Source organism: Bufo bufo, chromosome 5 (assembly GCF_905171765.1).
Source record: "Bufo bufo chromosome 5, aBufBuf1.1, whole genome shotgun sequence".
NCBI classification, from domain to species: domain Eukaryota; kingdom Metazoa; phylum Chordata; class Amphibia; order Anura; family Bufonidae; genus Bufo; species Bufo bufo.
Genome location: NC_053393.1, coordinates 486,603,915 through 486,748,093, shown reverse-complemented (window position 1 = coordinate 486,748,093; position 144,179 = coordinate 486,603,915). Strand labels below are relative to the sequence as shown.

The following is a 144,179-nucleotide window of genomic DNA, read 5'->3' as shown; positions in this document are numbered from 1 at the left end:
TGATGGAAAGCTGAATGGAGCAAAGTACAGAGCTATTCCTAATAAAAACCTGGTCTAGTGTAATCAGGAATTCAAACTGGGCTAAAGGTTTACCTTCCAACAAGGCAATGACCCTAAGCACACAGCCAAGACAACACAGCAGTGGCTTAGGGAGAACTCTGTGAATGTCCTTGAGTGGCCCAGCCAGAGCCCTGACTTGAACCCTATCGAACATTTCTGGAGACACCTGAAAATAGCTGTTCACCAACACTCCCCATCCAACCTGACAGAGCTTGAGAGGATCTGCAGAGAAGAATGGCAGAAAGTCACCAATTCGAGGTGGCATTTTACCCAAGAAGACTGGAGGCTGTAATCACTGGCCAAAGTGTTTCAACCCAGTCCTGATTAAAGGGTCTGAATACTTATGTCAATAAATTTGCAAGGATTTCTAACATTCTGTTTTCACTTTCACATTATGGGGTATTGAGAGCAGATTGATGGGGGAAAAATTGTAAATGTAACGTAAATTACAACACCATGCCCATCATTCCTTTGTGTCTTTCAGGGTCCGTTTGGTAGAAAGAGGATCTCCACACAGTTTGCCTCTCATGGAATCAGGAAAAGTAAGTGCACTAAACGCTTTCTCCTTAAAACTTCATTTCTGCGAATTTATTACTACACTTGTCATCCTTACTGAAGAAGATATCTGTTTGCAGTCTTTACTAACTTCCCTCCTGTAGATTTCGCTGACTGTATAATGATAATTACACGTATAATTGTCTGCTCTTCTCTTCACAGATCCTTCCAGGTGTTCGAATCATAATTGCAAATCCAGAAACAAAGGGACCACTGGGAGACTCTCATCTTGGTGAGGTGAGTCATGTCTGTTCTTCGATGAGTAATACTCGTACCCTGGTCATAAGGTGAAACTGAAGATTTCTGTGAGCTAACAGATATGTTCAGCAGAACGCCGAAAAGTCTCCCACGTCTGGTTTATTGTCTTAAGCCCATGTCCAGGTGTCCCGTAAAATACAACGGAAAAGTCTGCAGTGGCTTTTGCCAGAAAAAAAGGCTGCGGGCTTCACCCTCTTCATTGCAACGTTTTAAATCCGCTGGAGAGATCCGAAGCATAAATGCGGATTTCAAATCTCCACTGCAGTTCAATCTATGCTGCCGGTTTGTACACAGCGTGAGGATTAGATTTGTTACAATCTCATTCTCTCTGCTGGTAGTGCACAGAAATACGCAACTGCAAATCCACAGGTAATCAGTCGTGTGGACATTGCCTTAACTATTACATGGATGGGATGAGACACAAAAAGGGCTTCCTGTTCTAGAAACAGCGCCACTTTTGTCCATGGGTTGAGTATGGCATTGCAGCTCAGCCCAACTCAAACTGCAGAGGATAAAATGGTGCACATCTTTAATTGGTTGGCCCATGAAAAACATTCAACACCTATCCACAGGAAAGGGAATACATGTGTTATCACTGGGACCCTCACTGATCATGAGAACAGGCTCCTATGTTCCCCAAGTGAAATTTGTGGTGGACATGCGTGCACACTACCGCTCCATGCAATTTCTATCATGTTGCCAAGGATAACACTCTTCTATGGCATCAATCCTATAGACCAGGAATGCTCAGCCTGAGGCCCATCAGCTGTTTCAAAACTACAACTCCCAGCATGCCCTAATAGCTGTAGGCTGTCCAGGCATGCTGGGAATTGTAGTTTTGTAACACCTGGAGGGCCACAGGTTCGGCATCCCTGCTATAGCCTTTAAAATGAACTGAAGTGCGCCTGCATGATTACTGCTTTATTCAAACAAGGCACATCATCAGCGATCATATCATTTAACCTGTCCTGTGGAGAGGTAATAGATGTTTTTCTACACCAGCTAACCCCTTTAAATATCTTTCTATACTAGGTACAGTAAAGGGTTTTTCCAAAATTCACGTGAATATTGGAAAAGCACGTAGAAAACGTGTAAACTGGAGAGGCTGCAGTGTCGGAGACATTAGGTTCTTGGGTTTGTTGATGGCTCTATATACACACTTTTTTGACTCTCTACCATGGATGCGCATTTTTTATTTTTAATCATTTAAATTATTCTCTTTCTCTGGCATCTAATATTGAATATATCTGCAAATCAAAAATCAAAGGGCTTCGTACCAGAGACTTACAACTTGTTATTTATGAAAGAGATTACATTCCTCTTCTGTATCGTGACAGAACATTAATCAATGAGACTTAGCTCTTCCCATGGTTTAAGATGTCGGCTTTCTTGCTTAGGACATGAACGTATCAATTTTGCTTTTGAAAATGCCAATGTGAAATTACTCACGATTAACTCGTGTCTGAAGTATTTTCACTATTAGGATAATGACTTTCCCAGCAATACATTCTTTCTTTTCGTATTAAGCTTTGTACGATCATTGTAATTAATTTGCAGAACGTGATAATGGGTTTTGGAAATTTGCGCAGAATAATTAAGTCTCCCTCACTTTTCAGTAGTTATGATTGAATCATAGTTTACATTGATCGTATATATCCTTGAGTCAGACTGGAAAATCTATACATAATTCACAATTACACAGTGTTCATATACAGTGTAGAATAGTATGCACTATAATGGGGACTGAGCTGCAGTACCCCAGCACAGCCACTACACTGTGTACGGAGCAGTCTGCTTCCTGCTATTATTTCCAGCGCCGGCGACTCCTGCTAGAAGCTGATGAGTGGAGGTGCCAGGTGTTGGGCCCCAACCAATCTGACAATGATGACTTGTTCTAAGGATAGGCTGTCGGTATCTAAGTCCCAGAAACACCATTTAAAGACTACCTGCCCCTAGCTACAGGGGAAGATTTTGTCAAGGTCTGCCTATAGCCTAATGTGTATGGGGACCTCCAGACTGTTCCCCAACGTACTAACGTATTGTGCGTATACTAATGTCAGGGGAGATGGCATTCAGGTAAGGAGTGTGGCCAGTTTAGATCAGGATTCAGCTCACAAGTGAGCATTTATTTAGGTTCTTAAAAGGAAACCATGACCAAGTCATGTTTTCCTTTAGATTAATAATTGATGCCTATAAAGGTAACCTATACACTTTAGTCTAAAGTTGATCAAAACGGATAATTTCAAACAAAACGATTTTTTGTCAGGTGAAGGATAGGCCATCACTGGCTAATCGGCGGAGGTCCTGCACCCCTTTACCCCGCCAATTAGCTGTTTGGTGTAGCTCCATTGCCAGAGGTCAGCTACAGAGCCCAGTTGTGGTGGACAATTCGTGTCACTGCAACGCGTCTCCACTGAAGTCAGTGGGAGCAGCGCTGCAGTTGCAAGCGCTGTACACTTCAGTGCGCCGAACTTCAATGTTCCAGCACCGACTTTCAGGGAGTAGCTACACTGAACAGCTGATTGGCCAGGGTCACACCCTTGTCAATCAGCTAGTGATGGCCTGTCCTGCGGATAGGCTATCACTTAAAGGGGTTTTCCAGGCTTTTAATATTGATGACCTATCCACAGGATAGGTCGTCGGGGGTCTGACACCCAGCACCCCCACTGATCAGCTGTATAAAGGGAATGCGCATGCAGTCTCCCGTCTCTAGTCTCTCTTTCTGCTTTCCATAGACAAAGCAGCCGCGAGCAGAAAGAGAGAAGGGAGACTGCACACTGCACGCACCTACCCTTCGTACAGCTGAACGGCGGGGATGCCGTACCCTGCCGATCTGATATTTATGACCTATCCTGAGGATAGGTCATCAATATTAAAAGGCTGGACAACCCCTTTAACAGCAAACTATTGTTTTTTTTATTGTTTTAGCCACCCAATGACGGACCATCATCCTCTAAAAAGGAGCCTGTGACTGTGTTTGGAATTTTCATCCAATAGTCAAAAGCAAGATCTTTTAGTTTAAGGAAAGATCATTTGTGGACAAAAGATGTTTCTTGAAAAGAACATTCCCAGGAAGGGTGTTCATACGTCGCCCGGTTTCATTGAACATGTATGGCCAGTTTGAACAATGGTCAATATGGAGTAAAATGTCTGCGAAATGGTTGTTGCGAGATGATTCTTCGACTTGTGTTCAACCATCAGCCTACTTCTATCTAATGTGTATGGCCACTCTTCTGTTTTAGTGTAACAAGGACTTTGTAAAAGGAAGAGCCTACTTCAGAGGCATTGTGAAAGTGGATATAAGCTGACATCCTAGTTTACTTTGTACAGCAAAATGGCTAAGAGATAAAAAGAACAGTCCCCATGCCCTGGTTACCATATGTAGTGACCATTGGTAATCAGTGTTGGTAGAGCATCACGCTGATCAGAATTGGTCTGCCCTGGAGTCATGTTCTCCTTACATTATGATGCCATGTGAGCTGTTGAGTCTTTTTTATAGGTCAAATAACCTTGGCAAAGTAAAGAGCTCACATTCAGACAAATGAAAAACGTATTCTCTGATTTTTGTTTGTAGATTTGGGTTCACAGCGCTCACAATGCCAGCGGATACTTCACAATTTATGGAGATGAGTCCTTGCAGTCTGATCACTTTAGTTCGAGGCTTAGCTTTGGAGACACGCAAACTGTCTGGGCAAGAACGGGTTACCTGGGATTCTTAAGAAGAACGGAGTTAACGGATGCAAATGGTGGTAAGATAGTAAATGAAACATCACATTCCTTGTTAGGCTTTGTTCACATCACCGTTCAGCCTTTCCGTTCTCGGAAAGGACGGATTCGGCACATAACTGAGCCGAACGGAGCCCACAGGCCCCATAGACTATACTGGGGTCCATTAGGCTTCCGCTTAGAAGAAGATTTTTGAAGCGGAGACAAAGTCCTGCATGCACAACTTTTGTCTCCGCTCCAAAATCTTCTTCTGAGCGGAAACCTAACGGACCCCAGTATAGTCTATGGGGCCTGTGGGCTCAGTTATGTGCCGAATCCGTCCTTTCCGTTTTCCTGCCCTTAAACGGAGCAGGAGAACGGAAAGGCTGAACGATGCCTTAAAAGTTTTGTATCTTTTAGCTAGTATTTAAATGTATGACTAGTAGAGATGCAGGATGGTTTATAACTCACATCTGTTACTGAATTTGTTGCCTTGTTAGCCGGTTGTCCATGCTCTAGCTATTGATGACTTCTCCTTAGGTCATCAATATCAGATTGGTGAGCGTCTCTTTTCTCAGCGGTCGCTGGTGTTGGAAATATCACAGTGGATGGAGCCAGAAGCAGACAGCTCCATCACCTGTAGAGTAACCGTGCCGAGTAACAGCAATATTCAGGTGACTTGGAGCTGAGCTTACAGCCACCCGCCCTGGCTGCTACACAGTGTACGGAGCTTTCTGCTTCTGACTCAATTCACCTTGTCATTTCTGGTGCCGGCAGCTGTTGAGAACAGTTTCTCAGTGGGGGTGCCAGGCGTCAGACCCCCATCGATCTGATACTGATATTGATGACCTATCCTAAGGATAGGTCATCAGTATCTAGAGCCTGGACAACCCCTTTAAGTTGTTCCATTGCTATGGGTAGCAGTGGCTCAGCTCCATCCAAAGGCAACATCTGCATGGACTTTGAATGTGTCCCCTGTGTTTGTGTGGGTTACATCCTGCACTCCAAAAATAAATGGTAGCTTAAGTAAGGGCTCCACAGTGGTAGAATTATTACAACTTGCTACACAATGTATTGCTCAGTCTTTTTCCTAATTACAGAGTATTAATATCTTTTACAACCCTGCCAAGATATGTGGGCTGGGAGGTGACGATTAATTCTGCCTTCTACATTTCTCATTAACTTTTCAAAATCTTATGAGACCGGTATCCGTTTCTAGGCGAGCAACATGATAGTTTAGAGGGCTGGAGAATCTATGAGCGATAAAGAAGCCTAGATTAGTGTTCATTTTTGCTTAATGATTGACAAAGCTTTTCCCAGAGAAATGGTATGCTTTTAATCCATTTAGAACGACATGATGCTCTTTATGTGGTTGGGGCGCTGGATGAAGCAATGGAGCTACGAGGGATGAGATATCACCCGATTGATATAGAAACATCGGTGATTAGAGCCCACAAGAGTGTTACAGAATGGTAATTGCTTTGCTTTCCTTTTCATTTGAACTCTGTGAATACCGTATAACAATATAATCAAATAATAGTAGGAATTATAATCAATAGAAAGAATCATAAGAATTCATCCGCATCCAACAGGATACGTGTACTGCATACTGTATCGTCATATGACCGTCATACCAAGACAACTCAGGCAGGTTATCACAAGTGGATAATGTTGCGAGAATGTTACTTCAGCTGGAAGCTAGCTGCTCAAACACATTCGAATAATCGTAAAGGTGGTCATACACACTAGATGAACGTCAGCCAACCCTGCTGACTTCGGCAGAACCAGCCAACCATGTGTATAGTGGCAATCTGCCAATGGCAGATGGGCAAAAGAGGGATCAGGCATGTTGAATTCTAGCATGCCCAGTCCTTTGTTCTCTAGGGAGATACCCCTGGAAGCTGAAAAGATTGATATATAGTTTTATGGGAAAGGATTCACTAAAACTTGATATTCATTCATTTACATTGCTGCTCATTCTGGGCTTTGAAGTCAAGGAGGAGGTCCTATCAGTGAATGACAGCCTTCTATCTATGAGGAGGAGGTCCTATCAGTGAATGACAGCCTTCCCTCTATAAGTAGGAGGTCCTATCAGTGAGTGACAGCCTTCCCTCTATGAGGAGACAGTCCTATCAGTGACTGACAGCCTTCCCTCTATGAGGAGGAGGTCCTATCAGTGAGTGACAGCCTTCCCTCTATGAGGAGACAGTCCTATCAGTGACTGACAGCCTTCCCTCTATGAGGAGGAGGTCCTATCAGTGAGTGACAGCCTTCCCTCTATGAGGAGGAGGTCCTATCAGTGACTGACAGCCTTCCCTCTATGAGGAGGAGGTCCTATCAGTGACTGACAGCCTTCCCTCTATGAGGAGGAGGTCCTATCAGTAAGTGACAGCCTTCCCTCTATGAGGAGGAGGTCCTATCAGTGAGTGACAGCCTTCCCTCTATGGAGAGGAGGTCATATCAGTGACTGACAGCCTTCCCTCTATGAGGAGGCGGTCCTATCAGTGAGTGACAGCCTTCCCTCTATAAGTAGGAGGTCCTATCAGTGATTGACAGCCTTCCCTCTATGAGGAGGAGGTCCTATCAGTGATTGACAACCTTCCCTCTATGAGGAGGCGGTCCTATCAGTGAGTGACAGCCTTCCCTCTATAAGTAGGAGGTCCTATCAGTGATTGACAGCCTTCCCTCTATGAGGAGGAGGTCCTATCAGTGATTGACAGCCTTCTCTCTATGAGGAGGAGGTCCTATCAGTGATTGACAGCTATTTCTGTATACACAGTCATAGACTGAAAGCTGGCAATCACTTATGGGACTGTCTCCTTGACTTCAAAGCCCAGAATGAGAAGAAATTGAAATAAATGAAATACAGGTTTTAATGAATCTTTTCCTATAAGACTATACATCCATCTGCTCAGCTCCTCTCGCTCTATGACATGCTGCCTGCAGATTAATTTATAGATTGTTGCACTAGGTGGCAGCATACAGCTCAGCCCAACACACATTAGTGATGGCATAGAGCCTGATAATAAATGGTCAAAATGTCTTTTAGTTGGCAGTCATCTCATTTTGGACAGCTTTAGTCATTTTGTCTTCTGATGGACTTCTTTGGATATTTAAGGTACCTAGTGTTGTAAATTTATTTTGTAGCAGAGTCTACTTTAAAGGGGTATTCTGGTTCCATGATATTGATAACCTATCCTCAAAATAGGTAATCAATATCAGATCGGTGGGGGTCTGACTCCCAATAGTGTGCAGATAAACACGGGCTCCTAGGCCCCCAGCTCATCTGTGGGGGTGCCCACAGTCATCAATTTAGTGAAACTAGAAAACACCTTTAACCACCTCCGGACCGCCTAACGCAGGATCGCGTTCCGGAGGTGGCAGCCCTGCGCAGAGTCACGCATATATGCGTCATCTCGCGATGGGCGAGATTTCCTGTGAACGCGCGCACACAGGCGCGCGCGCTCACAGGAACGGAAGGTAAGAGAGTTGATCTCCAGCCTGCCAGCGGCGATCGTTCGCTGGCAGGCTGGAGATGTGTTTTTTTTAACCCCTAACAGGTATATTAGACGCTGTTTTGATAACAGCGTCTAATATACCTGCTACCTGGTCCTCTGGTGGTCCCCTTTGTTTGGATCGACCACCAGAGGACACAGGTAGCTCAGTAAAGTCCCACCAAGCACCACTACACTACACTACACCCCCCCCCCGTCACTTATTAACCCCTTATTAGCCCCTGATCACCCCTGATCACCCCATATAGACTCCCTGATCACCCCCCTGTCATTGATCACCCCCCTGTCATTGATTACCCCCCTGTAAAGCTCCATTCAGATGTCCGCATGATTTTTACGGATCCACTGATAGATGGATCGGATCCGCAAAACGCATCCGGACGTCTGAATGAAGCCTTACAGGGGCGTGATCAATGACTGTGGTTATCACCCCATATAGACTCCCTGATCACCCCCCCTGTCATTGATTACACCCCTGTCATTGATCAACCCCCTGTAAAGCTCCATTCAGATGTCCGCATGATTTTTACGGATGCACTGATAGATGGATCCGATCCGCAAAACGCATCCGGACGTCTGAATGAAGCCTTACAGGGGCGTGATCAATGACTGTGGTGATCACCCCATATAGACTCCCTGATCACCCCCCTGTAAAGCTCCATTCAGATGTCCGCATGATTTTTACGGATGCACTGATAGATGGATCCGATCCGCAAAACGCATCCGGACGTCTGAATGAAGCCTTACAGGGGCGTGATCAATGACTGTGGTGATCACCCCATATAGACTCCCTGATCACCCCCCTGTCATTGATCACCCCCCTGTAAAGCTCCATTCAGATGTCCGCATGATTTTTACGGATGCACTGATAGATGGATCCGATCCGCAAAACGCATCCGGACGTCTGAATGAAGCCTTACAGGGGCATGATCAATGACTGTGGTGATCACCCCATATAGACTCCCTGATCACCCCCCTGTCATTGATCACCCCCCTGTAAAGCTCCATTCAGATGTCCGCATGATTTTTACGGATCCACTGATAGATGGATCGGATCCGCAAAACGCATCCGGACGTCTGAATGAAGCCTTACAGGGGAGTGATCAATGACTGTGGTGATCACCCCATATAGACTCCCTGATCACCCCCCTGTCATTGATTACCCCCCTGTAAAGCTCCATTCAGATGTCCGCATGATTTTTACGGATGCACTGATAGATGGATCGGATCCGCAAAACGCATCCGGACGTCTGAATGAAGCCTTACAGGGGCGTGATCAATGACTGTGGTGATCACCCCATATAGACTCCCTGATCACCCCCCTGTCATTGATCAACCCCCCTGTCATTGATCACCCCCCCTGTCATTGATCACCCCCCCTGTCATTGATCACCCCCCTGTCATTGATCACCCCTCTGTAAGGCTCCATTCAGATATTTTTTTGGCCCAAGTTAGCAGAATTTTTTTTTTTTTTCTTACAAAGTCTCATATTCCACTAACTTGTGTCAAAAAATAAAATCTCACATGAACTCACCATACCCCTCACGGAATCCAAATGCGTAAAATTTTTTAGACATTTATATTCCAGACTTCTTCTCACGCTTTAGGGCCCCTAGAATGCCAGGGCAGTATAAATACCCCACATGTGACCCCATTTCGGAAAGAAGACACCCCCAGGTATTCCGTGAGGGGCATATTGAGTCCATGAAAGATTGAAATTTTTGTCCCAAGTTAGCGGAACGGGAGACTTTGTGAGAAAAAAATTAAAAATATCAATTTCCGCTAACTTGTGCCAAAAAAAAAAATTTTCTATGAACTCGCCATGCCCCTCATTGAATACCTTGGGGTGTCTTCTTTCCAAAATGGGGTCACATGTGGGGTATTTATACTGCTCTGGCATTCTAGGGGCCCCAAAGCGTGAGAAGAAGTCTGGTATCCAAATGTCTAAAAATGCCCTCCTAAAAGGAATTTGGGCACCTTTGCGCATCTAGGCTGCAAAAAAGTGTCACACATCTGGTATCGCCGTACTCAGGAGAAGTTGGGGAATGTGTTTTGGGGTGTCATTTTACATATACCCATGCTGGGTGAGAGAAATATCTTGGTCAAATGCCAACTTTGTATAAAAAAATGGGAAAAGTTGTCTTTTGCCAAGATATTTCTCTCACCCAGCATGGGTATATGTAAAATGACACCCCAAAACACATTCCCCAACTTCTCCTGAATACGGCGATACCACATGTGTGACACTTTTTTGCAGCCTAGGTGGGCAAAGGGGCCCATATTCCAAAGAGCACCTTTAGGATTTCACAGGTCATTTACCTACTTACCACACATTAGGGCCCCTGGAAAATGCCAGGGCAGTATAACTACCCCACAAGTGACCCCATTTTGGAAAGAAGACACCCCAAGGTATTCCGTGAGGGGCATGGCGAGTTCCTAGAATTTTTTATTTTTTGTCACAAGTTAGTGGAAAATGATGATTTTTTTTTTTTTTTTTTTTCATACAAAGTCTCATATTCCACTAACTTGTGACAAAAAATAAAAAGTTCCATGAACTCACTATGCCCATCAGCGAATACCTTGGGGTCTCTTCTTTCCAAAATGGGGTCACTTGTGGGGTAGTTATACTGCCCTGGCATTCTAGGGGCCCAAATGTGTGGTAAGGAGTTTGAAATCAAATTCTGTAAAAAATGACCTGTGAAATCCGAAAGGTGCTCTTTTGAATATGGGCCCCTTTGCCCACCTAGGCTGCAAAAAAGTGTCACACATCTGGTATCTCCGTAATCGGGAGAAGTTGGGGAATGTGTTTTGGGGTGTCATTTTACATATACCCATGCTGGGTGAGAGAAATATCTTGGCAAAAGACAACTTTTCCCATTTTTTTATACAAAGTTGGCATTTGACCAAGATATTTATCTCACCCAGCATGGGTATATGTAAAAAGACACCCCAAAACACATTCCTCAACTTCTCCTGAATACAGAGATACCAGATGTGTGACACTTTTTTGCAGCCTAGGTGGGCAAAGGGGCCCACATTCCAAAGAGCACCTTTCGGATTTCACAGGTCATTTACCTACTTACCACACATTTGGGCCCCTAGAATGCCAGGGCAGTATAACTACCCCACAAGTGACCCCATTTTGGAAAGAAGAGACCCCAAGGTATTCGCTGATGGGCATAGTGAGTTCATGGAAGTTTTTATTTTTTGTCACAAGTTTGTGGAATATGAGACTTTGTAAGAAAAAAAAAAATAAAAAAAAAAATCATCATTTTCCACTAACTTGTGACAAAAAATAAAAAATTCTAGGAACTCGCCATGCCCCTCACGGAATACCTTGGGGTGTCTTCTTTCCAAAATGGGGTCACTTGTGGGGTAGTTATACTGCCCTGGTATTCTAGGGGCCCAAATGTGTGGTAAGGAGTTTGAAATCAAATTCAGGAAAAAATGAGGAGTGAAATCCGAAAGGTGCTCTTTGGAATATGGGCCCCTTTGCCCACCTAGGCTGGAAAAAAGTGTCACACATCTGGTATCCCCGTACTCAGGAGAAGTTGAGGAATGTGTTTTGGGGTGTCTTTTTACATATACCCATGCTGGGTGAGATAAATATCTTGGTCAAATGACAACTTTGTATAAAAAAATGGGAAAAGTTGTCTTTTGCCAAGATATTTCTCTCACCCAGCATGGGTATATATAAAATGACACCCCAAAACACATTCCCCACCTTCTCCTGAGTACGGAGATACCAGATGTGTGACACTTTTTTGCAGCCTAGGTGGGCAAAGGGGCCCATATTCCAAAGAGCACCTTTCGGATTTCACTGGTCATTTTTTACAGAATTTGATTTCAAACTCCTTACCACACATTTGGGCCCCTAGAATGCCAGGGCAGTATAACTTCCCCACAAGTGACCCCATTTTGGAAAGAAGAGACCCCAAGGTATTCGCTGATGGGCATAGTGAGTTCATAGAACTTTTTATTTTTTGTCACAAGTTAGTGGAATATGAGACTTTGTAAGAAAAAAAAAAAAAAAAAAAAAAAATCATAATTTTCCGCTAACTTGTGACAAAAAATAAAAAGTTCTATGAACTCACTATGCCCATCAGTGAATACCTTAGTGTGTGTACTTTCAGAAATGGGGTCATTTGTGGGGTGTTTGTACTGTCTGGGCATTATAGAACCTCAGGAAACATGACAGGTGCTCAGAAAATCAGAGCTGCTTCAAAAAGCGGAAATTCACATTTTTGTACCATAGTTTGTAAACGCTATAACTTTTACCCAAACCATTTTTTTTTTACCCAAACATTTTTTTTTTATCAAAGACATGTAGAACTATAAATTTAGAGCAAAATTTCTATATGGATGTCGTTTTTTTTGCAAAATTTTACAACTGAAAGTGAAAAATGTCATTTTTTTGCAAAAAAAATCGTTAAATTTCGATTAATAACAAAAAAAGTAAAAATGTCAGCAGCAATGAAATACCACCAAATGAAAGCTCTATTAGTGAGAAGAAAAGGAGGTAAAATTCATTTGGGTGGTAAGTTGCATGACCGAGCAATAAATGGTGAAAGTAGTGTAGGTCAGAAGTGTAAAAAGTGGCCTGGTCTTTCAGGGTGTTTAAGCACTGGGGGCTGAGGTGGTTAATGACTCCGTATAAGACATATTTCAGCATCACTATGAACAGAATATTGATGGACATTTTTTCATTTTCTGGTGCATTTTAGTTTTCCATTGGTGCTAAATCCAACTCTTCTTCTCTTTCCTTCTCCCACCAGTGCTGTCTTTACCTGGACAAATTTGTTGGTCGTCGTTGTAGAACTTGATGGCTCTGAACAAGAAGCCTTGGATCTGGTACCACTAGTCACCAACGTGATATTGGAGGAACATTATCTTATTGTAGGCGTGGTCGTAGTGGTGGACATTGGTGTCATTCCTATCAACTCCCGTGGAGAGAAACAGCGTATGCACCTACGAGATGGGTTTTTGGCAGATCAGCTGGACCCCATATATGTGGCCTACAACATGTAGTCTTGTAATTATAAAGGCTTCCATGGACTTCACAATAGATGTATACATTTTTTGTGTCCACAAAAACAAAACAAAAAAATCCACAAAAAAATGCCAAACTTGCAAATAGGGGGTTTAATTTTTGTTCTGAATGGAGCAGTTTTTGTCATTTTAACTTTCCAATTTCTCAAAATTGGGCAGACAGAATGTGAAATGTGCTTTTGTTTTTACCACTACATTTTTTAAGGTACTTTGCTGCCTCAGTTTAACAGGCTGAGAACTATACAGGTCTCCATTGTACGAAGACCCTTGTGTGACCCTCAGCTTTTATTATTATTATTATTTTAAATGGCAGTTTTTAAAGCGAGAAAAAAGTTTTTTTTGTCTTTTTTTTGTTGCTAGACTGACCCCATTGTTTTCATTATGTAGCTGTGTACTTTATGAAGGATTATCTTTAAATGGAATGAAATAGGCTAAAAAAAATGTTTACGGTGACAGGATTGTTACAGGGTTCCCATCTGTGTGTCGGAGACAATTGGATCTAGTCCTTTTATTTCCGAAATGAAAAAGGGTACGAAAACACACAAAAAAAAATCCAATTTCAGAATGACACACAAGGATCGAAATCACAGTTTTAGCTTTTTGGGTACTGGATTGAAGCCAAAGTTTGTAAGCTGCTAATCTGCCCAGTGATTTAATCCCTTGATATCAGAGTTTTATTATTATTATTTCTCCGTCAGATACGGCAAGAAAAGATTACTGGTTGCGAACCATCGAGGGCAGTGGGCCTTCTGCAACCAAAACCAGACTACTGTAGAAAGTCTTTATTTAATAGTTTTTGCCTCCTTGGGGGTGAAGAATGACCGATTGAGGTTATGTATTGTAACCTAGCAATCTAATTTCTCTAACCCCATGACAGTCTACATAGTAATTCCTAAGTAAGCACACAAATAAAAATAAAAAAAATGGCTGTTCATCTCAGATTGAGAGTAATGTAACTAGCGATTGTTTAAAAAAAATAGTATGCATTAGGTGGACTTTGGCAAGTATCTTTGTACTGAACTAAAAAGATAAAATAAGTTAACTCTCCATATGTAATTATGTATAAAATGTTTAATTTATTTTGATCTCTTTAGAAGTATAAAACAAAAACGGCATTCAAGAAAGTCAAGTTCTTGTAATGTTAGCTAATATAAAAAAAAAACGTTGTATTATCTTGAGTGGATAGTATCACATCAAATATATATATATGAAATTATAAATTCACTAATGGGTTATGCGGGAAGGGATATATTTTAATGTTTACGATGCAGTACGTGTCACTTGCATGGTGTCTCCCACTGTATATAACTGGGTGTTCTTCACAATCTTTGTTCGAAAAAAAACTGCAATCGTGGATTGCCTCTGTTCCCGTATACAAGACGACTCTAGATACCAGCAAGTGGATTTTAAAGACCATCCTTTAGATGGTGTACAAAACTTATGTCTGAAATGCACTATCATTTTTTTTCCTTTCTCCTAGAGAAGCAACCGTAGATACAATTGTACAATGTGTGTGCTGATCGGAGGATGCATTTGATAATATGTAAAAAGAAAAAAAAAGAAAAAAAAAATCATGTTGAGGAAAGAAGTGGTGTTCAGAAATTCAGAGTTGTGTCGTCATCATCCTTGTTCAGAAATGTGCTGCCTCACATCTTCCATGGGCATTCAGTGTCGTCTGCATTGTAACGATATGTAGAAAAAACAACAGATTTTTAATTTACGCAGATTTTCAAGACCAAATTTTGAAGCCCCATGAATTTTAAATTAAAAGCCACCTAACGATGAAAAGGCATTAATCATGGTTATTTGTATGTGTCGAAGAGGCTCCATCCATTCGTTTACATGTCCAATGTTCTGCGAATACCAAGTGCACCATTGCTGCCTCGTCCTAAATTCTGTGTAAGGTTATTTTGTTCTGACCTCAGAAATGACAAAAAGTGACTTTTTTTTGTAATTGTGTCCAATGTAGAAAATACAGAAAGTCTTTTATCTTCTCACAGGGTAACAAATAAAAAGAACTTTGGATCCAGTCATTTATCTTTAAGAGAATCTGTAACGGCAGACAGGCCTCGCTCACCATGGAAGTCTGCCAGCCGATAGTAGGGAGCCTGCAGCTTCTGACCGCAGAAACTAAAGTTTCAGTAAAGTTTCAAGTGTATTGTCTCCAGCGATTTCTAATCTATAGGAAAGCACTGGCACATTGGTTGTAAACTGCAGCTTCTGTGTCATAAGCAGGCAGATTTCCACGCACTGTCAGGTCAGAGTCAAGGGTTTATTAGTAAAAGTTACAGAAGAGTATATAAGGCAGATACATGAAAGCTGGAAAACCCTCTGCAACCATTGCTTAAGTATATAGAAAATGAAGAATGACATAACTTTGCAAATAGCCCTGGTTAAAAAATCTCCTATAGTTTTGTGCCAACAGCTTCTATGAAGACCTATTTGTTTCCATGGTAACAGACTACAAACCTGTTTCGTCTTGTAGTCATACTCCCTTCCATTCATCTCGTTTTCTTGCTAGCTCACTGAAAATAGGGAGCTGGATGACTGCAGGATCATACTACACAGGGTTTGTATAGACACAAAACTGCTGATTTTTAATGGCGATTATTAGCAAAGTTGCTTTGTTTTTTAGATGCATTGGAGCAATTATAATAATTGGTTTTTAAAGGTCTAGATAGCTGTTAGAAAGAAAACTCAGTTTGGCTCTAAACACTTTGTTGTGGAATTCTGTGATGATACTCGTATTTGCAGATAAGCTTTCAGTACTGAGCTGGTAGTTGCAGTAATTCCTGCGGCCGTCCTCCCCTGCTGACTACAGACACAGATTTTTGTATGGAGGTCCTCAGAGCTGCTTTAGTTGTCTGCAGGATCCCGTAATACCCTGCTGGCAGTCTATAGTTCACGGAGCATGGGCAGCCCCTGTCATTTTTAAATCAAGAGTATATCTCGAAAGAAAGTATAATAAAAAGCAGTTTCCTAATATTTAGTGAAAGTGCGGCTTCTGCATGCACCGTATGCTTCCAGTAAGGACAATGTTCCCATAGTGAAAAATCTGTTCCTGAATCTACAGAGTGTTTTGGAGATGATAAGCATCTCTCTAGCAATTAAATTGATAGAAATTAAAGGCACCCCCAGTTTTGTACACGCTTCGGGCATCTCTTTCACAAACTAAATGTCCTATTTTTAACACTTTGTTGCTTTTAAAACCAACATTTCTTAATGTCTCCTTCCATCTGGATATTGAAGCGCCAACATAGAGAACGCCAAATCCCCCTGCATAGATGTAGAATTAAAGGTCCCTTCTGTTGTCCTTTCTAACGGCAGCATGGTATTGTGACACTATGAGTTCAGCGTCATTAACATTAAGTCGTTTTTAAGAACTCACAGGTTAACATGTGCCGAGTACCATGTATTCATAATATACCCCCCAGCTTTCTCTGTATTACTATGCATTTGGAGAAACCTGTAAATCAGAGGCTGTAGGGTGGGGTAAAGCACAGATCCCATGAATACATCGGACTCCTTCCTTCACACCAGACTCCTCGTTGGCCACACTGTCTGAACTTTAACTTGTAAGTACGGAAAAACTACTTCAGTAGTATTGCAATTTGTGTCGACAGGTTCTCTTTAGGTCATAAAAATCTGCCTGCTGCAACCACTAGAGGGAGCTTACGGCATAATGTTTTCTTATGGACTTTAACTGCTTAAATATGTTTGCTGTATATTCATGGTATTTACATGCGAGAGCTGCATTCTCTTCATTGTTTACCTCCTCGCCGTCAACATCAAGGCGGAAAGTAGGTGTCATTGCAGCTCCTCTGTTCCCATTCTCTTCAATGGGAAGGAGCAGACTGAGTGTAACTGCTCCTTCCCATTGAAGTCAGTCGGGCAGCTGAATGTTGGGTGCCTGGCTGACAGACTCCTGACCATCAAAGAGAGCAGGCAGAAACGGTTTCTACTGCTTCTGTCTCCCCCTCATTCCGTTGCAAAATAATAAAGTTCTCCAATGGTAAACAAAGTAAAGAAAATTGGAAAAAAGTCCCACCTAAAACTGGCCTCCAACTGCCCCCCCCCCCCCCCCCAAAATTTTCCCCAAACGTATTACCACGCCAATTAAACTGTATATTTAACACTACCTCCTTTCCAGATGTGCTTCTCTTTCCTTGCTGCTTGGTTTCTATCTTGAAAAAATCCACTTTATTCCTTATGCAAATGAGCTAGTAAGGTGCCCAGAGGGGCGTTATTTTTTGTTCAAAGGCGCTCAGAAACACCCCCATTGAGTGCCCAGGCCCGCCCTCCAGCAGAGCCCAAGCACGCCTCTCCTCGGCGCATACTCTACGCTCCCAGCAGCGCCGTTGTCCCCCCCACTATATCACTTACAGCAGAGAACCCCGACCACCCCTGCCTTCAGTGTCACTGACAAATCTCGCCGCGATCTTCCAGTAGAGGATGAAGCCGTCACTGGGCTCGGCGCATGCCAGTGAAACATTTGAGGCTGATTCCCTAAGTTAAACCGGAAAAGTGGAGGCACAGGCAGTGTTCGGAACTGAGGGCATGAGCCTCAAATGTTTCACTGGGCGTGCGCCGAGCCCAGTGACTGTTTCATCCTCTGCTGGAAGATCGCAGCGAGATTTGTCAGCGACACTGAAGGCAAGGGTGGTCGGGGATCTCTGCTGTTAGTGATATAGTGGGGGGGGGGGGGGAGGCGCTGCTGGGGGTGTAGAGTATAAGCCCAGGAGAGGCGTGCTTGGACTCTGCTGGAGGGCGGGCCTGGGCACTCAATGGGTGTGTTCCTGAGTGCCTTTGAACAAAAAGATTTAAGATAGAAACCAAGCAGAAAGGAAAGAGAAGCACATCTGGAAAGGAGGTAGTAAGTGCTACAAGACAATAGTTTTAGTTTAATGGTGATGATTCTGGTGACAGATTCCCTTTAATGCATAAACAGTATGCAGTAAACTCGCAAGCTCCCTCTAGTGTTAGCTGCAGGCAGTCTGAAAAGGTGTGTGGTTCTAGCGAATGTAGTTTTCTGTAGGATTATCACACTCCATTATGTAGAGCAGATTTTTAGAATACTGGACAACTTTCCTAGTGGATCAAGAACAAGCTGGGGGTGGGAGCATTTAGCATTTTTTCTGCTTTCTCTCTTGCAGATCATCAGCTTGACTTAAAGGGGCTTTCTGAGATTCTTATACTGATGACCTATCCTCTGGATAGGTCATCAGTATCTGATTGGTGGGGTTCCAACTCATAGGAACCCCGACGATCAGCTATTTGAGAAGTCACCGGCTCTCCTGTGAGCTCTGCGACCTTCTCGCAGCTTTCCCTAGGCCAGTGACGACACGTTTATCGGTCACATGGCCTAAGAGCAGTTCAGCCCCATAGAAGTAAATGGGGCTGAGCACAATACCAAGCACAGCGGCTGATTGGCAGGGGTCCCGGGTGTTGTACCCCCACCGATCAGATACTGATGACCTATCCAGAGAGCAGTATAAAAATCTTGGCAAACCCTTTTAAGCAAAAATTTATGAAAGATACACTATTTTACATTGTATTGTAAGTTGTCTTCAGGATGGTGGCTTTCAAGATGGTGAAAGGTATATCTGATGGTCTTGATACATATTGTTATTAATGATTTAAAGGGTTGTCCAGTAAGAAAAAAAGTTTTGTTCCCCCACAAACACCACCGCTTCATTCAAGTGAACTGGGATGAAAGGCCATGCCAGGCACAAGCTGTGAACAAGTAGTAGTGTTGTTTCTGTTGTTGCAACTCAGGCCTATTGACTTGAATGGGTCTGAGCTGCGCTTAGGTCCTGTTACTGATGACCATAATATCACTGGCCTAGGAAGAGGTCGACTGCAACGCTTACCAGAGCACTGTGGACTCTTCAAACAGCTGATCGGCTAGGGTTCCAAGAGTCGGACCACCACTGATCAGATATTGATGACATATCCTGAGGGTAGGTCACCAACATAGAACTCCTGGAAATCCTCTTTAAGGTAGCCATATACTTTTAATAGCTGTTCCTCCTGACATTTCTCCCTTGCATTCACACTTGGTTTGGCTGAGCATGCATGTGTTCTCACTGGGGAGAGCGGAAGAGGTTCTGCTGACAGCTACCTCTGGGGCTTGCTCATCTCCTTTGAGAACAAATTATGAAATGCAACATGCCCGATTGTATTCCTCCCCAATATCTGCCAAAGGAATGTCAGGTGAATATGTGAAAATGTACACATAAGATGGTTCCAATGAATCTGTACAGCCACCTATATATGTTTAGTGGTTGCTTCGCCTTTGTTGTAAGGCTACTTTCACACTGGCGTTGGGTGCGGATCCATCTTGTATCGGATCCGCACCGATAATGCAAACACTTGTATCCGTTCATAACAGATCCGTTTGCATTATTCATTCAAAAAAAGTCTAAGTCAAAACGGATCCGTCTTGACTTACATTGAAAGTCAATGGGGGACGGATCCGTTTTCAAGTGCACCATATTGTGTCAATGAAAAACTGATCCGTCCCCATTGACTTACATTGTAAGTCAGGACAGATCCATTTGGCTCCGCATAGTCAGGCGGACACCAAAACGCTGCAAGCTGCATTTTAGTGACCGCCTAAAAAACGCAACGGAGACCAAACGCAGCCAAATTGATTGGGGCTTACCTGATCCGTTTTGGGCCGTTTGTGAGAGCCCTGAAGCGGACCCAGAAACCCAGTGTGAAAGTAGCCTTAAGTGTGCAAGTGTGGAGAGGATATAATTGTCACATTTCTGAAGGACGCATTACATTGGCAGGAATGCAGTCTAGTGCAGTTCAGTAGTTTAATGAATAACGTATTTTTCTAATATATTTTAGTAACATATTTAGCCTTTAACCAAAGAAATTGGCACCCACAGTCTGATTTCTACTGCGCTTTAAATGCAATATATTCGCACATTGCTGATTTTTCAGTGGTGTAAACATTACGGATTCCTTGTACTGTAGCAATGGGGCAGCAGCGAACAGTGTACGGACAGGAGCACACATAGCTGCTCATGCTTGTGCGCCCTTCAGTTTGGCTAAATGCTATGCCAGGATTAGCTGAGCGGGCACAGGCAGGATTTGTGCTCCTGCCCGTACACCGTTCACTGTGCACAAGGAATCTGTACACTGCTGAGAAGTCAGTGATGTGCGAATATAGTAGAAATCAGGACTTTGGGTGACAATTTCTTTAGTAAAAAGACTAAGGGGCCGGTCTGCGCCAAAGTTATGTACAGGTTCCGGCCACTACATATCTTCGGCGGATACATCAAATAAGATAAGATTGGCCTGCCGTCACGTCCCTGCCACAGCCACTTTTTTTTTTTTTTTTTAGATCTGGTGTGAGTGGGGAAAAGTAGCAGGTTGCGGCGCAAAGGACCTTTGTGCTGCAATCTGCGTCAGAAATATGCCTAATATAGGCATACTTCTGTTTAATAAATGGCCCCCTAAATCTGCTAATAAAGTATATTAGAAAATGGGACATTAAAAAAATAAAAAAGTTGAATAAAAGTTTACTTACTCTTTAATTCTATCAAGCATCACAGCCAAACACATTCATACAGGACAGGCAATTGTAGAAGAGTGTGGACATGTAAAAGTATTTTTCCCAATAAGATATTGTTTCTAGTTGCACTTCTGACTTATATTTTATATGGTAAAATGCTATAAAGGGAAGATGTGTATTAAAACGTATATCAGTTGACATACTTTTGTACTTTTTCAATTTAAAAACCTACTGTATGCACTAGATTTCCTAAGGTGATCAGGAGAGCATAAAAAGGGGTTTCTTGACATCCCTATATCCACCCAGACATAACCACTACCTCTACTCATAAAGCCCCCCATGTTGGATCTGGTTCAAGAATCTGTATAGTTTACTTTATAGCTAGCTTTCTTTTTTTCTTTTTTTTTCTTTTTTTTTTCTGCTAGGTCTCTATGTGATGAGGAAAAAGTATTTCTTTTTTTTTTTTTTTACACTTAACAAAAATTTAAATTGATAATCAATTTGAATCTCCATAGTTACCTGGTAAAAAATAAGGGATGATTGCAGCATACACACATGACAACAGATATACCTAAAGTTTAAACATGGACTGCATTTTATATTTGTCAAAAGTCAACAGTGCCTCAATTTTTAAAAGAGGTCAAGAAGATTACTGCAGTCACTTAGGGGGTCATTGGATTTAATAAGGGATCCCATAAATTATTTAGTCTATGTATTTTATTTCCCAGATGTTTTTTTTATTTATTTGTAATTAGCTTTTCTATAAAAATAAATGTCTGTACGGAGCTTAGATTCGAGTTGCAGGCTTTTTCCTTATGGCAACTCGACAGCTGGATAACTTTCATCACATGTCGTCATTGGCTCCAGCGTACGTCCAAGCAATTTGATTTATAGGATTATAATGCTCTGTTTGGTGTAGATGAGGAACGTCCTTATTGGCATTTTACAGATCTTGAAATTAAACTTCAAAACTGCCCCCATTAGAAAGGGCTATTTTAATCATAAGCATAATTTATTAACAAATCTGAGTTCACACATGGCATTTTCTTGCAGAAATGTGTGCAATTATCCCAAAACTCTGAATGAAGCTTGCAGAAACCCATTTACTTGTTGCAGACACAACCTCATTCACCTGCATGGAAGAGCTTTTTAGATGCAGAAATTTCTACAACAAATGCACAATAGTGATGATATAACAAAAAATTGCTATTGATCCTTAAAATTACACTGAGCTTTCACAAATCGTTTGATATCATATGTCATAGTGACATATCAAACGTTTTGATCGGTGGAAAGCTCATTGCTGAGAACCCCAAAATCACTAGAACGAGGAGAGAGAAGCAATCACATAGCACACTCCTTTCTGCAGGAGACGGAATCAAGTCTTGCCCATAGATTTTCTATTGAGCGCATCTCCTGTAACGATTAGAGAGCGCACTATGTGGGCGCTTCTCTTTCTTCTTTCTAGTGATCGGTGGGGTCTAAGAACTCAGACTCAAAGCTATGACATATGTTATAGTGGCATTTCAAAAGTTTTGATTGGTGGAAGTCTCATTGCTGAGACCTCCCACGATCACTAGAATGAGGAGAGAAAAGTTCTCACATAGCACACTCCTCGCTGCAGGAGACGGAATCAATAGACTATCTATTGAGCGTGTCTCCTGCAGCAATTAGAGAGTGTGTGTGGTATGTGGGTGCTTTTCTCTCCTCGTTCTAGTGATTGTGGGGGTCTACGACCTCGGAGTCCCACCGATCAAAGCTATGGCATACCAAAAGTTTTGTGAAAGCTTAGTGACCCATTACAGCTCATTAATTGTCTTTTCACATTGTATTTTTCAGTGCCCATCAGGGGTATAAGTTGGGACAGTTTACTGAATTGTACCTCCAATGCATGGCACTGTCGAGGCATACTGTGGCATCTGCTGCCCCTAGGTTCCCATTGTGAAAAAAAACATGTGGCATACATTTTTTTTTTATTAGATGCCCGTCTGATGCAATATTCAGTACAGCAGAAAATGTGTACCCTGGTATAAACCAGCCAGATAGAGTCCAGGAAGACACCCTATTGGAATTCATTGGGTAAACGGTGTCCTATGGACAGTGTATACTGCAAGCAGTGTGAATGCGCCCTGACTTGCACAGATATGAGGCAGCCGTTGTGTCTTGACACTTGCAGTAGAATGTGTGTGATTAACCTGTTGTCATTCCATAATCAGGAGAATTTCATCCTAGGGTTCAATTGTGTCACTTTGGTACATCGAAGCCAATCATTACAGTCACCGGTTTTCTTTGGCTTGTCAATTATGAATAGATGATTGTGGTGTTTGTGACAGTAAAATGATTCTAGTGATTAAAACTATTGAACACACTATAATAAGGAAGCAGTACTGACCCGATGAACTCTTTACGGTCGTGTGGACTCAAAATGCCAGCATCTGACCTCAGGTATTAGACTGCAACGAGCATCAATTATTCACTTTGGAGGGACATCAGCGAGCCAACAACCTAGTAAAGACAGAAACATGTAGCACTATCTGCCTGCAAATAGGAAATGTAGAATAATAGTTCTCCAGATCTTTGTGCATTGTGCCCATCACACATGACATGTGACTGCCCTCCTTAGCTCTGGCAAGGATAAGAAACAGCAATAAAGGAAGATTCTGTATTAGAATGCGTACTGTAGATAATACCATTCATGGGATCTCGTAACGTCTGTCTTGTGACCCTTGTGCTTTTTTCAGATGTGGGTAGACCGAGAGGAGAGTGCAGATAAATCCATCCACACAACACACAGTCCAACAGATTCCTCATGGTGCTTGTTTTATGATCTATTTAATTCTGCTTGACATTTACCCCAGGGAACGACCGTCCCTGTCTATCAGTTGAATGTTAGCAGAAGCGTTACTTCATGGAGTGTTGACTGGTTTGAGAAACGCCATTCACTCAGCCAATCACAGCTGAACCGATACAAACAAAATAAATTAAAAAAATTGTGCAAAAGACAGCAACCTTCTTGTATGTTAAACCACCAGTACGCTTTGTACATCTGTGATAACGCCTGTTTTATATTCAAATGAACAAATAAAAGCTTTTATTTTTGTTGCTCTGAATATCTGCCCCGCGTGTCATTCATTTCACATCCCAGGTCTTAGAAATGTTGTCATTATTAGAATATGATATTGCTCATGTGACATTTTGGAAGTATTAATGGTTGTGGGTCAGGGTGTCAGTTTCCTTTATGTTTGTTCGGCTGATCCTGGGAGAGACTGGGTTAGCGGCACAGTATTATAGGATATAGAATCTCTAATAATCCATACATGGCTATATCCAGATTTTCCAGGAGAGCTGAACAAAGCTGACAGGGGAATTGTGCTTAGCGAAGGACCCTATTGATCAGGCAGGAAATGATAATCGATGGTAAACACAGGCCAATACAAAGTCAATGGGGAAGGTCAGACTGCTACCACAATGTTTTTTTTACCATTCAGTTATACTGATTATCTTACACAGGGAGATGTGCTGCTGTGTAGTCCGCTGTAGGAAAGAGCAGCAGGGGAAGCTGTGTCCGATTCCTGAATCCAGGTGTCGGTGAGGGCCAGCAGGTTAAGAGCGGTAGTAAGAAAGAAGTTATGAATGTAGGGGAGCTTATTACACACAGACTGTGGATTCTAGAGTGCACAATTAAGAGGCGGACAACGAATGTTTTTTTTATTTTTTTTATTTTTTTTCAGATATTTTTTATTAAACATTTTTTAATATACAGAACCATTAAACATGACATTTACCCCTCCCCCCTTCCTTCCCATTCCATTGTGTCCGTAGTTTACGCATAGCAGTCCATATGCAATACAGCCCACATTTGTCTTATAATTTGTGGCATAGTCCATAATTTCTCCGCTCCATCAGGATTTGGGTATTCTTAGATATCTAGATTTTTCACCCTCACCCTCACTACTTCTCAGCGCACCCAACACACCAGCATCCCATACCCCAAGGGAGCACTAAGTTCAGCTCAACCACAGTCACAGAATCATCCCACACACGGGAGCATCCGCTACCCACCCGCACCCCAATTATAGTATAACTATTTAACTTACTTGCCCGTATGACCAAAGATGTATTTCTAAATATCTTTTGTGACCCAGCATCCCCAGATGTCATAATTTTTTTTTGCATATTCCCCCTTTTTTAATAAACATTTTTCCATTAGGATCAGGTGTCGTACACGCACTCTGAATTCCTGGATAGTAGATGGCTCAGAGTCTATGCAATAGAAGGCAATGATTTTACAGGCTTGATACACAAGACGCTAGATGGCCAGCGTTACAGGAATTAACCGTACACATCCCAATATGCACACTTATACACAGGGGAGGGTTGGCAGCCTTAGTCCTGGGGGGCAAATCCAGTCAAGTGGCCCATTGCACCACCGAATCAGCTCACCATCTATGCACACCTTTTCCTTGTTTTATAATGGATATTAATGTTATAAAGCAAATGTACTACAAATGTACTACTAACCCCTCCATCCACCCCTGCCTCTCCCTCCTCCATCCCTCCCCTTCTCCACAAGGAAGCACAACTGAAGCAAAATCGGACACGGACCACTGAAGCCAAATCACTGACAGTGAAAAAACACTGTCGTGTGCATGAGGACTTAGGTGCACAAGGAGGGTTTTCCTCCACCTTTAAGACCTATAGTGGCGGGGATAGGATCATACTTCGAACGACTTTCGGAGTGGGTCGATTCCCTGCTGCCCCTCATACCTGGCTATCTTAAAGATACTTGTAGTGTCCTCCAGAATTTTCATCAGTTCAGATGGCAAAAAGAATATATGTGGGTTACTGCTGATATCACTTCATTGTATACTAATATTCCACACCATTTGGCTATTTTAGATTTAAAATGTTTTTTGGATATGTACAGCAATTACACCCTGGAACTCCGTGATTTTCTTTGCATTTGTATTGATTTTTTACTTAAACATAATTTTTTTTATGTTTAATGGTTTATATTATTTACAATTATCCGGTGTTTCTATGGGTGCTAAATTCTCACCTTCTGTGGCCAACGTGTTTATGGCGTGGTGGGAGAGTTGCTTTTTGTTTTCGGACAGTAACCCATATTCTACATCGATAAAATAGTATGGGGGTTTCATTGATGACATGTTGTGGGTATGGCAGGGTGATGCAGAAGATTTGCTTTCCTTTGTGGAGTATTTAAATAATTGTGTTCCCTCCATTAAACTTTCTATGGTTAGTGATCCTTCCTCGATTGTATTTTTGGATCTCTCTTTGCGGGGAGATCCAAATGGCCATTTAGTTCACACCTGTACTTACCGTAAAACCACTGCGGGGGACACTTTACTCCATGCATCATCCTGTCATCCCTCTCATGTAGCCAGAAACATCCCCAGAGGGGGAATGCTGAGGGCTCGACGAAACTGTTCCACCCTTGATCTTTTTTTCTAGGGAGGCCTCTGATATTTCGGTGAGGTTGCAGACCAGGGGATATTCAATGGAGAGTATCCGTCTAGCTAGAGAATTTGCTAGACAAGAAGATAGGGACTCTCTTGTGTTTACTCAAACCAAAAGCAATATGCAAATTAATAGAAGAAAATATAAGAAAAGAAAGCGGAATCGATGTTATGTACAGGGTTTGAGTGAACCAGTGACCTTTGTCACGAATTACAGTAAAGAATATCACCTTATCTGCAATATTATAAGAAAACACTTAACCAGTCATAGGTTATGATGAGGGTTAGGGAGATGTTGCCAAAGCAGGTATCAAATGTGTAGCGAAAAAAGCACCTACTATTGGACAAAAAGTGAGTCCGAGTTTATTTTTTGAGAATACCTCTTGTCAACCAGTATGGCTAAGTACAAAGGGAAATTTTAAATGTGGAAGTAAGAAATGTATTTGCTGTTCACACATGTCGGTCAGTAAAAATATTGTCTAATGGTAGTACACATCAGTTACGACAATATATTAACTGTAATACTGAATATGTTGTGTATGTCATCACCTGTCGAGATTGTGCGCTGCAATATGTGGGATGCACTACGAATCAGTTAAAGGTCAGAGTACGGAAGCATCTAAGTGACATCCCGCATTGTGCAGCGCGTAATGTATCAGCGGCCACATTATACTTTGCGTCTGTTCACAAGGGCGATACCTCTGTGTTTTTTGTACAGGGCATTGAAAGGGTTACCACACCGATCAGAGGGGGAGATCACAGACAGAATTTTTTTAGCAGGGAAACTTATTGGATGTTCAATCTTGGAACGTGTATACTGAATGGATTGAATAAGAAACATGATCTAACCTTGCAATATAAATAATATCTCCTATTTGCATTGGGCCTCTGTTCCACTTGGCTGAATGGGCGTGTCATGTCATGAATTCTCCTCCCTCCTGCCAAACCCTATTCCATGTCAGGTGTGGATCCTCGATGGGGATGATTGTTCAATCAAGTGGGCGTGTCATGTCAGTGTATAAAACCTAGATTTTTAAGTCTGTTTGTTTGTCTTGATGAAGGGCTAAGATGCAATAGCCCGAAACGTGTCACAACAATTTGTCCTGTTTGATGTCTGGATTTTAAGGAAGTCGATTAAAGGCATTTTCTACACTGCGTGCAGAATTATTAGGCAAATGAGTATTTTGACCACATCATCCTCTTTATGCATGTTGTCTTACTCCAAGCTGTATAGGCTCGAAAGCCTACTACCATTTAAGCATATTAGGTGATGTGCATCTCTGTAATGAGAAGGGGTGTGGTCTAATGACATCAACACCCTATATTAGGTGTGCATAATTATTAGGCAACTTCCTTTCCTTTGGCAAAATGGGTCAAAAGAAGGACTTGACAGGCTCAGAAAAGTCAAAAATAGTGAGATATCTTGCAGAGGGATGCAGCACTCTTAAAATTGCAAAGCTTCTGAAGCGTGATCATCGAACAATCAAGCGTTTCATTCAAAATAGTCAACAGGGTCGCAAGAAGCGTGTGGAAAAACCAAGGCGCAAAATAACTGCCCATGAACTGAGAAAAGTCAAGCGTGCAGCTGCCAAGATGCCACTTGCCACCAGTTTGGCCATATTTCAGAGCTGCAACATCACTGGAGTGCCCAAAAGCACAAGGTGTGCAATACTCAGAGACATGGCCAAGGTAAGAAAGGCTGAAAGACGACCACCACTGAACAAGACACACAAGCTGAAACGTCAAGACTGGACCAAGAAATATTTCAAGACTGATTTTTCTAAGGTTTTATGGACTGATGAAATGAGAGTGAGTCTTGATGGGCCAGAAGGATGGGCCCGTGGCTGGATTGGTAAAGGGCAGAGAGCTCCAGTCCGACTCAGACGCCAGCAAGGTGGAGGTGGAGTACTGGTTTGGGCTGGTATCATCAAAGATGAGCTTGTGGGGCCTTTTCGGGTTGAGGATGGAGTCAAGCTCAACTCCCAGTCCTACTGCCAGTTTCTGGAAGACACCTTCTTCAAGCAGTGGTACAGGAAGAAGTCTGCATCCTTTAAGAAAAACATGATTTTCATGCAGGACAATGCTCCATCACACGCGTCCAAGTACTCCACAACGTGGCTGGCAAGAAAGGGTATAAAAGAAGAAAATCTAATGACATGGCCTCCTTGTTCACCTGATCTGAACCCCATTGAGAACCTGTGGTCCATCATCAAATGTGAGATTTACAAGGAGGGAAAACAGTACACCTCTCTGAACAGTGTCTGGGAGGCTGTGGTTGCTGCTGCACGCAATGTTGATGGTGAACAGATCAAAACACTGACAGAATCCATGGATGGCAGGCTTTTGAGTGTCCTTGCAAAGAAAGGTGGCTATATTGGTCACTGATTTGTTTTTGTTTTGTTTTTGAATGTCAGAAATGTATATTTGTGAATGTTGAGATGTTATATTGGTTTCACTGGTAAAAATAAATAATTGAAATGGGTATATATTTGTTTTTTGTAAAGTTGCCTAATAATTATGCACAGTAATAGTCACCTGCACACACAGATATCCCCCTAAAATAGCTAAAACTAAAAACAAACTAAAAACTACTTCCAAAAATATTCAGCTTTGATATTAATGAGTTTTTTGGGTTCATTGAGAACATGGTTGTTCAATAATAAAATTAATCCTCAAAAATACAACTTGCCTAATAATTCTGCACTCCCTGTATGTGAAGCTGGATTAATTACTGAGCGTATGGTCTCCATCCGGGATCGTTTTTGCCTGATAAAGCGATTCAGATAGCGCAGGTTGATAATCATACGCCAATCACCCGATGGCTTTGGGACAAGAAAAATCGGGGAATAGACCCCTCGACCCGTTCGCGAGGCGGGACCTTCTCTAGAGCTCTCTTTTGGACGTACTGAAGAACGGAGTCCTCCAAGACTAGCTGCTTGTCGTGGGAAAGGGGTTTTGTCAGGATAAACTTCTCCTGAGGAGGGGAAATAAACTCGATCTTATTAATAGAAAAATGAGGGGCACTCCTTATAAGGGAACAGGAAACGGTAGTGAAGATAAAATATTTGTCCAAGTTAAAATTTAATGTAAATAGCACACATCACATCCAATTGTCATATATAAAAACATTAAATCAATAACAATAAAAATAAAAAACAACAAAGGTAGGGTCCTGAAGAAACCTGTTGAAAATAAAAGTTCAGGGGTTCATGGGACACTGCCCACAATGAGAATCAGTCCCAGCAAGTCTACATGCACCTGGATACGATTCCAAGAGCGTGTGGTTAGATTGTATCAAATGAAGGTATAATTGCCACACAATGTCCAGCTTCAAACCTCCAATGCAGGAGGATAGATAATTGTATCAAGTCCTGGAAATAATCGCTTTTCAGATGTAATAGCGAAATAATAGCAGCAGATGCTTCTTACCATATGCCTTCAATAAGCTCGCTGTGGTGAATCGAAGTAGCAGCCGAACACAGCTAACGCGGCGTCCCACGTGGTATGGAGTCAGAGCGTGACGTCTCACGTGACTCATCAGCTGGAGCTGTGGTAGCATATCTTCTTAAGCTTACAAACCCCACCTCAATGCGAGACTGGCTCTGCAGATCACCCCGACCGACGTAGTCACTGCTCGGTCACTTGTGGTACTTGGGGGAAACAAGGCTCACTGTCCCGACTTGCCCAAACGCGTTTCAGGGTATACACCCCTTCCTCAGTGGTGGAGACAGTGAGCTCTGGACAGCTTTTTATATCCTCCCAGGAAGCCAGCCACAGGTGAGACTACACTAATTGGGACCTCAGGAAAACCCGATGTGGGAATCAATTATAGTCCATGTAAAACATCAGATCCTACAGCATTCACAACATTAATAAAATAAACGTATTGAAATACAATTACAAGACAATATGGGTGATATAACCGCATGAGGAGACGCATATATCAGCCCCTGCGTCTTAAATACACCTTCATGCGTCCAATCACATACACAAACATCTGTTTAGGGATCCAATAATTGTATGGAATAATACCCCACATTTAATAACCATAGAATATTTAATTACACATAAAATGTCTTAAAAGTTAATAAAACATAAAAATGACAATACCGATGCAATCATAATACCAATTAGAATAAAAACGCATGAAAAACGCACATGCGGTCAGGTGCGTTTTCGATGTGTTTTTGATGCGTTTTTTCCAAAAACAGTAAAATCTACCTTTTATAAGGTTAAAAAAGCATACTAGATAGTAAATTACATCAAATAAAACTCTGAAGAAAATATATATTCAAAGGGAGGCAGGAATATCCATCAAATTCTTATAGAGACCTATATGTGTCGGAAAGGGGAGGGGAGCAGGGCAGGGAGGAAGGAACAGAGTGCTGGAAAACAGCCAAACTCTGAATCAACATCACCACCCGGCTCACCACCCATTCCTCAGAGGAATCCAAACAGTTCCCATTCGGCATTCACGCCCCTGGGGATCAGGGATTCAAATTCAAAAATACGGCGGGATTCCTGCCTGGACATAGCAGCTACATGGTTACCACCTCTCCATGGTTTCTTGACTCTCTCTAATGCAAAGAATTGTAGGGACAAAGGGTCGCAGTTGTGTATGTCTTTAAAATGTTTAGAGAGGGAGTGTAATAAATACCCCTTTTTAATATTGGCCAGATGTTCTGCCACTCTCTTCTTTAGTGTCCTCTTTGTCCTTCCTATATATTGTTTACGACAACTACACTGTAGCAGGTAAATGACATCCGTCGAATCACAGGTTAGACATTCATCAATGTCAAACCTGAAGGAATTCTGAGTAGAGGTGACGCTTGTAGTTTTCCTCGCAAAGTTCGTCACCTTACAGTTCCCACACCGCCCACATCTATGGAAGCCACCAGTTATAAGCCAATTATGGCCTTCACTTGGACCTATCTTACTCTTTTTCAGTGTGGGTGCTACCTTTGCTGCCAATGTAGTGGCTCTCGTATATGTAATTCTTGGATCTCTAGTAAGAGATGAGCCTATAGTCTTATCATCCAGGAGAAGATGCCAATGTTTCCTGATGATTTTTTCCACCTGTTGATACTGTGAATGATAAGGTAGAATCATCCTCAATATCTCATCTGTTGTAGATGTACATTTCGGGACAAAGAAATCCTGCCTGTTCATAATCCTGACTTTGTCTAAAGCCTTCTTAACTGTCTGGTCTGGGTATTCTCGATCCAGAAACTGTTCACCAAGGGTAGTAGCTTCTACTTCAAATTGCCTCTGGTCCGTACAATTGCGCTTCAGTCGCCTAAATTGGCTGACTGGTATATTTAACAACCACTTGGGTAGGTGGCAGCTGGAAAAGCGAATAAAGCTATTCCTAGCTACTTCCTTGACAAAGGTACTACACTTGATCAACGTTCCCTCAATCGCTACTTTAATATCTAGAAATTCAATTTCTTTGTGACTAATCTTTGGGGTAAAGATCAAATTTCTTTCGTTCGTATTGATTTCTACAAGAAAATCATCAAGGGTCTCCTTAGTACCTTCCCAAATGAACAGAATGTCATCAATGTACCGACGCCATAGCACCAGACTCCCCCCCAACCTATGCCTAATGGTCTCATATTCCCACTGGGCCAGGAAGAGATTGGCATAGCTGGGGGCGAATCTGGTGCCCATGGCGGTACCCGTCAACTGGTGATAGAAATCCCGCTCAAAAGCAAAATAGTTGTGTGACAGGATATATTCCACTCCTTCCAAAATGAACATCAACTGTTCGTTTTTCAAAGTATTATCCCTTTGGAACTGTCTCATTAGCGCATCAATCCCCATTCTGTGTTCAATTACGGTATAAAGGGAGCTGACATTAAGTGTGCCCAGCAGCCGATCTTGTATCCAGACGTCTCTACATCCAAAACCCAGGGATCCGGAATTTCTTGAAGCTAAAAATTTATGAACAAACTTAAACGTGCTCCGACTGGAGGAGGATTGGGGGATAGCGCCAAGTGCAACGGAACTGGAGGGGGTAGGGTGACTTGTAAAAGGCTGATGAGGTCATGGGTCAGCCTTGCGGTTCTTTCCATGACCGCGACCTCTACCATGTCTGCGGCTCTCAGAGCGTTTCTGGGACCTGGACGAACTCTGATATCTCCCTCCTCTAGCTTTTTCTCGACAGGCCTGTTGTGGAAGGGACTTCCCCTTTTTGTCAGCCAAGCTCTCCATCAAGCGATCGAGCTCAGACCCAAACAATCTTCCGGGTTCATAGGGGAGACCACACAAGTTGAACTTTGAGGTGTTATCTGACACCCACGGTCTGAGACAAAGGGGGCGTCTACTGGCCAAAGAAAGAGCCATTGTCTTGGCTGCTAGCTTAAGATGTTGGGGTGCAGCATCGCAAAGGAAATCGATTCCAAGGAGGAGAGTCTTGAATTGGTTCAGGACATCATTTCTGGCCATACCAGATTCTAAATCGGATTGGATCCAAAGGACATTGGCGCGGATATAATTCGCTACCTCACTCGATGCGATAGCAACTGATGCTGAGGCAGCTGTGAAGGCATAATTGAACCTAAGGGTGCATTCCGCTCGTCTGTCCAGGGGGTCCTGGAGATTACTGCCATCATTGGATGGCACGAGGGTCCTCTTAGAAAGTTTAGATATCGCCATATCGACTTTCGGAGGTGGTATCCATAGTTTAGACAATTTTCCCTGCAAGGGAAACATTAATTTGAATCTCTTGGTGAGAACCAGACTCTTTTCGGGGTATTTCCACTCCGTTGTCATTAGTTTCCTTAGAGACTCGTCCACTTTAAAGGCCCTTGGCCCCCTGGAAGTGGACTCTGGAGCTTCCCCTTGCTCAACATCCTGGTCCCTTGACCTGATGAAGCGTAGAAAATCCGAACCCTCATAGAAACATAGAATGTGTTGGCAGATAAGAACCATTTGGCCCATCTAGTCTGCCCAATATACTGAATACTATAAATAGCCCCCGGCTCTATCTTATATAAAGGATGGCCTTATGCCTATCCCATGCATGCTTAAACTCCTTCACTGTATTTGCAGCTACCACTTCTGCAGGAAGGCTATTCCATGCATCCACTACTCTCTCAGTAAAGTAATACTTCCTGATATTACTTTTAAACCTTTGCCCCTCTAATTTAAAACTATGTCCTCTTGTAGCAGTTTTTCTTCTTTTAAATATTCTCTCCTCTTTTACCTTGTTGATTCCCTTTATGTATTTAAAAGTTTCTATCATATCCCCTCTGTCTCGTCTTTCTTCCAAGCTATACATGTTAAGGTCCTTTAATCTTTCCTGGTAAGTTTTATCCTGCAATCCATGTACCAGTTTAGTAGCTCTTCTCTGAACTCTCTCCAAAGTATCAATATCCTTCTGGAGATATGGTCTCCAGTACTGGGCACAATACTCCAAATGAGGTCTCACTAGTGCTCTGTAGAGGGGCATGAGCACCTCCCTCTTTCTACTGGTAATGCCTCTCCCTATACACCCAAGCATTCTGCTAGCATTTCCTGCTGCTCTATGACATTGTCTGCCTACCTTTAAATCTTCTGAAATAATGACCCCTAAATCCCTTTCCTCAGATACTGAGGTTAGGACTGTATCACTGATTTTATATTCTGCTCTTGGGTTTTTACACCCCAGGTGCATTATCTTGCACTTATCAACATTAAATTTTAGTTGCCAGATTTTTTTACCATTCCTCTAGTTTTCCTAAATCCTTTTCCATTTGGTGTATCCCTCCAGGAACATCAACCCTGTTACAAATCTTTGTGTCATCAGCAAAAAGCCACACCTTACCATCGAGGCCTTCTGCAATTTCGCTGATAAAGATATTAAACAATATGAGTCCCAGAACAGATCCCTGAGGTACCCCACTGGTAACAAGACCATGGTCTGAATATACTTCATTGACTACAACCCTCTGTTGTCTGTCCCTCAGCCACTGCCTAATCCATTCAACAATATGGGAGTCCAAGCCCAAAGACTGCAATTTATTGATAAGCCTATGTGGGACAGTATCAAAAGCCTTACTAAAGTCTAGATAAGCGATATCTACTGCACCTCTGCCATCTATTATTTTAGTCACCCAATCAAAAAAATCAATAAGATTAGTTTGACATGATCTCCCTGAAGTAAACCCATGTTGTTTTTCATATTTCAATCCATGGGATTTTAGATGTTCCACAATCCTCTCCTTAAGTATGGTTTCCATTAATTTCTCACTATTGATGTCAGGCTTACTAGCCTATAGTTGCCCGATTCCTCCCTACTACCTTTCTTGTGAATGGGCACAACATTTGCTAATTTCCAATCTTCTGGGACGACTCCTGTTGCCAGTGATTGGTTAAATAAATCTGTTAATGGTTTTGCTAGTTCACCGCTGAGCTCTTTTAATAGCTTTGGGTGTATCCCATCAGGCCCCTGTGACTTATTTGTATCAATTTTAGACAGCTGACTTAGAACCTCTTCCTCTGTAAAGACACATGCATCAAAAGATTCATTAGTCTTCTTTCCTAACTGAGGTCCTTTTCCTTCATTTTCCTTTGTAAAAACTGAACAGAAGTATTCATTGAGGCAGTCAGCTAGTTCTTTATCTTCTTCCATATACCTTCCTTCTTTTGTTTTTAATTTTGTAATTCCTTGTTTTAGTTTCCTTTTTTCATTTATGTATCTGAAGAATGCCTTATCGCCTTTTTTCCCTGACTGAGCTAATTTCTCTTCTGCCTGTGCTTTGGAAGCTCTTATAACTTGTTTGGCCTCTCTCTGCCTAATCTTATAAATTTGCCTGTCATCCTAGTTTTTTTTAATTTTTATAATTCCTAAATGCTATCTTTTTGTTTTTAATGATTTTTGCCACTTCTGCTGAGTACCACAGTGGTCTCTTACTTTTTTTTGCTTTTACTGACAAGCCTAATGCAATTTTCTGTTGCTTTCAATAGTGCCACTTTTAAGTAGTCCCATTTCTCCTGGACTCCAATGAAACTGTTCCAATCTGATAGGGACTCGTATACCACTAATCTAATTTTAGAAAAGTCAGTTTTTCGAAAATCTAAAACTTTTGTTTTTGTGTGGGGTGACTCAGTCACTGTACTTATAGTAAACCACACTGACTGGTGATCACTAGATCCCAAGCTTTCCCCTACAGTAATATCAGATACCAAATTCCCATTTGTGAATACTAAATCTAAAATGGCCTCCTTCCGGGTTGGCTCCTCAACTACTTGCTGTAGAGATAATCCCAGTAGGGAATTTAGAATATCTGTACTCCTGGCAGAATCGTTAATTTCTAACGATAATTTGTTTTCCCTTAGTCCTAACAGTGGCACAGATGGGGTATTCTGCCCCTGTGGACTGGTTAGGACAGGTGGAAGTTTTAATGAAATTAACAAACACATACACACACCCTCCCTCCCCCAATAAAGAGGGCCCTTGTGTAGTTACAAGTAGAGAAAAAGAAGAAAATAACAACTTTAAAGTATAACTAAGGGGGGGGGGGGGGGATATTTGTGGGCCACTGTTAGGACTAAGGGAAAACAAATTATCGTTAGAAATTAACGATTCCCTTACGTCCTAACCAGTGGCACAGATGGGTATTTAGCAAGAAGAAACCCCCATGGGAGGGTCCTCATGCCTGGCGGAAGATAATACTGTCCGGCCAAATGAGGAATACCTATGAATTCTAGAATTCACTCTATAGTGTGAGATAAAGGTGGAGTGAGAACTCCAAGAAGCCGACTTACAGATCACATCCAATGGAATCGAGCTGCTCTCTGCAAACTAAGTGGCCACTGCCCGAGTGGAGTGGGCCCTTACAAACTCAGGAGGCTCCGAGCTCTGAGACATATAGGACTCCTGAATTGCCTCTTTAATCCATCGATTGATGGAGGGCTTAGAGGCTTTCCTCCCCTTGTGGGTACAGGAAAAAGGATAAGGAGGTTTTCATCTCTCCTAAATACCTTGGAGGGTTCCAGGTAAATCCTAAGACATCTCGAAATGTCGAGGGTATGAAGCCCTCTTTCCTCAGAGGAGGGGGGGTGGAGCCAAAGTCGGCAGGGAAATCACCTGGTTAATGTTGTCAAAAGAAGGCACCTTTGGAATAAAGGTAGGCAGAAACCTAAGTAGTACCCGGTCTTGAAGGAACCTAGTATAAGGTTCAAACGCGGAAAAAGCTTGGAGTTCCCCAACTCGCTTTGCAGAGGTAATGGCCAACAAAAGGGTGATCTTCCAGGTAAGGAACTTGAATTCCACCTCCTCTAGGGGCTCAAAGGGGGAGATGATAACCCTCTGAGCACGACCGATAAATCCCAAACAGGGACAGGTCTAATCACTGTAGGCTTTAATCTTGAAGCTCCCTACAGGAACCTCTTAATAAGGGGCTCTTGAGAAATAGACCTGTTGAGACAGGCTGAAATTTCTAAAACCTGCACTTTGAGGGTAGAAGGGGACAGCCCCTTGTCCAGAACGTCTTGCAAAAACTGAAGAATTGCCGGAATGGAAGCTTCAGTGGATGACTGCTGACGCATAGAACATATGATGAAAAAATCTTCCAAATCCTTGACTAGGACTTATTAGTAGCTTCCGATCTGGAGTGCTCTAAGGTTCTCAAGACAGACCCCGAAAGCCCTTCTATCCTTGGAAGGGACTGATCAACCTCCAGGCCGTCAGGTTGAACATTTGAAGAGATCTGAGTGTCCCCCGACACCAGTACTCTCTCTGGGGGAAGCCTCCAAAATTGCCCCCGACTCATCTGGAAGAGTTGGGTAAACCAAGCTCTCTTTGGCCAGTATGGAATGATGGCGATGACTGACGCTTGATCCTGCCTGATTTTCATCAAGACCCTCGGTATCAAGGAAATTGGAGGGAAGATGTAGGCCAGCCTGAACCTCCACGGGATTGACAGTGCATCTATTGCCACCGGGTTGTCCTCCCTGTAAAGGGAGCAATACCTCTCCACCTTGGTGTTGAACCTCGTTGCCATGAGGTTCGATCTCTGGCATGCCCCCCTGAGCGTTATCTCCTTGAAGACCTCTGGATGAAGTGACCATTCTCCAGTTGGAAGACCTCGGCTCAGGCGATCCGCGATCACATTGTGAACTCCGCGAATGTGAACGGCTGACAAGTGGGTGAGGTTCCGTTCTGCCCAATCCAATATCACCCCTATCTCTCGCAGGAGACTTTGTGACCTCGTGCCTCCCTGCTTGTTGATATACAGCACAGCGGTCATGCTGTCTGACTGTGCCTTCACTGCTTTCCCTCGAATGAAGGAAGCAAAATGGAAACAAGCTAGTCTGATCGCTCTGATCTCCTGGAGATTCGATGCCAATGATTTCTCCTGTGGTGTCCAAGTGCAGCACGCCAGACCTGCAGGGTATTGCGAAGTGAGGTCACGGTTATGGGCAATCGAGGGTTACTCACTATTTGAAGGGGAACCCTGGGCAGGCATGCGGCAGTGAAGAAGAGGTAGACACAAGTTCCTCTGGTGCACACTCTGTATGTAGAGACCTGGCCTGATGTTGTGTGAGGTGCCCTGGATGTTGCAGGTGTTTAGAGTGCCTGAAGCAAGGTCCCTTTTAAGATTCGTGACGCCAGTGCCTGTAACGGTGGCACACCGATTTGTAGGAGTAGTAAATGAGTACACAGTTGGTAAAATAAAATGTTGCTTTACTTGGTGGAAAAACAGTTCAACTTTGTACAGTCAGTTACAGTTGATAATGATGATAATGCAGACCCTTGAACAATACTTCACAAGCAGGTTGACTTTCAATAGTGGCAGGTATTAATCATGCAAGATACTTGGAGGGTATACAACTAATACTTTGCAGTGCAACGCTGCTCTATCCCCTTCAGCTATTCTAGCTGGCTGGGTCCCAAGGCCCGGATGCCTAATTGCTGGCTTAAATCCTTGGTATAAATAATCTTCCTCCAGTATTGGCACTTGCTTTACTTTATAGATCCTCTGCCCATCAGGGTACTTATCTGACTTGTAATATCCTTGCTTGGTAGGGAAGCTGCAGGTTTCTCCCAGGAGGTCCTGTCCTACTACTGGGGTAGCTTCTGAGCTAACTGAGGCTCACTTGATCTACAGGCAGGATAGGGTTCTTCACTAGCCTCCTGGTCATAGCTAGCAGCCAGGGCTATCAAGCTGCATGTCAGGAGGAGGCCCTCAGCATATCTCTGGCTGGTGCCTTCTCACTTCTGTCTCCACAGACTCCTGACTATGAACTCCCTCCTCCCTGTCTGGGCCTGGACATTTATACTAGGGGCTCCCTATCTCCCTCTAGTGTCTAGGATGCCTAACTACACCCTAATAGGCCTGCTATACATAATACAGGGGAAACATTGCATGTAAAAACACATAGAAAATACATTAAAGTGCACAGTTAAATATAAGATCACTGTCCCTTGTGAGTAGAAGTTACACGCAAACCAATTGACCCTTGTGTAGTGCCCACGCCTACCTAGTGGGACACTACACAAGTTCCTTGGACTGTCTTGTCCAGAAAATGATCTCCCCAGCCTACTAGGGATGCATCTGAAGTAAGTATGATCCAAGAGGGCTGGATCAAGGACTTGCCGTCCTCGAGGTGAGACCACCATATTAGAGAGGATCGGGCATGGTAAGACAGGGAGTGCACGGAATTGAGTCCCACCGGACTGTGATTCCACTTGGCTAGTACCTCCGACTGAAGCGGACGCAGATGCCATAATGCCCAAGGTACCGCCTCTGCGGTTGATGACATTAGTCCCAACATCTTCATCAATGTTTGAATTGTTACCTCTCGTGGTACTGAGAGAGAACGGGCTGTTAGTTGAACGGATCGTCTTCTCTCGGGAGTGAGATGAATAGTCATCTTTACTGAATCCACCACAAACCCCAGGAACCTTACCGAGGTGGCTGGCAGAAGTTGGGACTTGTCCCAGTTAATTATCCATCCTAGCTGATGAAGGAAGGAGACAGCCTGTTGAATGTGTTGGGACAGGATCGCTTGGGAAGGGGCTCTGAGGAGCCAATCATCCAGGTAAGGAACTATGCTCAGACCCTGAAGCCTTAGAGCGGCCACCACTGACACCACCACCTTGGTAAAAGTGTGTGGGGCTAAAGAAATCCCAAACGGGAGGGCCACAAACGGGAAATGTTTTAAGACCCCCCCGATCTGTACCGTGATCCTTAATAATCTTCTGGACCCAGGGTGGATGGGAATATGGAGATAAGCATCCTTGAGGTCCAAAGTTGCCAAGAAATCTCCCGACACGAGAAGATTCGTCACTGACTGGATAGTTTCCATATGGAATTTCTTTCGTTTGATAAAACGATTGAAGTACCTCAGATCTATAATCATCCTCCATCCTCCGGTATTCTTGGGTACCAGAAATACTGGGGAATAGATACCCGCTCCCCTTTCTTGGGGGGGGGGGGGGACCTCCTCTAGAGCCTCCTTCTGAAGATATTCTAGAACATAGCTCTCTAGAACTCTTTGCTTGCTGCAGGGAAGTAACCTTGTCTGGACGAACTTGTCCGCGGGCGGACTGCTCAAGTCCACAAGGTAACCTTGCGAAATGATGCGAAGGACCCATTGGTCCTGGACATGATCCTGCCAAAACCCTAGAAAATGTTGTAGGCGCCCGCCTACGGGAATGTGGGGAGCAGGGAGCATTGGACATCCAGTCAGACCGGCTAAATACCAAGAGCCTCGAGGAGGCCCGCAATCAGAGCGTCAAGGATTTCTTGGGGGGTCTAGATCCCCTAGAGGATTTTCCTCCTCTACGGGAACCCCAATCTCTCTGGGTTCTAGGTTGAGGTTCCGGCCTGGAACCATACCTCTTGCCCCGATCACGAAAGGACTGCTGGGGAAGGGACTTGCCCTTCTTGTCCGACAGCCCCTCCATTATCTGGTCTAGCTCTGCTCCAAAAAGCTTGCCGGGTTCATAAGCCATAGCGCACAGGTTATGCTTAGAGGTAGTATCAGCCTTCCAAGGCTTCAACCAGAGCGGACCCTGCCCGCGGTTGAAAGCGCAATGGACTTGGACGCCAACTTCAATTGTTGTGGAGCATCGTCACACAGGAAGTCGATGGCTAAACCGGCCGTCTTACAGGAGGCCAAGATGTCATCCCTGGAGACCCCCTGGTCCAGGTCAGACTGTATCTGGGCGAACCTTGATCTAAGAAAATTCGCCACTTCTGATGACGCAATAGCGACTGAGGCGGAGGCAGCCGCCGAAGAATAAACCCGCCTAAGGGCGCAATCCGCCTTCCGATCCATCGGATCTTGGAGGCTTGATCCGTCGTCCGATGGGATTAAAGTCCTCCTTGACAGTTTGGAAAAGGCATGCTTCAATTCCTCTATGGAAGCGTTCATCTGACTGATGTTGGTTTCCATGTAGCCCTTCACCCAGTCGACGACGTCATGGACCGTCAATGCCTGCTGGGGGAGTGCTTTGGCCCTACAGGGTGGGTATCTGGAAAAAGCGTAGTTGTCTTCCAGCACAACCTGGCAATCATAGCACTGCAGGTGACGCCTCTTGCCAGAATTCTTCCTGCTGGGCTCACAGTCACCGTCCCCGGTAGAAGCCATGGCTGCAATATAAGAGAAGGGAATAAACCGTAAAATTCACAGGAAAAAAAAACCAAAACAATTAACGTTAAGCTTCAGGATCTTTACCCAGAAGATAGGATCAATAGGAGAAAATTGTAGGGCAACTTGTCCCTAAAGCTAAAAAATGAAAAAATGCCCCGCATAAATCAACTGTAGAAACAGTTTAGCACGGCCAGCTAACGGCAGGGCGGAGGAGGGAAGTGACGTCACATGACATCACTTCCCCAAGATGGCGGCGCCCAGCAGAACATGCGGGACGCCGCTACAGCCGCATGGGGCAGGGCCAGACGCCGGAGCACAGCAAAATGGTAAGTGCCCGACCTCCGGACCCAACACAGACAGGGTTCGAATCAAACGATCCGACCCGGCCACAGGGGCAGAATACCCCATCTGTGCCACTAGTTAGGACGTAAGGAAACTAGCTATTTTGGTTTTCCAGTTTACATCAGGAAGATTGAAGTCTCCCATAATGATAACTTTCCCCTTCAATGTCATTTTAGCTATTTCCTCAACTAGTAGATCATCTAATTCTTTGACTTGGCTAGGTGGTCTATATATCACAACTACACGAGTTACCTTATGATTATCAAGCTGCAAGGTAACCCAAACTGACTCTAAATTGTTCTTGCTAACTTGTATCAAATTAGATTTTATGCTATCTTTCACATACAGGGCCACCCCTCCCCCTTCTTGCCTTCTCTGTCTTTCCTGTATAGAGAGAACCCTGGTATTGTTATATCCCAGTCATTACTCCCATTAAACCACGTCTCAGTAACAGCCAATAAATCTATATTCTCTGATGCCATTATAGCCTCAAGTTCATTGATCTTACTCCCTAAACTGCGAGCATTTGTAGACAAGAATCCGAGCTTGTCATTTCTTAACCTTTGTGCTACTGGCATCTTCTGGCACTTGGAACTGTTCACCGAGGACATTCGTTCCCTTGAGAGAAAGATGCAAACCATCTTTCTTGTACAGTTCTTTTCCATTCCAACAAGAGCTAACACAAAGCCAAACCCTTGGTTCAGACACCATTCACCAAGCCATACATTGAATTCCTTAATGCGCATCTTCCTGTCATGCTGAAGGTTATGCACAGGCAAAACTGCAGAGAATGAAACAGTTGATGCAACCTCCCGTATATCCTTTCCAAGTGTGTGAAAAGCTTCTTTCACCTTTGAAACCTCATTGCAAGCCAGATCATTTGTCCCAAGATGGACAATAACATCCACCTCCCTTTCCTGCTTTGCTTGCCTAACAATATTAAGGATCCATCGTCTATCCCTGCTAGCGGTAGCACCAGGGAGACATCTCACAACACCATTCTCCTCAAACTTCACACCTCTTATGATGGAATCGCCCACCAACAGCTGCTTAGCACTTGAAAAATTCAGAAATTCAGAGACAGGACCAGGAGAGCCCTGTCTAGAGACTGCATTCTTAATCTCCGTAATAGAAGTGTCCATAAAATCCTTCATCCAGGAAAACATATCACAGACTGTAGGCTCCGTATTGGGAGGCATGGGCCGACACCCAGGGCAATGGTGGAATTCATATGAATCTGGCACTGGAGTGCCACAATGAGAACATGCAAGATGCCTTTGTTTTTGCGTAGATTTCCCATGTCCAGAACCTGGAGAAGTCATATTGAGACAAAGTATAGTACACTAGCAGGATCTCTCAAACTGACCACCTGACCTGGGAAGTGCAGCTCTGAATGTGACTGGAGTAGAATCCTTACTCCTGCCACACTGAGCTAGGAAGACTGGCTTTAAATAGCCAGAGGGCGGAGAAATAACCTCCTACCCGGAAGTGAGGTCAGAAGGAAAAGATCCTTCTCAGCTCCGGCGGCACTGTAGGAAAACTATACATAAAAATATAATATAAATATATATCTGGCCCCTGCCTCCTGTCCTCAGACACACATAGAGGACAGGAGGTAAAGAAAATACAATACTAGCGGCCGCAAGTGCCGTGCGCCCGCCCGGAAGTCGCCTGAAGCTAAAACTTCGGAGCGGCCGGCGGAAGAAAGAATGGAATGATGTCATGGCACCCCCACGATCACAGAGGCCTGGTCTCAGGAGGAGATGCCCAAGGGCATCTCAGCAGGTAACCTAGAAAAACGAAAAGCAGTAAATTTAAGAAAGATATAAACAGACTCCAGCTTGGGAGTCTAGCCTGTCCTAGGTTCCCAGGACAGAAAAAAAAGCACCTCCTGCCAGGGTGGGGAATCCTATATAGGGGTGGGTTTAATTAGTTAATTAATGATACTTGGCAGTAATTTTCTTTTTCAACAAAAATTCCGCCTGTCCTGACTGGCTTCACAGGGAAGGAATCCCCACTTGTGTTGCTGGTTAGGACGACAGGGAAAAGAAGGATCTGGCATGTTTGAATTTTATGATGGGATCCTTTTTCCCCCCCACAGGAGATACGTCACAGCCATCAACCTCTCCCCAGTGGGAAAAAAAGAGACACTGATGGGGAGTGCAAGTTTTTTAGCGTTGGAAGGTTTAGCTGTCAGATGAGTGCATATGGCAGTTCTCTTGTGCTGTGAGAAACACAACTACATGATATGCCCTAAGTGATATCATAATGTTCCGCTCTTGTAATCGTGAAGTTATCACAATTAGGCCTCTTGCACACAAATGGTTTTTTTTTCCGTTTACATTCCGTTTTTTGCGTTCCGTATACGGAACCATTAATTTCAATGGATCCGCAAAAAAAAACTGAAGGTATTCCGTAGGCCTTCCGTTTCCGTTCAAAGATAGAACATGTCCTATTATTGTCCACAAGGATAGTACTGTTCTATCAGGGGCCAGCTGTTCTGTTCCGCAAAAAAAACGTAATGCACACTGACATCATCTTTACTTTTTGCGGACCGCAAAATACTGAAAAAGCCATACGGTCGTGTGCAAGAAGCCTTAGGTTACTACAGGATATACAATACAGAAGTCAGGCCTCTTACTACTTACCACAGATTGTTGATAGTAGGGTTTCTGAGATTAATATTTTTGGCCCACAGATACATATCACTGGTCCAATTTATGTCTACAAACCTGACAATGTTAGGCCAAGTTCACACTTCAGTTATTTGGTCAGTTATTTCCATCAGATATTGTGAGCCAAAACCAGTAGTGAAGCTGCAAAAAGATAAGGTTTAATTTATTTAAAGATCTTCACCTGTTCTGTGTTCTTAATCCACACTTGGCTTTGGCTCACAATAACAGATTGAAATAACTGACCAAATAACAAGTGTGAACTCACTTTACATTATTATTTTACAAAATCCTGATAAGATGGACAAAGGCAAATAATAATGGAGAACATAATATATAGACACACTATACTAGGGTTGGGCGATATACCGCGGTATTAAAAAATGACGATATGGCAATATCGCTGTTTCCTAATTACCGATGTATTTTGTGACGTCATCGAAGCGGTCATGTGCGCTGACCGCTTCTAATTCTGCGTCCGCCCGCCCCTTGCATACCGCTGAGTACAAACACATTACCGTACTTCCCCTCCCGCCACTCGCTCCTTCTTGCTCCGCCTCCCTTATTCAAGTCTCCAGACTCCACCCACCATCTGACATCACCGTCCGTCACCTACCCGTGCCGGTTCTATTGTATGTGGCAAACTCTGTGTGAGTAGGGTGTCTCTGGAGAGACTTTTCCTGCGGCTCCCTTGCTCGTGTGCTCTGATGACGAAATTACAAATGGATTACTTCCCGCAGCGGGCCGCCCCCGGCTCTCCCTCCTCCTTGCTCCCATATTCAAATCTCCGCCCACCAACATCTGATGTCCGAATCAGAGCACACAAGCGAGGCAGCCGCGGGAAAAGTCTCTCCAGATTCCCTCCGCAGAAGAGTTCGCCACTTCGCCCGACTCCTGGCCTGCGAGGAGTGTCCAGGCAGAGAAAAATAGTGTCAGCACATTGATCTATAATAGCAAGCATTAGGGAATAATTAGTCACATGGGTCCCCCAAACATAAGCAACAAGAAGACATTATTGTATGTATGGTGGCCTGTGGCCATAAGACTTTATTATAACATCTCCTTGTGGCCCCCTATACAGTATAATATCTCCTTGTGGCCCTCATACAGTATAACATCTCCTTGTGGCCCCCATACAGTGTAACGTCTCCTTTGGCCCCCCCATACAGTATAATGTCTCCTTGTGGCTGCCCCCATACAGTACAACGTCTCATTGGGGCCCCCATACAGTATAACGTCTCCTTGTGGCCCCCATACAGTATAATATCTCCTTGTGGCCTTCATACTGTATAATGCCTCCTTGTGGCCCCCCCATACAGTTTAACGTCTCCTTGTGGCTGCCCCCATACAGTGTAACGTCTCCTTGTGGCCCCCCATACAGTATAATATCTCCTTGTGGCCTTCATACAGTATAATGTCTCCTTGTGGCTGCCCCCATACAGTATAACGTCTCCTTGGGGCCCCCATACAGTATAACGTCTCCTTGTGGCTGACCCTATACAGTATAACGTCTCCTTGTGGCTGCCCCCATACAGTATAACGTCTCCTTGTGGCTGCCCCCATACAGTATAATGTCTCCTTGTGGCTGCCCCCATACAGTATCACGTCTCCTTGTGGCTGCCCCCATACAGTATCACGTCTCCTTGTGGCTGCCCCCATACAGTATAATGTCTCCTTGTGGCCCCCATACAGTATAACATCTTTTTGAGGCTGCCCCCATATAGTATCACATCTCCTTGTGGCTGCCCCCATACAGTATCACGTCTCCTTGTGGCTGCCCCCATACAGTATCACGTCTCCTTGTGGCTGCCCCCATACAGTATAACGTCTCCTTGTGGCCCCCATACAGTATAACATCTCCTTGTGGCTCCCCCCATACAGTATAATGTCTCCTTGTGGCCCCCATACAGTATAACGTCTCCTTGAGGCCCACATACAGTATAACGTCTCCTTGAGGCCCCTATACAGTATAACGTCTCCTTGTGGGTGACACTGACCCCATACAGTATAAGGTCTTCTTGTGGCTGCCCCCATACAGTATAACGTCTCCTTGTGGCTGCCCCATAAAGTATAACGTCTCCTTGTGGCTGCCCCCATACAGTATAAGGTCTCCTTATGGCTGCCCCCATACAGTATAATGTCTCCTTGTGGCTGCCCCCATACAGTATAACGTCTCCTTGTGGCTGCCCCCATACAGTATAACGTCTCCTTGTGTTTTTTTCTTTTAAAGGGGTATTTATTGCGATAAATTTCTTAATATCGTTATCGTCTGAATATTTTTGAGATCGCCCAACCCTACATTATACATATCCTAATAATGACACTATTTCTAAAGCAATGATCTTTTCCTTTAAGGAATATGCTGGACATACACTCACCTAAAGAATTATTAGGAACACGATACTAATATGGTGTTGGACCCCCTATTGCCTTCAGAACTGCCTTAATTCTACGCGGCATTGATTCAACAAGGTGCTGATAGCATTCTTTAGAAATGTTGGCCCATATTGATAGGATAACATCTTGCAGTTGATGGAGATTTGAGGGATGCACATCCAGGGCACGAAGCTCCCATTCCACCACATCCCAAAGATGCTCTATTGGGTTGAGATCTGGTGACTGTGGGGCCATTTTAGTACAGTGAACTCATTGTCATGTTCAAGAAACCAATTTTAAATGATTCCAGCTTTGTGACATGGTGCATTATCCTGCTGGAAGTAGCCATCAGATGATGGATACATGTTCTCATTCTGTTTACGCCAAATTCGGACTCTACCATTTGAATGTCTCAACAGAAATCGAGACTCATCAGACCAGGCAACATTTTTCCAGTCTTCAACAGTCCAATTTTGGTGAGCTTGTGCAAATTGTAGCCTCTTTTTCCTATTTGTAGTGGAGATGAGTGGTACCCGGTGGGGTCTTCTGCTGTTGTAGCCCATCCGCCTCAAGGTTGTGCGTGTTGTGGCTTCACATGCTTTGCTGCATACCTCGGTTGTAACGAGTGGTTATTTCAGTCAACGTTGCTCTTCTATCAGCTTGAATCAGTCGGCCCATTCTCCTCTGACCTCTAGCATCCACAAGGCATTTCTGCCCACAGGACTGCCACATACTGGATGTTTTTCCCTTTTCACACCATTCTTTGTAAACCCTAGAAATGGTTGTGCGTGAAAATCCCAGTAACTGAGCAGATTGTGAAATACTCAGACGGGCCCGTCTGTCACCAACAACCATGCCACGCTCAAAATTGCTTAAAGGGAACCTGTCATGTGGATATTTGATTATAATCTAACTAATTATATACAATCATTAACTACTAAAAAGTACCTTAGATAACCTACAAAGAGACACTGAGAACTATTAAGCTAAAAAGGTATATTTTTATTAAACATATGGTTAAAAACATATACGAAGAAATGACAAACAAGTGCAAAATAGTGCAGTACAATCCTGGGAGAGTTAATCCAGTGTAACAGAGTAATGAGGTAAGTGACCAGAAAATATATATATAAATGCCTGTATATAAAAAGAACTCCTATACAAGAACTACACTTGAAAAAAGTCCACAATGCAAATTGATGCATTCAGTGTGAAAGTGCAAGTGCGTATATTCAGTTGTAAATAGAGGACACAAGGTATAAATCCTCAAGTGTGGCTCTTTCCAAATGTACAATTGTATCTATACCGCTAGAACTAACAAGCAGTAAAGTGCACTTTACTGCTTGTTAGTTCTAGCGGTATAGATACAATTGTACATTTGGAAAGAGCCACACTTGAGGATTTATACCTTGTGTCCTCTATTTACAACTGAATATACGCACTTGCACTTTCACACTGAATGCACCAATTTGCATTGTGGACTTTTTTCAAGTGTAGTTCTTGTATAGGAGTTCTTTTTATATACAGGCATTTATATATATATTTTCTGGTCACTTACCTCATTACTCTGTTACACTGGATTAACTCTCCCAGGATTGTACTGCACTATTTTGCACTTGTTTGTCATTTCTTCGTATATGTTTTTAACCATATGTTTAATAAAAATATACCTTTTTAGCTTAATAGTTCTCAGTGTCTCTTTGTAGGTTATCTAGATATTTACTGAGTTAAGCTCTAGTTAGGGGCTTCATTGCTTTTCCATGCTACTCTTTACGTAACCTATTTCTGTACTAAAAAGTACCTTAGATGTATTCACTTACTGGTGTGACAGATGGTTACCTCATAACATACACACAAAGATGCCCCATGCTAATGAGCTGATTGGAGTCCAGCGTGATGTCAGTGAGTCCAGCGTATATTTAATTCAGAGCTATAGCCACTCCCCCGCCCACCTGCTGCTGGTTCATATGGAAACAAACTGTCATTCAGCAGCCGGTAGGCGGGGAGAGTCAGGAGCTCATGAATATTCAGGACTCATCATTATCAGCTGGAGCATTTCAATACAAGATGTTGGCAGATTGACTGGGTCAATTAAAGAAAGTGACCCAGCATTGTGCTAAGAGAATCAATCACTTATTTATGTTGCCCTTAGTTAGGACACCATAAAACTGGTGACAGGTTCCCTTTAAATCACCTTTCTTTCCTATTCTGACATTCAGTTTGGAGTTCAGGAGATTGTCTTGACCAGGACCACCCCCCTAAATGCATTGAAGCAACTGCCATGTGATTGGTTGACTAGATAATTGCATTAATGAGAAATAGAACAGGTGTTCCTAATAATTCTTTAGGTGAGTGTATATCTTAAAAGTATTCCATAAAGTGACATCCATCAAATAGGGGCAATAGTTTAAAATGATATATACAGTGCTTTGGAAAAGTAATCACCCCCCCCCCCCCCCCCCTTGACATTTTTTTTGTATTTTGGTGCCTCACAACCTGGAATTAACATGGATTGTTTGAGGATTTGCATCATGTAATTTACAGAACATGCCCACAACTTTGAAGATGTTTTTTATTGTGAAGCAAACAACAAATAGAACAAAATAACGGTCAATGTGCATAACTATTCACTCCCCACCTTTTGCGGCAATCACAGCTCAAAGTCACTTTGGATAAGTCTCTATGAGCAGTTGCCACATCCTACCACTGGGATTTTTGCCCATTCCTCCTTGCAAAACTGCTCCAGCTCCTTCAGGTTGGATGGTTTGCACTTGTGAAAAGCAATCTTTGAGACTGACCACAGATTTTCTATTGGATGGAGATCTGGGCTTTGACTAGGTTATTCCAACACATTTACATGCTTCCCCTTAAACCATTCATGTGTTGCTTAGCAGTGTGTTTGGGGTCATTGTCCTGCTGGAAGGTGAACCTCCATCCTAGCCTCAAATCACACAGAGTGATACAGGTTTTGCTCAAGAATATCCCTGTATTTAGCACCATCCATCTTTGCCTCAACTCTGACCAGTTTCCCAGTCCCGGCTGCTGAAAAACATCCCCACAGCATGATGCTGCCACCACCATGTTTCACTGTGGGGATGGTGTTCTTTGGGTGATGTGATGTGTTGGGTTTGCTCTATGGAGCGTACGGCTTATTGTCGTCCTATGTACAGATACTCCAGTCTCTGCTGTGGAACTCTGCAGCTCCTCCAGGGTTACCTTTGGTCTCTGTGCTGCATCTCTGATTAATGCCCTCCTTGCCCAGTCCGTGAGTTTTGGTGGGTGGCCGTCTCTTGGCAGGTTTGCTGTTGTGCCATGTTCTTTCCATTTGGTTATGATAGATTTGATGGTGCTCCTGGAGATCATCAAAGATTTGGATTTTTCTTTTTTTATAACCTAACCCCGACTTGTACTTCTCAACAACATTGTCCCTTACTTGTTTGGAGAGTTCCTTGGTCTTTATGGCAGTGTTTGGTTAGTGATGGCCCTTGCTTAGGTGTTGCAGCCTCTGGGGCCTTTCAAAAAAGGTGTGTATTCGTAATGACAGATCATGTGACACTTAGCATGCACACAGGTGGACATCAGTTCACTAATTATGTGACTTCTGAAGGTAATTTGTCGCACCAGAGCTTTTAATGGGCTTCCTAACAAAGGGGGTGAATATATACGCACATGCCAATATTCTGTTTTCTATTTCTAAACAATAGTTTTATTTATATATTTTTCTCATTTCACTTCACCAACTTAGACTATTGTGTTCTGATCCATCACATAAAATTCAGATTAACAAAACATTGACTTTAAGGCCTCTTTCACACTACCGTATGGCTATTTCAGTGTTTTGCGGTCCGTTTTTCACAGATCCGTTCAGTTTTTTTTTGTTTCCGTTCTTCCATATGGCATATACAGTAATTACATAGAAAAATAACATTTTCAATAGATGGTTCCGCAAAAACGGAACGGAAGACATACGGATGCATTTCCGTATGTGTTCCGTTTTTTTTGCGGACCCATTGACTTGAATGGAGCCATGGAAAGTGATTTGCGGGCAATAATAGGACATGTTCTATCTTTCAATGGAACGGAAAAACGGAATGCATACGGAGTACATTCCGTCTTTTTTGCGGAACCATTAAAATGAATGGTTCCGTATATGGACCGTATACAGAATGCAAAAAACGGGCCGCAAAAAAAATATAAAAACGGTAGTGTGAAAGAGGCCTAAGGCTGTAATGTAACAAAATACGAAAAAAGTCAAGGGGGGGGGGGGATACTTTTGCAAGGCACTGTATATACACATTTAACATAATTTTTGTTTTGTTTACTATGCTGTTCCATACGGTTCACTCATAACAGCCCGATGGAGGCCTAAAGCACGCTTTTTTGCCTTCAATTAAGCTAATGTAACCCTATGAACACGTTTAATGTGTACATCACGAGCAATATCTATACCATCCCAAACGGTCTCATCTAGCAGGAGCGGAGGATGTAGGCTCAAAAACGGTCTTTGAGTTCGGTCTTGTAAAGTGACGTTCATTCGGTTCCCTCACCTACTACCAAAATTACCTCGACTTCACAGGAACCTCTGAAGAACACAACCTGTGATCAACACTGGATAGAAGTACTTTCAAGGACGCCATGATGTAATTTTAAATACATTTATTAACAAATGTTAACACATATTGCTAGTAAGAGCAGCTTACAAAATGGCAGAATGTGTGAAAGAACTAGACCAGCCACAATGGATAATTACAATGTGCATAGTGGCCAAGCTTAACATCTTAGTACAGCTTAAGAAACAGAAGTGAATTCAGTTTTGTAGTAACTGTCTCAAAACATTTTGCTTTTTTTTTGTCATTTTTCTTTTCACTTTAACTTACAACATATACAAAACCAGGCCACAATCTTAATTGATAATTTTTTTTTTTGTTTTCACACAGATTTGACTCTGCAATGTGCAACCATGTCAAAAGACACAGGAAAAGAAGCCCAGATAACACAAGTCTTTAATCTCATGCAGATAACCGTAATATTGTATGTTTCTTGGAATGATATTACATCAAAGTATTTTTTTTATTTATTTCACGATACACTTTCATTCATAGGTCTGGATCGATATTGCAGATATCGTATCTGCTCTGTCAGGATTGTACCATAGCCCATTACAGCAGTGGAGTGGTATCATTTATGTGGCTGGAACGAGGAAGGTGCTGATGTCATGTCTGATTGTAACGTATAAAGCTGAATATGACACGGCTGGAGCATACCAATAGGTGACGTGCATCCCACAGCAACTTGGCTGTTACCCATGTGTCAGTATTCACTACGGCTCCCAGGTTGACATTTTCCAATGCCATTTTCTAACCACTTGCAATAAATATCAAAGATCTAAATATATGTACAAGTCTTCCTCGGTATCCTTCTCTCCAAATAGCTAGCGTCTTAGATTTCTCTACATTCCTGCTCAGAATCCTCACATGAAAACAGAACAAAAAAAAACAAGAAACAAACATGAACTTCCTTTCACACCTAAAAACATAAGAAGTATTAATTAATTAATTAAAATACAATGATAAAAGTGGCTAATGACGTGGATTGGAAGGCAACCGCTCTCCCAACATGGTGAAAGATTTCTCGGTGAAAACACTAGTTAACTATCGATCCATTCCTGTGGTTCATGTTCTTAAGATGTTGCAAAAACTGACATTTGACAAGAAAACTGGCATGCATTAATCGTCAGTGCGTGTGTGGAGGAAGCGACGCGTCGCAAAGCTCTTCCTGAAAGTAATTGCTGTGTATTTGACTGCAGACATTAGGGACGCCAACAGCAAGGAAATTCCTACTAGTTTCTGGTAGGCTGGGAATGAACTAAAAATGCCCTTAAATATCAATGGTACCTTTTTCATTAGTTCAGCATCTCGTTGCCAAATCAAACCTTTTTGTAGGCTTAGGCAAGTTTCAGACGAGCGCGTTCGCTGCGGGAAACACGCTCCATGTGGGAGCTGTATTTCCCATTATGGATGCTGCTCATCCAAAGTGGATTCGCAGAATCATAATGATTTATGATGTGAATTCCTTCCAGGTCGTTAGTCTGCTAAACCTGAGTCACATAATGGTGTGAATACAGTTCAGCAGACTCATGGTCTGGAAGGAATTCACATTATAATTGTCTTTCGTGTGTCGGAGAGTCTGTATTTTCTGCAAGAAGCTGAAAACTATAACTCCCAGAAGTCAACAGTCCTGTCGCTACACTCTGTCCCACTCTGCATCGCTTACTGCTGCCATTAGATTAACAAGCCCCCTGGGTACTACATCTCCGATGACGCCCCATACACTGGGGGAATTGATTAGAAGATGCCAACCACGGGACCAATGTACTTGGTAGATACTGTGTGACCTGTGCCTGAAAGCAGGAACAGCGACACTGTTGGAATTTACTGACTGTATTTTGTAGGTTTGCAACAGTCGTAGTGTCATAAGTGTCAGAAAACCCCTTTAAAGTACAGGTTCAACTTTGCCGACATATTTAAATAATACATTTGTTTTATTGTTTCCATGGTTACAGACTACAAACAAGCCCTGTGTTGTCTGATCCTGCATTGCAGTTATACTTCTTACTAAACATTCATATATAAACACATAGGTTAGCAAGAAGTAGCAGACAGCCGGGGTAATATGACTGGAGGCTCACACATCGCAGTTTGCGCGTAGTCTGTTACTATGGAGACACAAAGGTCTTCATAATATCTGTAAGAATTTTGATATAGGCTTTTTGCGAGGTGCCTACCAACTGATTTTTGGTTTTGGCCTCAAAATTAAAGGGGTATTCCCATCACATACAATGGGGTAAAATCGCTAGGATATGTCCCCCATTGATAGGTGCGGGTCCCACCCCTGGGACCCGCACCTACAAGGAGAATGGATTTGGGAGAGCTGTGGCTGGAGGACCCCGCTGCTCCCATACAAGTGAACGGGAGTGCACCGCACACGCGCAGCCCCTGCTCCCATTCATTTCTAAGGGGCATAAATAGCTGAGCCAGCGCTCGGCTATGTTCGGCAGCCCCACAGAAATGAATGGAGGGCGGCTGCACATGAGCAGTGCGCCCTCTGTTCTCGTTGTAGGTGTGGGTCCCAGAGGTGGGACCTGCACCTATCAGACAATGGGGGCATATCCTAGCAATATGCCCCCAATGTATGTGATGGGAAAACCCCTTTACTACATCCGAATTATGGTCTAGGCTTCTTAGCCCAATTTACGAAGTAATAAGTTGCAAAATCAGTGGTCACCTTAACATTACACATATACCATTTATGTGTTGATTGTATTAGCTTAAATTGCAGTGGTGCCCTGATCTTGTGCATACTTAGTGTGACACGGTAACCTGCGACACTAGAAATCTGATACTTAAAATTCTGTAAATGATTAGAAGCTTAAACCACACTTCCTACGAAGCCCATATATATTTGGGGTATCAGTCCTAGATTCCCAGAGCACGACGACCCTGAGAAACGCCCCTGGTGACAAATGTGCATGCCTAGCAGTAGTGTGAACGGGTGAATTCATTCTAAAAAGGTACAATAACGGCACACATGAGAGCTTAATAAACCCTGTAAAAAGTCATCCAAGGTCGATTCTTGGTTTGAACGGTCTCTTAAGTGTGCCTCCATAGGTCTATGAACTGTGCAAATTGTAATGTAACGCCTATGATCTAAGATTAGATTACCTGTATTTAAAACTATGCAATCAAAGTTAATATATTTCATTTCTTTATAAAAGTTATATATTGAAAATAAGTAATGAACAAACATGGGATATATATTAAAATAAAATATGCAAGAAAAAAAAAACATTTCTTGCTTAAGTGAACCCTGTTCCCAAAAATCTTAAAACCCCCTGGTACAGAATGAATTAAAAATGCCTTTCAAAGTAGAAGGAACACAATGACGCGAGCTTGGCAGGTTTCAGATGTGAGGCTTTGCCTAAAAGGTAGCACACTCCCCCTCTGGTTTCTTTACATTCACAGACCCATCACATAAGACTGGCACCACACATTTGGCTCACTGTGTATTGATCTTTGCTAACAGCTAAAATTGTGGTCCAGGGTTACTCCATGAGACCAAAACATGGTGCCTCTTTTGCCTCTGCTTTAATAGGAGAGGATTAAGACCTGCTGCTTGGCTGGCGTAGATTTGCTAAAAAATATCTTAAAATGGTCAAAACATTTAAACAAATAAAAAACACAAACGCCTTGAACCTGAAATGCAAAAATTGACTAGCAAAAACGACTGTGTATCAGCAATAATTCCATTATGAATGTAAAACGCGCTTCCAACTTCTCGTGTGTTAGTACAGGAAGGAACGAGGTCTAACCTTGGTGGTTTTCAGAAGAGATGTCATGCACGTATTGGAATAAAATACAGTGCGGGATCCTCTGGCAGCAGACAGGTTAGAGACTGAATACAAGCACAGGGAAGATTGTGCAAAATATTTCTTTGTGGAGAAACGTTTTTGGCGCTTCAGTACTGGAGTTGTGCAATCGGCAGATCTTCCAGTACTGAGCAAACTAGGAGCTGCTTCGGAGATGGTATGCAGATAGAAAGCGGGTACGGCATCCTGGAAATTAAAACAAAACACAGAGTTTGAGGAGAGAGATCAAGGAAACAACGCGAGAGGGAGGGGACGATTCATCTTTTCCTGCGACAGGTTCTCTTGTGTTCAGCGTGCCAGTGTTCCTGCTGACATTTGATGGAGCAGTACGAAGTGTTCCAGCAGCAGTGGTACATTGCCTCCTCTTCACAGTTGTAGCACTGTGGAGGTAAAAAAAAAAAAAAAATCCTAAATGTCTGAATAATGCACGGACATCGCAAAAGACACAGAGCCTGACCTAAAAAGTACAGTCATTGCTGCAAACAATTTTGGTTTATTCTCTCACACAAAATCTAAAGAAATTTTGCAATCAAAAAGTTCCTGACATTTTGTTTCTACAGCATGCATGCAGATCTATGCACCGCCGTGGTAACAGACAGCAAACTGTGAAACGTGATCCTTCAGTCATACTCCATTCTGTCTGGCCTCTACTCCTGGATAAGGCTGTGTTCACATCTCGGGTGACCTGATCCAGCAGAGAACACCCCATCCAGAGTTCAATGGATCTGGCAATGCCGGATACTGCTGTTCACCGCCGGACCCCATACGCTATAATGGGATCTGGCCGCTTTCCAGCGTGACAGAAAACTAGTGCATTATAACCTATGGGGTCCAGTGGTGAACGTTAGTATCCGTCAATGCCAGATCTGGTGAACTCCGGCAGGCTGTTCTCTGCTAGAACAGCCTGCCGGATCAGGTTACTGAAGATGTGAATGTAGCCTAGCCTAGCAAATATACGTTAGCACAAAATAGGGGACAGATGGAAGAAAGTCTAAGGCCTCTTTCACACGGGCGTTGCGGGAAAAGGTGCGGGTGCGTTGCGGGAACATGCACGATTTTTCCGCGCGAGTGCAAAACATTGTAATGCGTTTTGCACTCGCGGGAGAAAAATCGCACATGTTTGGTACCCAGACCCCAACTTCTTCACAGAAGTTCGGGCTTGGGATCGGTGTTCTGTAGATTGTATTATTTTCCCTTATAACATGGTTATAAGGGAAAATAATAGCATTCCTAATACAGAATGCATAGTAAAATAGCGCTGGAGGAGTTAAAAAAAAAAAAATTAAAATAATTAAACTCACCTTAATCCACTTGCTCGCGCAGCCCGTCATCTCTTCTGTCTTCTTTTTTGCTGTGTGCAGGAAAAGGACCTGTGGTGACGTCACTCCGGTCATCACATGGTCCATCACATGATCCATCACCATGGTAAAAGATCATGTGACGGACCATGTGATGACCGGAGTGACATCACCACAGGTCCTTTTCCTGCACACAGCAAAAAAGAAGACAGAAGAGATGCCGGGCTGCGCGAGCAAGTGGATTAAGGTGAGTTAAATTATTTATTTATTTTTAACCCCTCCAGCGCTATTTTCCTATGCATTCTGTATTAGGAATGATATTATTTTCCCTTATAACCATGTTATAAGGGAAAATAATAATGATCGGGTCCCCATCCCGATCGTCACCTAGCAACCGTGCGTGAAAATTGCACCGCATCCGCACTTGCTTGCGGATGCTTGCGTTTTTCACGCAACCCCATTCATTCCTATGGGGCCTGCGTTACGTGAAAAATGCACAAAGAAAAGCATGCTGCGATTTTCACGCAACGCACAAGTGATGCGGGAAAATCACCGCTCGTGTGCACAGCCCCATAGAAATGAATGGGTCAGGATCCAGTGCGGATGCAATGCGTTCATCGCATCCGCGCGGAATACTCGCCCGTGTGAAAGGGGCCTAAGGCTGCAAGAATGTAGGATTACACTACACAAAATTGCTTAGCTGTCTGTTACCATATAGTCACATAGGGGGGTCATTTATCAAACTGAAATACGCCTAAATTAGGCGTATTTCAGGCACAGATTGGAGCGCAATGGTTAGTTGCTCAGCAATCTGAGACTTTTCCCCGCTCACGCCAGGTCTAAAAAAGTGGGCGGGCCGGCAGCCCGTCCCATTTACCATTTTCTACGCCTGTTTCAGGTGTAGAAAAAGGTCTAAATGGAAGACAGCTAGGAAGCTGTGTTACATTTAGAAGTGACGGAGGATCCGCCGAAGTTATGAAGAGGCCTGTGCCTATACATAACTTTGGTGATCCACCGCCAGCTTTAGGGCTTTATTAATACTGACGTAAAAACCGCTGGTCTTAATAAATTACCCCCATAGTCTGCATAGGGGCTGTAGACACAATACGATTTAAAAGTAGGATCTACTGCAAATGTGTTTCATTTTTCGTATCAGATTTTACGGAACAGAAATACCTGATGTACAACGGATACACTCTGTTAATCCTAAAGCAGAGCCAGCCACACTTGCGCAAATGTCAGATTTTTTTCTTTGTGGTTCTGCGCTACTTTTCAAAATGGTAGACAGTGCGGGGTGGAACATTGGTGGTGTGGGGCCTAGGCAGCCCAATACATTTATTGTAATTTATGCCAGATAACTGGCATAAATTATACCTGAAATCTACGTCAGCTCTCAGCTGTAGTAGATTTCAGCTCTGCCAGATGGATGGCCCAAAATATACCAAAATTATTAAAAGGCATGCTCCTCTAACTGTGGTGAATCTGATGATAATGGACAACAGTATCAAATGCCAGTCTTAATAAATGTCTACAAAATGTTTATAGTACAAAAAACTACAGGTTCTAACGAGTGGAAAGTTACAAGAGTACATATGAAAAAATAATTCCTATCACAGGAATTTCTTTCTCGGATACCTTTCCTGACGAGTGTAGAAATCAGAAAAGAATACTAATTGAATTGGCAAAAAGTCACACATACAGTCCCTAAGACAGACCCCAAAGCTCTGGCACCCTTTGAGCTGCACCCTGAACTTTTGTGTAAATGGAGCACCTGCACACCGCACAGACTGGCCTCCTCTGAATGGAGAACGGGCCTCTTACCCACTGCTTCTTCTTGGTCTGGGATATCAGCTGCTTATGTTGTGCTGCCAACTTCTTAATCTCTTCAACAAACTCTTCCTTGCACTTTTCTTTCACCTGTTTGCTCTTTCTATCCATCTCCCCCTGTATATTGGCCACGGCTTTGTTAACGGCTTGCCTCTTCTCCTCCTCCATCTCAGCTCGCAGCTGCAAAGACAAGTAAAGACTCTCATAGGACAAAGCAGCGTCTTTGTATCAGTCAATGAACTACACGGACTGACTTCATCTTGTTCAAAGCAAAGTGACATGAAGACGAAAACGTCACATTAGTATTCAGGTCTCCATTCACCAAGTTGATCTGCTGAGCAAACACTTAAGAGGCCATTACAATAGGACATTAGGATAAAAAAAATGCACCATTACATAAAGGACATTGATGTATTACAAAGTTTCTAGAACAGTACTAGGACTACATATTTAATATATTTAATTAAAAAATACATAAATCAGAAACCAAATAACGTAGGTTAAACTTCCTGATACTAAATCAATAGTATTTCATGAAATAATAGCTGCCAGCTGGGGAAAAAGGTAATAAATTAAAGAGGTATCGCACTCCCCCCCCCCCCCCCCCCCCCCGGAATAAGGCCTCAAGCACACAGCCGTCGCCTGGCCGCACCGTGCATTGGGGACCTCAATATGCATGGGCACAATCAAGTGAATGGGAATACATCCGTGATACGGTGTGCACACGGCTGGTGCCCGTATATTGCGGACCCACTGCTTGCGGGCTGCAATACAGGCACGGCCAGGCAAGCAGTGTGTGCATGAGGCCTAAAGCCCTGTTTTAATGCTGCAGACCCCTTCATAGTCTTTCCCTGTGCTGCAGCACAGCCTCATTCAAATAAGTGACCTCCAGGATAATCACAGATAATAAACTTATAATGGCATATCGATAGGGGATGTCATATGTCTCGCTAGAAGTCTGAAGACTAGTAAGCTCTAGGCATGGCATGACTCGCCCAAAGAAAGCTGGTCAAAGCAAGGTGTAGTGATCATCTAGCAGCTTCCCCCTATTTGTTCCAATAAAGCCAGCACTTATTAATGAAAGAGTGTTCAATCCTGTGTACCCGCTGGGAGATCGCGTTGTCAGTGGCTAAAGGGGGGCAGTAGTCACATCTTGTCTATGGCCAACTTTACTGCTGACTGCTCTCATGGCACCTGATGCATCAGAAAACAAGACGAGATAATCAGATATGGGTAATGTATAGTTATTTTTCATCCAACCCTGAATGTTTGGTTCAGGCTTGCAATTACCTTAAAGGGGTGGTCCCACAAAAAATATTCTACATTTTTCAAACCAGCATCTGTCGCTGAATACTTTTGTAATTGCATGTAATTAAAAATTTAGCATAGCCAGTGAGTTATTAAATAAAATGTATCTTTTTTTTTCTTATTTCTGTGTCCTGCTCACTGAGATGGCCGCACATGCTCAGTTTCATCCTTCAACTGCCTCCTGAGCTGTGATAGGCAGAGCATGGACACTCCCCCTGAGCTATGATAGGCAGAGCATGGACACGCCCCCTGAGCTGCAGCAGAAAAGACACTCCCCTTGAGCTGTCAGGCAGCTCGATATAAATCTAGCAGAGCAATGAATGGGGAGATCTCTGGATCCATGTGAGGTACAGGGCTGGTTCTAGCTTTGTTAGAAAGAGACTGTCATGTGCTATATGGTGTCTGGTTTTCATTTTTTACATTAGTCATGGGATAAACCCTTTAAAGGAGCCCATACACATAAGAGCAAAGTCAGCCAAAGCGACCAATTTTGGCAGGACCGCCTGACTATCTTATGCATATGGAGATAAATAGACTCTGCCTCCATGGTAGATGTCAGCAGGATCGCCCATTATGTGTGTAGCGATGTGCTGACTGTCCCCTGAAGGCAGATGTTGGGGAAACCAGGACTGGCATGCTGGATTTTATGGGAAGTGAACTGTAGAGGGGTGTTACCATGGACCACACACAATTCAGTCACAGTCGTGTCCGTGGTTGAATACGTATAACTTGTGCTCGATCCCTTCTTTCCTGCCTACCTCTGTACAGACAGCCGCAGAAGACATACTGCTCAAAACATACTTTATGTATGAAACTCCTTCATCCTAATCACTGCACTGAGGATACAGCCACTTTCCATAAGAGATTAGTTCATTCTAACCTTGTCAATGGCTTCCCGCACGGCTCTTTCCGTTTCCCTCTTGTTGTCTGTGCTCATTCTTTCTTTAAAGTCATTGAAGATCTTACTGTACTTGTCATGACACATGTTCTGACACACGCCGGAGTCACTACTGGTCTGCGTGCTGCGGTGCGACATTCTTGGAGATGAGGCACTTTGCTTCTTTGTCTGTGTACAGACAGACACCTTTTCAACTGGTGGCGGCAGAGAAGGGATTTCTTGGCTTGAGCTCACAGCTTCCGTCTCGGGTTCTGGCTCTGGATCCTACGGAGGGAACAGGTTGGTTTAGGTCTTGGTGAAGCACATATCTGCTGTAGGCATGGTTCACAGTACAATTATTATTATTGATTGGAGTTTGATGGACACAGATTTGAAGAAAAAAATTCACAGAGATCTACATAAAATGTATGCTGAAAGGAATCATTCAGAATCGATAAGGTTTAAGTTTGGTGACAGTGCTCCCCAGTCCGTCAGTGAAAAATACCATGGCTCAATTAAAGGGAATGGCCACTTTAAAGGGAACCTGTCACTGGTTTTTAACCATAATAATCATCGGCACCTAAAGATTCTACCCTCCTCCCGAACTCACGTCCCAAATCCCGCGCATGTGCAGAACCAGTCACCTCGCTCCTCATCTTACACTGGTCATATAATGTATACTGCGCAGCTGCGAGACTTGGAAGAGAAGGGGTGGAGACGAGCAATCGTAGAGGGTGTGTCTTATCAGTTTGTGGGCGTGGCTGCACTACGAGAGTCAGAGAACGCATGGAGGAGACAGGACTCATCTAAGGTGCATTTACATATATGGCGGGAACATTTAGTTTAGTTTTTTCATTCAGAATTGATTTTAATATCATTATTAATGTATTAAAAAGTATTTATAGAAAAGTGAGTGGATAAATAGGCTTAGAAAGTGATGACAGGTTTCCTTTAATATAACCGCTGCAAATGCACTCTAAAGAGCAAAACAAGCACCTTACTGATATATATTACAGTTCCATCCCCGACGTCCCCCAGTGAGCAGTGTCGCCACAGTCCGGGTCCCACTGCACTCGGCTGGTGAAAGGGCAAATGACCAGACCAGTTTATCAGGGTCTCCCCTGAAGAACACTACACATGGCACTGTGCATGTGATAGTCTCCCATGCCAATGGATGGATGCTGGTGGCTGGTCTGGTCACAAATGTTTTGGTCACATAAAAAGCATCAATATGCTATAAAATGCTAAAGAACTTCTAAGGCCCCTTTCATACGAGCGTGTTTTCCGCAAGGGTGAAATGCGTGAAGTGAACGCATAGCACTCGCACTCAATTCAGACCCATTAATTTCAATGGGTCTGTGCACATGAGCGTTGGGTCTTAGGCTGGGCTGCTGCTTTTTTACGGCAGCCCAGTCTAAGCGCTGAATGGATCACCCATGCAGCAGACAGACGGGCTTGGCTATCCCATTAGAGCCACACTCCTGCTATAATGGCCCAGAGCTCTCTGAAGCAGCCTTCTGGTGAATGTCAGTATAGCACTGAGAGTAAAGGATATGCCCCCATTGTCTTCTAGCCAATGGTGGGACCCGCACCTATATCGAGAACCGAGCCCCGCAAGTGAAGGAGGGCGCACTGTGCATGTGCAGCCACCCTTCATTTATTTTCTATGGGACCGGCGAAAATAGCCGAGCGCTGGCTTGGCTATTTCTGTCTGCCCCATAAAAATGAATGGGAGCGGGGGCTGCGCATGCGCGGTACGCTACGCTCCCATTCACTTCTATGGGAGCCGGCTTGGTGGTGGCCGGACTGGCGTCTTCTAGCCACCCCCTTCCTGGGCTCCGTTCTCGATATAGGTGCGGGTCCCGCACCTATAAGACAATGGAGGCATATCCTAGAGATACGCCCCCGCTGTCCATGATGAGACAACCCCTTTAAATCATGGCCAGTAGGTGACAGACTCCCTTTAAAGGGGTTTTCTGAGATTTTGATACTGTTGACCCATTCACTTCAATGAGGCTGAGCGCGATACCAAGCAATGTACAGAGCTGTGCTTGGTAAGCTGCAAGAAGGCTGCGGCGCTCACAGGAGCGCCACTGCCTTCTCAAACAGCTGATCGTCGGAGGTCCCAGGTGTTGGACCAGCACCGATCAGATACGGATGATAGGAATCCTGAGGATAGTTCATAAGTATAAAAATCTGGGAAAACCCCTTTAATTGAGGTCATGTACATCTGCGTATCTATTCATCATATTGTGTGTTTATCTTTTTGGTGTCTTTTTTTTTGTCTATCTGGCTGTAAATCCTGAGCCCTTATGTGGACGTATGACGTGATAAAGGTTTCATTAACACTTATTCCTTTAGCGGCTTATGGCTGATTATATATTGGCTTTTATGTTGGAAGCCGATAAAAGCAAGCGTTAAAAGAAAAAATATCCTACCTACAGGAATAATACCGTAGTATTATTAGCAAGGAGAACTTACTTCCTTCTTGGGTTCCACATTCTGGTTGCGACGCCCCTTCTTGGCTCTTGGTTCCTGAGTTGCCTTCTGCTTGAAAGATTAAGGATACCAGGTCAGTGTAATCCTGCTAACATTAGGCAGATTTCAAACATGCTTTTCATCCCGCAGAAATACACAGCGACAAGATAATCTTTAAATTGTACAGCGCTTGTTTGCGTTGTTTATAGCTCGCCTGGGTCTCAATTAGAAGAGCTGCAGGACACAATTCACAGACTTGTCTTGTTGCCCAGACAATATATCTCTTTATGTCTGCAGGAAACTAGGACAAATTGTGAAGGGGTCGTGTGAGGACTCCAGGTGTACTGCAGGTGATCGGTCGCTTCTGGAGTTACATTACTAAATAACATAATCATGGCAGCAGCTGAAAGGAGCTAAAAAGAAAAACTGTGTTTTTTCTATACTTTTATATGACAGTGGTGTACAGGTCTGTTGGAAATTACATCATATTTGATGGGTAAAACAGCACAGCATACTGCGCTATTCCTGCTGCCGGGATGACAGACACCAGGAAAGAAATCAATGGACTCATTATAGGTCATTGGGTTCCAGGGCTCCATTGATGGAACAAAAAAAATGGGAATTTCAATGGGTGTGTGAACAGAGCCTTTATTAGTAAATATTAATGTTAATTAACCATTTTCATTTTTTTTTCCTTTTACTTTTTTTCCTTCCCATCTTCCTCGAGTCATACCTTTTTAAATTTTCTGTTCATATAGCCCCCCCCGGTCGTGTGCATGAGGCCTAACAGTGTGGGTCAGTACCATCACAATGTTTTCTTATGCTTTATTACTTTTCAAACAATAAAGAACGTTGAATGAAAATGTGCCTTGTGTCGCCGTATTCTAACACCCAGGGCCGTTTCTGCCATGGGGCCAGTTTTCAGTATTTTTGAGGGGGCGGCATCCACACAGCAGTTAAACACTGCTAGTGGATGCCGCCATTGTTCCATTTAAGCTACCCCCCCCCATGAGCGCTGGGAGCTACGGTCCTGTCACTCACCTCTCAGCTCCCCGAGCTCCTCCCCTCCTTCAGGCCTGTGGCGCAGAGAATGGTGAAGCAGGGAGACTTCTTCCATTCAGCCTGCAGGCACAGATCGCGCTGCCGACCTGTGTGGGAGGAGCCTGCAGCCCGGAAATCTGCCTAAGCTCCTCCAACACAGGGCTGCAGAGCGAAGAGAAGGACTGTGAGCTTCAGGAACGGGACAAGGTGAGTAGGTACTGTGTTTTTTTTTGTGTTTTTTTTTCCTTTTTTTTAACACAGAGGACATTCCTACTAAGTGGGCACAGAGGAGAGGGTATTCCTACTACAAAGGGGGCACAGAGGGCATTCATTACTACTACAAAGGGACACAGAGGGCATTACTACTATAAAGGGGGCACAGAGGGCATTACTACTATAAAGAGGGCACAGAGGGCATTACTACTATAAAAGTGCACAGAGGGCATTGCTACTATAAAAGGGGCACAGAGGACATTACTACTATAAAGAGGGCACAGAGGGCATTACTACTATAAATGGGGCACAAAGGGCATTACTACTACAAAGGGGCACAGTAAGCATTACTACCATAAGGTGGGCACACAGGGCATTGCTACTATAAAGAGGGCACAAAGGGCTTTACTACTGTGAAGGGGGCATAGTGGGCATTACTACTAGAAAAGCGCACAGAGGGCACTGCTACTATAAAGGAGGCACAGAGGGCATTACTACTATAAAGGAGGCACAGAGGGCATTACTACTATAAAGGAGGCACAGAGGGCTTTACTACTGTGAAGGGGGCACAGTGGGCATTGCTACTGTAAAGGGGGCAGAGGGCATTACTACTATAAAGGGGGCACAGAGGGCAATACTACTATAAAGGGGGCACAGTCTAAGGATAAGTGGGAAGATATATTGGAAGGAGTCCCCAAGGTGTCCTTGAGTGAACAGGGCAAATTGTCCCAACTATTTATCATACATAGAGTGTACAAAACACCGGTGTTCCTGAAAAAGATAGGAGTGAGAAGTGATGACAAGTGTCCAAAGTGTATGGAAGATGGTGCGGACTTGTTGCATATGCTGTGGTCTTGTCCGGTAGTTGGTAATTATTGGGAGGAGGTTAGGAATATGATTAATAGCAAACTGACATTGGGAATTCAAAAAGATCCTAAGGTGTGTATTCTGGGGTATGTGTCTGAGATTGGAGGGACTGAACTGGTTAAGGTAGCTGTGGGGAGATTGCTATATGTGGCCAGGAAACTGATTGCTATGAGGTGGATCCAGGGAAGTCCGCCTACACTGAGCGAGTTTGAATGGAAGGTGCATGACATGCTGATATTTGAAAAAGGGGTGTATGTGAAGAGAGGGTGCCCTCAGAAGTTTGATAAAATGTGGAGTGAATGGCTATCTCATACCCATGTGGTTATATAGGCTCGTGATGATCAGGACCAGTTGTTAGGGTTGGGGGGGTTAGGGCAGGGCGAGGGGGGGAGGGATGTTGGGAAGGTTAAGATATTGGTAATTCTATGTCTAAAATACTTGTTTTAGCAAGTGTACACGTAATGTACAGATACGTGATAAAACTGTGTGCTGGTATCTCTATGATTACTGTTGTTCACTGATTCCACACGGTGGATAATGCAAAGAAAGGAAAATACAACGTATTGTTCTATGTTTTACTATGTATTTATTGTGGGCACAGAGGAGAGGGTATTCCTACTACAAAGGGGGCACAGAGGGCATTCATTACTACTACAAAGGGGCACAGAGGGCATTACTACTATAAAGGGGGCACAGAGGGCATTACTACTATAAAGGAGGCACAGAGGGCTTTACTACTGTGAAGGGGGCACAGTGGGCATTGCTACTGTAAAGGGGGCAGAGGGCATTGCTACTTTAAAGGGGGCAGAGAAGACATTGCTACTATAAAGGGGGCAAAGAGGGCATTACTACTATAAAAGCGCACAGAGGGCATTACAACTATAAAGGGGGCACAGATGGCTTTACTACTGTGAAGGGGCACAGTGGGCATTACAAATATGAAGGGGGTACATAAGGCATTATTACTATGAAGGGGGCACAATGGGCATTATTACTATGAAGAGGGCACAATGGGCATTACTACTGTGAAGGGGAATTACTAATGTGAAGGGGGCACAAAGAGGGCATAGCTATTATGGGGGCACAGAGTGGGCATTAGTACTGTGAAGGAGGCACAATGTGCATTACTACTGTGAAGGGACACAAAGAGGGTATTACCACTGTAAAGGGGGCACATATGTGTCTGTCTCTCCCTGTGTGTCACCATCACCATGCCCACAGTGTTCCTATGTCTTGACGCAGCTGCATCAGGACGTTCTGTGTGGGGCAAGAAGAAGGAAGAGGAGGCAGCAGCACCAGCATGGAGTCCTGTGGGAGAGGCACAATTAAGACACAGGTAACACTAGCACATGATCTACACTAGTGTTATCTGTGGTTTTACATAGGACTGCGGGTAACACTAGCATATGATCAGCACTAGTGTTATGTGTGGTTTTACATAGGACTGCAGGTAACACTAGCATATGATCAGCACTAGTGTTATCTGTGATTTTACATAGGACTGCAGGTAACACTACCACATTACCAGCACTAGTGTTATCTGTGATTTCACAAAGGACTGCAGGTAACACTACTACATTTTCTGTACTCAGATAGCCATCATTGTGTTATCTGTAGGTGGGTCCCGCCTCTGGGGCCCGCACATACAACGAGAACGGAGCATAGAGAGCTTTGGCTGGAGAACCCCGGATTTTCCGGGGTCTGTCCACCACCAAGAACTGCTCCCATAGAAGTGAATAGGAGCGCATGCGCGGCCTCTGCTCCCGTTCATTTCTATGGGGCAGACGGAAATAGCCGAGCCAGCGCTCAGCTATTTTCGATGGCCCCATAGAAATGAATGGAGGGCGGCTGCGCATGTGCAGTGCGCCCTCCGTTCATTTCCCTGCTCCATTCTCATTGTTGGTGTGGGTCCTAGAGGTGGGACCCGCACCTATCAGACAATGGGAGTATATCCTAGCGATACGTACGTCTGGAGTGTGAGGAAACCGGAGGAAATCCACACAAACACTGGGAGAACATACAAACTCCATGCAGTTTCGAACCTAGGACCCCGGCGCTGCAAGGTGCTCGCAGTTTCGAACCTAGGACCCCAGCGCTGCAAGGTGCTCTGACTGACACAAACATGATTTGCAATATGCTTTGCCCTCCTGTAATAATTTTATCTGTGCCAATACCAATTCATAAACTACAAAATCCCCCTAAAACACATTCTATGTGCCGTCAAGTACAAAAAGGAGATTTTTGTGAAACTCACCTGTAAAATCTTTTTCTCGTCTTTTCCATTGGGGGACACAGACCATGGGTATAGCTTAGAGATATTAGTAGGAGGGACACTATGCAAATGAAAGAGCTCCTCCTCCTCGGGCTATACCCCCCCGACTCCACCAGGAGGAACTCAGGCGTTGCACAAGCAGTAGGAGAAGGAGCAAGAAAAAATTATGGAAACCATCGGACCAAGCCATAAGGTCCAACCATAAACAGAAACTGAACTGAAGACCCCTCCTGCAACAGGCAGAATGGGTGGGAGCTGTGTCCCCCAATGGAAAAGACGAGAAAAAGATTTTACAGGTGAGTTTCACAAAAATCTCCTTTTCTCGTACTTTTTTCCATTGGGGGACACAGACCATGGGACATCCTAAAGCAGTCCATGGGGTGGGAAAAAATCTCAGCACCGCCAGGAGGAACGTCCAATGGTCAAACAGGAACCACAGCCTGCAAAACCCTGCGGCCAAAGACCGCATCAGCCGAAGCCAGTGATGCAACTGATAAACTTTGTAAAGGTATGTAAGGACGACCAGGTGGCCGCCTTACACAGCTGAGACGCAGAGGCACGATTGCGTCTTGCCCAGGAAGCCCCCCACCGCCCTAGTGGAGTGAGCGGTAATCCTAGCCGGGGGAACTCTACCACAAGCGCGATAAGCCGCGGAAATAGCCGAGCAGATCCAGAGCGTCATGAACGGCGGACGGAAGCAGTAGCAGAGATACACCTTCAGGGCCCGTACGACATCCAGGGAATGCAGTTCCTTGGGGTTAGCTGGAGAAGGGCAAAAGGAAGGCAGGACAAGATCCTCATTAAGGTGGAAGGGAGAGACCACCTTGGGCAAAAAGGAGGGGACCGGACGGAGCACAACCTTATCCTTGTGGAAAACCAGAAAAGGCTCCTGACAGGAAAAAGCGGCCAGCTCCGACACCAGTCTGATTTAAAAGCTTGTGATGGGATTTGAACTCACAGCTTCTGCATAATAGCTCAGAACTTTAATCACTACGCTATGTAGCTGTATTAGAAGTTATGGCCACAAGGAAGACCACTTTCCAGGTGAGAACAGTCAGAGAGACCTCCCTCAAAGGCTCGAAGGGGGCCGACTGCAGAGCGCGCAGGACCAAATTGAGATCCCAAGGAGACAAAGGGGGAACATACGGGGAAACCGAATGTGCCACCCCCTGAAGAAAGGTCTTCACAGGACCCATAAGAGCAAGGGACCTCTGAAAAAAAGACGGCCAGCGCCGAAACCTGACCTTACAGGGAACTAAGCGACAGTCCCTGCTCAAGCCCAGACTGAAGAAAAGACAGTACCATCGGGATGGAAAAGCGAAGGGGAGGGAACCCCGAACTCTCACAAAAGGACAGGAAGGCCTTCCAGGTACGATAGTAAATCCGGGAGGAAGAAGACTTCCTCGCTCTGATCGTGGTCCTAATCACTGAATCCGAGAACCCCCTCTTCTTCAGGATGGCGGTTTCAACAGCCACGCCGTTAAACGAAGAGACCGTAAATTCTGGTGGAAGAGCGGGCCCTGAGACAGTAGGTCCTGTCTGTCGGGTAGAGGCCATGGGGCGTCCGCCAGCATCCGAGCCACGTCCGAAAACCACGCGCGGCGAGGCCACCCTGGGGCAATGAGAACGGTCGGCATCCCTTCCGCCTCGATCTTGCGTAGAACCTTTGGTAGGAGAGGAAAAAATAGGGGAGGCTGAAGTCCTGCCACGGAGACACCTGCACGTCCATCCGTACGCCTTCGAATCTCGGGCGCGAGCCAGGAACACTGGAAGCTTGTTGTTGAACCTGGACGCCACCAAGTCCACATCCGGACGGCCCCATCTGTGGCAGATTTCTTCGAACACTTCTGGATGCAGAGACCACTCGCCTGGATCCACCTTGTTGCGGCTTAGAAAGTCCGCTGTCTAGTTGTCCACTCCTGGAATGTAAACTGCTGACAACACTGGAACGTGCGTCTCCGCCCACGTCAGAATTCTCGTCACCTCCTGCATCACCATCCGGCTGCGGGTCCCACCCTGATGGTTGATGTAGGCCATGGCCGTGGCATTGTCCGATTGAATCCTCACTGGGAGGCCCGCAAGGAGAGAGGTCCAATGGGAGAGAGAGAGAGAGAGAGAGAGAGAGAGAGAGCGGAAAATCACCCTCAGTTCCAGAATGTTGATTGGAAGGCGAGACTCTGCCGCCGACCAAATCCCTTGAACCGTGCGAGACTGGAGAACGCCGCCCCAACCCAGGAGGCCGGCATCGGTGGTGACGACCGTCCAGGAGAAAGGGAGAAAGGATCTCCCCGACCTCAGGTTCAATGGGGATAGCCACCAACGGAGAGCTGCCCGAACCCGCTGAGACAAGCGGATGCGATCGTCTAGACCCCGAGAGGTTTTTGTCCCAGAGGGAAAGGATCTCCTGTTGTAACAAGCGAGTGTGAAACTGGGCATATGGAACGGCTTCGAAAGAGGCCACCATAAGACCTGCATGCATTCCCGTATGGAGAGGAACTGGGATCGCAGTAGATTCGACACTGCCCCCTGGATCTGGGAGGACTTGGAGGGTGGCAGGAACACTCTGGCGGACAAGGTGTCCAAAAACCATTCCCAGGAAGGGGAGCTTCTGGGATGGGAGCAGAGAGGACTTTGGAAAATTGATTATCCAGCTGAACTGTTCCAGAGTCTGAACAGTGATCCGGACGCTGTCCTCGGCCTGCGGAAGCGAGGGGGCTTTTATCAGGATATCGTCCAGATAGGGCAGCAAAGGAATGCCCCTGGTACGAAGAAGCGCCATGATCGGTGCCAGGATCTTGGTAAAGACCCGAGGGGCAGTTGCCAACCCGAAAGGAAGGGCGACAAACTGATAGTGACGAGCCCTAATGGCGAAGCGCAGGAATCGTTGGTGAGATTCTGCGATCGGAACATGCAGATAAGCGTCATGGATGTCCACGGACACGAGGAACTCCCCTAGAAGAAAAGAAACAATAACGGAGCGGAGGGAGAAAAAAACGTTCCGGTGGTCTGGAAGCGAACTCTATCTTGTAACCAGACGTTACAATCTCTAGAGCCCATGCGTCCTGAACATGAGTCCAAACCTGCTGATAAGAAAGCAGGCGGCCCCCCACCACGAGGGGTGGGGGCGCCACTTCATGCAGAAGATTGCTTGGGAGCGGCAGGGCGGGTCGACTGTGTCCTCGGGCGCCAGGTAGGCTGGGGTTTGAAAGAGGGCTGCTTGCGGGAGTCCTGTGACCCCCCTGCAGAGGAAGCAGGCGACGACTTGTTCGCAGAGAAGCGGTGAAAGGACTGGTACCGAGAACCGGAAGTCCTCGCCCGAAAGGGTGCTTAGCCCTAGCCTGGGGAAGGCGAGTGCTTTTGCCCCCAGTAGCGGCAGAGATGAACTCATCCCGTTGAGCCCCAAAAAGTCTGGAACCCTCAAAGGGGAGGTACGCAAGGGAACGCTTGGAGGAAGCGTCAGCATCCCATACCTTCAACCAGACCTCCCTGCGTTGAATGACCGAGAGGGCCGAAACGCGGGCAAAAAGGGGACCAATGTCCATGGAAGCCTCACAGAGGAATTTGGAGGCCTGAGACATCTGGAGAACCAAATCCAGCGTGTCTACCGACGCACCTTGGTCCGCCAGGTCCTGGTGATGGCGCTGCAGCCACATTGAGAGAGCTCTGGCCACCCATGCCGAGGCAAAGGCAGGTCGCAGGGACGTGCCCGCCAGTGAGAATATGGATTTTGCCAGAGAATCTAGGCGCCTGTCCACAGCATCCTGCAGAGAGGAGCCGTCCAGGACAGGGAGGGCCGTGTTTTTGGCCAACCTGGCTACCGGGGGGTCCACTCTAGGGGGAGAAGACCACTTCTCCACGCTGTCCGCTGGGAAAGGATAGAGAGTATCCATGCGTTTTGTGGCGGAAAACTTCTGATTAGGACGGGTCCATGCCCTGGCTATGACAGCGGAAAATTCCTCATGGACCGGAAAGACAGCAGCCTCCGGTTTTTTGGGAGGAAAAAGGGCGAACTCCCTCCTAGTGGAAGGAGGAGAATCCCCTTGGAGATTAAAGGTGTCACGGACAGCCGCTACTAGATCAGCCACCATGGTGGAGAGCTTTGGCGGAAGGTCCCGCTCCGTGACCTCGTCCGAGCCGGACAATTCCCCTTCAGACCTGCGCTCCCTAAGGTGGGGGGGGGGGGGGGGGAGGAGGAGTCTGAGCAAGCTTCTAGCTGAGGGGGAGAAGGGGAGTCATCCGAGGAGGGATGCTGTCGCTCACGCTGCCTCTTAGTAGTAAGGCATCCTCTGCAGGAACCACTGTGAGGGGACGGAGTGGTTGGCGCCGCAGGATTGGAAACGGACATACGTTCTATGAAAGACATGGCTGCCTTGGCGAACAGGGCCAAATCAGCGGCCGCGCTGGACATGGCAGATGGCCAAGCGGGGGCCGCAGGCTCCGCAGTGACCGGGGGGGGGGGGGGGGGGGCTGGACTGGGCAAGAGAAGGGGGAGAAAGGTGATTCTGTTCAGAGGCAGGGCAGGAGGCACAGGCACCAGTGACCGAAAGTGGGAGCAGACACTCCAACAGGACCCCATTGGGGTCTGAGAAGAGGTCTTACCGGACTTAGTCTTAGGCATGATGGTCTCTTCACAAAAGTGACTGGAATCAGTACAGAGAGAAAAATTCCTACCGCTCAGGCAAGAGCATCAGCCGTTCAGTGTGAGAGCTTCTCAGCAGCAGCAGGAAGGAGCCGGAGTTCTGATTAGGCTCCGCCCCCGGCCGCGATTAGGCTCCGCCCCCCGATCGCATCATAGGAGCGGGAAAAGAGCTCACTGTGTAAAGAAGGGAAATAAAATGGCCCCCGGCGCCGCTCAGCGTGGAAAAAACTAAAAGTAGGGGCGTCCCCAGCAAGGGGGATGGCAAGCCCAGAGAAGCGGAGACCGGAGGGGGAAGTGCTCAGAGACATGATATGCCGCCAGAGAAGGAGCAGGGACATCCAGAGACGCCTGCCCAGTTAAGTGCCTCCATGACCCTTGCGCTCCAGACAGAACAACAATGCCACCTAGATCCCCATTCACCCAGGAGGCCCATAGGTCTCAGAGCAGAGAGGTAGGGAGGGGGACACACACAGAGGTGCAGCTTCATACTTATCTGCTCCTGCAGATCTTCTCCCTCGACTCCAGGACCAGCAGGGATGCACCTCTTCAGACATCTGACTCCTTCTCAGGAGTGCAGTGCTCTGGAGGAGGGTGGCAGCAGGTGACCCAGGAGCTGGTGGGATGCCGGAGCTGACAGGTCGAGCCCGGATCCACTTGCCTTCTTGGGGGGATAATGGAGGCAACCTGGCAACGTCCAACAAACGGCGGCGGGCACTCCATGGGGGACCAGGAAGGCGCAATGCCGACCTGCGTCCCCAGCTGGAAAAATAACAAAAGGGAGACGAATGAAAGTGTCAACCTCCTTCACCAGACACTAAGCAAAGACTGAGTTCCTCCTGGTGGAGTCGGGGGGTATAGCCCGAGGAGGAGGAGCTCTTTCATTTGCATAGTGTCCCTCCTACTAATATCTCTAAGCTATACCCATGGTCTGTGTGCCCCAATGGAAAAAAGTACGAGAAATCTCATTTGATCCCAATATATTTCTATATTTGCACTTTGTAACTAAGTCAATGTAATGTCTCTCCAGAGCTGTTATTCAGGCCAGTGTAGATGATGACAAAGAAAAAAAAAAGAAGCCATTCGGGTATTAAAGAAGACCTTTTACTAGAATAGAAAATCTAAACTAAGTATACAGACATGGAGAGCAGCGCCCAGGGATCCCCCTGCACTTACTGTTATCCCTGGGCGCCGCTCCGCTCTCCCGGTATAGCCTCCGGTATCTTCATATGTTCGGCTCCACCCGGGGGAACCTGACGGCGTCTCTTTCTCCTATGCTGTAGCGCTGGCCAATCGCAGCGCTCAGCTCATAGCCTGAGAGGTTTTTTTTTCTCTCAGGCTATGAGCTGAGCGCTGCGATTGGCCAGCGCTACAGCCTGGGAGAAAGAGACGCCGTCAGGTTCCCCTGGGTGGAGCCGAACATATGAAGATACCAGAGGCTATATCGGGAGAATGGAGCGGCGCCCGGGGATAACAGTAAGTGCAGGGGGATCCCTGGGCGCTGCTCTCCATGTCTGTATACTTAGTTTAGATTTTCTTTCTAGTGAAAGGTCTTCTTTAAAGCCCCTTCTGAAGTTAGAAACAGTTCCTGGATCAAACTAAGCGGCATATTTGGTGTGTGGGGGGGGGGGGTAGTCTTGTGAAGAGCTCAACAATGCTGACTGGCCAACAGCAGTTGACAGACAGCGATCCTCACAATGCTCATCTTCAGTTAGCTACAAGCACAGTGTACAAAACAGTCAATGCACCACATTAGTTCTAAGACCTTGAACCCCAACCAATGGTCCTAACCTTTGCCACATAAAACATTTACACTGACGTGTCTGTGGTCCCACTGAGCCGACACTGCTGCCCAGCTTTCCTGGGCGTGGCCTCTGTGAGGTTAGGACCATTGGAGTTGTCGTCTCCTAGGCCAGATAACCTCTTTAAACTACTGTACCATAAATGTACTTTTTGCAGCCCACTTGCCTGTTCATTACTAGTAGAGGAGATACTTGATTCTGCTTCTTCCTCCCCCTTATCTTCTCCTTTGGATTTCCAGAATCGCCCTTCACGAACGAAGCGTTGGTGCAGCTGCAACTCATCACAGGCTTTTTTCCAGCCCATGCTTCGCTTTACATGGAGCTGATGCACATTTACAGTAATTTCCTGAATATTCTCAGAAGGGATCCAGGCCCTGTGTTATGATAGCAGTTTTACAAAGTATCACTGAGTTAGTATACTTTAAAGAGAGTCAGTGTACTTTCACACAATTTCATTTCATGGTGTAACTAGCAAATTTCTAAAATCACTTCATTTAAAAAAAATATGCCCGCATCCACCTGAAAAAAAGCAGTAAAGTCACTAGGGGTCTCACAAGGTAAGTGTTTTTTTTTTATTTGCTCTGTTTTATTGGCTGATAAATGGCATGGGGTGATGATCTGAGGCCTTATTGGGGTCTTATTAACATTGGGGGTCTGATTGTTGGCCTAATCTGAAGTCTAATGACAAATATGTATTTCTTATTGTCCCCCTCTGTCTTATAGGGCGAAAAATACAGTAGTTGTGAAAAATAATGGTGGCTTAGAAGTGGCGAAAGAAAGAGAAATGTTTTGTCTAATTTCTTAAATTCACTTGGTTTACACAGAGCTTGCGGAAGGTCCACTGCCTAAGTAACTATTTTTGTATTGTTATACCACACCCACCCACGGCACCCAAAGCCAAAAAATGTATTGCAAAATTGTGCAGCTATTGGCTTTGCCCCATGTGGCCAGCAACACTGTGGGGTCGTAGCCCAATTCCAATACAAATTGGCCCCTCCCTAATTAAACTGGTACCTTTGGTGATGATGGCCAAAGAAACGCACATCGACTTGATTGTCTTCTTTCTGCATGATTTTAGCAGGCCAGAAGCCAAAGCCCTTCATCTTGGCCCACACCAATTCGTGATTAGGGATCTGTAAAACGAAAAAATAAATAGGAAAAAAAAATGCAGTTTATAATCAGATCTGCTCTCAGCAATAATGCCATTAGCTTTTTATAAAGACAATGCATAAAAAAAAAAAGAAAAACAAAGTTACACAATAACATTTTTAGCTCATATTGCAGAGAAACTCCTTGAAAGGGTTTTCCACTCTTTAGATACTGATGACCTATCCTCTGGTGGGGCTCTGACCGTTGGCTCTCCCTCCGATCAGCTGCCTGAGCTGTAGTGGGCGTGCTCAGTTCAGCTCTCATTCAAATGAAAGGGGCTGATCACTATATGTTGGCCTGGCCACTGCGCAGTGGAGGGGCTTTCTGCTGCCTCCATCCGCTGTTTCACTTCTGGCGTGGGCAGCTGCTGAAAACAGCCGATTGTCGGGGGGTGCTGGGTCTCAAACCTCCACCAAATTGATGACCAGAGGATAGGTAATCAATATTATTGATATGTAGAGTGTAAAACTACCGGACTACCAGTTTAAAGGGAATCTGTCAGCAGTTTTCTGCTGCTAGGTTCCAACAGCTCCAGCGCATGCCAATGAGTCCTGATATTCATGAGCTCCTGGCTCTCCCCACCCACCTGCCTCTGATTGACAGTTTCTTTTTCCATATGAATCAGCAGCAAGTGGGCAGGGAGAGCCAGGAGCTCATGAATATGGGGAATCGTTCGGCATGCGCTGGAGCTGTTTGTCACAAATCTTTTTGCAAAATGGCTGGGTCAATTAAAGAAAGTGTCCCAGCATTTTGCTAAGGTTAAAGAGGACCTGTCGCCACTCCTGACCTGCCTGTTTTAATAGCTCCATGCATTCCCCATGTAATAACAATTCTGGAGCATCTATTCTTATGGCTCTACGTTGTACCATTCCTGTATTATTTCTACTAGAAGTTATGAATTAATTGCTAGCAGTCTGCAGTAAGGGTACAGAGGGGAGGTAACTAATTGGGGGGGGGGGGGGGGGGGGGGTGTACCTGCACAATCTGACAATGGCAGCCCTGATTGGATAGAGTCAGTCTGTGCAGTCTGCTGAAATTATATTTGCACCCCGGATTATTTTTATAGAACTGCATGGGTGAGTGCCGCCTTCTTGACCTTCTATTATAGTCAGACTGTGGAGGGACACCCCCCCCCCCCCTCTGGTTACCACCCCTCTGTACCCTTACTGCAGACTGCTAGCAATATATTCATAACTTCTAGTAGTAATAATAAAGGAATGGTACATCATAGAGTCATAAGAATAGATGCTCCAGATTTATTATTACAAGGGGAATGCATGACTCTATTAAAACAGGCAGGTCAGGAGTGGGGAAAGGTCCTCTTTAAAGCAGTTTTCATATGTGGTTGATCTGTTGATCTGCACAGGACGATGAAAGTAAGTGGAGTTTTACAATGAACACACAGTTTTAAAAAGAAAAGAAAAACTGTGGAATTTCCAGAAATTTTCCAGCCCTTCTGAATATACCCCTTCGAGTGTGTGTACCATATACCATATATTTTGAGACAACAAAAATAAAATAAACATTTCCTTCAGTCAAACAGAAAGTCACTTTGCATACGTACACATGGATAGCAGAACCAATTGTCAGGCCGAGCATTCGACAAATAGAAGCAATTTTTGCACAAGTGCAGCTCATCCAACTGAAAGAAGAGAATAAAGTCACATACACAAAAATACATGAAGGGGTTTTCTCACTTTAGTAAGTGGCATTTATCATGTAGAGAAAGTTAATACAAGGCACTTACTAATTGTGATTGTTCATATTGTCTCCTTTGCTGGCTGGATTCATTTTTCCATCACATTATACACTGCTCGTTTCCATGGTTACAGACCACCCTGCGATCCATCAGTGGTGGTCGTGCTTGCACAATATAGGAAAACACACTAGCCTACGTGCGCTCCCTTGGTCCCGGACACCAGAGAAGGCTGACGCTTTTTCCTATAGTGTGTAAGCACGACCACCACTGATGGATTGCAGGGTGGTCTGTACCCATGGAAACGAGCAGTGTATAATGTGATGGAAAAATGAATCCAGCCAGCAAAGGAAGCAATATGGACAATCACAATACATTAGTAAGTGCCTTGTATTAACTCTCTACATGATAAAAGTAACTTACTGAAGTGAGACAACCCCTTTAAGGACACAGTGGTGTAGAGTTTTGGAGACCAGCGGATAGGAAATATGCTGGAGCTTCACAAAGTAAACAATCAGATTATTTCAGGCCTCTTTGTACCGTGACTGACTGCTGTGGGTGACTTCTCCACATTCCACCAGCTGAGAATCGGGCCAGTTATCAGGTTGTTATTCCAATGACTATCACTGCAATGGTTGCTTCTTAAGAAATATATGTCAATAGGTCTGGAGAGGGAACTTCTTACTTCCAGGCAACTTACTGCAGCATATAATCACACAGGAAGCCAAAGAGGTGGTGGAATATGACTGTCACGGACCTTCCCGCGACAGGTGGCAGAAGATCGGTGAGACTGGCAACAAGTGGTTTGATCTGACATGTTTTCTGTGTTGTTTCTGGTCACCTATCCCCAGGTGCGGCTATAAGGGTCATTTAACCTTCTCTACTTATTGTTGTTTCTCCCACTACGCTATGCGGTTATAGCTTCAGTTTGAGTTGTGGATAGCTGGTGTGTGGATCTCACCTGAGTTTCTGGTGCTGCCATAGCCACTTGAAGTTTAAGAGGACCTTTCGCCACTCCTGACATGTCTGTTTTAAAAGCTACATGCATTCCCCATGTAATAACAATTCTGGAGCATCTATTCTTATGTCTGTATGTTGTACCATTCCTTTATTATTTCTACTAGAAGTTATGAATGAATTGCTAGCAGTCTGCAGTAAGGGTACAGAGGGGAGGTAACAAGTTGGAGGTGTGTCCCTGCACAGTCTCATTCTGTCCAATCAGTGCTGCCATTTTCAGACTGTGCAGGTACACGCCCCCAACTTGTTACCTCCCCTCTGTACCTTTACTGCAGACTACTAGCAATTCATTCATAACTTCTAGTAGAAATAACAGAGGAATGGCACAACATACAGACATAAGAATAGATGCTCCAGAATTGTTAGTACGTGGCGAATGCATGAAGCTAATAAAACAGACATGTCAGGAGTGGTGAAAGGTCCTCTAAGTGTTTTCTTTACCTTCTGTATTTTGTTTGGGTTATTTTGTGTGTTGCATTTCCCTGTCATTTGTATTAAGGCCTGAGGGAGACTCCTGTTCGTCCTTCCTTTTGGAGGAACAGGTTGTCTCATTTCTGTCATTAGTACCAGGGTCCTATAGGGTGAGTTAGGACATTAGGTATTCCTGTGTATGAACTCACCTACCTCTGGGGGTCTGTTCATACTGGAAGTCAGTCAGGACTTTGATTAGGGTTTTACTAGGAGGTGTCCTTCTCCTTTCCCTAGTTTCCAGGTCTTATTCCCTCACCCCCGAACGTGACAATGACTAGGGATGAGCGAACTTCAGTTTTTGAAGTTAGAGTATATGGTGAATTGCGTTATGGATTCCATTACCACAGACCATAATGCAATTCAATGACGGAATGCCTTTAGAGACATTACATCATAATAGAAGTCTATGGCCAGCATAATGGATCCATCCGGTTTTCATTATGCAGGAGTTCCCTCCTCTCCGTTATGCTGGCCATAGACTTCTATTATGACGGAATGTCTCTAAAGGCATTCCATTATGCATTCCGTCATTAAATTGCGTTATGGTCTGTGGTAATGGAATCCATAACGCAATTCACCATATACCCGAACTTCAAAACTTAAAGGTTCGCTCATCCCTACATATGACATGATATATACTCCCATAATCAGTGTACAAATAAAAATGGTATTCTAACATCTCCTTGGACTGTATCCTGAATAACCAAGTCACGGCTCAGCTTACCTCATGACAAGTGTCTTTGTACAGAACCTTTGCCACATCGGCCTGCTCACTGTCATCTGTAATAAAGACAACACAGACACGTTAACCGATGCCTTATCCCCAAATCATGTCTGCAGCCTTATATAGTGTAGCTAGAGAACTGCGTCCAACGAGTACGGGGCTTTTTCACCATGAAGATGAAAAATCATACTGCAAAGTGGAAAGCAGAGTATTTGCACACAAATTCATGGGGCCACGACTCACAGAGACAAGGGTGACTGTAATGCTTTGCTTCTAGCCTAGCATGGCCTGCAGCCATGGTGGTTCGCTCCAGTGGCACTGGCAGAATGTGAGGCTATCGGGCACATCACAGTTTGGGGTCATCTTGCCTACAGCATTAACAATGCAGTAGCTGTTAACCCTAGCTAATGTATGAATATCTCCAATGTACCCAAAAGCGTCTCGTCTAAAATGAAAGGAAACTTTACTGGCAAGTCCTGCCTTCCTACTCCTGATCAAGTCTAATTCCTATGTACATCTGCTTGACGCCCACTGAGCGATCTCATTTCAGGATAAAGACAATGGGGCGAATTTATTGTGAGGGGAATATTTGAAGTCAGTTTTGCGCGAGTCTGCGTTGGTGTACTTTATGTCACATTTATCAAATGTCCCAAGTTGCTTGATAAATTTGTCTTATCCTTAAACCTAAAACTTTTTTAATTTTTCACCCCTTAATATAACACGTTACTTCACTTGCACGTTCGCCTCATTCATTTGAATGTATGATGATCAACTTGCTTGCTGCATTTTTGCACCTTGAATTATAGGCTCTTTAGGAATTATGTTTATGTCCTCACTTTTTGATATTCATATTGGATATTATCTATTTATTTATGAATAATTTTTTAACTATTGATGGATTTTCTCTTTTTATGAATTATCTTGCACATCACATATGAAATATAAGTTATTTATTAATATATAATGTATTAGCAATATTCCTCTCTTATTCATCATGTATGTTATAATCCAATTAGGGTATTTGGCAGAGGCGTTTTTATGTTATAATAATGTGCTTATGGACCTTTTCCGACAAACACTTGCAGCGGTTATGGAGAGAACTACTGGACACACTGTGTACCACCAGTAGAGGGAGCTCAATCCCTTCGGAGGTTCTCTTTCCCTCACCTGAGTGTGTGCACGCGATGCGCAGTCCTGCGTTCGGCACCTCCCATCTGTGCGTCTACACGTCGATTCCGCCGCATCACGTGAACTGTGATTGTGGACGTTGTGATGCGACGCCGGATTGGGGGGGATGGTCTGACGCGGGCACTCGCGCATCATGCTGCCGCCTACATTGTGACTTATCGGTGATGTATCCTATTGGTGGGGAAGGGGTTTAAAACATCAGGTTTCACAGTGATGGCGTTACCCCTAGACGAAGGCACGCCAAAACGCGTGTCGGGGTATCCCCCATCCTGGTTTGTGCACAGTTTCTTTGGGTGAGTTCCATGCAGCAGTTCCTAGTTTTTCCATGTAAGGGAATGTATGCGATTTCGCTACCTGGTACTACATTAATTCTATTTCTCATTTAACTGGTGCTGACTGCCACCATGGGTACTTGACACTTGTTATTGCTGCACTATATATGGGACATATCCGTACAAATTTTCTATATAAGACTTTGAAGTATACTACTCTACTTCGTCTGGGTACTGCCAGGATGGTGTGTTTCTCACTGCCACCTTTCCTTTTAATGTGACATTTGTCTAATATTTTGTGACTAATAAAATACCATACCTTTTACATGTACTTTTTGAGCTCTATTTAAGTCTTGTTCTCAGCTTAGGAGCTTGTGCTAGGATATTTTGTAGCGGCCCCCCCCAATTTAGCCACAATACTTATTGGTGTACTACTGGTGACGTTTTGGCATGTGGGCCGCTTTTGGTCTTTTTTCTGCATTTACTAAAACTTTTTGTCTAGAAAAGCTCCTCGAGTTTTCCTACTGAAGTTTGATTGAGACTTATTGTGTGAATAATAAAAAAATTAAAAAAAGTCTAGGTGATAAATGTGGAGTGAAACTCATCACCATAGCTAACCACATCCACTTTTCCACCCACACTTTAAAACTGGAGTGAGTGGTGTAAAATGCAGAAAGTTGCAACAATTTTGAGCAAGCGAGTGCAAAAAGCTGCAAAAGTCCTATTTTGCGACTTTTTGAAGCAGGATTCTGGAGTGCAGGCATTATAAATAAATCAGGGCTAATGTCAATGAACGTGTTCTTCAGTAAACTTGGAGAACTAGAACAACACTATTGACTTTGGCACAATAGTCTCCCATGCTGGGCTGTCTGTACCCCGTTCACCTACTGTTGGTCTCACAGGTCCCTCATTCTTCCTGCTTCTCCAACAATGATGAGGAGACATCCATAAGGATGACACATCAAGTGGCTGCAACGTTCTGCTCCACTCATATGGACATTACTATTACATGGACAAATCAGACCACATATTTTACATCTCAGGCTAGTTTCACACTAGCGGCCGGGGACTACGGCGGGTGAACAGCCTGTCGGATACGTCCTGCCGCTAGTTCACTTGTGCTCCCGGACTGCTGCTCCGACCCCAATGCCTATAATGGGGGCGGAGTTCCGGCACGGCAGCACACGCCGAGAGGCAGCCGGACTAAAAGTACTCTCGGCGTGCGCTGCCGCCCGAACTCCGCCCCCATTATAGTCAATGGGGACGGAGCGGCAGTCCGGGAGCACAAGTGAACTAGCGGCAGGACGGATCCGACAGGCTGTTCACCCGCCGTAGTCCCCTGCCGCTAGTGTGAAAGTACCCTTAGAAAACCTGCTTAGATTGGTTCTACTACTATATCTAGACAAAAATATTTATTTTATTACCATATCTATGTGTTAAAGGGATTGCCCCACCTTAACCAATTGGTGGCATATTGTTTCGGATATGCTATCTATGTCAGAAAGGTGCAGGTCCCACCTTAGAGAACAGAACTCCCAAAGTGAACAAGAGCGCATTGCGCATGCGCAGATGCCCTTCATTCATTTCTATTGGAGTGCTAAAAACAGCCAATCTCTGGCTCAGCTATTTCTGGCAGTTCCATAAAGGTGAAGGGCGCTCAGGCAGCGCTTGGGTGGTCCGCTCTTCCAAAAATAGGTGAATGCGTGGTTATTTTCAATAGATATAAATGGAGGGCGGCAGCGCATGAACAGTGTGCTTTTGTAGACTTTGATCACTCTGTTCTCTCCTCTGGACCCACACCATATCCTAGCAACATGCCTCCAATGTTTGATGTGGACAACACCTTTGAGCTTGGTTCTGTTACTGTCTGAGAACTAATCACACCCATTAGACCCTGCAAGCTGTAGGCTGACTAGCAAGATACAATGCAGTAGATACATATTGCAGCATATGACACTAATGATCAAAGCAAAAGCAAGCCCTCATATAGCTGCCGACGAAAGCTATGGCTGTTGGATGTGATCCTAAAAAAATGTTGCGCCTTAAGGGAGTCATAAGGATTGTGACACTGATCAAAGCAAAATCCGCCACAGTGCACATTCGGTCCACTATTGTTTTTGGGTGATATTGTACGTGGGCCAGTGGCGTTTGTGTGCCTCGGCTGATTTTTTTTTTTATATATTTTTAAACAGTCTTTATTGAGAAAGTTAACAGTACCACATCAGTATGCACATATGTTATCACGTACAGAATATACATGACAGATACAAGACCTTTATGGTCCGAGTTTCTTGAGAAAACAAAAACGAACAACAATAATTCAGTTACTGTCCTTACTATTCTGACCGGCCATTGCAACGCCATCTACTTTTTAATAACACTTGAAATATATAGTGATTCGATGCATACAGGGTTCCCGTTACACCTGTTGAGCTGTATCCCCACGAGCTGTTGCGATTGCCTGTCGCAATCTCGAGGTTGAATACATCGTTTGTGCTGCCCCACATTTTGTCACATTTTTGTGGCTTATTGCGGTGTTTATAAACTAATACCATGTAGGGTAGAATCTGATTTATTTGTAATTTCCCCATGGTCAGAGTCAGTGTATTAGGACTGTACCACCTCAGTGCTATACACTTACGTGCCATAAACAGAGATTCCCTTAGGAATATTGTCATATAGTGATCCCAATTATCATCACTCAATAGACCCAACAGGCAGACCTCAGGAGTGCACGGCACCTGGACCGGCAGTAGTGAGGAAAAAAGATCCGTCACCTCCCGCCAGAATGTGGCTGTCGGGTGGCAGCTCCAGAAGTCTGCTTCTAGTTCCCCACACCTCGGACATGCAGTTCTGCCCATCCTGTACATCCTAGTTGGTGTTAGATATGACTGATGAATAATATAGAGTTGAGTTATTTTGTTATTTATTGCGGGAGATGCTTGTAGATGTGACTCTAATAAATCCGTTATAGTTTCATTTGTAAGTGTGGGTATCCTTCTCTACTGTTTGTCAATTACTGGTAGAGGTTCTGCACTAAATGTGAGTAAACTGCCGATACTAATCCTTTGGGGCCCTGGGTTTTGACGACTCCTATAAGTGGGTACTTGGACACTCTGGTGCTGTTGTGTGGGAATTTGCTCTGAACTGCAGCCCTAAGTTGCAGATAGGAGAAAAAATGGGTACGTGGCAAGTCATATTTTTGAGTCAAGGCTTCAAATGTCATCACGATACCTTGCTCATATATGTCACCTGGAGTCCTGGCTCCCGCCGATTTCCATTTGTCCGCTCCCATTACTTCCTGCATAGTCGGTATAATCTGATTATCCCACAAAAGGTATGTCCGAGGCTACCTCAGTAAATTTGGCTAGTGCTTTGGCTTCTTTCCAGACCGTCTGGGCCAGTCTGTGTACTGGTAGCATTGGCTTTTGGAATTTAGCTGGTCCTTCTAATACTGCCCATAAGCTATTAGGGTACTTTCACACTTGCGTTTGGTGCGGATCCGTCATGTATCTGCACAGACGAATCCGTTCAGATAATACAACCGTCGGCATCTGTTCAGAACGGATCCGTTTGTATTATCTTTAACATAGCCAAGACGGATCCGTCTTGAACACTAAGTCAATGGAGGACGGATCTGTTTTCTATTGTGTCAGATTGTGTCATAGAAAACGGATCCGTCCCCATTGACTTACATGGTTTCAGAACGGATCCATTTGGCTCAGTTTCGTCAGACGGACACCAAAACGCTGCAAGCGTTTGGAACGGAGATGGAGATGGAACGGAGCCAAACTGACGCATTCTGAGCGGATCCTTTTCCATTCAGAATGCATTAGGGCAAAACTAATCCGTTTTGGACCGCTGAGAGCCCTGAACGGTTCTCACAAACGGAAAGCCAAAACGCCAATGTGAAAGTAGCCTTACATTTAAGGATGGACTTTAAGTCCTCTGATATGGGAAGGTCCTCTGTCGTAAACCAGGTGTGAATGAGCCCTAGTTGGCCAGATAAGTAATATATAAAATAGTCTGGTAAGGCCATACCTCCCTCTATTTTTGGGCGTTTTAGTGTATCTAAACTAAGTTTTGCACGGGATGCCTCGGCTTATTTTTAATCCCAATCCGGCCCCGATCCCCATATTTCTTCAGTTGGTCTGCTCATCGTATTGCGTGCTACTACAACTCGGTTGCATCACGGCTGCTCTGCATCGGACCTATAAATGACACTATCACATGCTGTACAGAGGTGTCGGTGGCCATATAACCCTGGTCTAAACTGCTTTCAATAATATTCTAAATGTGTCCTTTTTCAAGTACATATTCTGTCTGGATAGGATAAGAAATTAAAAAGTGTCACCTCCATAAAAAAGAATGGTGTTATGGAGAAGAAGCTGAGCGTCGGCTTTGAACTCTTCATAACTCTTATACTTTCCTTCATTTACTTTCTGAAAAACAAAAAAAGTTAAAGATTTGCAGGGGAAAAACTAAAGGCATTTGCTTGTACTGTATAAAACAATTAAATAAAAATAACTATTGAATCCGTCAGAGCAGTAGTTAAAGGGAAATGGAAGCAGAGGTGTGTATGATATTAGTGCCAGGTACCTAACACAACACTGGAAGATATGTAAAGGGTTCTGTATGGGCGTTATCAAAGGAACACTAAACAGTAAATGTGAAAAAAAAAAAAACCATCCCAGCAGTTCCTCCCTTCATACCCTTCTTTCCCTTAGTCCTACTGTGTCTCATATTACACTTAAAACTGAGAATTATATAAAGAAATCCTCTCGGTGTCCCAAGAGGTCAGACAAGCAGTAAGACAAGTGTCAGGAGCAGGAGATGCTCTGCTGTGTCCTGTCTGTAAGAGGACAAAAAGATTCCTAACCCCTGCCTCCTCCACTGATGGAGCAGATCAGCAGGAGATGAAACCCTTTGTTCTCTGCAGGATTTCTACAAGACTGTTTGCGTCAGGATCATGCAGAAAATGACAGAGAGCGCACCTACAGTGGATCTAAAAAGTCTCCACACCCCTGTTAAAATGTCAGGTTTCTGTGATGTAAAGAAATGAGACAAAGATAAATCATTTCAGAACTTTTTCCACCTTTAATGTGACCTATAAACTGTACCACTCAATTGAAAAACAAACTGAAACCTTTTAGGTAGAGGGAAGAAAAAATATAAAAATAAAATAATATGGTTGCATAAGTGTGCACACCCTTAAACTAAGACTTTGCTGAAGCACCTTTTGATTTTATTACAGCACTCAGTCTTTTTGGGTATGAGTCTATCAGCATGGCACATTTTAACTTGGCAAGATTTGCCCACTCTTCTTTGCAAAAACACTCCAAATCTGTCAGATTGCGAGGGCATCTCCTGTGCACAGCCCTCTTCAGATCACCCCACAGATTTTCAATCTGATTCAGGTCTGGGCTCTGGCTGGGCCATTCCAAAACTTTAATCTTCTTCTGGTGAAGCCATTCCTTTGTTGACTTGGATGTATGCTTTGGGTCGTTGTCATGCTGAAAGATGGAGTTCCTCTTCATGTTCAGCTTTCTAGCAGAAGCCTGAAGGTTTTGTGCCAACATTGACTGGTATTTGGAACCGTTCATAATTCCCTCTAGCTTAACTAAGGACCCAGTTCCAGCTGAAGAACAGCCCCTTGGCATGATGCTGTCCCCACCATGCTTCACTGTGGGTATGGTGATCTTTTGGTGATGTGCAGTGTTGTTTTTGCGCCAAACATATCTTTTGGAATTATGGCCAAAAAGTTCAACCTTGGTTTCATCAGACCAGAACAACTTTTCCCACATGCTTTTGGGAGACTTCAGATGTGTTTTTGCAAAATGTAGCCTGGCTTGGATGTTTTTCTTCGTAAGAAAAGGCTTTCGTCTTGCCACTCTACCCCATAGCCCAGACATATGAATAACACGGGAGATTGTTGTCACATGTACCACACAGCCAGTACTTGCCAGATATTCCTGCAGCTCCTTTAATGTTGCTGTAGGCCTCTTGGTCGCCTCCCAGACCAGTTTTCTTCTCGTCTTTTCATCAATTTTGGAGGGACGTCCAGTTCTTGGTAATGTCACTGTTGTGCCATATTTTCTCCACTTGATGATGACTGTCCTCACTGTGTTCCATGGAATATCTAATGTCTTGGAAGTTCTTTTGTACCCTTCTCCTGACTTATACCTTTTAACAATGAGATCCCTCTGATGCTTTGGAAGCTCTCTGTGGACCATGGCTTTTGCTGTGGGATGCGACTAAGAAAATTTCAGGAAAGACCAACTAGAGCAGCTGAACTTTATTTGGGGTTAATCAGAGGCACTTTAAATGATGGCAGGTGTATGCTGACTCCTATTTAACAGGACTTTGAATGTGATTGCTTAATTCTGAACACAGCTACATCCCCAATTATAAGAGGGTGTGCACACTTATGCAACCACATTATTTTAGTTTTTTTGTTTTCTTCGCTCCACCTAAATGATTTCAGTTTGTTTTTCAATTGAGTTGAACAGTTTATAGGTCACATTAAAAAGGTGGAAAACGTTCTGAAATAATTTATCTTTGTCTCGTTTTTTTTTTACAGCACAGAAACCTGACATTTTAACTGGGGTGTGTAGACTTTTTATATCCACTGTATATTTCTTATTTACAGCTAGCATTCATTTCTAGGTTTAGTGTTCCTTTAAGAAAAAGGGCTGCAATGTAAAGTGCAGAAAGATAAGCATAACTAGTAATATGTATGAAAGGGATACTGTGTCACTGGAATACTTGTATTAAACCATCTATTTCCAGAAAGAAGGGCAGTCAGTTCAGAGTAGTATTACAGGGCACCCATAGAGATGTGTACGGCTCCAGTGCATCAGTGTATGTCGACTTCATACAGTGGCTTATTTCTACCGGATTCCAACTAAAATCAATGGAAATAAAAGCACTACTTCTAAGGGTAGAAGTGACCCTAATCTGCTGCTGTGTATAACCATACAGATGAAATGTCCAGTAGTTCCTATAACAGTAAGTGGCCTCCATATGATTACTTTGAATTATATGCATTATATGGTTAACTGACCTCACAAATGTCTTGTCTGAGGAGGAAGATGAAATAAGAGTGTGTGTGAGAACTCATTAAGCTAAAGGGGTTGTCTGCTTTTTCCTATTGATGTCCTTTCCTCAGGATAGGTCATCAATATCAGATTGGCGGGGGTCCGACCCCAGCTGATCAGCTAATGACACCTGCTCACCACTGCAGTTGCAGAGAAGACAGTGCTGTTTTCTCTTCAAACAGCTGATCGGCGGGGGTGAGAGTAGTCGGACCCCCGCTGATCTGATATTGATGACCTATTCTGAGGATAAGTAATCTATAGGAAAAAAAAAAAATCGGACAACCCCTTTAAGGGTACATTCACATATGCAACAACAGTTCAGCTGGAACAGCCTGCTGGATTTTGCAAGATCTGGCTTTGCCGGATCCCCATCGACTACAACAAGATCCGGCAGTGATCCGACCACTTTCCGGCAAAAATGCCGGGTGTTGGATAGACAAATACTGCCGCATGCACCGGTTTTTGTCCGTCCAACTGCCAGAATTTATGCTGGAACAGGCTACGGGAAGAGCCTGCCAGATCTGAACTGCAACTGCCTTGTCCATAGTTACAAATATATGAGATAATATATATATATACCTCATTAATAGTGGAAACATCGATGGCTGTGTGCACCAACCGTCTGTACATGGGATGTTTACTGTCCTTCCCCTTCTTGTTGAGTTCAATAGCCTGAAAAAGTAAATTGTTTCAATTTTAAAGCTGATTTTTATATGTGCAAAGAGGTTTCGACAGCCTGGTTATTTTCATACTATCAATAAGAGTTTCAGTATATATAAGCTTACAGCTCAATGGCGGTGACATAAGAATAAGGCTTCATGGCGGTGACATAAGAATAAGGCTTCATGGCGGTGATATAAGAATAAGGCTTCATGGCGGTGACATAAGAATAAGGCTTCATGGCGGTGACATAAGAATAAGGCTTCATGGCGGTGACATAAGAATAAGGCTTCATGGCGGTGACATAAGAATAAGGCTTCATGGCGGTGACATAAGAATAAGGCTTCATGGCGGTGACATAAGAATAAGGCTTCATGGCGGTGATATAAGCCTAGAGCTCAATGGCAGTGATATAAGGATAGAGCTCAAAGGCGGTGACAAAAGCATAGGACCTTATGGCGGTGATATAAGCCTAGAACTCAATGGCGGTGATATAAGGATAGGACTTCATGGCGGTGATATAAGGATAGAGCTCAATGGTGGTGACATAAGGATAGAGCTCAATGGTGGTGACTTAAGGATAGGACCTCATGGTGGTGACATAAGGATAGGACCTCATGGCGGTGATATAATGATAGTGCTTCATGGCAGTGATATAAGGATAGAGCTAAATAGTGGTGACATAAGGATAAGGCTTCATGGCGGTGACATAAGGATAGAGCTCAATGGTGGTGACATAAGATTAGGACCTCATGGTGGTGATATATTGATAGTGCTTCATGGCAGTGACATACAGTTAAAGAGCCTTGGCCCAGAGCACCTTTTATGTTTTATAAACTACTTTTACGTATAATGGGTAACAGTAAGAAATTGCCGAGCATGACATAAAATGGACCAGCAGGCCTAGAATAACATACATAGCTGGTAAGACGTGTGAGGCCGGTAATTCACATCCACTGGGTACCATATAACAGAAATATAAACTGTAGCAAAGTACTAGACATTTCGATGTGCACCAGAACTGGAATTTCAACCAACATGAAGGAGTATAACATTATCAGAACACAGGGCAATGAAGAAAGGGTTTCTCCTGTGTTACACATTCATGCATAGCGGAGAACCCCATTAGGCTTCGGATTAGGGCCGGTCAGTCAGTGAGACGACGTGAACCAAGCGTCATAACAGTTCACAGACAGAGTGGAGTGGTAACTGGGCTCCTCGCGCTCGATACTGGTCTAGACCACAATTCCTAGTAATAACGCACTCAGTCCATGATGGCGGGCTAAACCAAAGTTCAAAGTTCATATCTTTCAATTAGCTGTTTCATTAATATTTTCTTTGTGTCAGTCATGAAAGTGATAAACCACATGGCTGTACTGTAATAACTTTGGTCACTGACCAGGGATACATATCACCATAGTCATCTGCACAGGATATCATGCACCAGCCATGCACGTTCCTCAGCCAGAGCGGAAGCTGCTGATATTCATCTGGCTCACAGAGGGGGTTTAGAGCAGGGGCCTCCCTCCATAATGCCCATATGCCCCATTTTAGGACATAAAGGCATTTAGGACATTAGTCCAAATGGAAAGCAGGGCTGTTGATAGAGAGACAACCCCTTTGGCGTTGGTACACCTTTTTTACCAAAGCACAGCAGAATGCTTTCCTACACAGACCACTGCGAGAAATCAAGTACTGTGTGGATTGGATTCAGTGGGCGACATATGTCCCTGTATACCTTGGACATAGAGTATGCAGAGCCGATGGGCAGGGGACATTTGTTCTCTATACTGAAGGATACCATATTGACTCCACACTGTCAGACTGATGGAAAATGTAATAAAAATGGTGGTAAACTGAGATTCTCCTATTAAAGGGACAGCCCTGTCCTATGACAAGACTTTTATAGCCTTGTCTTGGTCTACACCAGGCTTCCTCAAACTTCGGCCTTCCAGCTGTTGCAAAACTACAACTCCCAGCATGCCCGAACAGCCTACAGGTATCAGCCTACAGCAGGGCATTGTGTGAGTTGTAGTTTTACAACAGCTGGAGGGCCGCAGTTTGAGGATTCCTGGTCTACACCAACAATGAATCATCTTGCAAGGCCTAAAAGTCACTATTCAGCCCCTGATTGGTACCATCGCGTTTTCAGGTTTAACAAGCAGCTAGCAATAGGTATAATTAGTTACGAGGTAAAACAGCCAACCTCTGCACACTGCCCAGCATAGAATATTTATGGCCAGAGACAGTAGACATGAAAGTAAGTGTTTTGTGGACCATGTCGTGGGCATGAGGCCTCAGGAAATAAACCCCAGTGACTGCCGTACAGCGGTGTGTGCGGACAGCGAGGTATGAATATGAATGCGGCTCCTGCAACAAGTGAGTACCATGTGCTCGAGGCGACATGGGGGAATCAGCGTACTCTAGACGTAAAACCTACCCTCTCCTTCATACGGGACACAATGAACCGCAGGTATTTACCCATCTCCTGCTTGTTGGAGCTTTTCTTCTTCATAGTCTGCAGTACAAAAGAGAGGTAAAGTCGATAGAGTCTTATTCACTGTCATTTAGGCAACCTATATAAAAACATATACGGTATAATCATGTACAGACGACATGCACATGCTTAAAAAATAAAATAAAATCAATAAAATCTCGATGTACTTCGAGAGTATTTACTGATGATGCTATGTATACACGTGTTGTATGATGCTGTCAGATGCTTTTGTGTACAAACCGTATTGCTTCTCTACGCTGTCGTTTAATTTCATGCAATAAACTTTCTTGTTGATTTAGAAAGAACTAGCAGAAGGACCGGGCTTCGCAGGGGTATATTTCATCTATTTCATTTAATGTTTGTGTGTGTCATTAAAAGATATCGACAGTATCCCCCATAACAGTGTCACCACCAGCGCCGTGCTCCTTTAAAGCTGACCTACAGCAGTGAAGAAAAATGGCTGGGTTGTTATGGAAACCTTGTGTAAAACTGTGTGTATGTGGAGACTAAGGGCCTGCGAGAGCTTCTATTGTGACCAGGCTTCTATAGGCTAATGCAATTTTTGGGAATATCTCACGCAGGGATTTCCTTTTGAACAGCTCACTCTCAGACAGCAGCACTGTGCTGTCTGAGCGTGAGCTGCAAGGAGAAAGTCACCCACCCTCCCACCCCTGAAGCTGACAGAAGTTGATTTTTACCTTTATTTTTTTTTTTTTTATCCCCGTCGGCTGTAGAGTGGGAGGGGGCGTTGCCTGACCAAATTGGGGGCTTGGCTTAGCAGGTCCTGGGGGCGGGGTTTTTAAGTCCGTCTTTTGAGGGTGGCCTAAATGGCCACCCTACCTGGGCACTGAGCTGTCACCTCCACAGCACTCCGCTCCCTTAACAGTGTCATCCACAACGCCCTGCCCCTTTAAAGCTGACCTGCAGCAGTGAAGAAAAATGGCTGGGTTGTTATGGAAACCTCGTGTAAAACTGTGTGTATGTGGGGACTAAGAACCTGCGAGCTTCTATTGGCTGATAAGGGACATGTGACCGTGTGTATGGCAGTTGGGATATGAAGAGAAAGACCTGCAGGCTTCTATTGGCTAATGTAGGCCATGTGATGTGCCATATTTACATTTTTTGGGAATATCTCAGTAAGGAATGTGTATACCAAGTTTCGTTGAAATCAATGGTTGCATTTTTGAGTGATCGCGGAACATACATACATACATACGTCCTTCTTTTTATATATATATATATATATATATATATATATATATATATATATATATATATATATATAGATAATAATAGATTGCGATCATTTTGTTTATAGATAAAAATATTGGTTGTCATTTATTAATCTGAAATACACCTATATTAGGCTACTTTCACACTAGCGTTTTTGCTGGATCCGGCAGGGCTCAGCAAAAATGCTTCCATTACTGATAATACAACCGTCTGCATCCGGATCCGGTTGTATTATCTTTAACATAGCCAAGACGGATTCATCATGAACTCTATTGAAAGTCAATGGAGGACGGATCTGTTTTCTATTGTGTCAGAGAAAACGGATCCGTCCCCATTGACTTGCATTGTGGGTCATGACGGATCCGTCTTGCTCTCCCCATCCCAGGACGGAAAGCAAACAGCAGCATGCTGCGGTTTGCTCTCCGGTATGAGAACGGAACGGAATGCATTTTGGAGCGTTCAGTTCCGTTACGTTTTGTCCCCATTGACAATGAATGGGGACAAAACTGAAGCGTTTTTTTCCAGTATTGAAACCCTATGATGGATCTCAATACCGGAAAATATTAGCGCTAGTGTGAGAGTAACCTTAGGCGTATTTCAGGCGCAGAATGAGGTGCAATGGTTTAGTAGCGCCAGAATCTGCGACTTTTCCCCGCTCATGCCGGGTCTAAAAAAGGGGGCGTGGCGTAGGCAGGGAAGGGGATGGGTCGGCAGGCCCGTCTGGTTTAGGCATAGAAAATGGTCTAAATGTAAAACAGCTCGGAAGCTGGCTTACATTTAGAAGCAGCTGTGGATGTGCAGAAGTTATGGAGAGGCCGGCACTGCTTATAACTCCAGCGGATCCACCGCCAGGTATAGGGCCTTTATTAAGACTGAAGAATATCTCCCAGCAACCATCAGTGAAAAACGCATTGCCTCCAGGTGCCTTCTGTTTTTTACGCAAGCCCCATTCACTTCTATGGAGTCAGGACTGCTTGAAAAATGCACAATATAGAACATGCTGCGATTTTTCCTGAATGCAGAGATGATGCGTTCCCGTTGAAATGAAAGGGTAAGGATTCAGCCTGGATGCTAAGTGTTCACTAGACGCATCGCATTCGGACGGAAAACTCGCTCATGTGAAAGAGCCCTAACGGTATCTGCCCATGAAGAGGATATTTCCACTGTAGACGCAGTATGACATCCGTATTTCATGGTGGATTTGCAGAGGATCTCACCCATGACATTGATGAAAATGAAATCTGCAATTCAAATCCGCTAAATAAATGATTTTAAAACCTGCTCCACATGTCACACCTATGGGTGGACAATGTCCGCTTCTATGCTGGTATTGTAATATGCTGCCGACTTTCTGTCGGTAAATCCGCACGTAATGCGGCATATGTGCATGAGGCCTTACGCATTAGTTTTATGCACGCGGTTTACGTATTTTACTATAAAATCAGATGTGACCTTACCTTACACACCGGGCACTGCCAATGATTGTTGCTATCCCTGAGCCTTAAGTCATCAGGTAAACATTTAGGGTGGTAGACACGAAAACACTGGTCACATATCATCACCTCTCCGGGTAAATGACATTCAAAACAGTACCAGTCATGAGTTTCTGTCTCCCAATCCTAGGAGAAACACAGGGTTATTTGGCAAGGCAACTGGTGGAAGAGTTTGGGAAGGTAAGTAGCTAACCTAAAGTTTCAATTAGCCAGTAGAATTACAATCCTTATGAGAGGTGAACCTATCAGTCTGCCGGAGCTTGCAATGTGTTGCTCTTCAATTCGAGGGAAAGTCCCCATAAAATAAGAACTGAATAGTATACACTATATTCGACAACTTGTGCACTCACTCACAGTCACTACACTTGTGGCCCTTGTATAAAAGTTGCGGCAGTGGGACGCGTATGGACCTCAGTTATAATCTCAGACAACCTTATCTTCTAGATCAGGCATGCCCAACCAGCGGCCCTCCAGCTATTGCAAAAGTACAACTCCCAGCATGCCTAGACAGCCTACAGCTAGGCATGGTGGGAGTTGTAGTTTTACAAAAGCTGGAGGACCGCAGATAGCAGATGGGGTTATACATGATCCCCACTGTATGAATCTTAAAAGTGCACCTCCTAGAGAGATAATGAAACCATGCATCTGGGTTCTGCGCCATATTACATTTATTTTGTTTGAGGGGTGTTCCAGTTTCATGAAACTGAGAATAGGTCATCAGTGTCAGATTGGCGGAGGTCTGACTCTTGGAGCCTCCATCGATCAGCGGTTTGAAAGGGCTGCGGTGCTAGTAGAAGTGAAAGGCAGAGGAAGCTGTAATTAGGCTGCACCTCCACTACGATACACAGGTGAAGACTGAAGAGAACGCAGCTCTTACCCTAGCACCGCATGCCTCTTCAAACAGCTGATCAGCAGGGGAGGCCAAGAGTTAGACCTCCACCGATCTGCTACTGATGACCTGTCCTGAGGACAGTACTTTTAAAGTGGTTTTCCCATCTTAGACAATGGGGGCATATCACCAGAGGTGGGACCCGCACCTATCTGGTAAACACAGCTGGCAGTGATGTAGGGCACACCACGCATGCGCGGCCGTCCTCCATTCATTTCTATAGGGCCGCCAAAAATAGCAGACCGCTGGCTCGGCTATTTCCGTCAGAACCACAGAAGTAAATGGAAGCGCTGGCCACACAAGACTGGTGAGCTCCCATTCATTTCTATGAGAAAATAACCGAGCGCGCTGTTCCATGTTTTTCTCTGCATAGATTAAGGAAATCCAGATTCTTTGAAACAAACAATGTTTCGGTCCTGGACGGACCTTTGTGAAGCGAAATCTGATGTAGATATAAACTTAGTATGGAGCAGGGTTAAGGCCACCACCACCTTGTGTGCTCCTGCGATCGGGTTTCTAATGGGGGTACTGCAGAGATATGGCTTGACAAAGGTCCGTCCTGGGCTGAAATGCTGTTTCAAAGAATCTGGATTTCCTTAAAGGGGTTGTGTCATCTCATATATTGGGGTCATAATCGCTAGTAGTGCGTGTCTCACCTCTGGGACCTGCACCTATCTCTAAAACTGAGCCTACAAAGAGAAGGAGGGCATTCTAACGATAGTCGCGGGTCCCAGAGGTGGGACCTGCACCTATCAGACATTGGGGGTCATATCCTGTCGGGCTGAACAGTCCTTCTGCGAGCACCTTCATACTTGAAGGACCATGAGGACTCCATCCTGAGGACAGGTCACCAATATCATGAACCCAGAATACTCCTCTAAGTGAAGGCGCACTTTAAGTACACAGTACTCTATAGGTAACCGAGAAGAATTCATCCATGCTTTAAAATCTTGACAGCCTATTAAAAGCAGTCCATCAGTCCCATCCCTGAACAAATTTAAGCAGTCCCCCAGTTGGTTTGGATAAGACTTTGTGAGCATATAGATGACCAGCTACAGCTTAGCTGATCCCTTGTCACAAGCTTGATACTAATATATATACAATTGTATCAGAAGTATTTGGGGCATCTGGTGGCAACACATTACAGGCTCCGTCACTGAAGGGTTACAAAACGCTGCGTCTACGTGTTCACACCCTGTGTTAATGTTAGTGAGGGAAATGAGTAGTGAACGGTCATTTATTGCCATTAACCCCAATGCAGACTTGCCTCCCACTTTATCAGGCTACTTCGTAAAGTCCCACTGCTTTGACTATGGAAAATGATAAAGAAATTGGTGGCTTACATACTTGCAAAGCTTGAAATCAAAGCACTTTAACAAACCTCAGGTGCATTCACTGATTTTCCCTCTCTTCCGTTAATTTGGTGATGTTTCATCTGCAATAATTTACAAAAGTGTTGTGCTAAACAGAATTGGCATATTCTGGAGGGATTGCAAAGTCATCAGGTAAAATGAATACAAGTGGTTAGAATAATGCTATGACACAAGAGGGCCGCCTCGCGGACGAGCAGGGCCTTCAAACGTTTCGATGCACCCCTCATTCCAGACAGGTTTCTTCATTTCCCACTGAAAGGGACGCTCTCTGCAGGTCACCAAACGTCTGTATGTGTACTGACGGAAGGGAAATTCTCACCGCCGTCAGTGTTAACTACAACACATGGTTAAAGGGGTTATCCGCAATTTTTAAACATTTCTTAGTGGTCCCCCGTTCATGTGATTAAGCGCTTTAAGGGTCCATTCAGATGTCCGTAGTGCATTGCGGATCCGCAAAACACCCGGCCGGTACCCCCATAGAACTGCCTCTAAGAATAGGACATGTTCTATTTTTTTCCGGAGCCGCGGACCTGATCAGTCGAAAAAATGCATTGAAATGCCGGATCCGTCTTTCCGGTGCCATCCGGCATTTATTTTTTTCAGCTTTTTTTCAGTCTGCGCATGCGCAGACCGGAAGGACGGATCTGGCATTCTGAATGCCGGATCTGGCACTAATACATTTCTATAGGAAAAAATGCCGGATCCGGCATTCAGGCAAGTCTTCAGTTTTTTTTTCGCTGGAGATAAAACCGTAGCAAGCTACGGTTTTCTCTTTTGCCTGATCAGTCAAAATGACTGAACTGAAGACATCCTGATGCATCCTGAACGGATTACTCTCCATTCAGAATGCATGGGGATAAAACTGATCAGTTCTTTTCCGGTATAGAGCCCCTAGGACGGAACTCTATGCCGGAAAAGAAAACCGCTAGGGTGAATGGACCCTTAAAGTGCTTAATCACATGGAAGGGGGGACGACTACACAGTTAAGAAATCAAAAAAAGTTGCGGACAACCCTTTTAATATATACAAGATACCTTATGTCATATGCTTGTATTCTAAAGATCCTAGCATTGGGGAAAGGAGAAGCAGCTGTGATCAGGAAGAACATGGTTTAAACCTCCCCGATCACTCCACACAACAGGGTCTATTGATCTGTCACAAAATGGCACTAAAAATCGGTTACAATACATGTAAATGGGGTCTCCAAAACTCAATCCACATGCAGCACAAAGAAAAAAAAAAAAATGAATTTTCAAAGAGTCACCAACGTTGCACAAAACTTTTGAGGTCATACAGACGTATCAAAAGTTGTGATTGGTGGGGATCTGAGTGCTGAGACCACCACTGATACCTGGACCGGGGGGAGAGAAGCGTGTACATATTGCGTTCTCTATCCTCGCCGGGCCCGGCTCCCGATTCCATCCTCGAAATGCGCTGGCTTCTCTCCCCTCGTTCTAGTTGTCACTCAGACCCCACGGATCACAACTTTTGATATATCCCTATAACATATCAAACATATTGTATAAAGTAGCACACCCACTATCTTGTCGAATGGCAGCAAATGTCACCCTTTGAAATCATCATCAAAATCCACATATCTAGATGTATGTAACCGTAAGCTGGCCGCACGCATTCAATTTATTCCAGTTGACTAGCCAATCTAATGTGTATGGGGCCTTCTACTGTCCCCTGATTTGGGAAAAGGGGGGTTGAGCAGATGGATTTTTAATATGTCCAAATCTTTTGTTCTAAATGGAGATGAGCTGCTGCAGGATGTGTCTGGCAGCACCTTTCTCCCCTCTTGCCATTCAAAACACATGCATGCTCAGCCGAGCCTGCATTATGCACTGTATTTGGCGGTTGGGGGGATCAATAATAATGTGCATGGCCAGCTTAAAGTCTCTGTGATCTGATATACAAGGAACCTCCTAGTTGCCTGTTTCCCAGGTGATTGTCTCTCAGGTTTACCAGACTGAATCCCAACTTTACCTAGTTATGAACAGACAGTTAAAGGGGTTTTCTGAGATGTTAATACTGATCAGCTATCCTCAGGATAGGTCACCAGTGTCTGATCGGTGGTGGTCAGTCACCCGAGATCCCTGCCAATCAGCTGTTTGAGAATGCAGCGGCACTCTAAGTAGCGCCGCTGCCTTCTTGCAGCTTTCTCTAGGCCGAGTGACGACACGTTCATCAGTTACGTGGCCTAGACGCAGCTCAGCCCCATAGAAGTGAATGGGGCTCTGCTGTAATACCAAGCACAGCCACTATACAGTGTAGAGCGCAGTTCTTAGTGAGCTAAGAGAAGGCCGCAGCGTTCACAGGAGGGCTGGTGCCTTCTCAAACAGCTGATCGGCGGGAGTCCCGGGTGTCAGACCCCTACCAATCAGAAACTGAAGACTTATCCTGAGGATAGGTCCTCAGTATTAAAAACTCTCAGAAAAAACTTTTAAAGGGGCTGCCTGGTTTTAGAGAGTTAATAGTCGGGTCCACCTGGCAGCTAAAAAAAAAAAAAAAAAAAAAAAAAAAAAAGTGTCTCCTGTTCTAGTGAGCTCATCCCATTTAGGCAGTATATGGACAGCTCACTGAATTCAATGCTAGCGGTGTAATCCTTTATTTCTCCTGTGGCGGCGCTGCAGGAAAACTGAACATTTGCTGCTGGGTTTACTCACAGATCACAGATCTCTGGTGGTCTAAACAGCAGGACATCTCCGATAAGCTCAGAGATGGGTTTTCCAAAGAGGACAATCACAGCATGACTGCCCTAAAGCAGCTGTCCTGGAGGCTGTGGAGACTGCTCTTAAAGGGCATCTGTCAGCAGATTTGTACCTATTAAAATGCAGAGAGTGCAGCAGTTGCAGAGAGAGTGGAGCCTCTAGGTGTAACGGCCACGCCCTCGTTGCTCCTAGAGGCTCATTTGCATATATTAAAACATTAGGTTTCTCAGTAATGTGAGCACATAAGAACATGGGACCAACACAGATGCCTTCAGCTGCCAAATGCACATGTAACAGGTCAGCCAGTGTGATAGGTACAAATCTGCTGACAGCCCTAAAGCAGCTGCCCTGGAGGCTGAACAGAACTAACAGCCTGAAAGTGGTACAAGTATGAGGTGAAGTCGCAGAAGATAATGCGGGATACAGATATAATGATGTGATGCTTCAATAAGACTGATTTTTCACCATATGATCGTTTGTAATAATCGCCACATTTACTCCGCTTCCACACTCAATATGAATGCGACCAGTCTAGTGGTTGACAACAGTGATTTTGCCATAAATGTGGGAAGAATTTTCTATGGGATGTTTTTTTTTTGTTGCCAGTGTGTCCTCCGTCTAATTACCTGACAGGAAGAATAAATGACACAAACATTTCAACAGGGATCGGACAGGTAAAAGACGTACACACTATACGACTAGAGGACAGAAGGGGTTAAGGGACGGCTAGTCAGGTCTCTGGACTTGTGGCAGGGGTACATAACATGGGGGACTTGCACTGTCCTCGGGCTGTACTTTTAGAAGGCATAGCACAGTATATGGTCATCGCCTCGGCGGTACTTTGACAAGAAAAAGATGGACTCTACAGAATTTACAGTAGGACCTATATGAGGATACATGGGAAGCTTCAGTGTTGTAAATATAAAACCATCTTACAGTTATCACCCTATTATCAGAATCTCTCCATATTCTGCTAAGACAGCAGCAAAACCAGGGGATGCAGACTACAGGCTACCATAAACAGCAGTCTGTAGTGTGACAGTTGGATGTATTTGGAGGTCATAAAGAGGCTCTCCTCTAAGGGGCAGAGTTGCTACGTGAGGCTGTCCATGTATTACATCATCATCAGCTACTCCATTTTGCAGCCAGCATGTACTTCTTCTACGTACGGCCAAATACAGCTTAGGACGGGGGTCCCATGACCCTGTATGAATTAAGTGTCAGGTCAAGCATGCTGCTCCATTCATTCTCTATGAGAATGCAGTGCTTGGCTATTTCGGGCAGTCCCATAGAGAATGAATGGAGTGGCATCCTTGTTCTCATGATTGGTGGGAGTTTCAGTGGTTGCACCCCTCACCCCTCACCCCTTTCATGATCAGGTACTTAAGTTAAAGGCGTATAGATGCTGTAATGTGCCGAGGGTGCAGTTCAATCATAAAAAAGCAATACTCACCAACCAGATCCCTCACCAATCACTTAGGTTGTGAGCTCAGAAAGAGCAGAGATTAAAATACGTAAGTTACAAGTTTTACTGAATCTTTTTCCTATAAATCTATATATCAATCTGCTCAGCTCCTCCTGATCTATGACACGATTGCAGATTGCACTGTGAGAGGTCCTCTTTAATAAACCGGGTGCATTTTATTCCACTGCATTTTCATGGCGACAGGTTCTCCTTAACCCCTTAAGGACCGGGCCATTTTTCACCTTAAGGACCGGACAGATTTTTGCAAATCTGACATTTGTCACTTTGTGTGGTAATAACTTTAAAACGCTTTGATTTATCCAGGCCATTCTGAGATTGTTTTCTCGTCACATATTGTACTTCATGACACTGGTAAAATGGAGTAAAAAAAATTCATTTTTATTTATAAAATAATACCAAATTTACCAAAAATTTTGAAAAATGTGCAAATTTCCAAGTTTCAATTTCTCTACTTCTATAATACATAGTAATACCTCCAAAAATAGTTATTACTTTACATTCCCCATATGTCTACTTCATGTTTGGATCATTTTGGGAATTACATTTTATTTTTTGGGGACGTTACAAGGCTTAGAAGTTTAGAAGCAAATCTTGAAATTTTTCAGAAAATTTCCAAAACCCACTTTTTAAGGACCAGTTCAGGTCTGAAGTCACTTTGTGAGGCTTATATAATAGAAACCACCCAAAAATGACCCCATTTTAGAAATTACACCTCTCAAGGTATTCAAAACTTGGGTTGTTAACCCTTTAGGTGCTCCACAAGAATTAATGGAAAATGGAGATGAAATTTCAGAATTTCACTTTTTTGGCAGATTTCCATTTAAGTCCATTTTTTTCAGTAACAAAGCAAGGGTTAACAGCCAAACCAAACTCACTATTTATTGCCCTGATTCTGTAGTTTACAGAAACACCCCATATGTGGTCGTAAACTGCTGTATGGTAACATGGCAGGGCGCAGAAGGAAAGGAACGCCATATGGCTTTTGAAGGGCAGATTTCGCTGGAATAATTTTCAGGTGCCATGTCACATTTGAAGACACCCTGAGGTACCTCCACAGTGAAAAACCCCAAGAAGTGACCCCATTTTGGAAACTACACCCCCCACGGAATTTTACAAGGCATGCAGCGAGCACTTTGACCCAACAAGCGATTCATAGAATTTAGAAATATTTTGCTGGGAAAACGAAACTTTTTATTTTTTACAAGAAAATGTCTCTTTAGGCCTACATTATTTATTTTCACAAAGGGTAACACAGTAAATTACACCCACAATTTGTTACCCATTCTCTCCTGAATATGGCAACACTTCATATGTGGCCGTAAACTGCTGTATGGGCCCACTGTAAAGTTCAGTGTACTGATAAGCAACACCTGATGTATTCGGTATCCTACAAATTTTATATATATATAAGCTTTATATGGTAGGAAATAGTCACCAAATACAGCAGCTAAAAGAAACAAGGGTCTCAAATTATATCAAAGAAATATGTTGTATATTATATGTCATCACATTGCAGAGGCACTGAGCTACCAGAATATACACTGCTCAAAAAAATAAAGGGAACACAAAAATAACACATCCTAGATCTGAATTAATTAAATATTCTTCTGAAATACTTTGTTCTTTACATAGTTGAATGTGCTGACAACAAAATCACACAAAAAAAAATAATGGAAATCAAATTTTTCAACCCATGGAGGTCTGGATTTGGAGTCACACTCAAAATTAAAGTGGAAAAACACACTACAGGCTGATCCAACTTTGATGTAATGTCCTTAAAACAAGTCAAAATGAGGTTCAGTAGTGTGTGTAGCCTCCACGTGCCTGTATGACCTCCCTACAACGCCTGTGCATGCTCCTGATGAGGTGGCGGACGGTCTCCTGAGGGATCCCCTCCCAGACCTGGACTAAAGCATCTGCCAACTCCTGGACAGTCTGTGGTGCAACGTGACGTTGGTGGATAGAGCGAGACATGATGTCCCAGATGTGCTCAATTGGATTCAGGTCTGGGGAACGGGCGTGCCAGTCCATAGCATCAATGCCTTCGTCTTGCAGGAACTGCTGACACACTCCAGCCACATGAGGTCTAGCATTGTCTTGCATTAGGAGGAACCCAGGGCCAACCGCACCAGCATATGGTCTCACAAGGGGTCTGAGGATCTCATCTCGGTACCTAATGGCAGTCAGGCTACCTCTGGCGAGCACATGGAGGGCTGTGCGGCCCTCCAAAGAAATGCCACCCCACACCATTACTGACCCAATGCCAAACCGGTCATGCTGGAGGATGTTGCAGGCAGCAGAACGTTCTCCACGGCGTCTCAAGACTCTGTTACGTCTGTCACATGTGCTCAGTGTGAACCTGCTTTCATCTGTGAAGAGCACAGGGCGCCAGTGGCGAATTTGCCAATCTTGGTGTTCTCTGGCAAATGCCAAACGTCCTGCACGGTGTTGGGCTGTAAGCACAACCCCCACCTGTGGACGTCGGGCCCTCATATCACCCTCATAGAGTCTGTTTCTGACCGTTTGAGCAGACACATGCACATTTGTGGCCTGCTGGAGGTCATTTTGCAGGGCTCTGGCAGTGCTCCTCCTGTTCCTCCTTGCACAAAGGCGGAGGTAGCGGTCCTGCTGCTGGGTTGTTGCCCTCCTACGGCCTCCTCCACGTCTCCTGATGTACTGGCCTGTCTCCTGGTAGCGCCTCCATGCTCTGGACACTACGCTGACAGACACAGCAAACCTTCTTGCCACAGCTCGCATTGATGTGCCATCCTGGATAAGCTGCACTACCTGAGCCACTTGTGTGGGTTGTAGACTCTGTCTCATGCTACCACTAGAGTGAAAGCACCGCCAGCATTTAAAAGTAACCAAAACATCAGCCAGGAAGCATAGGAACTGAGAAGTGGTCTGTGGTCCCCACTTGCAGAACCACTCCTTTATTGGGGGTGTCTTGCTAATTGCCTATAATTTCCACCTGTTGTCTATCCCATTTGCACAACAGCATGTGAAATTGATTGTCACTCAGTGTTGCTTCCTAAGTGGACAGTTTGATTTCACAGAAGTGTGATTGACTTGGAGTTACATTGTGTTGTTTAAGTGTTCCCTTTTTTTTTTTGAGCAGTGTACAAAGTTCTAGTCCCCTTTTGTAAAACAACACCCGTCAAGGTATTCATCTAGGGGTGTAATGAGAATTTTTAGCTTTGTTATGGGTTTTATTAGAACGCCAACTGAAATGGAGAAACTGGAAATTAGAATTTTTACCAGCATACAGTTTCAAGTGGGTGTTTTACAAAATGATCAAAGGGGGTTTAGTTAAAAGTCAACAGAGGTGTGGTAGATTCTAAAACAATCTTTTATGCAAAGACCCGGCTTTGAGGGGCACGTCTCACAATGATGAATTGGGTCTTTCCTGATTCCATTTCTGGAGCATACCCGACACCTTTTTTGTGGCCTTCTCCGTGTCTCTGTGGGGGGAAACTACCCCAGGGAAATGCTGTCCTCGTATTATTCTGCTCTCACTTCCTGTGGCCCTGCTCCCTTCCCCTTCCTGTTCCCCAAATAAAAAGTTCTTTATTACTTTTTCTTGAAAGTGCAGGAATTTTCCTCTGTTTCCTGCACTTCTGTATATTACAAAAGCATTATAGAGGGCAATTTGTGTCAGGTGCAATGCCAATTTGTTATACCATGCCCGAGTTTTGCGGAGGGCAGTGTATGGTTGCAGTACCTGGTCTGACAGATCCACCCCTCCCATAAACTTATTATAGTCCTGGTTGCACACAGGTTTGGGGACTGATTCTGTGGATCCACGAACTGGAACAGGGGTGGATCTGTCTGCATGTATGGTGGTAAGTACAAAGACGTCACGCTTGTCTTTGTACTTAACAAGCATCATGTTATCATTGCAAACTGCCCTGCTTTTCCTCACTCCTATCCTTTGGTCTATAAATTTTTTAGGCAGATGTTTTTGGTTTCATCTGTTAGTTCCGCATGCAACAGTGTCTATGGAAAACAGGCATTTCAGTAGTGGGACACTTGTGTAGAAGTTGTCAAAGTACAAGTTGTACCCTTGACCTAGCAGGGGGTGAATCAAGTCCCATACTATTTTTCCTGCTATTCCAAGGAGAGGGGGGCACTCTGGGGGTTAAATTTTTGAATCTTTTCCCTCGTAAACTCTAAATTTATGTGTATAGAGACTTTGGCTTTCACATAGTTTGTAGAGTTTGTTGGGCAGGTATTGGCGAAAATGCAGTCTGCCCTTGAAGTGCGCAAGGGATTTATCAATGGACAGATACTTTTGGGGGGTGTAGACCTGGGCAAACTTGAGATTATAATGATCTATAATGGGCCGAATTTTGTATAAACAATCGTATCTAGGATCATTAGGGGGTGGACAATCTGCATTATTGTTATAATGTAGAAATTTCAGGAGACTTTCGAGTCCTGGACATAACGGTGCAGTATATTGGCGTGTGATGTAAAAGGTCATTACTCCAATATGACCGTAGTGATGTTTTTTTAATTATCCCCATATTAAGTATTAGACCCCAAAAAATGTTTATCTCCAAAAGGGGCCGTGGGAGTCCACTGAAGGGGTCTTGCATAGTATGAGTTGGGGTGGGCGGCTAAAAATTGATTGGCATAAAGATTAGTTTGCTCCACCATCATGTCTATCAATTCATCAGGAAAAAAAAGGTGGAAAAAAATCAGCTTCCGTGAACCCTGCAGTGTTCACATGAAGGCCTGTAGTGGCCGTAGAGTCCGGCACCTGAGGTACAAAGTTAGTAGCAGAAGTCCAGCTGGGGTCATTCGTAGAAGCTGATGCGCTGCTAACTCTACTGCGTCTGTGAGGGGGTTCGTCAACTGATGAATCAGAAGAAGAGCTATACACAAGAAAAGATTCTTCTTCTCCACTGTCAGAGTCAGACTCTGAGGCTAGTATGGCATAAGCCTCCTCGGCGCTGTACACCCGTTGAGACATTTTGTAAAATTTATATATATATCTATTCAGAAAAAATAGAAAAAGAAAAGTGCTCCAAAAGCAGCAGAGCTTTATGTCACTGGTGACAGAAATTTGTCACTGCTGGCAAATTCAGTGACAAGGACAGGTCACAGATAGAAGATAGAGGTTGGGGGGGTTTGAAACGGAGTATTTGTAATCGGGGACAAGTACGGACATCCCCAATATATATATATTTTTTTCAATAAACGTCTAACTTACCCTAAAACAAGAGCTCTAACCCCGATAACTCCCTAACTAACCCTAATGATTTGCCAAAAACAGGTTACTGACAGTATGGATGACAGGGACTGGGGTGCTGATGTACTGTCACTATTGGCAGACAGCACACAGGTACAGGGGACAAATGAGGGTCACAGGGGACTAATGAGGGGTGATGAACTTTGCTCTGCCTCCGATCACTTCTCTGACTGAAATGAGAGGATCAAAAGGTGAGAGATAGCGTTCTGTACATAACTCATTGTGATTGGTCCACAGTCAGGAACGGACCAATCACAATGAATTATGTACAGAAAGCTATTTCTCATCTCCGATCCTCTCATTTCAGCGACAGCCGGATGCCAGAAGAGGAGGAGATGTGTGCGCTGTGATCTGCGGCCGGGACCACTGCTGATCGGTCCATGGGCGTCAAGGGGGAGCTGTTCGGTCCCCGACACAGCAAGGTAATTTGCGCTTCAGGTGCGCGATCTCGGCAGGGGAGCATTTAAATGAACGCTGTGCATGTACAGTTTTCCCCGCCGTACATGCACGGCGTTCTGCACTAAGGGGTTAAAAGGGTTTTCCAGGACTTGAATACTGATGACTTGTCACCAGTATCTGATCGGAGGGGGTCCCACACCCGGGAACCCTGTCAATCAGCTGATTGAGAAGGCACCGACGCTCCTGTGAGCGCCGCAGCCTTCTCCGTGCTCATCACGCACAGTGCCGTACATTGTATGGCGGCTGAGCTTGGCATCGCGCTCAGCCAATACCATGGGTTTGAGCTGCTCACTGGAGTGCCGATGCCTTCTCAGAAAGCTGATCGCCGGGGGTGCCGGGTGTCAGACCCCAACCGATCAGATACTAATGACCTATCCTGAGGATAGATCATCAGTTATAAACTCTCAGAAAACCCCTTTAATACGACTGATGCATTTCAATCCACAGCATTTTCTCTGAGGACTATGAAACCCCGGCCTCAATGAATTCCCCCCTTGTCTCTCCTTTCACAAGTGAAGAAGAACAGCGATGATAAAGATTTCTCAGTGCCAGGTTTCACTTACAGCCCAAAATGCACCTGCTTAAAAAAGGAGCCCTATTTGTGTAATAGACATATGTATTAGGTCATTTCAATGCAATTTCCTACATAAATGTTCACTAAAGATAAAGCTTCAGTTTAGGATTATGATGCAGAGATGTAAGACAAAAAGGAAGCAACACAAATATATGTAATGAATGAGATGGAATAAAAGCCATACAGGTTTGTTCATGCCATATAACCATATGTGGATGTTTGTCTAATACACAGAAAGCATTCGCTTCTATATATGTATATATAGGGTTAATACTTACAATTTCATCCCCTGGTAACCAGTAACCTTCCTGCTCAATACCAGCTTTCGATCCCTTACATCCCACAGTCAGCGTCTCCACTATCAGGCCATCTTTTACAGCTAGGCTGAGTTGACGTGATATTTCCTTTGGGTGCATGCCATGGACACGGGTCATGTACCTGGCAGTTGACAAAGGAAAATGATGGTTTAAAAGGATACTCTACCACATCTGGCAACAGAAAAATAATTTTTACATAGCTCTCGCCACATTCGGAAACAGTGGGCATGGCCTCCTGCAGCCCGAAACATTCACTATAATTTACACCAGAAGCTAGTGCACCGAGTGCCAGAAGATGCGCCTCTTAATAAATTTGGAGCATCTTACATCAACACTCTTCTAATTAACGCCTTCCTGAATCGAGGGGATGGCTAGCTCCCCGCACTTTGACATGCACCTGCTTTGCGGGGATGGAGCGGGTACATCAGTTGTGACTGCGCCATCGATAGCCCTCCGTAATATACAGCTGGTCTACCACTACAACAGCCAGATTGGAGCAAGATCTCGGCCGTTTAACCCCTAAGCTGTGGCAGTCAATAGTGATCATAGCATTCAAGCGGTCAGACCGAGGGAGGGGAGTTCAATGGCCATCGGTTGTGCCAAGTAAGGAAACTTATTAGGCCCTGCAGGAGTCGGGGTCTAATAGGCTACCAGTCAGTAGCACATTGGCAGGCATGATACAGTGCGCTATGTAAGCAGTGTTGTATATTATGTACTACATGTGATTAAAGGATTGCTTGTTCGCCTTTTGAAATGAATATAGAAAAAGAGGAAATGTTTTTAAGAGTTGAAAAAAAAAACATTGAGGGATAAAGAAAACAACAAAAAAAAGCTAAAGAAATTGTGTGTCTCTGCATTTGTAGCAACCAGTCACATAAAGTTATTGGGTCATTTACCTGTGCAGTGAATGCTGTAAAAAGAACAAAAACAAAGCGAAATGCTGCCAAATTCTGCTGTTTTTGTGCATTCTGCCTCCCAAAAAATTCAAGGGGTTATCCAATCGGGTGACGCTGGGGAGGCTGGTAGCTGTCGCGGCCTGCTATTGGCTGATCCCCCCGTCGTCGGATGTTTTGATCCGTGTGACGAGGAGATGGAGCGGCAGCCGTGCAGGGGTTCGGAGGGACGCAGGTTCCGGGGAGCAGGTAAGTATGCTCTAGAGGAGGAGCCCGGCATTCTGGGGTCATTATAGGGATTGGATAACCCCTTTAATAAAAAAGTGATCAAACACCTATATGTAACCCAAAATGGTACCAAACAAAAAAACAAGCCCTGCCCACAGCTCTGTCAGTAGAAAAATAAGTTATTGCTCTTAGAATACAGTGGTAAAAACATTTTTATTTTTTTTTAACCAATGGGGTTAGGGTACTTTAACACTAGTGTTAGTCTTTTCCGGTATTGAGTTCCGTCACAGGGGCTCTATACCGGAAAAGAACTGATCAGTCTTACCCCAATGCATTCTGAATGGAGAGCAATCCGATCAGGATGCATCAGTTCAGACCCTCTTACATTTTTTGGCCGGAGAAAATACTGCAGCCTGAACACTTTACGGAATGCCGGATCCGGATTGCAAGTGTGAAAGTACCCTAAGGCTGGGTTCAGACCTGAGCGTTTTACAGCGCGTTCAAACACGCTGTAAAACGCTCAACACATGAAAACCAATGCTTCCCTATGGCCCTGGTTCTCACTTGAGCTCTTTACAGCGCGTTTGAACGCGCTGAAAAACGCCCTACGCTCAAAAAAGTTCTTGAGCTTCTTTGGGGCGTTTTGTCGCGCGTTCCCGTACATAGACTTCAGCGGGAACGCGCGACAATGGGCGTTCGCTTGTTCCGGAGCCGCGTCTGTAAACGCGCATACAATCGCGCATACAGAGCGCTCCATCCCGAACGCTCAGGTCTGAACCCAGCCTAAAACGTAAAGAAGGATCTAAATTTGGCATCTCAATTATATCGCACGGTGAACAAGGTAAAAAAAAAAATAATAATTGAAAATGTCTCCCAGGATCATGTGACACCTTTTTTTTTTTTTGCATAAGTAGTATATTTTTTTTGTGTAAGTAGTAAAACATAAAAATATTATATAAATGTTGTATCACAAGCAATACATGGTCGAAGCTATGAAACACAAAAATCCAGAATTGCTGTTTTCTATTCATTCTGACTCCCAAAGAAATGGCATAAAGTGTTGAAAAAGTAAAAAAAAAAAAACTATAGCTTGTCCACAAAAAACAAGCTCTCACATGCTTCAGTTGACTAAAAAACTAAAAAGTTCTGGCTCTTAGGATAGCGACATAAAAAGCAAATGATTTTGTTAATAAAAAGTGCATTTATTGTGCAAAAGTAGTAAAACGTAAAGAAGAAAACTATATAATTTGGCATCAGTGAACGCTGCAAAATGCAATGGCAGAATTGCTGTTTGTCCCCCATCCCCCTAGAAAGAGTTAATACAAGTTCATCAATAAACTGTACTGTATGCAGCCCCCAAATCTCAGCTCGCAAAAAAACAAGCCCTTGTACAGCTAAATAAATGAAAACGTAAAAAGGTTATAGCTCTAAGGAAAAAAGAGCTTTGCCCTGAAGACCCAAAATAGTCCGTTCCTGAAGGGGTTAAGCCCGGCGTATGACACGCCCGCCATAATAAACTCCCCCATAGCTTCCTGTCTACAAATTGGAATAGAAAGGATGAATTTGGAGCTCTACCTGAATTCGTGTTTGCAGCAGGATAAGGACACGTTCCGCGCCACAAACGGCAGCCCTCAGAGAATCCCAGAAGAATGAAGATGAAATCTCAGACGCCGGTATATAATGTGTGACTGCACGGAGGAGCGGCGAGCGCTATATACCGCCGAGAGGGAAACACTTCCCAAGCAGCTTTTAGCAAATAGAATTTCACTTTAATGAACCTCCTTCCGTTTCTTAACAAATATTTCAATTATGAGGTGGAAACAGCGCCCTGGAGTACAATGTGATCGATAAGCAATGAATTACCGTAACGGGGCATGGCAGAATGCCAAGGGCTCAGGCACTTCCAGCCCAGAGACTATGGGGATGCAGCCACTGAAGGATCCCAATTCCCCGGTATATAATTATAGGGACCACTTATAATGGCTGCTACCGCCATCTGAGAGCCCTGACCTCCCCAGCGCCCACTCAACAGTTTCCATGTCTCCTGCAGTCGCCTCACCGCACTTTTAGAACATCACTGGGCCATACATTATAGTATTATACAGTGCAGGTATGATACATATCTATTATTTGGGAATCGGGGGTCTGCCTACGGACCCACACAGGTCTGCTGAAGTAAAGAGTATGATCAACCCTATTAAACGATACATATTGTCTGGTAGGGTTGATCCTGCTGAGTTAACCAATCCCTCTGTATTTGAAAATCGGTGGATCTGTTGTAGAGAAATCTGCACTTTAATGCATATGCTAATGAGGTCTTCTGATCGCCAAGGAGCAGGCTTGGCCCCTCTGAGCACCGCTTCACCACCACCTTTCCCCATCCCCTTGACTGAGAGTGACAGGCATCCTCGCCCTCTCCCTGCCTGGCCCTTTAATCTGACGCATCTCAGCAGGCTGAGCTCTGAACTGGGCATGCGCCGACTCAACATTCAATATTTTTGGGTTCTTCTGAAGACCAGACTTGTGCCTGTAGTGTGCGGGCCTTTCATTGGACAGCTAATTTAGGTGAGAGACCCACTTCAAATTAATCTAGCAGAAGAGGAATAGGTAGGGATGGCTTAGGAGGACATGCCGGAAGGTGCCTTACTTAGTAATTCGATCAATATTTGCAATCTGTTTCTGGTTCCTGATCACTTCTATAGCGGTCCATAAGTACTGAATGACTTTCGTATCCGCTTGTCGCCTCTTTGTTAGACGAGCCATCCTCTTATCTGGTTTCGCTGATCTGCAAAACATTACAATGAAAGAGAAGTCACTAGGCACTCAAGTAATGCAGGACGCGTCAATCATAGAAGGTCATGTATATGAACCCATTATACTGCTATGGCCGATCCTCACCATTTTCTTCCTGGAAGGAATCTTATATACGTCACATTCTGATGTATTGAAGAAACTGAGAAGGAACCTGCTCCTATTTCCAGAAGGGGCCCCGTCTAGTAGTCACTCAGGAGTGGCTCACTACATTCGCTTCTGGGAGACTTCCAAAAATAGCTGAGTAAGCGCGCTCACTATTTTCTGAAGTCCCACAGAGGTGAGTGGCGAGAGCAGCCACCCCTCCGTTCACAGAGGTCGCGCCCCCACCAAACATTTATAGCATCTCCTGTGTATGATAGAAATAACCCTTTAAGGACAGGACAGTCAGCAGTGACAGGGCGATATCTTGGGTTGCTGTAGGTCACCAAGACACCAGACCTAGGCTACATTTTTGGCCCCGATTTTTACATAAAATTACACTTAGCGGATGTGGTGCTGAAAAGATTGGCAGAAATTTCCTGCATTTGCCAATTTTTATTTTATTTCTTGGTGATGAATGCAAGTTACAAGACATGGCCGTGAGGACGGTTCTGTACCTGCCCTGCACCTGTGTGTCCACCACATGACCAGGACATGTGCTCATCCCCTAGAAGTAAGGCTACTTTCACACTGGCGTTTTGGCTTTCCGTTTGTGAGATCCGTTCAGGGATCTCACAAGCGGGCCAAAACGGATCAGTTTTGCCCTAATGCATTCTGAATGGAAAAGGATCCGCTCAGAATGCATCAGTTTGCCTCCGTTCAGTCTCCATTCCGCTCTGGAGGCCGACACCAGCGTTTTGGTATCCGACTGACGAAGCAGAGCCAAATGGATCCGTCCTGGCACACAATGTAAGTCAATGGGGACGGATCCGTTTTCACTGACACAATCTGGCGCAATAGAAAACGGATCCATCCCCTATTGACTTTCAATGGTGTTCAAGTCAAATCCGTCTTGGCTATGTTACAGATAATACAAACGGATCCATTCTGAACGGATGCATGCGGTTGTATTATCTGAACGGATGCGTTTGTGCAGATCCATGACGGATCCGCACCAAACGCGAGTGTGTAAGTAGCCTAAGCAATAAAGGTCACTATTGAATGGCAGCAAGCAGAGATCTTACAAACCACAAGAAAATGATGCAGAATGTGTATTGGAAAAACTGGGAAACTTTCCATTGCACAATGAATAACCTTTATTTGCTGAAGCGGTGACACTCTAATACGTGTTTGGTTATGAATTACAATAAGCCGTAAACGTTCCAGCTAATAAATGTAAGCGCGGAATATATAGAAGATAACGGAATATTACTGGAAGGTGGTTGGAATAATAATGAAGAAAACTCCAGCATTTATGTTGCAAACCGGTGAATCGTTTATTTGAAGTGCGGCCTTAACGCACCGTAACGTTTTGGCCGGATATGGCCTTCATCAAACTGTGACAAAAGGGAATTAGGCGCGTCCGACTGATTCAAATAGGCGCCTTCCTTACTACACGTGGCGCATTTATCTGCCCGTGCCAACTGCCCGCCACCTATCGAGCGCAGCTTTCTTACCATACTTCTCCATCTTCCCAAAACCAGCAACAGGTAATTACTAGCACTTCCACCATGTGGATCTTCTTGACAGTATCTCATCATTTTTCTGGTTTCCGGTTTATTTTGCATCACTTGATGAATTCTCAGCCTCCCTGGCACAATTTTGACAACTGCCCCCTTCTCAGATATGGCTATGCCCTGGTCTACCTTCTGATGCATAGCACCCGTTTTCACATGTTAACACAATAAGCATAAATACCGTAATCACGTAATGTATATATTGTATATATTTGGCCTATTATGCACGACTTCTCTGATTAGTGTTTTTGGACCGTTTTCCGTATATGACCACACTAGATACCCCGTCTTGTTGTTCCTCTAGCCAGACGAGGCCGCAGAGTACTGCATTCGCCCGTATTATACTTTCTAATGAGTTGCTTATATATTGACACACCAAAACGTTACGGTACGTTAAGGCCGCACCTCGAATAAACGATTCACCTGTTTGCAACATAACTGCTGGAGTTTTCTTCATTATGATACGAGGGGTGGGAACCCGACTCCAAGCGCATATTGGCAGAGTGCCACAAAGTTTTACACTACAATGGAATGTAGTTGTGTAACAGGATGTCAGTTAACGTCTCAATTTAAGGGAGTATTCAGACGACCGTAGTGTAGTGCAAAACACGGATACCGGTTCTGCAGTTTGCGGACCAGACATGGCTGCAACCATAATAGAAAATGCCTATTCTTCTCCGCAATTGTGGACAAGAATAGGACATGCTGCATCTTTTCTATGGAGCGGAACCACAGATGCGGACAGATTGCAGCCCCATACAAGTGAATCAGTCCGCACCTGTTCCTGCAAAATTGCAGAACACACGGCCGTCTGAATGAGCCCTAAGAAGAGCATGTGGACAAGCTACCTCCCATACACTAGTGTATCTGATTTGAAGTCCGCAAATCGCACATCCGGAAAGTATGAAAGCAGTCTGTGTGCACACCGCAATTTTCACGAGACCCACTGTAAAAAAAAGCCTATTCTTGTACTCTAAACGGACAAGAATAAAACAGGGTCTATAATTTACAGCCTGGCTGCACAGATGTCATCTGCATGCTGTCCGTTTTTTTGCTAAATGGGTCAGCGTGCGATTCGCAAAAAGTGCGAATTGGACAGGGACCAAGAATATGGTCACGTGCATGAGGCCTAAGGCTAATTTCGCTTGAGTGTATTTGGTCCATGGAACATACCCCATGTGATGGCCACATTTCCGGGACTGTACACCGCTCTTCTGACCTCATCATGACTTCTGGGGCTGCGAGTTCCTGCTGAAACCACAGGTCTACTGTACTGTACATAATACAGGACAGTAGAGCGGTGGTCGGGCAGGAGCTCACAGCATCATAAGTCATAATGAGGCTGTGAGTTCAGGTCAGAGGAGCAGTGTACGGTCCGGGAAATGCAGCCATTACTACTGGACTGACACAATGCGTATCCATAGGCCGTGCTAACAGACCCAGCAAATACCGTACATTTCCCTAAACAATCCCCGGGAAACCAGATCCCGTCACTGACCTGTCTGCTGGAGACACTACTGCCTGTGGTTTACGCTACATACGGGATCAGAGAGAGCGATGGAGGCTCAGAAGGACAGAGGACGCTGCAGATGGAAGAGGAAGGGGAGACCGACAATGCATAGAAAAGTAAATCCTGCCTGTCGCAGCTGTTCCAGAACTACTGGGATTTACTCCCTCGACAGCTACGTCAGAAAAACACAAGACCGTATCACCTGGGAGAATGAAACCCGTTATACGGACGCCAGTTTCACATCAGCGCATTTCTACTGTATCAAAATACGAAGCTGAACTCGGCTAAGGATAGCGACACGGGATAGAAGCGAGACGAAGTAAGTCTCGCGATATTTGCTGAAACTTTGGAAAGACCTCCGCCGAGAAAATACATTTTACAGTTGGACGGAGCCCATATTCTTTACGTTATTTTTTAAAAAGAATCGGGTTCAGATACAGCAATGCGAACCGATTCATTCAGCACAAAAATGGGACTGTATTGTTTGTATGGATTCCACTTTGGGCAAGGGGGTCGGCACATGGACAACATTTATTACCTGTCTACAGGATGGGACCACCAAGGATCACAAAAGCAGTGGTCTCAGAGTCTGCTGGAGAGCCAGTGTATATGTGTGGCCCCTGCTCCAGCCACTCGGCTATCATCATCATCTGCTCCACTGGAGGTGAACAGACTGGTGGCCACAATCCCACAGTGGACATGGGGAGCCCTGTTCTCATGATGGGTGGGGGTCACAGAGGTCACATCCCGGAGATCATACGCTGGATAAGTGATAACTGCTGTTCTTGGGCCATCTACACAGCGTCTAATGAGCGGCCAAAAATGGCTAATGCAGTGGATTTTTCCTTGCCGACACAGCTCCCCAATGTGTTGTTTAAGGATAAAACAACTGAAGGGGGTATGCCCAACCTGGACATCAATGGCATAGCTAGAAGATATAGGAACCGCACCTATGTGTAGACATTCAAGGGTTATGCACATAGGGGGAGATTTATCAAGATCGGCGCCTTCTGCGCTGTTCTTGATATCTCCTGCACTGACACGGTGCGCGCCTCGCCATAAATTAGGTGCATCCGTGCCCCTAAACAGAAATGTACGACAGCGCAGAGCTGCAGTAGATTTCTGGCTTCATTTGCACCAGAAAACTGGTGTAAATAAAGATACATTTGTCGCGTCCCCTTTAAGGAAAGTGGCGAGGGCTGCATAAAAGCCGAGTTATGTGACAATAAAAAAAATAAAAAATAAACCTTACACTTAAAAAGTCACAAGCGCATGGTTTGCGAATTCTTAACACCACTTTTCAGATGCAAGGGAGATGATAAATCACCCCCATGGTGAGTATTATGGCGTGGAAATTGACCTGCGGTGTACATTTATAAATTTGCAGCATGTCAACTGTTTGTGCGGATTTTCTTTGCAAAAGGCGAGATCTGGGGAGAGTCTGCGTCAAAATCCGCAAGTAACACATCGAATTTTGGTACCGAAATGTGGCAAAAAACATAAAAAAAGTCCAAAATAAACGACACTGCCATGTGCAGGTAACCTTGTTGGAAATACCCCTGTAGGCTTGGGCTCCACGTGTAGCAGTGCTGCCACTGTACTGAAAGGGGGGCATAGTGCGACTCGCGAGTTGATGCGACTGCAATTGCAAAAATATCCATCATTGCTGGATTTATTTTTTTTTACTTGCGGCTTGTGTGCCGCTGCAAATATTGCCGTGCATCTCCAGCCCTAAACACCTACAAAGAACCTGCAGAAAAACCGCAGGCGAGTGACATTAGCCTAAGGGCTCATGCACATGACCGTAGGTGGCCCGCAAACAGCGGGTCTGCAATATATGGGCACCGTATCACGGATGCAGACCCATTCGCTTGAATGGGTCCACAATCCGGGAGATACGGTGTGGAACGGAGGCACGGATCCGTGTTTCCGCACCACAAAAAAGTAGTGCATGCACTACTTTTTTTGCGGTACAGACCGTTGCATGCTGATCGCAGACCCCATTCAAGTGACGGCAGACGGCAGGCACAAGGTCGTGTGCATGAGGCCTACATAAGCCAACAGGAGTAAAAGCATCCATTTTCGGAGACAACACAAGCGTGACCATTTGTAAAGTAGCCCCAAGTCTGCACAATTAGCTTCAGTCACACGCACTCTGTCAGCAGATATTATGGGAAGCCTCTCCACCTTCATGGGAATACTAAAGCCTACAGCTGTCCATAGGGACCCCACCTTTCAGGAGCATGGAGGTCCCCTAAAGTCTTTTCAGCAAGCCAATTGGCCAACGGAACTGGTACCATATGGATATGCCACAACACTACAGCATTGGAACATTACAAGGTGACCATGTAACACACAGTTGCACTGGCTTCACAGATGTTAGCGGCAGCTCCATAGGTACCATCTTTGATTAGAGAGGGGTCCCACAAGGAGGAACCTCCTCGATGAGGTTCAAATGCCCCAGGTGGGACTAAGGGCAGGATATGCAGCATCAAAAAGGAGCAACACATTCGAAGAAGCTTTCTAGGACCTGCAGGATGACATCATCGGAATCCTCCCCGTCTGCCCAGTGCTGCTGCCTCACCTCGGGGAACTTCTCGTACATTTTCTGCCAGAATTCCATTTCTGCATAAAATATTTGAGACTTTTTATGATTTGCTGAAATTCTTGACATGTTGGAAGAGTGGGTTGAAAAGTGAGTGCGGCACATTTACGGAGTCCAGCTTTTTTCTTAGTTTCTCCCTCTGCGATGCCGTTAGATTTGTGGAATCTATGATGAGGCGTGTGCGCCCAACTTGCGGACACGGTGTAAAACCGGCTGTACGTCTAAATACTGTCGCACAGCTGGTTAGAAAAGGGAACTAAAATTGTCGCAAGTCCCTCAGTAAATGTGCCCCAGTGAGGTCAGCTATGTTGGGCTACTTTCACAATCGCGTTTTGGGAGGATCCGTCACGGATCTACAAAAACAGATCAGTTAGAATAATACAACCGCATGCATCCGTCATGAACGGATACGGTTGTGTTATGTCTTCTATAGCCATGACGGATCCTTCTTGAACACCATTGAAAGTCAATGGGGGACGGATCCGTTTTCTATTGTGTCAGATTGTGTCACAGAAAACGGATCCGTCCCCATTGACTTACATTGTGTGTCAGGACGGATCCGTTTGGCTCAGTTTCGTCAAGCGGTCAGCAAAACGCTGCAGACAGTGTTTTGGTGTCGGCCTCCAGAGCGGAATGGAGACTGATCGGAGGCAAACTGATGCATTCTGAGCGGATCCTTTTCCATTCAGAATGCATTAGGGCAAAACTGATCCGTTTTGGACCTTGTGAGAGCCCTGAACGGATCTCACAAACGGAAAGCCAAAACGCCAGTGTGAAAGTAGCCTTACTTGGGTTCATGCCAGATTTAACAAGCAAAACTTTTTAAAAAGCTTCAAAAAAAAAGCACAATTTCCACCAGGGGGCGGCATACTAAAAACTGGAGTAACAGCTCTAGACAAAAATATTGGCACACATTTTCTAATGTGTCTGCGCCAAAAATCTGTCTACAAAAGTGGCACAAATCTAAGCATTTCTACACTTTTTTTTCAGAATTGCTCAACAAGTGGGAGAAGCTCAAACAGGTTATCCAACCCCTATAATGACCCCCCCCCCCCCCCCCATGCCTGGGCCCCTCGTATCGTTGGCAACGCTAGGGAGGCTTGTCCCCGTCGCGGCCTCCTCCACCCGTCGCCGGATGTTTTGATCCGAGCAGCAGCGGCTGTACAGGGATCTGGAGCGAAGCGGGTGTCGGGGAAAAGGTAAGTATAATGTATACTTGGGGGGGGTCATTATAGGGGTTGGATAACCCCTTTAGCGGAAAGAGGTGAGCCTAACAGGTGCCATTTTGCAATAAATTGCACCACAATTCTGGGGTAAAAATGTGTCTCAAAGTTTAAGGCTTCATTTATACGACTGCGTGATGGCCGTGTCCGTTTTGCGGACCGCGAACAGCGGATCTACAAAACACGGGCACCGGCCATGTTCACCCCGCACTACAATGCGGAACCATTGACTTCAATAGGTCTGCAATCCGCATGTTGCGGACACAGATAGGACATGTTGTATCTTTTGCAGGGCGGCCACACGGACCAGGACGCACATAGAAGGGTCTGTGTGGCACTTGTGAACGTAGCCTTAGGCTGCTCTGTATAGCCCAAAATACTAAAGTGCTTCCTTAACGAGGATCTGCCATGGAGGAGCTGATCCGGGAGCGCAGGACATCCTGCTGCTGCTGCGTCAGGTCAGCTGTGATCAGGATTGGGGCCAAAATACATAAAGTTAGGTGTTCAAATAAATGTGGTTAGAGCAGGGCGGTAGTAGTGCCACATGGGCACGTACTATTACTACCATGCAGTAGTCACCACACTGTATGGTGCCAGGAGGCAACCTGCCCTTAGTAAAGGTCAGAGGACAAACTGTATCAGCCATGTGTTATGTCCCTCTAAATTTACATCAACATAAATACACTAAACTAAGGCACCTCTGTCAGCAAGATCAACCCTATTAAATTCAGCTGTATTGCCTGGTAGGGTTGGTCCTGCTGATCACAATGACACCTGTCCTGTGAAAATTGGCTGTGTGGTTCCCAAGGAAAACCACATGTATTCCTTATGCAAATGAGGGCTTCAGCATACCAAAGGGGCAGGGCCTAGCCCCTCGTGCACCGCCCGACCCTCAGTGCACTGAAGCGCTCATTTACTTTTTTTCTTGGGAAGGACACAACCGATTTTCACAAGACAGGTTTTATTTTAACCAGTAGGATCAACCTTACCAAGCATCGTGGCTGGTTTACTACTGTTGATCCTGCTGACAGGTGCTCTTAATTTTTTTTCCAATTTAGGATGATTCTTGACTTTAGGGCTCATACACACGAATGTATTTTCTTTCCTGTCCGTTCAGTTTTTTTTTTTGCGGACCATATGCGGAACCATTTATTTCAATGGGTCCGCAAAAGAAACGAAAGTTACTCCATTATCATATGTCCGTATTTCCGTTCCGCAAAAAAATAGAACATGTCTTATTATTGTCCGCGTAACGGACAACGATAGTACTGTTCTGTTAGGGTACATGCACACGTTCAGGGTTTATGTGCAGAGAATCCACACTGAAATCTGCAGGTGTTCGCCAGCTGTTTCGTTCCGCAAAATACGGAATGCACACTGATGTTATCCGTATTTTTTGCGAATCCGTTTTTTTGCGGACTGCAAAATACATACGGTCGTGTGCATGAGCTCTTAAAGGGATATTCTCATCTGAAACAATGGGGGCATATCGCTATTGTCTGATAGGTGCGGGTCCCACCGCTGTGACCCGCACCTGTATCAAGAATTGAGCGGGCAAAGTGGTGGCTGGAGGACTCCAGTCCGGCCACCACTGAGCGCTCTCTCCATAGAAGTGAATGGGAGCGCACCGCGCATGACCGGCCACCGCTCCCATTCACTTCTATGGGCCCAACGGTAATAACTGAGCCAGAGCTCGGCTATTTTTGGCGGCTCCATAGAAAATGAATTTAGGGCGGCTGAGCATGCGCAGTGCGCCCTCCACCACATTCGGGGATCCGTTTAGGATAGAGACGATGTCTCAGATGAGAAAACCCCTTCAATCTCAATTGTGATTTTTTTTTCCCTTCTATTCTTCAGCAGTCCCACCAATCAGTTAGTTATTCTCCATCCTCTGAATATGGGCCAGTTAACAACCTTGGCACTGACGAGTACATTAACGGCACATGACTGTTAGGGCTTACGCACACAAACATTTTTTCCCCCCGTGTCCGTCACGTCTTTTTTTTTTGGCCTGTATGCGGAACCATTCACTTCAATGGGGGGGTCGAAAAAAAAAAAAGAGATTTTTGTATAACTTACCAGTAAAATCTCTTTCTCGCTCTTCATTGGGGGACACAGAGATCATGGGTATAGCTATGTCCTCTAGGAGGCGTTGACACTAGTAAAAGCCGTTAGCTTCTCCCCTGGCAGCTATACCCCCTCCAGCCTGGAGAGAGAGCTTCAGTTTGTGAGAAGCAGTAGGAGAAGCAAGTAAACCAATGAAAAAACGTGGAACAGCCAATGTCGAGAACCAAACTAGGTTCTAACCAGCAACAGCCACAACTGTGGCCGAACAACAACACTGGGTGGGTGCTGTGTCCAACAATGAAGAGCGAGAAAGAGATTTTACTGGTAAGTTATACAAAAATCGAGTTTTCTCGCCCATATTCATTGGGGGACACAGAGACCATGGGACGTCCGAGAGCAGTCCACAGGGAGGGAAAACCACAGACACATGGAGCAAGCGCCCCTGCAGGCAACTAAGAACTGCCGCCTGCAAGACCATGCGGCCCAAGGCAGCGCCTGCCGATACATAAGTATGCACCTGGAAAAATGTTGTGAATGTGCGTAAGGAGGTCAGTAGCCGTCTGGCACAACTGCACGGCCGAACCTTGAATCCTCCGACTGTGACACCAAAGGGCGGAACCCTGCCCCGGGTGCAGTATGCTTCAGCAATTGCAGACGTGCAATTGCCACCCTGTAGGCCGCCAATGCCTTTGCGAGGACCCTCCGGGATGACAAAAAAGAGGAGCCCGTACGCCGGAAGGAACTGGAGGCTGGCAAATTAAATCGACAGAGCCCTGACAACTCCCGTTCCCTAGGGTGTGAAGGGGAGGGACACGGTGATGAAAGGACAATTTCTTCATTGAAATGGAAATCAGAAACCACCATCGGGAGAAGGAATAAACGGGCCGGAGGATCGCTTATCCCTGTGAAGAACCAGGAAGGTTCTCTAAAAGCGCCCCAACCCGGACACCCGTCTGATGGATGTGATAGCCACAAGAAAAAACTACATTCCAGGACCGGAGTCGGAGAGACATCTCCCGCAAGGGTTCAAGGGGGGGAATTCCAGAAACGGTAATTGGTCCACCGAAGTCCCTCGAGCCGAAGAGGCTTGTGGGGAGACTGAGAAGCCGGCTGATAAACTACCAAGAAAAAAAACAAAAAACATTCAGGCGTGTCCAACCGCAAGCCAAGGAATCAATACATTGGATAGGTAGAAGTAGAGATGATATGAGAATCACCGGCGGTGAGGGGTTCCATCAGCGACCGTGTATTGACGGTGTAGCAATGCTGCTCGATGGACATTTCGACCAGACCAAGAAGAGAGAAAAACTCCTGCCTCGAGGAGGAAGAATAGAAGGGGTGTTCTGTTCCAGGAAAGAAACTCCAGCAGCGGTGGCGAGTCGCGACAGCACCCCCGCTCCGCCTGGCGTGGCGAGTCTCGTAGTCTAGCCACGGAAAGTGCAGTGAAAAGGCATGACTACCATCGGACTGACGTGGCAGTCAGTAGTCAAGTCTTGAGAGGTAGTTGTAGATACGGGTAGGACACCCAGGACCAACGGGTAGGACTCACCTGTAGAAGGAGAATATGGAAAAACGTCACAGCCCAACAGTCAGAAAAAAAAAAACACAGAAACAACACCCTGCATCAACGTAGATGAGGTGAAGTAGTAATGTAGGAGCTACCAAGGTTTGCGGAGTGACCGTGAACCCTGAGCCAGAGAAGGAAAAAACGGAAGGAAAAGGGGGCAGGGCGAAGCCCATTCCCCATCTGAGACAGGCGCTACACAGAAGTAGCCACCTGATGAGAGTGGCGGCGCCATACTCCGCCTAAGGAGGAGGCCAAGCAGCGTACGCCACCGAATTCGGCGTTAGAAGAATCCGTCACCTGACGAAAGAGCCGTGCAGGAGGAATATGTAATGGCTACTCCAGGACCCCCGTACCGTAGGAGCCGCAGCGTGCCCCGCCAGCACAAACTGAGGGGGCAGACTAGAGGAATCCGATAGAAGCCAAGGTACCATACTGCCTCAGGGAAGGAGAGCTAACCTTAAAAACTCCACCTGGGAAGGGCGTCGAACAGGAACAACCGCCAAGCCAGCGTCAGGGTGGAACCCTTACCTGAGGGGATGCCCCACTGCAGCGACTGCGAACGCTAGTACCAGCGTAAAAACCGCACCAGCGGAGAACACGCTGCAAAGCCAAACCAGAGCGCCAGCACAACCACTTCCCACATCAGGAATGGTGGATAACATATTGGAACAGTGGAGGTCCATGGACATAGGGACGCTAGGACACATGAGTGACGCTGAGCAACCCCCTGAAGAGAGAGGTAGTCATATTTCTGCCCCAAACCGGCACCGAAGGAAAAGGACACAACGTGGAAACAGCCACAGTATCCACTGGCGGCACCGAAATACCATCAGAAGAAGAGCACAGGGCACCAGCGTGTAACGATACTCGCTATGCCCCACTTGTAGAAGAAGCTAATGCATCGATAGCCGCGGCGTAGTTGAAGTGCAACATCCAAGATGTGTACTCATTCCCCACGGTAGTGGAAGGGGCAATGTTGCAATTATCCCACCAATGAAAGGGGGTAATTCTTGCGGCAAGCACTGCACAGTGGTAGTGCAAGTACGCCACTATGAAGGGTGGCAATGTACAGGTCCTTCTCAAAAAATTAGCATATTGTGATAAAGTTCATTATTTTCTGTAATGTACTGATAAACATTAGACTTTCATATATTTTAGATTCATTACACACAACTGAAGTAGTTCAAGCCTTTTCTTGTTTTAATATTGATGATTTTGGCATACAGCTCATGAAAACCCAAAATTCCTATCTAAAAAATTAGCATATTTCATCCGACCAATAAAAGAGAAGTGTTTTTAATACAAAAAAAGTCAACCTTCAAATAATTAAGTTCAGTTATGCACTCAATACTTGGTCGGGAATCCTTTTGCAGAAATGACTGCTTCAATGCGGCGTGGCATGGAGGCAATCAGCCTGTGGCACTGCTGAGGTGTTATGGAGGCCCAGGATGCTTCGATAGCGGCCTTAAGCTCATCCAGAGTGTTGGGTCTTGCGTCTCTCAACTTTCTCTTCCCAATATCCCACAGATTCTCTATGGGGTTCAGGTCAGGAGAGTTGGCAGGCCAATTGAGCACAGTAATACCATGGTCAGTAAACCATTTACCAGTGGTTTTGGCACTGTGAGCAGGTGCCAGGTCGTGCTGAAAAATGAAATCTTCATCTCCATAAAGCTTTTCAGCAGATGGAAGCATGAAGTGCTCCTAAATCTCCTGATAGCTAGCTACATTGACCCTGCCCTTGATAAAACACAGCGGACAAACACCAGCAGCTGACATGGCACCCCAGACCATCACTGACTGTGGGTACTTGACACTGGACTTCAGGCATTTTGGCATTTCCCTCTCCCCAGTCTTCCTCCAGACTCTGGCACCTTGATTTCCGAATGACATGCAAAATTTGCTTTCATCCGAAAAAAGTACTTTGGACCACTGAGCAACAGTCCAGTGCTGCTTCTCTGTAGCCCAGGTCAGGCGCTTCTGCCGCTGTTTCTGGTTCAAAAGTGGCTTGACCTGGGGAATGCGGCACCTGTAGCCCATTTCCTGCACACGCCTGTACACGGTGGCTCTGGATGTTTCTACTCCAGACTCAGTCCACTGCTTCCGCAGGTCCCCCAAGGTCTGGAATCGGTCCTTCTCCACAATCTTCCTCAGGGTCCGGTCACCTCTTCTCGTTGTGCAGCGTTTTCTGCCACACTTTTTCCTTCCCACAGACATCCCACTGAGGTGCCTTGATACAGCACTCTGGGAACAGCCTATTCGTTCAGAAATTTCTTTCTGTGTCTTACCCTCTTGCTTGAGCAGTCAGGTCGGCAGTCTTACCCATGATTGCAGTCAGGTTGGCAGTCTTACCCATGATTGCGGTTTTGAGTAATGAACCAGGCTGGGAGTTTTTAAAAGCCTCAGGAATCTTTTGCAGGTGTTTAGAGTTAATTAGTTGATTCAGATGATTAGGTTAATAGCTCGTTTAGAGAACCTTTTCATGATATGCAAATTTTTTGAGATAGGAATTTTGGGTTTTCATGAGCTGTATGCCAAAATCATCAATATTAAAACAAGAAAAGGCTTGAACTACTTCAGTTGTGTGTAATGAATCTAAAATATATGAAAGTCTAATGTTTATCAGTACATTACAGAAAATAATGAACTTTATCAAAAGGGGAACGCTTACTGCCGGCACTGAAACAGTTCTAGTGCGGTTAGACTCCAATGGAGGGAGGTAATATCCAAGGGAGTCTTGCATCCAGTAGTAGTGCAATACTCCGCCCAAGGAAGGGGGTAATGCATACGACAAGTACTGATGTCTACCTCGGACGCCATCTTGGAAGATCGCACCGGAATCAAGGCAGAGACCGAACCACTGATCCCCCCCTTCGGACCGAACCTCTCCAGGGAGAGGAGGGTGCAACTGAGCGTGACCCTAGGGAGGAAGGGTGGGGGTGTGGAGGTGACCGAGGAGGAAAATATCCTGCTCTGGCCCATTGTGTGCAGTCTTAACTCTCAGAATCTTGTCCATGGCAGTCGCAGGCTCGCCGGTGGGAGCTATCAAAAAAAACTAACTACCCGGGGGTGGAATTGGAACTTCTAAAAGGTACACTCACCGGATTGCGCAGCCCGTGCTTAACCAACCAAACGACCCCGGAGGGAGATTGGGAAGTCCGGAGATCCACCATTGTAGTGCGCAGGCGGAGCTTATCAACCAAACGACCCGGGAGGGTGATTGGGAAGATCCAGAGGTCCACCATTGGATCGTGCAGGTGGAGGATTAATCAACCAGACGACCCCGGAGGATGGAATGGGAACTTCCAGAGGGTCTGCGCTGGATGGCGCAGGCGGATTTTATCAACCAGACGACCCCGGAGGGTGGAATGGGAATTTTTAGAGGTTCTGCACCGGATCGCGCTGGTGGCGAATTATCAACCAAACGGCCCCCGGAGGACGGATTGGGAATCCAGAGGTCCTGCACTGGAGACTATCAACCACATGACCAGAGGGTGGATTGGGAATACTTCAGCTGTCCTCCCTGGATCTGCGCAGGTGGAGGAATATCAACCAACGACCCAGGAGGGGGATTGGGAACTATGAGATGTCCTCCTTTTTCCGCTATAGGACACGGGCCCAGCCTGGTACCCACAGACAGGGTGGTCTTGCGGTGATGAGGCTGAGGGGGGCCTGTATGAATGCTCATTTTTATTCATTTTTTAAATAAAACTTAGATGCCTAACATCAAGTGGGCAGAGGGGCAGGAAGGGGTTAATTATATAACATGGAAGCACCTGTACTGAGATAGAATCCTCAGAATAATCTGGTGCTGGCCCTCAGTGGCTGGCCAGAAAGGGTTAAGGTGTCCTGGAGGGCGCGGGCCCCAGCGGCTTGGGGGGGGGGGGGGGGGGGGGCGGGAAGTATTCGCGCCAGAGTGCACCCCCCACTCCTGTCAGGGAAGTTATTAACCCCCTAAGAGACCTGACAACAGCGGATCACAGGGGAGAGCCTCTGCCCCACTGCCTTCGCTCCCTTCCCTGTGTGTCCGCCGGTGCATCTTCCTGGTCTGCAGCGGGGGAGGTCGGGACTATGCATTAGGGACTGCGGAGCGCAGAGGGACCTGAGTCGCATTAACAGGGCAGCAGTTGAATGCGCCCACCCGGCAACGGACGGGGGTTGCACCCTGTGTGTCCGCCAGTTGGGCCGGGCGGACGCCAGTGCAGGCCGGGCAAAGAATATCGCGGCCGGAGCACCGAAGCGGTGTCGGCCGAACGTATACAGTTAACCCCCTCCGGAGTGGCGCGACCGGCGTCCGCTCCCGAAGGGGGTGGCAATGAGTTAGGTGCCGCAATAGTGGACGGTGCCGGCCCTTATCGATCCGACTCCAGAGGGTGGAGGGGAGCAGAAGCCTCCTGCGCTCCCCTCCCTGCATGTGCGCTCCGGACGGCGTATTAACCCCCCATGTGCCGATGTCCCTTCTTGACAACAAGAGGAGTGAAGGGAATGACAGGAGGGGTGCTGATGGCTTGAGGGGAGCTGGTGATGGCCTCAGGCAGACAGGGTGGTCCTGGAAATGGTTTCAGGGCATAAGTATGCCCCTGATTGTTGAATATTATCACCACCAAGAGTGAGGGAGGGCCAGGAGGGTTAACCCGGCGTCAGCTCTCGAAGGGTAGATGCCGCCTTGTAGGGGAGTGGGAGCTGCGCTCCGCTCCCTGCGTGTTAATACGGAAATGCGGCAGGTCCTAATTCGCGCCAGAATGCATACAGCACACCATAAACCCCCTATTGTCCTCCACTCAATCATCAACCAAACGGCCTGTGCCAGAGGGGAATACTTCAGGGGTGCCGGAATGGCTGCAGATGCTGGGCTCTGCTGAAGCCCTGTCTGTTCGCAGACTATTGCCACCACGAGGGAGGGGGAGACCAACCCAGAGGGTCAAACATACTCACCTAGTCCCGTGTACTCACCTCTCTTCTCTGCTGCCATCTTCACCCCTCCTCTGGTCCAGCAGGGTCACCCCTTCAGCTACTGGCACCGTAGTGGCAGGACGCTGGAAAAGGGGGGCTTGGATGGGTGACCCCTTGGCTGGCGGGATGCAGGGGAGCGAGGCTGCCCTGGTCCACCTTGTCTTCTGTGGGGGAGGCAGCAGTGAGGGTGACCGGTAGTGGCGCAACTCGACCCCGGGAGAACAGGGAGGCGAGGCGTCCACTGTTTTCCCATATGAAAAAGAAGGAAAAAATAAACTAAAATAAAAAATCTTCAGGAGATTCCCTGCATGAAGCTCTCTCTCCAGGCTGGAGGGGGTATAGCTGCCAGGGGAGGAGCTAACAGCTTTTACTAGTGTCAACGCCTCCTAGAGGACATGGCTATACCCACGGTCTCTGTGTCCCCCAATAAATATGGGCGCGAAAACGGAAATGCATTCCGTGTCCGTATAGCCGTTCTGCAAACAAATGCAAAATCAGACATGTTCTATTACGGACAAGGATAGGACTGTCCTATTAGAGGCCAGCTGTTCTGTTCCGCAAAATGCGGAACGCGCATGGCCGGTATCCATATTTTGCAGATCTGCAATTTACGGACAGCAACGGTCGTGTGCATGAGCCCTTAAGCTGAAGTGGTCACGTGCTGTTCGGGCACATGTCACCACTGAGGCCAGCAATTGGCCGGCAGTGGTGACGTGTATGTAATCTTCACATCACAATTCTAGTTCAATGGGGATAGGAAGCAGATGAACTGGAATCCACATTTTTTTTTTTTTTTTTTTTTTTTAGCTATTACACCCTCCCCAGGCACCATGCTATAGTTTTGGGGTTTCAGACAACCCCCTTAACCGTAAACAGACAGAACGATTATAGTAAATTGATATTAATTGCTCAGATCAGTAACTATAATGGCTATGTCTACGGCCAGCTTCACATTCAGCTTGTCTGACAGGTTGACATGGGTATTTTCTGGGTAAATATACAGGCTGGGTAACTAGCGACAGTGTGCACGCGTCTATAGAATAAACCGCCGTCATGTCCACACGTGACTGAAATGCTGCAGATTTGCTTCTAAAGATTTTAGTGCGAAGAGCTGTACGGTACCAGCAAAGATGATGAGATTTTAAGAAAAAAAAAAATAAATGAAAATTGACCTATGTCAGTCAATTTAGGCCTCATACACATGACTATGTCTGGACTGCAGTCCGCAAACCACAGATCCGAAAAATATGGACATCTTCCGTGAGGAATCCGCATTTTTCTCACTCCCATTAACGAGAAATGCCTTTTCTTGTCCATAATACAGACAATAATAGGACATGTTCTGGAATTTACGGAAAGGACACATGGATGACATCCGGGTGCTGTACATTTTTTTTCACCGACCCATAGAAATGAATGGGCCCACGTGCAATCCGCAAAACATGCAGATCGGACACAGATGCATAATGCGGTTGCAATACAGAGGGGGGAATCCATAGTCATTTCCGCTGCCAAAAATGCACATAATGGGGGTCATTTACTATCAGTTTTAAGTCTCTTTTTGGCGTAAAATTGTCGCATGGCCCCTTTTTAAATGTGTCACATGGGTGTTTATACGCTGCATACAACACAAAGGAATGTTGAGGGAGAGGCGGGAACTGGTGTAGATTGTTTGGCCGTCATAAATTAGGCGCATCTTCCAGCTGCAACAAAAAATAAGGCCCCTTTCACACGAGCGAGTTTTCCTGCTGACTGAAGGTAGAAGGACCTTCTATCTTCATTCAGCAGGACCTGCGCTGACGTCACCGCGCTCACCACTTGGTGAGCGCAATGACGTCAGCACAGGTCCTGCAGGAAGAAGAAAGAAGATGATGCCGGCTGGGCGATCAAGTGGATGAGGCGAGTTTATATATATATTTTTTTTAACCCCTCAATGGAGATTTTAGTTAGCATTCTGTATTCAGAATGCAACCATGTTATAAGGGAAAATAATTAAATTTACAGAAAACCGAACCCAAACCCCAACTTTATTGAAGAAATCCGGGTTCGGGTCTGGGTACCACATTCAGTTTTTTATCACGAGCGTGCAAAACACATTGCACTCGCGCAGAAAAAAAAAGACTGAACAATGGAACGCAATCGCAGACAAAACTGACTGAAATTGCGTGCCTACTCGCGCGGGTTTGCCGCAACGCATCTGGACAAAATCCGTGACGCCCGTGTAAAAGAGGCCATAAGGGTCTTAATAAACGACCCACAATAAGTGTGTTTTTGCTGCAAATCGATTGCAAAATCGGCAGCAGACTTCTCCTCTGTGCTTTCTGTCACGCGTGGATGTGTCCCGTCTACTATACATGGGCTGGGAAATGCAGAGACGTGTGTCTGGCCTTGGCACGTGACGCAGGGAGCGGATCCTACATAACAAGGGACCTCTGTGGACAGCTGATGTAATGGGAGATGCAGTGAATGATGAGAGTCCAGGTCCTGCCGCCACAAACGGCTAGAAAATAATGAACCCATTTCATCCGGCTTTTGCTGCGCAGCCGAATGCATCTATTGTTCCCTGGAAGCAGCCACTTCAAGCTGCCGAGAAAGCGATCTCCGACAGGGAGGCCGAAAGCCTCCGAGCTTTACTGCATCCCACGTCACCTATGGACATGGAAAGGGTTTCCCACAACGTCACATTAGAGCCACGTTCACATGTGCAGAGATGCAGTATGCTGATGTGATTGCACCGACATGAAACCCGCTGGTAAGGCCTCATGCACACGACCGCTGTTGTGTTCCGTTCCGCAAAATGGGGTTCCGTGATCTGTTTTTGCTTCCGTGTGTCTTCCTTTATTTTTGGAGGACCACCAGACATAATGGAAAGTAAAAAAAAAGTCTAAGACAGGTTTGCCATGCAGATAGGAAAAAAACAGACGCGGATGACAATCTTGTGTGCCTCCGTGTTTTTTAGCGGTCCAATGGGTCCGCGAACCGTTTTCCGCGAAAATAATAGGACAGGTTATATTTTTTTGACGGACTGGAACCACGGATCACGGACGTGGATGACAAACGGTGCATTAGCCGAGTTTTCAACGGACCCATTGAAAGTCAATGGGTCCGCAGAAAATCACGAAAAACGGCACAACGGACACGGAATAAAACAACGTCGTGTGCATGAGGCCCAACACAAGAAAAAGATAGTAATCAGTTTCATTGGAATGAGGAAATCTTTATAACCACCTGGGCTTCTTTTTTCTCAGCTCCAGATGTTACATTGAAGACTATATTAAAAGCAAGACAAAGAGGCGCTTTTTGCAGTGGCCTTTTTTTCCACTTTTACCGCAGCATAAAAACAAAAACACGTGCATTTTTACTCTCAATATTTTTTTTTTCCTCAATACATCTGTACAGAGGAAGTAACATTACTAAATTATTTCCTCTAAATAAATAAAAATGCACTAGGTATACAAAAAATGCCAGGGGCTAAAACATACAATATGGGCAAAAACATAAAAATAAAAAAACACACACTACAACAAACACTAAACAAGCCAGGCTAAATAAGTTTTTTAGCGAAAAAAACGCCAGGACAAAAACATGTGTGAAGGAACCCTTAGGCCTCATGCACATGACTGTATGTATTTTGTGGTCCGCACAAAACGGATCTGCAAAAGTTACGAATGACATCTGTGAGCATTCCGTATTTTGGGGAACGGAACAGTCCTATCCTTGTCCATAATGTGGACAATAATAGGACATGTTCTATTTTTTTACGGAACGGAAATACGGAAACGGAATGCACACTGAGTAACTTCCGTTTTTTGGCGGACCCATTGAAATGAATGGTTCTGCGTACGGTCCGCAAAAAAACCCCAAAAAACAGAAAAGGACACAGAAAGAAAATACGTTCGTGTGTAAGAGGCCTTAGCCCGTTTTAAGACATGCAAATGTCACGCTCCGGACTCGCAGCTTCCCGTCCTGACCTTCCAGCACTGCAGGGGCCGCATAGCATTACAATTATTTATGATGCTATGTAACCCTTAGGCCTCTTTCACACGGGCGTTACAGATTTGCTCCGGGTTCGTTGCGTGTGCATTTCGGGAAAACTGTGCTAGTAGGCACGCAATTGGAGTCAGTTTTGACTGCGATTGCGTTAATATGTTCAGTTTTTTCAGCACAAGTGCAACGCGTTTTGCACGCGCGTGAGAAAAAACGGAATGTGGTACCCAGACCCGAACCCGGACTTCTTCACAGAAGTTCGGGTTCGGTGTTCTGTAGATTTTATTATTTTCCCTTCTAACATGGTTATAAAGGAAAATAATAGCATTCCTAATACAGAATGCTTCCCAGAAATCTTCTATCTTCATTCAACAGGACCTGCGCTGACGTCACCGCCCTCACCACGTGGTGAGCGCGATTATGTCATCAAAGGTCCTTTTGCAGGTCCTGAAAGAAGATGATGCCGGCTGCGTGAACAGGATGAGGTGAGTTAATTATTATTTTTTTTAACCCCTCAAGCCACATTCTACTAAGCCTTCTGTATTACGAATGCTATTATTTTCCCTTCTAACCATGTTAGAAGGAAAAATAATACAGTGATTAGACTTTAATGGGGTCCGGGGGTTGCTTTTATCCCTATAATCTCCTAGCAACCATGCGTGAAAATCGCACCGCATCCGCACTTGCTTGCGATTTTCACGCAGAACCATTCACTTCTATGGGGTCAACGTGAAAAACACAGAATATAGAGCTTGCTGCGATTTTCACGCAACGCACCAGTGATGCATGAAAATCACCGCTCATGTGAACAGCCCCATTGAAGTGAATGGGTCCGGATTCAGAGCGGGTGCAATGGGTTCACCTCTCGCCCGTGTGAAAGGGGCCTTACAGTTCTGTCAGCATTATGAAATTGACCTGGTGAGCGGATTATAAAATCCGCAGCATTTTGTGTGATTCCGCCCCTACTGTAAACTGGGTTTCCCCATAGACGTCAATGGGGTAATAAACAGAAAAACCGCACGAAAATCCGCACAAGAGAACGCAATATTGAGCAGATTTATGTGCAATTTCTGCGAATGAAAATCAGTTCCATTCATCTGATTGGGGTTGTTTTGGCGAGAAGCACCTGGATTTCTGCGAGCCCCGTTCAGGTGAATGCTCTTCATTTTCAGGCGCAGAACCGTTCCGCTGTGCGTGAAGACGCTCGCAGTCTGGATTCACACAGTTTGTGGCGTTTTCTGTGCCATTCAGATCCCAATCACTGCGGTCTACAGTAACATACTGAAAGGGACACTGCCTTCTGGTTTGTGGTGTTCTGGTGGTTTTTTAGTGGGGGAAATGTATCAAACTGGTGTAAAGCAGAACTGGCTTAGTTGCCCATAACAACCAATCAGATTCCACCTTTCATTTTCCAAAGGAGCTGTCAAAAACGAAAGGTGGAATCTGATTGGTTGCTATGGGCAACTAAGCCAGTTCTACTTTACACCAGCTTTGATAATAATAATTTATTCCAAGGCACCAGAATTTGCGTAAAGCTTAGGGGCTAGTCACATGGCCGTATTCGCAAAACACGGACACTGGCGTGTACACCCCACATCGTGGTGCGGACCCTTTGACTGCGATGGGTCTGCAATGTGCATGTTGCGGGCAAAGACGATACCTCATGTACATGCAGATCGGTAGGATTTGGTGCGGAAACGCGTTGCATATTTATACAAGTGCCCAGTGGGAACACCTGCGTGGGAGTTTGGAGAATGGCTGCTTCACGCTCTGGATTCCCTTCATATTTGACTCTTCTGGATGCATTTCATTTCTATTTTTGCTGGATAAAAGGCCGAAACGTCCCAAGGATGGTCATCTGAATGAAGATGTGAATAAAACTACAGGAATTCCGGTGCCTTGGAATAATCAATGATCGGTACATGTACGGCGAATGGGAGGACGTCCGGAGAACAGGGGGTGGTGGAGGGGGACAGACGGTTTTGGATTCTCTAGGGCAGTGATGGTGAACCTTTTAGAGACTGAGTACCCAAAACTGCAACCCAAAACTCACTTATTTATCGCGAAGTGCCAACATGGCCATTTACTCTGAATACTAATACAACATATCTTCCATGTAGCTATAATAGCTGCCTACATTCAGTGAGCTGTCTGTGCCATTCATAGCATACCCTGTGCTGATGAATGGCAGAGAAAGTCTAAGGCATAGTGTTACACCTTGGACTTCTTCCAGGGTGCGGGTGCCCACAGAGAGGGCACTGAGTGCCGCCTCTGGCACCGTGCCATAGGTTCGCCATCACTGCTCTAGGTAATGTGGTGTGTGGAATACGAGAAAACCTCATCCATGTAACGAGAGGGCACGCTGGACCCCAATAACAGGGTATGTTAGACCACCGCTTTAAACCTGAAGAAAGAAGACCTCTACCTTCTCAGTCTGGGGTCTGCAACCTCTGACAGGCCAGCTGCTGTGAAACTACAACTCCCTGCATGCTCCAATCACTCCGAGTGTACATGCTGGGAGTTGTAGTTTCACAACAGCTAGGAGTGCTGGAGGTCGCTGACCCCTTGTTCTAAGGCTACTTTCACACTTGCGTTGTCAATTCCAGTACTGAGATCCGGCAGAGGATCTCAATACCGGAATTAAACGGATCCGTTTTGATTCTGCACATCAGGAGGCATCCATTTCGTTAGGATGCGGTTGGGTGAAATCTAAACGGGGGGGGAATAACAGATCCATCACTAAATACTTGGAAAGTCAATGGGTGACGGAGCCGTTTTTTAGGCTCCTAAAACAACGGATTCGTCACCACTGACTTACATTGTTTTCAGTGATGGATCTGTTTTATTCACGTTTTTACGACGGACACAAAACCGCAGCTTGCAGAGTGTGTGTCCGGTCACAAAACAGATCGCTGACGGAACAGAAGACATCCTGATCTCTTTCCATTCAGAATGCATGAGGACCAGACGGAAAGGATTTTTTCTGGTATTGAGATCCACTGCCGGACCTCAATACCGGAAAACAACAACGCAAGTGTGAAACAGGCCTAGGTCTTCCTGTTTGACAGTTTTGATAATGAGACCCAACGAGTTTTCATGTATTACTACAGAATTCAGCTGCTCCGGCCAGGAGGGGGCCATCACTAGGGCTAGAAGGGTTCGACAAATTATTCCATTTTTTTAATGTACGTCACGTATTCCACACGCCAAGCTCTCCGCTTGCAGTCATTCAATAAGAACCTCAACGTTTCCTTCCAAACAATGGAAATCTATCCTGGTCGTGTGATGGACACGAAGGGTGGATGAAATCTTCGGCATGTCAATTTAGGCCTCATGCACACACTGTGAACCGCAAATGGCAGTCCGAAATGCACGAGCACCGACCGTGTGCCCGCCATCTGCGGAGACGGACCCATTTACTTGAATGGGCTCCACGATCCACACCGCAAAAAATAGCGCGTGCGCTACTTTTTTTGCGGTGTGTAGGTACAGACAGAAAACCCATAAGCTTCCGATCTGTGTCTCCATTCCGCACTGCACGGTATCTCCTGAACTGCGGATCCATTCAAGCGATACGGGGAACACTCTGCCGATGCCCGCATACTGCAGACATGGCGCCTTATGCCGTGGTTCTCCTCAGCAGACCTCCCCCTTTATAAGGGCTCATGCACGCGGCTGTAAGTGTTTTGCGGTCCACAAATCGTGGATCCTCGAAAACAAGGATCCCGGCCAAGTACATGCCGCCATTTATTTTTAAACTTCTGTAGAAATGTCATATCCTTTTCCGCAAAACGGACAAGAATAGGACATGTTCTGTTTTTTTTTTATGGAAAGGACAGTACACGGACAGAAACGCTGTGTGCATGAGCCCTAATGGAGAGGGTGAAGTCCGCTGCCTTCTCCACAGCAAAAATCACATGTAATACACGCAGATTAGCTGCGGAAACGGAGCAAAAACTGCAGTGTATTTTACGGCTACATTTGGATGTATTCCTAGGGTAGGTTCAGACAGCATTTTTTGGGCGCGGGCTTTAGCGCCGAAAACTGGACAGAACCTGCGCTGAAACGGCTATGGATGTGGTCTGTACAGGTCCATTTCAGAAATCCTCTTCACTTTGCCGGTACTGCACTAGGCCTCGCGCACACGACGGTATTGTATATCCGCTCTGTGTTTTTTTTTGCTTTTGATTGAACACAGACCCATTCATCCCTACGGGTCCCATGTGTCCTATAACATCTACTATTCCTGTCCGTATTGTGGACTAGAACAGTCATCTCTAGTGATGGGACTGAGAAAAAAGTAGATGGCACATGGAAGGCTTCTGTATTTTGTGGATCCGTGGTTTCTGGACTGCAATATGGACACGGACGTGTGAATGAGGCCTTAGGCTGTAGATTTTCTGCATGAGAATCCACACAAAGGGCTTTGCTCACATTTCCGTGTCCGTTTGACATCTGAGAATTTTTTTAAAAAAGAAATCGCCCATATTCCACGGACACTGCGCAGCTGAAAATTTCCAGAGCATCTCCTATCATTGGCCAGTGAAAAACAGACCAAACACGCATGCCATCCGTGCCTGGTCATTTTTCAGGGACCCATAGACTTCAGTGGAGGTGTCTGGCTCGTGATGCAGTCCAAAGTAGTGCCTGGCCTCTTGCACACAAACGTTTTTTTTTTTTCGTTTACGTTCCGTTTTTTGCATTCTGTATACAGAACCATTCATTTCAATGGATCCGCAAAAAATAAATAAATAAAACACGGAAGGTACTCTGTATGCCTTCTGTTTCTGTATTTCCGTTCAAAGATAGAACATGTCCTGTTATTGTCCGCATAACGGACAAGGATAGTACTGTTCTATTAGGGGCCAGCTGTTCCGTAAAAAACGGAATGCACACGGACGTCATCTGCATTTTCCGCGGACCGCAAAATACTGAAAAAGCCATATGGTCGTGTGCAAGAGGCCTCTCTGTAATTTTTGTTTTTTTCACAGACTCATGGTTAGGGCTCGTTCAAACAAACACGGGCACCGTTCCGTGGCCATTCCGCATCACGGATGCGGACTCATTCATTTCAATGGTTCCACAAATCCAGAGATGCGGAACTGAACACTACGGAGCGCTTTCTGGGGTTCCATTCCGTGCCTCCGCACCGCAAAAAGATAGAACTTGCACTATCTTTTTGCAGAACGGAAGGATCGCGGACCAATTCTAGTGAATGTGTCTGCGATCCCCATGCGCCTGCCCCACGGACGGTGCCCGTGCATTGAGGACCACAGCACGGGCACGGCCTTCACACATGCGTGTGAACGAGCCCTTAGGGCTCATGCACAGGGCCACAGGCCTTTTTGCGGTCCGCAAAACACAGATGTGCGTTCCGCATATTGAGGAACAGACATACGGATGAGGGCGGCGTGCTGTCTGCATCTTTTGCAGCTCCACTGACGCGAATGGGTCTGCATCCAAAGTGCACAAAACGCGGATCGGATGCGGATGAAAAATACGCCAGTGTGCACGAGCCCTTAGTTATAAAATAAAATGATATGTGAAAATAAATGGCTACACGTCCCGTCCATGGAAAATGAGGACAGCACACGAGTGGAAAACGGAAATATGAGCGAGGCCTAAGACCGCTATCTCACAGTTAGTGTGAGCCAAAACCAGGTGCAGGACAAAAACACGTATGCGAACGCAGGACCCTTTCACTTCAGGGGGGTCCGCCATCCGCAACACAAAAAAGTAGTGCATGCACGGACAGAAATCCCCCGTAATGCTTCCGTGCCTCCATTCTGGACCGCACCTTCCGGACGCATTTAAGCGAATGGACCCACATGCGTGATACGGTGCCCGTATATTGCAGACCCGCTGTTTGCAGGCCGTGGGCATGAGCCCTAAGGTAAGGATGCAGCTACATGGCGACACGGATGTCACTCACCGTTTCATATAACGGATTTCAATGGGGTCACAAAGCGAACTGCTGCGACAAGACGGTTGCAAAAATACCCGCCTTGGATGGATTGTTCGCAGCAATCGCATTGACCCCACGGAAATCCATTATACGAACGGTCGCCTAAAACTCGCAAAAGTGCCGAACGCCACAAAGCGCGTGCGTTTTCTGTGTCAGGATAGAGGGTCACGGCTACCAGCAGAATGAAGCGATCAATGAGTCCACAATGCATGGCTGTGTGGCCCTGGGGCCCTCTGCTGTCACAGCATATCCTACAGTCTGTGACACCATGCATTGCACCATACACGTCCCCGGGTGCCCTCTCCAGACAGCGTCTGCTTGTGTTTACACCGCTATTCACACGATGCGGCTTACACTCCAGGCAGCAGACATCTGCGGCACCTGCACACCACAACTGTCCACAACAATACCAGCCTCCCACAACCAGGTCACAGCCCGCGGTGCCCGGCCAGGGGCGTAGTCACGGGTGGGTCAACACACGGGCCCATCCAACCATTTTTTTTTTGGGTGGGGGGGAGGGGGGGGGTGAAGACCGGAGAAGGGAGGGGGGAGGGAAACGGGGCCTGCGACGACGCAGCGCCGGTCCGCTCACTTACCTGGGCTGGATCGGATGATGACTGGCCCTTGTCTCCCACCAATGGCAGCGCTCAATCCTGCTCCATAGGCGCCCGCTGATTGGCTGATCATTGGCCGGTGGATCGCAGACGTCGGGAGTGACGTATTGCGCAGGCGCGGTAGAGCTCCAGGCCAGAAATTCTGCGCCGTACTCCGGCCTGTCGCCATTACCGGGAGAGGAGGGGGAGTGCAGCGGCGTGGCGTAGACCGGTTACCGCCTACGAGCGTCGCTCTCTCCACTAGTTGTGCTCGAAGGGAATGTCCTGAGTGACACAATCTGGGGGGTTGAGGTAGCTGACTACCTGTGGCTCTCAGGCGCCAGTGGAACTACGTGTCCCAGCATGCTTTGCCGGCCAGAGGAGTATTGGGATTTGTAGTTTTCTGCACCTCCTGAAGCTGTAGTGTGAAGGCTTCTCAATCTCCATTGGTGCAAGTTTCTCACTGCACAGGAGATGGGTCTGATGGGCTTGTGCTGCTAGAAATGGCATTTAGTAATATTTATCACCCGCCTCAACGCGGGAGACCTGAGACATTTTTTTTAACCACCTCAGCCCCCATAGCTTAAAGGGCTTCTGTCACCCCACAAAAGTCTTTTTTTTTTTTTTGGGATAGTTACATTCCTTATAGCGCGATATAGGAGAATATAATCTTGTCACTTACTTTCATGCGGCCGTTTCTTTAGAAAACTAAGTTTTATAATATGTAAATCCGGTCTCTACCAGCAAGTAGGGCGTCTACTTGCTGGTAGCCGCAGCAGAAAACCGCCCCCTCGCCGTGTTGATTGACAGGGCCAGCCGTGATCTCCTCCTCCGGCCGGCCCTGTCAGTATTTCAAAAATCGCGCGCCTCTGTTCATTCAGCGCAGGAGCTCTGGGATGAGGAGGCTCGTCTCCTCAGCACTCCCTCAGTGCGCCGATGACGTCTTCTCTTTCGGTGATGTCATCGGCGCAGGCGCACTGAGGGAGTTCTGAGGAGACAAGCCTCCTCATCTCAGAGCGCCTGCGCCGAATGAACAGAGGCGCGCGATTTTTGAAATACTGACAGGGCCGGTCAAAGGAGGAGATCACGGCTGGCCCTGTCAATCAACACGGCGAGGGGGCGGTTTTCTGCTGCGGCTACCAGCAAGTAGACGCCCTACTTGCTGGTAGAGACCGGATTTACATATTATAAAACTTAGTTTTCTAAAGAAACGGCCACATAAAAGTAAGTGACAAGATTATATTCTCCTATATCGCACTATAAGGAATCTAACTATCCCAAAAAAAAAAAAAATGACTTTTGTGGGGTGACAGAAGCCCTTTAAACACCCTGAAAGACCAGGCCACTTTTTACACTTCTGACCTACACTACTTTAACCGTTTATTGCTCGGTCATGCAACTTACCACCCAAATGAATTTTACCTCCTTTTCTTCTCACTAATAGAGCTTTCATTTGGTGGTATTTCATTGCTGCTGACATTTTTACTTTTTTTGTTATTAATCGAAATTTAACGATTTTTTTGCAAAAAAATGACATTTTTCACTTTCAGGTGTAAAATTTTGCAAAAAAAACGACATCCATATATAAATTTTTCTCTAAATTTATTGTTCTACATGTCTCTGATAAAAAAAAGTTTGGGTAAAAAAAAAATGGTTTGGGTAAAAGTTATAGCGTTTACAAACTATGGTACAAAAATGTGAATTTCCGCTTTTTGAAGCAGCTCCGACTTTCTGAGCACCTGTCATGTTTCCTGAGGTCCTACAATGCCCAGACAGTACAAACACCCCATAAATGACCCCATTTCGGAAAGTAGACATCCCAAGGTATTCGCTGATGGGCATAGTGAGTTCATAGAACTTTTTATTTTTTGTCACAAGTTAGTGGAAAATGATGATTTTTTTTTTTTTCTTACAAAGTCTCATATTCCACTAACTTGTGACAAAAAATAAAAACTTCTATGAACTCACTATGCCCATCAGCGAATACCTTGGGGTGTCTTCTTTCCAAAATTGGGTCACTTGTGGGGTAGTTATACTGCCCTGGCGTTCTAGGGGCCCAAATGTGTGGTAAGAAGTTTGAAATCAAAATGTGTAAAAAATGGCCGGTGAAATCCGAAAGGTGCTCTTTGGAATGTGGGCCCCTTTGCCCACCTAGGCTGCAAAAAAGTGTCACACATCTGGTATCTCCGTACTCAGGAGAAGTTGGGCAATGTGTTTTGGGGTGTCATTTTACATATACCCATGCTGGGTGAGATAAATATCTTGGTCAAATGCCAACTTTGTATAAAAAAATGGGAAAAGTTGTCTTTTGCCAAGATATTTCTCTCACCCAGCATGGGTATATGTAAAATGACACCCCAAAACACATTGCCCAACTTCTCCTGAGTACGGAGATACCAGATGTGTGACACTTTTTTTCAGCCTAGGTGGGCAAAGGGGCCCACATTCCAAAGAGCACCTTTCGGATTTCACCGGCCATTTTTTACAGATTTTGATTTCAAACTACTTACCACACATTTGGGCCCCTAGAATGCCAGGGCAGTATAACTACCCCACAAGTGACCCCATTTTGGAAAGAAGACACCCAAGGTATTCCGTGAGGGGCATGGCGAGTTCCTAGAAATTTTTATTTTGTCACAAGTAAATGACCTGTGAAATCCGAAAGGTGCTCTTTGGAATGTGGGCCCCTTTGCCCACCTAGGCTGCAAAAAAGTGTCACACATGTGGTATCGCCGTATTCAGGAGAAGTTGGGCAATGTGTTTTGGGGTGTCTTTTTACATATACTCATGCTGGGTGAGAGAAATATCTCGGCAAAAGACTTTTCCCATTTTTTATACAAAGTTGGCATTTGACCAAGATATTTATCTCACCCAGCATGGGTATATGTAAAATGACACCCCAAAACACATTGCCCAACTTCTCCTGAGTACGGCGATACCAGATGTGTGACACTTTTTTGCAGCCTAGATGCGCAAAGGGGCCCACATTCCTTTTATGAGGGCATTTTTTGACATTTGGATCCCAGACTTCTTCTCACACTTTAGGGCCCCTAGGATGCCAGGGCAGTATAAATACCCCACATGTGACCCCATTTTGGAAAGAAGACACCCCAAGTTATTCAATGAGGGGCATGGCGAGTTCATAGAATTTATTTATTTTTGGCACAAGTTAGCGGAAATTGATATTTATTTATTTTTTCTCACAAAGTCTCCCTTTCCGCTAACTTGGGACAAAAATTTCAATCTTTCATGGACTCAATATGCCCCTCACGGAATACCTTGGGGTGTCTTCTTTCCGAAATGGGGTCACATGTGGGGTATTTATACTGCCCTGGCATTCTAGGGGCCCTAAAGCGTGAGAAGAAGTCTGGAATATAAATATCTAAAAAATTTTACGCATTTGGATTCCGTGAGGGGTATGGTGAGTTCATGTGAGATTTTATTTTTTGACACAAGTTAGTGGAATATGAGACTTTGTAAGAAAAAAAAAAAATAATTTCCGCTAACTTGGTCAAATGCCAACTTTGTATAAAAAAATGGGAAAAGTTGTCTTTTGCCAAGATATTTCTCTCACCCAGCATGGGTATACTGTATGTAAAATGACACCCCAAAACACATTGCCCAACTTCTCCTGAGTAGGGAGATACCAGATGTGTGACACTTTTTTTCAGCCTAGGTGGGCAAAGGGGCCCACATTCCAAAGAGCACCTTTCGGATTTCACCGGCCATTTTTTACAGATTTTGATTTCAAACTACTTACCACACATTTGGGCCCCTAGAATGCCAGGGCAGTATAACTACCCCACAAGTGACCCCATTTTGGAAAGAAGACACCCAAGGTATTCCGTGAGGGGCATGGCGAGTTCATAGAAATTTTTATTTTGTCACAAGTTAGCGGAAAATGATGATATTTTTATTTATTTTTTTTCTTACAAAGTCTCATATTCCACTAACTTGTGACAAAAAATAAAAACTTCCATGAACTCACTATGCCCATCAGTGAATACCTTGGGGTGTCTTCTTTCCAAAATGGGGTCACTTGTGGGGTAGTTATACTGCCCTGGGATTCTAGGGGCCCTAATGTGTGGTAAGTAGTTTGAAATCAAAATCTGTAAAAAATGGCCGGTGAAATCCGAAAGGTGCTCTTTGGAATGTGGGCCCCTTTGCCCACCTAGGCTGCAAAAAAGTGTTACACATCTGGTATCTCCGTACTCAGGAGAAGTTGGGCAATGTGTTTTGGGGTGTCATTTTACATATACCCATGCTGGGTGAGATAAATATCGCGTTGCGCACGTTCACAGGAAATCTCGCGTCTCGCGAGATGACGCGTGTATGCGTGACTGTGCGCAGGGCTGCCGCCTCCGGAACGCGATCCTGCGTTAGGCGGTCCGGAGGCGGTTAAAGTGCGGTAAATGGGGGGGATTTGCTGTAGTTGACTTATATTTCTCTTATGTAGAATTTAGCGCATGCTACACATTTATTAAACCCCATTATACCGCCTGGTGGTGCGCTTGGCTTAGTAAATGTGATCCAATACAGCGTGTAGTACACGACCGTATGTATTTACATACACAGATCCGCACAAATACATAATATTTTTTTTCTGGATGAATTGTAACAATTCTTGTCCTTGTCTGCAAAATGGACAAGAATAGGACATGTTCTGTGTTTTTTGTGGAACGGCCATGTTGACATACGGAAACGGAATGCACAGTGTCATTTCCGTTTTTTATCCGGCTCCATTAAAGTGAATGGTTCTGCATACGGGCTGCAAAAAAAAAAAAAAAAACGGAACAGTAAAAAAAAAAATACTTTTGTGTACCTGCACCCTGTGAAGATTAGCCGGCAGTGGCTCCAGGGGCCTCTTTGCATTTCTGCAGTGGACGATCAACATATTTTAACTTGTTTAAACTTCAGCAGCTGAAGTGCGTTGGGTTAGGCCCTGTTCACATGCTGGAACTTTGCTCAGATGCCACACAAAAAGCCGCTGGCGGCAGCCTGGAATCTGCCTCCCATTGTTCTTCATGATAGAGATTGTTGTGACCACCCCCAAGGAAGGACGTGTCCATAGATCGCAGCCTATGATGATATTCGGTGGCCTAAATACTTCTTGGTGTGCCAAAGTCTTTCTTCCGAAGACACCGTGTGAACAGGGCCTTAAAGGGGTATTCTGGCTGTTAAGTTATCCCTTGTGATAACTATTAGATCAGCGGGGGTGCCAATGGTAGGATCACGAAAACAGGTAGCACCCCGAAATGAGCAGAGGGTCAGGCATGTGTACTACCGCTCATTCAGCTCTACAGGACTTCTGGAGACAGCCGAGTACAGCGGTCGGCTGAACTCCGATAGGGAAGAATGGAGCCGCATTTCACATGTCCGACCTGACACTGTTCATTGGGGGGGGGGGCTCCCAGGAATACAGGTACTCTTTCTTGTAATTGGTGGGATTCCTAGTGATAGAACCCCCATTCCCCCCCGACCCCTCCCCAGTCAAAAACAAAACACCCTTTAAAGGGGTTTTGCCACTTCAGGGCCCCCTCCGGGCCCGTTTCTATTTAAAAGGGGTTGTCTTCTTGAACGCTCTTCTCATATGTACTGTGGTGTGTGTGGAAATATGAGTAGTTCCACTTCATTTTGGTCTTTTAGGACGGGACTACACGGTGACTGTGACCGTGACAAGTGTCGTGCGACTAAATCACTATGTACAGTGCTTTGCAAAAGTATTCACCCCCACCCCCCTTGACTTTTTTCGTGTTTTGTTACATTACAGCCTTAAGTTCAATGTCTTGTTAATCTGAATTTTATGTGATGGATCAGAACACAATAGTCTAAGTTGGTGAAGTGAAATGAGAAAAATATATAAATAAAGCTGTTTAGAAATAGAAAACAGAATATTGGCATGTGCGTATGTATTCACCCCCTTTGTTAGGAAGCCCATAAAAAGCTCTGGTGCAACCAATTACCTTCAGAAGTCACATAATTAGTGAACTGATGTCCGTCTGTGTGCAACCTAAGTGTCACATGATCTGTCATTACGAATACACACCTTTTTTGAAAGGCCCCAGAGGCTGCAACACCTAAGCAAGAGGCATCACTAACCAAACACTGCCATGAAGACCAAGGAACTCTCCAAACAAGTAAGGGACAATGTTGTTAAGAAGTACAAGTCAGGGTTAGTTTATAAAAAAATATCCAAATCTTTAATGATCCCCAGGAGCCCCATCAAATCTATCATAACCAAATCGAAAGAACATGGCACAACAGCAAACCTGCCAGTAGACGGCCGCCCACCAAAACTCACAGACCGGGCAAAGAGGGCATTAAAGGGAACCTGTCACCTGGATTTTGGGTATAGAGCTGAGGACATGAGTTGCTAGATGGCCACTAGCACATCCGCAATACCCAGTGCCCATAGCTCTGTGTGTTTTTTTTGTGTAGAAAAAACGATTTGATACATATGCAAATTAACCTGAGATGTGTCCGTTTCCTGACTCATCTCAGGTTAATTTGCATATGTATAAAATAGTTTTTTTTTTTTTTATATATAATAAAAGCACACAGAGCTATGGGGACTGGGTATTGCGGATGTGCTAGCGGCCATCTAGCAACCCATGTCCTCAGCTCTATACCCAAAATCCCGGTGACAGGTTCCCTTAGGGCTCTTTCACACTTGCGTTGTCCGGATCCGGCGTGTACTCCATTTGCCGGAATTACACGCCGGATCCGGAAAAACGCAAGTGTACTGAAAGCATTTGAAGACTGATCCGTCTTCAAAATGCGTTCAGTGTTACTATGGCAGCCAGGACGCTATTAAAGTCCTGGTTGCCATAGTAGTAGTGGGGAGCGGTATACTTACCATCCGTGCGGCTCCCGGGGCGCTCCAGAATGACGTCAGAGCGCCCCATGCGCATGGATGACGTGTCCATGTGATCATGTCATCCATGCGCGTGGGGCGCCCTGACGTCACTCTGGAGCGCCCGGGGAGCCGCACGGACGGTAAGTATGCTGCTCCCCCGCTCCCCACTACACTTTACCATGGCTGCCAGGACTTTAGCGTCCCGGCTGCCATGGTAACCACTCTGAAAAAGCTAAACGTCGGATCCGGCGATGCGCCGAAACAACGTTTAGCTTAAGGCCGGATCCGGATTAATGCCTTTCAATGGGCATTAATTTCGGATCCGGTCTTGTGGCAAGTGTTCAGGATTTTTGGCCGGAGCAAAAAGTGCAGCATGCTGCGGTATTTTCTCCGGCCAAAAAACGTTCCGGTCCGGAACTGAAGACATCCTGATGCATCCTGAACGGATTTCTCTCCATTCAGAATGCATTAGGATAAAACTGATCAGGATTCTTCCGGCATAGAGCCCCGACGACGGAACTCTATGCCGGAAGAAAAGAACGCAGGTGTGAAAGGGCCCTAAAATCAGAGAGGCAGCACAGAGGCCTAAGGTAACCCTGGAGGAGCAGCAAAGTTCCACAGACTGGAGTATCTGCTCCATAGAGTTGGGCTTTATGGCAGATTGGCCAGAAGAAAGCCATTATTTTCAGCTAAAAACAAAAAGGCACGTTGTGAGTTTGCGAAAAGGCATGTGGGAGACTCCCAAAATGTATGGAGGAAGGTGCTCTGGTCTGATGAGACTAAAATGTAACTTTTCGGCCATCAAAGAAAATGCTATGTCTGGCGCAAAACCAACACCTCGTATCACCCAAAGAACACCATCCCTATGTGATTGGTGGAGCACTGGCATCCATCCCACCATCTATTTGGAGACAGGGGGATGTCCCTGGAGCCTCATGGGATATATGATGGGGTGCTCCGAGGTGTTGCACATGAGACTTGTCATACATTACAGAAACTTTTTTTCTTGCAGATTCAAAGGTTTTTGCAGACTGAATTTGCAGGAGCTTTTTCTGTAAGTGGAAAATGTCACAGAAGCCACAGCAGATAATGCAATCCTCAGCTCTGTTCCAGTCTCCGCTCCGCTGTCACCGCACGGTACGCTCCAGCAGTCTGTACTCGTTATTTATACAACCACACAGGAAGTATATGTGAAATGTGGAGAGCTGCAGCGCTTAGCGCAGAGAGAAGGGAACCCTGAGCGGGTGAAGATTCTCGTTAATATTTGTACTGTATCAGAAGTGGTTGGAGGTTACAAGATGCAGATCACGTGATGGCAATGCTGAGCACTGAGACTTTAAAGGTGAAGGCCTGGGCCTCTAGCACTGCTAAACAATGGGGTGGATGATGGATGTCTCTCATTACTCACCCATACGAATGCATGCTCGACGGATTGTGCATGCCTTCTGAAGGAGGAGAGGGGAGAAAGCTGCTGCTGCTGGACTCCAGAGGACAAGAGGATCGGGTGTGTTGTAATCCTACCAAAAATAAGATGTAACC

General features: G+C 45.1%; 2 protein-coding genes across 10 annotated transcripts in view; one reads left to right on the top strand and one right to left on the bottom strand.

The window, feature by feature from the left end:
• The window catches only part of DIP2C (disco interacting protein 2 homolog C), a 442,508-nt gene extending 425,773 nt beyond the window's left edge, over positions 1–16,735 (top strand). For 5 of the 7 annotated variants that reach the window (XM_040434209.1, XM_040434208.1, XM_040434211.1 and 2 more), the window contains 5 exons: positions 545–602; positions 778–852; positions 4,448–4,622; positions 5,927–6,050; positions 12,869–16,735. In XM_040434209.1, coding sequence (XP_040290143.1) covers positions 545–602; positions 778–852; positions 4,448–4,622; positions 5,927–6,050; positions 12,869–13,121 — 685 coding nt within the window. In that variant the 3' untranslated portion in view covers positions 13,122–16,735. The remainder of the gene's footprint in view (positions 1–544; positions 603–777; positions 853–4,447; positions 4,623–5,926; positions 6,051–12,868) is intronic. The other 2 variants (XM_040434213.1, XM_040434212.1) reach the window with 1 other exon arrangement.
• A 36,493-nt stretch (positions 16,736–53,228) lies between these two features.
• Positions 53,229–136,107, bottom strand: ZMYND11 (zinc finger MYND-type containing 11). Of its 3 annotated transcripts, none has more exons than XM_040434203.1 (16): positions 135,788–136,106; positions 109,496–109,633; positions 105,689–105,848; positions 94,932–94,985; positions 92,626–92,787; positions 89,879–89,956; positions 87,358–87,450; positions 84,036–84,123; positions 78,222–78,277; positions 75,878–75,955; positions 74,179–74,297; positions 73,331–73,538; positions 62,337–62,405; positions 59,859–60,140; positions 57,665–57,850; positions 53,229–54,925 (listed from the first exon to the last, which is right to left on the bottom strand). In XM_040434203.1, exons 2-16 carry the CDS (start codon positions 109,609–109,611, stop codon positions 54,803–54,805), a joined length of 1,872 nt encoding a protein of 623 aa, XP_040290137.1. In that variant the 5' UTR covers positions 109,612–109,633; positions 135,788–136,106; the 3' UTR covers positions 53,229–54,802. The 3 variants fall into 3 exon arrangements, with proteins under 3 accessions (XP_040290137.1, XP_040290138.1, XP_040290139.1); XM_040434204.1 differs by having other exon boundaries at positions 62,337–62,402; positions 135,788–136,103; XM_040434205.1 differs by lacking the exons at positions 92,626–92,787; positions 94,932–94,985 and having other exon boundaries at positions 135,788–136,107.
• Positions 136,108–144,179: the final 8,072 nt, after the last annotated feature.

Excerpts from the sequence above, each read along its gene's own strand:
- ZMYND11 (XM_040434203.1), bottom strand. The coding sequence starts at position 109,611 with ATGGCTCGTCTAACAAAGAGGCGACAAGCGGATACGAAAGTCATTCAG. Across the intron at positions 89,957-92,625 it reads GGCAGTGCCCGGTGTGTAAG|ACTATGAAGAAGAAAAGCTC; the intron begins GTAAGGTCACAT and ends TTTGTACTGCAG. Across the intron at positions 78,278-84,035 it reads CACCATTCTTTTTTATGGAG|ATGACAGTGAGCAGGCCGAT; the intron begins GTGACACTTTTT and ends TCTTTATTACAG.